Genomic DNA, 144179 nt, shown 5'->3' on the forward strand with positions numbered 1-144179 from the left:
CTTATTAGTCCCTGCCAAGGAAGGATTTTAGCAATTGATTTTCCTGTTAACCACTATTAGTTCAACATTGACCAATGTAAATTGTAATGTTTAACTTTGGAAAGAAAATATTTAATTTTTAATATAAATAAAAAATTCATTTCTCAGACATGTGATTGGACAAAAACTTGAAGTTCTTATTACAACCTTTTCACAATATAATGCCATGTAGATAATTGCCTCATAATTTTTTTGCATGATTTATGGATTCAATTGAAATATTTGCACTGTAATTTTTAGATGTTCTTACAATAATTTCTAATTACAATAGAGATAAAAATGATAAATATTAATACTCTATTTTCAATGATGGTGTCCGTGGATGTAAACATAAAAACTACTCATATTTTGATTCTCATTTTCAGATGGACCCTATTTTTACGTGATGTAATTTTCACGTGGACCCATTGCTGGCAAAGGAACAAGAGGAGCATTAAGGTATATGCTTGATATGTTTATGATTGATGGTATATGCAAGGTCAATTGATGTTTGAAAACAAGCTATATGCAAGGTTGGTTGATGTTTGACAACAAGGTATATGCTTGATATGTCATGTTATTGAAGCAATTGAGGAGGTTTGAAAGATATATGCTTGATATGCCATGTAGTTGCAGAGGTTATGTTGCAAATGTTGAAAAATTTGTGATACAAAGGGTGATGGAAAATGGGCATCAAAATATGCTTGTTATGCTTGTGTACAAGGTGCGTTTGGTGCTTGTGATGTTTGATGCTTGTGTTCCTTAACAAAAGCGTGGTTTTGCCTTGTGAGAAACAATGTATACTTGTTATATCTAAATACAATGATATGTTTGTGATGCTTGGTATGATATGTTTGCTTTGCTTTGTATGTGTGGTATGTTGAGCTAGTAAGTTATAGAGAAAAAATATATGGGATTGGAAAATGAATGCATTGTATACGCTGTGATATAAATGTTGAAAATGGCAACAAGAAATGCTAAAAATAGAAGTGCTAAAAATAACACTGCTATAAATAGCAGTTCAGGTACCAGTGTTGAACATAGCAACAAGGAATGAAAAATGGAAGTGCTAAAAATAGTATTGATATAAATAGCATTTCGGGATGGATTCCAATTTTAATCAGTCCCCGGACTAAAATTGAGAAGTAAAATTCGAATTTGATCTTAGCAGCTGTTTGAAAAATAATTAATTAATTTACCATGAGTTAATTAGTTGTAGGAAATCAAACATGAAGTCTATGTGAGGATATGCAATAGTTTCTCCATTGATTGAGAAATTTATCCCTTAGTTAAGGAGATCAGGATGAGTTGTAATAAGTTAGCTCAGTTAACTGAGTTAAGTCCAGTTAGATTAGTTCTAACAATTTGTAAAATTAATTGTGAGTTCAGTTAGTTAATGCTTGTATGCATGTAACTGCTGCTCTCTAGATAACTGAATATTATCTTATAAATAACTCATGCATGTTAGTTCAGTCAAAGACCCAGTTGAGATCAGAGGAAGGGACAATGTACTATCAGTTGGAGGAATTTTTCCTATATAGGAAACTCATCCATGCAGAAGGAATAATCTCCTTCAGGTTCGTGCAGTTATTTCAGAGGTCAGTGTTGTGTGTGAGGTGAGAATCACACAGGTTGCAGCTGGAGGACCCATGAGAAACTGCGCAAGGAAATAGGAGGCTTGGAGGGCAGAGGAGAAGGTTTGTGAGAAGCCTTTGACTGTCTATGAGTAGCAAAGGGATTGTACTGAGAGCTGGATAGCTTGTGAGCGAAATCTTTGTGTAATCTGGACATATTTTCCACTTGTATGATATTATAGAGATTGGAGTTTTAGGCTGAGGCTTTCCCCAAGATTATTCTTCTGTGTTATGTGTGATTGATTTCTCCTTATCATTTATATGTGTTTTATTGATCTTGCTCATATTCGATTAAGATTCCGCAAAGTTTGTTGTAGAAGTAGATCTTGTATTTTGCTTTAGTGTATTGCATAATCTGTTGATCTACAGTGGGAATTTCTACATGGTATCAGAGCAAAGGTGATCAAAGGAGAGAACTTTATACAAGAAGGGAGACGTTTGAAGTTTGAGGTTCCTGAATATAGAAATTGAGTTCTTATCACATCTCATTCTCACCAATGGCATTCAACGGTTTAATACTCGAATATGCTCTTGATGGCAGTTTGAATTATATAGCCTGGAAAGATCGCATGGAAGCAATATTAGAGGATAACGGTCTAAAGAACTTCATTGATCAAGAAGTCCCCAAGCCGACTAATGCTACTAAATTGATGGAATGGAAGAAATGTGTGGCTAGAGCAAGGAGAACCCTTCTGGAGGGAGTTCGAGACCCCATAATCTCGAGTCTCCATGGGAATGAGATACTGTTTTCGATGTGGAAAACATTGAAATATCTATATCAGAATAGCAGCGATCAGAGGAAGCTGGCGGTGAAAGACAAGCTTCAGAAAATCAAGTGTGAAAAGAGCGACACGATCTCTACATATCTGAACAAGCTCACCACCTACAAGTATGAGCTTGGAAGTGTAGGGATCATGACAGCCGATGATGACATGGTGAGTCTTGCACTCCTCGGTCTTCCTAAGAGCTGGCATAGCTACCAAGACTCGGTTAATGGAAGAGAAAAACTACGAGATTGGGAAAAATTTGGTCGGATCTGATGCAGGAGGAGATAAGAAGAAGCACCAGAGATGGTACTTCATCCAAGGAGGATGAAGAAAATTGCACCTAGCGAGTAAGGTGAAGAAGGGGAAGGAGAAGGATTCTCATTCCAAATCTAGGTCTTCCCACGGTGGTGATAGCAGCCCCGACACTCCAGGCTGCTCTTCCAGGATCTTTAAAACATGCACTGCTATACATCCAATTCTCTGCTCAAATTCCTTTATATCTAAACTGATTTTAAAACAACAAAGCTTTTACCTCTAAAAAAAATACTAGCGCTCGTCAAGAATTCTTAAAAGAAACATATAGCAAATGGACTTGCGCACATATTTAGAACTGAACACGCGCATACATATCCATCTATTCACTCTGCACATACGATTTTACCATGACTTCGTGTGTATCTAAATTGATATGCCGACAGTTATCAAACCACGCCATTATACATCATAATATGCAGATATGTATATGTCGGTCGAAACCGCAAATAGCTCCCACTTTCAAACGACGCCCTTCGAAGGAAACCTGCGCAGACATTAGCTATACCCGCAGGCAGTTCTCCCTCCAATCGACGCTATATAACTCTTCTAGCCGCAAGCGAAGTTATATGTATATAACAACTGGCTTTTCTTTATCATCGGCGCTGGTTACAAGTAGAATTCCGTGCATACTCAATAAATATATATATACCTTCCCTTTATTCTCCTCTCGGCGTCGGCTGGCCCTACTCAAAACAAAGGCTCGTATGTATGCTGTATAGGCAAGGCATATACGTATCAACCTCTGTTCATTATATACCATCCGGAGGCTGTCGCATTTACAAGCCTATACCAGTCACGTTATAATCCTCGTTCTACAGCAAGCATACATCTCTCGATTCTTCAACAATTATTAACAAATGCATACAAAGCGCAGACAACAGAGATATTACCTACACTATCCCGCCGTGTTGTTCACGTCGATGTATATATATAGTAGCGGAATTTACCAGGGTAAAGGCTCGGATGGACTGCACATACAGGTTGCAATTCTGTTGGTTCGCTCCCAAGTTCTGAACCTCGCCTCTGTCACACTACAGGCGTTCAAACCTTCGATTATGCCGCCCTTCGTTAATCCTCCACGCCGCAATGTCTTGCCACAATCGAAGGTTCAACTATAATGTCGACGACTGTATATCCGCTCCTCCAATCGACGGCTATCTCACTCTCGATGGCTCCATATATATTTATTGCAGATCCACTTCGGATTAATGTGTCGCTATACCGCATACAGCAATTAACATTTACGCCAATGGTATGGCCACATGCATCGCTTTAAACGGGGATTAAGCGCCGCTCACAGCTGTAAATTTGACACATAAGACCGACCAGATACAAATTACATCTGCCTTCGACAATTAGTCTTTATTCTGGTAGGGCGCAGATCTTTCAAGGAGAAATGGCTGTGTACATTCACCTAATTTAACTAGTGAGACCCGTCAGCATCTAACAGTTCATGCGTTCCACAATCGATGGACATATGAGCATATAAATCACAGTTGCGCATTAAAATTAGGATCCATCAGCACATATACGAGTTCAACATGCTCATATTCAAATAAAACAAATATTTACACAGAGTTTTCTTCATGGCCAGATATGCAAATTCATGGCCCTTTACAACTGCCCGAAGGCTTCCACTCAGAAAACTTTCTCACTCTCTCCCTCCTTCACGCTCTCTTCCTTTCTTGCCTTTGAGGCTCATAAATTAATACAAATTGAATTGAACCAATTTAGGTTCAAATCCCCTTAATCACTCAACAAAGTCCTCAAATATCTCAACACCCCTACAATCTAGATTTTATCCCTAAAATATTGAAACTAAATCTAATTTAAATAGATTTTAGGTGTGGACTCAACTAAGTCCCGTACATAGCATGTCTACTTCCTAGAATTTCTATCTAACTCTATTTTCTCTCATATTCCTTTTAATTAAAAGAATATTTACAAAATCCTCACTTTCTCCTATTTTATTAAAAATAACAAATTAATTAATAAAATATTAAAAAATGTCACACCCCCTTTAATCTCATATTTACAATGAAAAAATGGTCTTGATGCTCCTGCATCAGGTGGGAAGAAGTTTGACAAATCAAAAGTGCGATGCTTTCGTTGTCATGAGGTGGGCCATTTTGCTACAAATTGTCCACTGAAGAAATCCAAGATGGGATCCAAGGAAGGATCTGAAGGTGAGGCATTGGCCTCACAGTTCGAGTTGGATTTCACCCTCTTCGCATGCATGGTTTCATCCATGGTGGGATGTGGTTGGTTTCTTGACAATGGAGCTTCTTTCCACATGACCGGCGACAAGAGTTTGTTCAGTACCTTGGAGGAGAAATATCTCCAGATACTCATAGCGATGGGTAATGATGAAAAGTATAGTGTCTTAGGTGTAGGCACGGTTGTTTTTCACAGGGAGCTTGGAGCTTGCATTACCTTGACTGATGTCAAGTATGTACCAGGACTGAAGAGAAATTTGGTGTTGATCGCAATGCTAGAAGACAAAGGCTATGGTGTAGTCTTTAGTAAGGGAAAGGTTTTCCTTCAACACATCACCACGAGATGGGTGAAGCAGATCGGTTCATGAGTCAAGAACCTGTATTCTCTTGAGGTACAAGATGCATGCAAAGCCTTGAGGAGTAAGACAAAGGTTAGATACTTGGTGGTTGAGAGGGAGAGTAAATTACCTCTCAACATGCAGCGCTAGAAGAAGTCTCAGACAATTATGGAGGAGCCACGATTGGTGAAGCAGCTTCAGGAGGTTGTGGAGTAGCCACAACTAGAGAAGCCGAGAGGAGATCGAGTAGAGACATCGACTCATGCATAGACCTCCAGCAGGGAGAAATTTTGAGCCAAGTGGGCAAAGGGATCACATGCATCCACACCGCTAGGTAGGAGGTGGGGCGATGTGGAGTGACAGTCCAAAGAATGCTGGAATGGGGGCAGGATCATTGAGGTACCCAACTTCTTTGATTATACCTTGCTACGGGAGCCCCGACGAGGAGTAGCAGGATTGGCTGAGTGGGTAGAGACAAATTCGGATCGAGCGGTAGAGAGATCTATAGTGCAGGAATCCTAAGATAGTGCAGAGCTAGCAGGCTGCAACAATGCGAGAGGCAAAGGAGTGTTGCACCAGTGCAGGATGGCACAGAGAGGTGTGCAATGGTGTGAGATGCATGGAGTGTTGCAGCAACTTAGAGGTCAGAGAGGGAGCACTTGTCAGCGACAGATGGAGCTTCAACATCAGAAAATGTTTCTAGCTCAATAGAGAGGTCAATTGGGAGTTTTTTATTTTATTTATTTATTTAATTAATTAATTTATTTAATTTTATTTATTTATTTTATTTAATTTTATTATTATTATTATTATTTTTTATTATTATTTTTATTTTTATTTTTTATTTTTTATTTTTTTATTTTTATTTTTTATTTTTTAATTTTTTATTATTATTTTTATTATTTATTTATTTATTTTTATTTATTTTTTATTTTTTTTCTGGAGTTGCTGGAGCAATAAAACTTGGGAGAAGTGTTGCATGCAGAACATTCCAAAGGTACAAGATCGAGTTCGAGTTGAATGCCTTTTTTGTTGAGAGGGAGTGTTGAAAATGGCAACAAGAAATGCTAAAAATAGAAGTGCTAAAAATAGCACTGCTATAAATAGCAGTTCGGGTACCAGTGTTGAACATAGCAACAAGGAATGAAAAATGGAAGTGCTAAAAATAACATTGCTATAAATAGCATTTTGGGATGGATTCCAATTTTAGTCAGTCCTTGGACTAAAATTGAGAAGTAAAATTCGAATTTGATCTTAGTAGTTGTTTGAAAAATAATTAATTAATTCACCATGAGTTAATTAGTTGTAGGAAATCAAACATGAAGTCTATGTGAGGACATGCAACAGTTTCTCCATTGATTGAGGAATTTATCCCTTAGTTAAGGAGATCAGGATGAGTTGTACTTTGAGTTGTAATTAGTTAGCTCAGTTAATTGAGTTAAGTCCAGTTAGATTAGTTCTAACAGTTTGTAGAATTAATTGTGAGTTCAATTAGTTAATGCTTGCATGTATGTAACTACTGCTCTCTAGATAACTACATATTCTCTCATAAATAACTCATGCATGTCAGTTCAGTGAGAGACCCAGTTGAGATCAGAGGAAGGGACAATGTACTATCATTTGGAGGAATTTTCCTATATAGGAAACTCATCCATGCAGAAGGAATCATCTCTTTCAGGTTTGTGCAGTTATTTTAGAGGTCAGTGTTGTGTGTGAGGTGAGAATCACATAGGTTGCAGCTGGAGGACCCATGAGAAACTGCGCAAGGAAATGGTAGGCTTGGAGGGTAGAGGAGAAGGTTTGTGAGAAGCCTTTGACTGTCTATGAGCAGCAGAGGGATTATACTCAGAGCTGGATAGCTTGTGAGCTAAAGCTTTGTGTAATCCGGTCATATTTTCCACTTGTATGATATTATAGAGATTGGGGTTTTAGGCTGAGGCTTTCCCCAGGTGTTATTGGGAAAACTAGTGTCTATTCAGAGCTGCTAGTCCCACTAAGATGGGTAGCTATCTTAGAAACAAACAGATTAAAGCTATTTGTGTTTTCCTTTATGAGAGATAGATGAGAGAGATGCATAGAGAACCAACCTCAGTCTTTCGCTAGTCTCCTTGCTTGTTTCCTCTCTTCTTTGATAGATCTTTCGCCACTCCTTCCTCACTTGTCCCGCTTCAAAGAACACCTGTAGAGCCAAGGCAGCGAAATACCATCAAAGCATAGAGATATATAACCTTAAATAATGTAGGATCAGATGTACATTAACCATATAAATGCATACATAAACAAGATTCAGAGATATACAAGCATATGGAGGAAAAATCAAATAGCTTTATTAATAGAAGTAGTAGAAGAGAGGATTACAACCAGGCTGTCTGATCCAACATCATCCTCCCAACATGAAAGCCCTCTTCACCTCATACAAAGCAAGATCACCCAACAATGTCTTCAAAGAGAAACCAACAACACTTCCTTGCAAATTACGAAATTCCAGCCCCTGGATCTCTTGGATGAGGGATCCATATATAGATGTTTTCAGGAGAGTGAGTCAGCTTCTAGGATTTTGATTAGTGTCATTTCACTGATAGTTCTTGGTTCCACTTGGAGATTTCAGATCTCTTACTCATCCCTGGGCGAATTCAGAGAGGCAAGTGTCATATGAGCAGTTTCTAGAATATTCTTTGGGTTTCCACCTAGCACACTACTTCTGCCATTTGTCTGCTCTCGCTCATCGCACCCTACAGAAGGGCTTTCCAGTATGCATCGCACCCCCCGTGTGTAATAGGTGAGATGCATCGCACCCTATGCATGGAGCAGTCTGTATGGTCCTGTTTTGACCAGTTCTGAGTAGTTTTTCATGGAGAACTTCTGGGAGATGATGTAATCAGCTGACCTTGTTCCTTTAGGGTATGAAATAACACTTTTAGGGGTTTAGAAGCCCTTGATTTATGGACATATGTGATTGGGGTTGCAGTGCCCAAATATGTCTATAACAGTTTCCCCCTAAAGCATGAGGTCGTAAATCCTTTTGATGTCGGTTGAAATGCTTTATAATGAGGATCCGAGGTTTTTCGAACTAGAAGGTGACCTGTAATAAGATACAATACAATACATTATTTTCACAATATTTTCATGATCTAGTTGAGGCGGGCATTCCCATGCTCAGCATTATAAATTCATATTCATGTACATAAGACAGACAATTGTCTGGGTGGCAGGCTGATGATTCTGGTAGAGCCATCATCCTTTAGCTTGGATGATTATCTGTGCAACAATGATGTACATTTGATGTCTTTATTTTCCTGAATATATCATAGCTCGGATGGATGAAACTAGATCCGGGGTCTTCAAACTCGTTCAATCTTCGCCCAAAGTACAAATCGATCCATGTGAGAAGATGTTCTGATGTCGAACATGGAAATACATCGCCTGATTACCAGCCAATGATGTAAGCTGTTAACAGGTGCGAGAGGAATCATCAATAATGATGATGACCCTCAAGGTGCTGCAGTACACTTCACATGGTGTGAATACATGAGTTGATGTCGAACACCACGTAAAATCTTTCGGTCGAAGGCCATTGATGTAAACCTGTCGCCAGAAGTGAGAAACTTGCCATTGAGGCATGCAAGCTTCAAAGTACTGAAAGGGTTGTTCCTAAGTGAACTTCTTGGATAATGAGCTGATGTCGACAAGAAGTGACCCATCGTAGGAGGGCCTTAATGAATCCCACATCTATGACACGGAACGGAGAAAATGATTTTGTGGAGGTGAAAACGATCTAATGATACAAGGTTTAGGGTGGTGGTCATGAAAAAATGGAGAGTGAAGGTATTGTAGCGGATGAGACGTTGGCTAGGTTGGTGAATTCTCTGAGCGACTTCTCTTGAACATACCAATGACACTGAAATGGATTGGTAGCGTTAACCCCAAGGTGGATGGTATGGTGGACCAATGGTGATATGACCGGTGAACAGAATAACCCAACCCGACTCAATCATGGTGACAGAGTGAAAGTGTCATGTTCAAGAGCGACCTGCTACCAATGAAGCTATTCAAGTTTTCTTCCATTTTTCCCCAGTCATTGCTGACCAGTACCTCTTTATTTTTGTCAAGCTTGAGGAGGATAACATATGCTTGTTCTATAATTTTCCCTTTGGGCAAACCCGTCGCTATGTTTTAACGAGCCTAGCGACAGTGAAACTCGCTCTTGTTTGCATGGACAAGTTTGTCGCTATTGTTTTAACGAGTTTAACGACAAAGATAACTCGGTCCTTTTCAATTTTAGAGAGTCTAAAAAGGGACATAAAGGCAACTCTAGTGGTCCTTTTTCGTAATGTAATCCCTTAAGTCCGAAAAAGTGTAAAATAATACGAAAGGGATGACTTTTCGATAGTTTTAACGAGCCGAACAAGACAAGCACTCGATCTTTTTGTGTAATAATCCCTTAGGTCCAAAAATATTAAAATCTAGACGAGGGATAGCACTTCTGGTCACTTTAACGAGCTGGAAAGGCTAATTGTTCAACAATCTTTTCATATTTTACGAGTCAGATGAAAAGAGCTTAAAGGAGACTCATTTTTTGAGGAACGAGTGATGTTTTGGATAGCAACTGGTTCCAGGTAAGGTTTGGAACATTCCAATCATGGCAGTGTAAAGAAGGTGGCTAATAGAATCACTCATCGCAGCTGTTCCTCAAAAGGGTAAACAATCAAATGGAGGCGTATGATCGGCTAAAAAAGAGTGGAGGTGATGGTAAGAACACGACCAAGGTTCAAAAGCTGATAGTCATGCGATCAAAATGGTTATTTACCGGGGGTGGGGTTCATTTTTTAATGAGCTTGAACTCTATGGAAACACTTGCTCATTGCTAGGTTTATTTTTTGACGAGCTTGAACTTCGCATAAAACTACTCATGGCGAGGTTTATTTTTTAACGAGCTTGAACTTTGCGTAAAACTGCTCGTGAGGAGGTTTATTTTTTAACAAGCTTAAACTTTGCGTAAAACTGCTCGTGGCGAGGTTTATTTTTTAATGAGCTTGAACTTTGCGTAAAACTGCTCGTGCCAGTCGCATAATAAGGATGTCTCATCAGTAGGTTCATTTTTTAGGGAGCTTGCCCCATGCGCAACTTTGCTCCAGAGCCTTTTTGCACGCAAGTTAGGAACAACCAACTACTTTCCTAAGGGTTAAATAACTACTAAGGTTAGGTAGGATAGTCTCTCGGCGAGAAACAATCTCCTTTGCTTTGCCATTTCTGTTGGTCCTGGCAAAGGTGATCAGACCAATCACCTAACTTAAGCAGTTGAAGTTAGTAAAACTACGGGGTTAGAGTTACGCTGGCCGCTTTTCACTTGCGTACAAAAAGGTTTGCATGCCCCCAGGTATAAAGTAGAGTTTCCAGGTCACCATATGGAAGTTCTCGCATTAGTGAGATTGTTCCATCCGCGTCGCAGACAAAACCTTCCTTGGCGATGTCCATCGAAATGGACAAAGGTGACTGTTGTCAGTCCCAATCACATAACCTTTGATGGGGGAATCTTTTTCCAGTCCAAATCCATTTTCCTAAATGGACAGGGGTATCAAACTAGTCATATTCCTACGCGGAAACCTATCTTATATCTGGGGTTTTCCTGCCAAAGCAGACCAGGGCGCATGCCTCCTGGTTTTCAATCACGATCACCGAATCACTCGCGATCATCAGGTGGACGGACTGGAGATTGATTAGACATTCCTTGTTCAAAAAGACCAGTTAGGGATGGCATTTGACTAATAGTTGTGTTTGAACCAGGGAATGAAAGTTGGTCAACTAGGTGGACCACTCTGCCTTCATGTGGAAAACACATCACTCGAAAGAGTGAGGAAATGATAGCTCCCATACTATAAATGTAGTCACACCCAAGGAGTAGATTGTAATCTAGAGGTCCTTGGACTACCATCACGTTCAGATAAACGGTTTTCCTTCTCAAAGTTATAGGCAAATTTGGAAGGATCCTTAACGGTCAACTGGTTCCTGTGTTGAAGCCTGTCAGATTTCGAATCTCTGGCAGAAGCGATGGCGAACCAAGCACTTTCCAAGCAGTTGAGGAAAGGATACTCAGAGAAGCCACTTCATCTATAATAGTACCAACCATGATCATTCTGTAAGCTTGCACTATGATTCGTAATGGTACATTAGATGGTAGGTGGGGTCTACCTAGAAGATTCCAATCGAAGGAAATGACTAGATTTCTTGGAGGTGGGACCGCATAAACGGCCGGATACAACTCTAACGAACTCCCTTCCTACGGTAAAGGAATGGGTAGATTACCCCCATGTTCATCGGAGTCTGTGTTTACGAAAAGAATTTGAACAGTGTTGTTCTCATTCTCTTTAGTGACAGTATCATTTGAAGGTGGGTGTTTTGAAGACAAGATTGGGTCGATTGCCATCTCGACCTGTTGACTTTGGTCCGGTGTGGAATCATAGGGTCTGTCTTCAATGATAGGTGCTTTGACTGATAACAATGGTGTGTCAATTAGATTTTCAACTCACGATGGACTCGGCAAGAGTTTCTTGTATCCGGGAGGAAGTTGCTGCGATGATGCAGGACGGTTATCCAAGACTCTTTTAAATTCATCTAAGAAGGGACAACAGTGGAGGGCATGATCGCCTTCACATAGTCTACAAGGAAATTTGGATCTTCCTTTTTGTCCATTGACTTCGTTTTCACTAGTTGACAGTGTGCTTTCAACATGATCGTCAGTGGTTGAAGACACCGGATTGTGCAAGCGGGGAGACCAGTCCCTCAAGATCCGTGGGATGCAAGGACAATATCGATGATAGTGGTCTCCCTTGCAAATGACACATGGAGATTTGGTTTAGATTGTGTAGTATGTGGATTTTTGCCAGACGATGCATGGTTGCCCCCTTTCGCCGTTGGCTTCTTCTTCTTCTCCTTCCCTTTCTTCTTCTTCTCAGTTACTTGGTTATTAGTGTTATTAGCTTCACCAAGCGAAGAGGAAGAAGGAGAGGGAGAAACAAACGAAGTAGAAGGTGGGGGAGAAACTTTAGTATCATTTGGTTTCTGATTTGATTACTGAGGAATTGCGGTGTTTTGAAAGACAGAGGTCGAGAAAATCCATACGGGCAGGCCAATTGTGAGTCCTGGAAGGGACAATGTGGCCACGTGTGGAGCACCAACAAGCCCCCAAGAGGAGAAGGGACTAGGATTTCCCCCAAGGGGAAATCCTTGATTAGTAGTGTTATAGACATTTTTGTGCCTTACAGCTATAAGCATGAAATGTCCATAATCTAAGGGATCCAAAGTCCCTAAACATGTTGTTCCTACCCCTAGAGGAACAAGGCTAACAAATCATAGCAATTCACAGAAGTTCTCCACCAGAAACTGCTCAAAAACAAGTCAATTCAGGATCAATTCAGAGGCTCCACTAGCTGTCTGCGCTGAAATGCAGAGATTACACTGGCTAGGTGCACTGCAACGCAGGTAGAAGCACTACCAGGGTGCGCTGAGCGGGAAGTGACAAATGGCAAGTTCATTCAACGAGGTGGAAAAGACCCTGGAAGCTTCCAGAATCTTCTCCAATGACACTTGCCTCAATGAATTCGACTAGTGATGAGTAAGAGGCTCTTAGTCTCCAAGTGGAAGCAAGAACTGACAGAGGGAGAGGACACTAGTCAGATCTCAAGCTGACTCATCCTCTCTCCAAACATCTATATATGGATCTCTCTTCCATGAGATCCAGGAGGCTGGAATTTTGTTGTTGCAAAGAATTGCTGTTGGTTTGAGACTGGAATCATTGGGTGCTTAATGCTTTGAAGGGAGGTGAAGATAGGAATTTCATTTGCTGGGAAGGAGATGCTGGATTGGAACTCTCTTGCTTGTATCTCCTCCTGAACCTTGTTATTCATCAATAAAGCTATCTTGGTTTCTCCTATATACTGATGTATCTTTGATGTATGATTGCATTAGTATGTTTAGTTTATTTCTAATCCTGAACTAGTTATGAATATGAATCTATGTCTTTGTGTAGTGTTCTCTTCTTGTGATCTTGCAGGGACCTGTTGAAGCTGGGCGAGCGAGAAGGCAAGTAGCTAGGAACTCTCAAAGAGAAGAGAAACCGGATCGAGGGACAAACGGAAGACACCGGTTAGTCCATCCATCTCTCTTCATTCTTAATTCATAAAGGAAGAATACTAGAATAGCTGTGTCTGTTTGTTGCTAAGGCACTGTCACACCTTAGGTGGATAGGATCGACCTGCATAGGCATTTTTTCCCACAACAAATTGGCGACTCCGCTGGGGAGATCTGTTTAGTCATTTTACTTGTGTCTCTATCATTGTTTGTTTCATAGACTCAACAACAACAATCGAACTGCATCTGCTATTCTCAGATGCAAAGTAGACAGCTGCTGCTTTGATCCAATCACTGGATTTGTCTATGATCTGAACAATGGACTCACAAATTATTTGATGATCCTTTGTGATAGATCTTAGTCCTCCCTCAAAGCATCCCTTTGATTTTACCTTGCTTGTTGCTTTTATTTGGCCTGAAACCGTAGATTAATCAGCAAACTGTGACCCAGAACCCAGTGAGGAACTCTCGTTTCTCCTTCAGCGCAGACTCTGTGAAGAGGTTTTGCATTTCAACGCAGGTCCCGTGAAGGCTACCTGCGCTGAATGTCAAAACCTCTGTGTTGAGGGTGCGTTGATCCAGTTAGGCCTTGTGCAGCTGGGGTTCTCTGCTCTGTTTTGCCTTGTTTTGATCTCTGATTTTTGCAGCCTGTAACCAGCATAGGTACCTGTCTGATAACTCCTTTTCTCTGCTTAAATTCCGCCTCCTTTTGTACAAAAAGACTGTGAGTGTTTTTATGTGTTTGTGGCGTCATTTACAGTTTTCCTTTGCAACAGTGAAATAATCATCCTGTAGCCCTTGATTCAGATCTGTGGATTGTGATCTTAGGAGAGAGTTCATTGGCTGTTTACAGTTGATTATACATTTACTTTTGCTTTTGGTTTGAGTTTGTCTCTTTTAAGTGTCGAAACAAGTGTTCATTTCGAAAGTCGTAAAGTGTTGTATTCTCTTCTACCCTTTCTGATTTCGAAAAAGTAAACTTGTTTGTATTTGTCATTTAAAAGCAAATTCAAAGTTGTACAAAGAGCTTTCTTTTTAGGCATCAATATTAAGAAAGCGGAAAACAAACACCTGCATTGTGCATTTGCATCTTTATAGTTTGCATGCTTGATTTAGGAAAAGTGCATTAGAGTGTGCCGATTGCTCTTTGAGAAAAGATGGTGTCTTTCTTTTCCCTTTGTAGCTAGGATTTTCATTGTTGAAAAGATATAAAAGCTTGCTTATCATCTTTAGACTGCATTTAGGAATTGTATCATACATCTCGTGGTGATCCAAAAAGGCAAACTTCTAAGAAAGATCAACCTAAAATAAATTGAATGAACTTAACAACGCTTTGTAACTTAACGCACAACATAGAGGTCTAGGCTAGAGACGTGTTCCAGCGTCGTAAAACCTGGTGACTGTCGATCTCGCTGATGGTTGGGTGATTCCTCCTGAGGGACGATAGCGCCAGTACGGATTGTGCTCCCACGTATCGTCGAGTATATATTGGGAGACCCCTATAGGCATAAAACCTTTATCCTTAGGAAGCCGTGTCGGCCGCCCTATTGATCGCAATGCACTGAACACAACATTCAGGAAGATTGACCGCCCGTACCTTAAAAAGTATTCTGCAGTTTTGCGAAAAGTTTGGCACACCCTCTACCTAGAACTCCAGAGCAGTTCCTTTTGGCCTTTTTCAGACTCTATAACAGAAAAAGTCCATCCGAGCATTTGTCACTTCGGGCTCGTTAAAACATCGAAGGATACTAGAGTCATCTTTAGCTTTTTCTCGACTCTTTAAAATTGAAAAAGCAAGTTGTGTCTAAAGCGTCGTTAAAATTTATTTTAAATGGAACAATCACCCCTTCTTCCTGCGTTGATCTTTAGGTTGAGAAAATGGAGCACACCAACCAAGGAATTCCCCTTGGTGGAAATCCTAGTCCCTTCTCCTCTTGGGGAGATGTTGGTGCGCCCCATATGGCCACATTGTTGCTTCCAGGACTGACAATTGGCTTGCCGGTCTGGCTCTTTTCAACCAATGTCGTTCAGAACACCACTATTCCTGAACAGTCGAATCAACAGTTAGACCAGACCAGAGTTACCCACCAGCCTTCTACTTCATCTAATTTTTCCTCTCCTCCTTCCTCTTCGCTTGACGGAACTGGTAAAATGAAAAACCAAGTTCCTAAGGAGAAGAAGGAAAAGAAGAAGAAAGAGAAGAAGAAGAAGGAGCCAAAAGCGACTGGGGGCAAACAAGTGTCGTCTGACAAAAATCCACACACAGCACTGACTAGGCCTAAATCGCCATGTGTCATATGCAAGGGAGACCACTTCCACAGAGATTGTCCCTGCATCCCTCGGATACTAAGGGACTGGTCTCCTCGTTTGTACAAGTCGGTGGCATCAACCTCTGATAGCCATGTTGACAACACACCGTCAACTAGTGAAAGTGAAGCCACAGGACAGAGAGGGAAAGCTAGATTTCCCTGCAAACTGTGTGAAGGCGACCATGCCATCCACCGTTGTCCCTTCTTAGACGAGGCTAAAAGAGTTTTGGAAGATCGCCCGGTTTTACCAACGTGACTTCCTCCTGGATATCAAAAACTCCTACCAAGTCCTTCACCAGTTGAGAACCCGGCTGGCCCGCTCAGGTGGTCAGCCGAAGCACCTATCATTGAGGATGAACCGTCTGAATCCATACCTGACGAAAGTCAAAAGGTCGAGGCGACAGTTGACTCGGTCTTGCCTTCAGAGGTTCTATCTTCGAATGATACCATCACAGAAGAGAATAAAGACGACACCGTCCAAATTCTCTTCATCAACACAGACTCCAACGAACAAGGGGGCAATTTGCCCATTCCTTTATCGTAGGAAGGAACTTCGTCAAAGTCATACCCGACCGTCTATTCGGTCCCACCACCAAGCAACCTAGTTGTATCCTTCGACTGGAATCAACTAGGCAGACCCCGGTTGCCAGCAAGCATACCGTTCAGAATTATCGTTCAAATATACAGAATGGTAATGGCTGGCACCATCATTGATGAGGGGGCATCTGTGAGTATCCTTTCCTCTATTGCTTGGAAAGTGCTTGGTTCGCCAGTGCTTTTGCCTGAAATGAGAAATCTGACAGGCTGTGATAAAGGAACCAGTCGACCTTTAGGGATTCTTCCCAATGTGCCAATCACATTGAAAGGGAAGAACGTTCAAATGAACGTGATGGTCGTTCAAGTACCCTTGGATTATAATCTACTCCTTGGACGAGACTATATATATTGCATGGGAGCCATCGTCTCCTCACTCTTTAGAGTAATGTGTTTTCCGCACGAAGGAAGAGTGGTCAAGCTCGTGGACCAACTTTCATTTCCTGGATCACGCATCGCAAATAGTCATACACCATCCCTAAATGGTCTCTTCACGCAAGAAATGTCTCAACCCACGGTCCGTCCTCCCGATGAGCGCGAGTGATTCAGAAGGATATGACTGGAACCTAGGGGGCATCATCCTGGTTTGCTTCGGCAGGAAAACTTTGGGTATAGGGTAGGTTTCCGCGGGAGAATATGACTAGTCCGTACCCCGTCCGGCATGGAAGAGGGGTTGTTCTAGAATAAGATTCTTTTGTCAAAGTTATGTGAGTTGACAGACAGAGTCTCTCACCTTTGTCTATTTCGGTAGACATCGCTGAAGAAGTGTCTTGTTTGCTGTGCAAATGAAACAATCTTTGGGTAACCTGAAAGAGGTAGGCCTTTCCTGGTAGAACAAATGTTTTATCTGCAAATTGAGGGGTAACCTTGAAATCGTACTTTATACCTGGGGGCATGCAAACCTTTTGGAGTGCAAGCAAGGGGCGGCTATTTATTTTTTAAATTTTTAGGTCCTCCCTTTAAACCTGTAGGTCTAACCCTTTAAACTCGTAGGATTAGTCGTTTCCGAACTTGCATAACGAAAGGATCTGGAGCAAAGCTTTGTAAGATCTAAGCTCCATAAAAAATAGCATCTTCAATGAGACATTCTTATCATATGACTGGATTAATCGAGCAGTTTTAGCACACAGTTCATGCTCGTTAAAAAATAAACGCAAGATCCGAGCAGTTTTAGCACATAGTTCATGCTCGTTAAAAAATAAACATAAGACTGAGCAGTGTTTTTCTGCGTTTAAGCTCGTTAAAAAATGAACTATCTTCCGGTAAATAACCACTGTGAATGTAACATTATCAGCCATTAAAGCCTTGGTCGTGTTTGCACCGTCACCTCCACTTTTCCATTGGCCGATCGTTCACCTCCATATGATTGTTTACCCATTTTGAGGAACAGCTGCGAAGAGTGATTTCACTAGCCATCCTTGTGACACTACCGTGATTGGAAAATTCCAACCCGTACCTGGAATCAGCTGCTAACCCGTTTTATCACTCGTTCCTCAAAATACGAGTCTTCTTTAAGCTCTTTTCATCTGACTCGTAAAATATGAAAAGATTGCCGAGTTTTGGCCTTCCAGCTCGTTAAAGCAACCAGAAGTGCTATCCCTCCTCTAGATTTTAATCTTTTTGGACCTGAGGGATTATTGCACAAAAAGATCGAGCGCTTGTTTTGTTCGGCTCGTTAAAACTATCGAAAACTCATCCCTTCTGTATTGTTTTATACTTTTTTGGACTTAAGGGATTAGATGACGAAAAAGGACTTTCGGAGTTGACTTTGCGTACCTTTTCAGACTCTCTAAAAATGAAAAGGACCGAGTTATCTTTGTCGTTAGACTCGTTAAAATCATTAAATAGCGACAAACTTGTCTTTAGACGAGAACGAGTTTCACTATCGCTAGGCTCGTTAAAACATAGCGATGGGCTTGCCTGAAGGGCAAGTTATAGAACAAGCATATGTTATCCTCCTCAAGCTTGACAAAAATAAAGAGGTACTGGTCAGCAATGACTGGGGAAAATTGGGAGAAACTCGAGAAAACTTTGATGGTAGCAAGTCGCTCTTGAACATGACACTTTTCCTCCGTACCACAATCGGGTTGGGTTGTTTCATTCACTGGTCACATCACCATGGTCTCACCATACCATCCATATTTGGGGTAATGCTACCGATCCATCGCATAAGTGTCGCCATATGTTCAAGAGAAGTCGTTCAGAGAAGTCAACCGTGTCCCATCCACTGCCGTACATTATCCTTCATCCTTTCATGACCGCCACCCTGAATCATATGTCCTCAGATCGTTTTCACCTCCATCAAAATCATTAGCTCCGTTCCGTGTCATTGATGTGGGATTCATTAAGGCCCTCCTTTGACAGATCGCTTCTTGTCGACATCAGCTCATTATCCAAGAAGTTGATCTAGGAACACCCCCTTCAGTACTTTGAAGCTTGCATGCCTCAATGGCAAGTTTCTCACTTCCGGTGACAGGTATACATCAATGACCTTAGACCGAAAGACTTTGCGTGGTGTTCGACGCCAAGTCCTTTATTCACATCACGTGAATTGTACTGCAGTACCTTGAGGGTCATTATCATTATCGGTGATTCCTCTCGCGCTTGTTAACGGTTTACCTCATTGACCGGTAATCAAGCGATGTCTTTCCATGTTCGACTTCAGAACATTTCTCACATGGATCGACTTGTACTTAGAGTGAAGATCGAACGAGTTTGAAGACCCCGGATCGAGTTTCATCCATCCGGGCTGTGATATATATTCAGGAAAGATAAAGACATTGACATGTACATCATTGCAGCAGATAATCATCCTATCCAAAGGATGATAATTTCATCAAAATTATCAGTCTACCATCAGACGATTGTCTGTTCTATGTACAGAAAAATGAATTTATAAAGCTGAGCATGGGAATGCCCGCCTCAGCTAAATCATGAAAGCAGTATGAAAAATAATGCATTGTATTGTATCTTATTACAGGTCTCCTCCCAGCATTGGATGAACTTCGGATCCTCCTAATAAAGCATTTCACCCGATAAACGGCCTCATACTTTAGGGGGCAACTGTTATAGACATTTTTGTGCCTTATAGCTATAAGCATGAAATGTCCATAATCTAAGGGATCCAAAGTCCCTAAACATGTTGTTCCTACCCCTAGAGGAACAAGGCTAACAAATCACAGCAATTCACAAAGGTTCTCCACCAGAAACTGCTCAAAAACAAGTCAATTCAGGATCAATTCAGAGGCTCCACTAGCTATCTGCACTGAAATGCAGAGATTACACTGGCTAGGTGCACTGCAACGCAGGTAGAAGCACTACCAGGGTGCGCTGAGCGGGAAGTGACAAATGGCAAGTTCATTCAACGAGGTGGAAAAGACCCTGGAAGCTTCCAGAATCTTCTCCAATGACACTTGCCTCAATGAATTCGACTAGTGATGAGTAAGAGGCTCTTAGTCTCCAAGTGGAAGCAAGAACTGACAGAGGGAGAGGACACTAGTCAGATCTCAAGCTGACTCATCCTCTCTCCAAACATATATATATGGATCTCTCTTCCATGAGATCCAGGAGGCTGGAATTTTGTTGTTGCAAAGAATTGCTGTTGGTTTGAGACTGGAATCATTGGGTGCTTAATGCTTTGAAGGGAGGTGAAGATAGGAATTTCATTTGCTGGGAAGGAGATGCTGGATTGGAACTCTCTTGCTTGTATCTCCTCCTGAACCTTGTTATTCATCAATAAAGCTATCTTGGTTTCTCCTATATACTGATGTATCTTTGATGTATGATTGCATTAGTATGTTTAGTTTATTTCTAATCCTGAACTAGTTATGAATATGAATCTATGTCTTTGTGTAGTGTTCTCTTCTTGTGATCTTGCAGGGACCTGTTGAAGCTGGGCGAGCGAGAAGGCAAGTAGCTAGGAACTCTCAAAGAGAAGAGAAACCAGATCGAGGGGCAAATGGAAGACACCGGTTAGTCCATCCATCTCTCTTCATTCTTAATTCATAAAGGAAGAATACTAGAATAGCTGTGTCTGTTTGTTGCTAAGGCACTGTCACACCTTAGGTGGATAGGATCGACCTGCATAGGCATTTTTCCCCACAACAAGTAGACTCCATTTCTCAACCTAAAGATCACGAGGGAACAATGACGTTATTTCGATTAAAATAAATTTTATGACGCTTTGACACAACTTGCTTTTTCAATTTTTAAGGGTCGAGAAAAATCTAAAGATGACTCTAGTCGCCTTCGATTTTTAATGAGGCTGAAGTGAGAAGTGCTCAGATGGACATTTTCTTTTAAGGAGTCTGAAAAGGAATGAAAGTGACTACTCTGGAAATCTAGACAGAGGGGATTACCAAACTAATTGCAAAACTGCAGAATACTTTTTATGGTACAGTAGTCAATCTTCCCGAATGCTGTGTTCAGTGCATTGCGATCGATAGGGCGGCAAGCACGACTTCCTAAGGATAAAGGATGTAGCCTATTGTGGTCTCCCAATATATACTCGATGGTACCTGGGAGCACAAGTCCGTACTGGCACTTGTCGTCTCAAAGAGGAGGAATCTCCCAACCTACGATGAAAGCGATAGTTACCAGGGTTTACGACGCCGCAATACGTCTCTAGCCTAGACTTCTAAATGTTGTGCGTTAGGTTCCAAAGCGTTTTTATGTTCATTGAAGTTTATTTTACAATTGATCTTTCTTAAGAAATTTTCCTTTAAGGTTCACCGTGTGATGTAGATATACAATTCCTAAATATGCAATCTAAGATGATAAACAGTCGTTTATTTTCTTTTTGCAATGAAAATCCTAGCTACTAAGGAAAGAGAAATGAAATTCTTTCAACATAGAGCAGAGAGAACACACTAGATGCACTTTTCCTAAATCAACTTCAGCATGCAGTCTTAATGCAAATGCACATGCATGTATTATTTTTCAGTTTCCTTAATGTGGAAATGACAAAAAGAAAACAAAGTATAGATCTGAACTATCTTCTTTCAAAGCGACAATACTAACAATTTTTTTTTCAAAAAACGAAAGTAAAGCCAAGACGACACTTTGTGATTTCGAATTCAAAATTGCTTTCGACACTTGAAATACTAATGATTCAAATCAAATACGATGGCAAAAGTGTAATCTACTATCTAAAAGAGGGATGCTTTGTAATACTCTTTTTCTTGACTGCAAACGACACTTGCAACACTTTCAAATCAAAAGACGACAGTTCGATTAAGCTACTATTTGCACAAGAGAACTGTAAATGACGAAAAATACATAAAAAACATTCACAATTCTTTATTGATGGAGGCTGAATAATGCAAAGGAAGATGGTTTCAATAGAGATATACTGATCACAGACAATAAAACTATTGAATAAAGCTAAAGACAATGAAGAAAAAACCAAAATCTGGAGGCAGAAACAGTCTCATCTGATCATCGCACCTGTAACACAGGGAAACAGGGATGCATCTCACCTACAGCACATGGGAGGTGCAATGCATCCAGACTACCAAGAGGAGATAGTGCGATGATCCAGGGATGAGACTCAGCTTGTTTTTTTCTCACAGTTTGCAGCTAAGTTCAGGGATTTAGGTTGATCTAATGATTTTTAGTAAACACAAAGTATAGGGGCTGATCTAATGAGGTTATTTGAGCTACCACCAGGGCACTTAGGATGTTTGCAAGCTAGATGTTCAGTCCATAAACTAACCCGGAGATTGACTGAAGCAGCGTTGATCTACTTTTCAGTTGCATAGAAAAAGCAGTTCGAAGGCTAGCTGGCTTAACTTCAGGCTCCGTCTGTGGTTTATAAAGCAAACAACAGTAACAAAACAAACAAACTATTCACTCCCCAGCGGAGTTGCCATTTTGTTATCAGGAAAGATAGTGTTTATTTAGAGCTGCTAGTCCCACTAAGACGGGTAACTATCTTAGAAACAAACAGATTAAAGTTACTTGTGTTTTCCTTTATGAGAGATAGATGAGAGAGAAGCATAGAGCACCAACCTTAGTCTTTCGCTAGTCTCCTTTCTTGTTTCCTCTCTCCTTTGATAGATCTTTTACCACTCCTTCCTCACTTGTCCTGCTTCAAAGAACACCTGTAGAGCCAAGGCAGCGAAATACCATCAAAGCATAGAGATCTATAACCTTAAATAATGTAGGATCATATGTACATTAACCATATAAATGCATATATAAACAAGATTCAGAGATATACAAGAATATGGAGGAAAACTCAAATAGCTTTATTGATAGAAGTAGTAGAAGAGAGGATTACAACCAGGCTGTCTGATCCAGCATCATCCCCCCAGCATGAAAGCCCTCTTCACCTCATACAAAGCAAGATCACCCAACAATGTCTTCAAAGAGAAACCAATAGCACTTCCTTGCAAATTACAAAATTCCAGCCCCTGGATCTCTTGGATGAGGGATCCATATATAGATGTTTTCAGGAGAGTGAGTTAGCTTTTTGGATTTTGATTAGTGTCATTTCACTGATAGTTCTTGGTTCCACTTGGAGATTTCAGATCTCTTACTCATCCCTTGTCGAATTCAGAGAGGCAAGTGTCGTATGAGCAGTTTCTAGAAGATTCTTTGGGTTTCCACCTATCACACTGCTTCTGCCATTTGTCTGTTCTCGCTCATCACACCCTATAGAAGGACTTTCCAGTATGCATCGCACCCCCTGTGTGTAATAGGTGAGATGCATCGCACCCTATGCATGGAGCAGTCTGTATGGTCTTGTTTTGACCAGTTCTGAGTAGTTTTTCATGGAGAACTTCTAGGAGATAATGTAATCAGCTGACCTTGTTCCTTTAGGGTATGAAACAACACTTTTAGGGGTTTAGAAGCCCTTGGTTTATGGACATATGTGATTGGGGTTGCAATGCCCAAATATGTCTATAACACCAGGATTATTCTTCTGTGTTATGTGTGATTGATATCTCCTTATCAGTTATATGTGTTCTATTGATCTTGCTCATATTCGATTAAGCTTCCGCAAAGTTTGTTGTAGAAGTAGATCTTGTATTTTGCTTTAGTATATTGCATAATCTGTTGATCTACAGTGGGAATTTCTACAATAAATTCTTGCATATGTTTTGTGTAAGGCTTATTTGAAGACTGATTTGTTTGAGGAGATTATTGTGATGCAAGACAAAGTCAAAGAAAAATTCATGAGCACTGTTGTGATTCAAGGCAAAGGAAAATGAATGAGCACTGCAGTGATGCAAGGCAAAGACATGAATAATATTGTGATGCAAGGCTATGGAAAAGGAAAATGTGTGTAGAACATAAGTGCATATATGTTGGCTTGCATATGTTTTATTTATAAAACTCATTAAAATCTAATTTGGGCTTTGGCTATTGTAATCTTTAAAAGTGGACTATATTAATGCATGCTATTTGAATATGTTGAAATATATTTTATTGGCATGGAGAATACAAATACATGTCATTCGGATATGGTGAAATTCATTTTATGTGTTTTAATATTCAAGAGTTGAAGCCATTTTGGAATTGAAGAGACACCCTTGGAATGTAAAGAGAAAAGTTTTGTCATTTCAAATTCATATGTGTGGAATAGAAATCATCCATCAAAGTTCATTTATAAAACTGTATGAGGTTGGAGGGATGCATGGTTAGAGTGTTAGAGAGTATGTGAGTTGATTGAGTTTTTTTTGTGAGTTTCCTGGCACATATGAAGCAAATTTGAAGAGAAGAAGAGGCAAAAACATAGATGGATGTATGCAGAAGTAAATACTAGGTAAATCAACAAATTATTTCTTGTATGTATCAGGGGAATGCATTGTAGTCTACTTTCAAGATGTAGCTTGATAAAGAACAAGTTGTAGCTTGTTGAGGTAGAAGCTTCTGTGGGTTGTAGCTTGCATAAAAATTTATGGGAGTTGGAGCTTCCTTGTAAGTTGTAGCTTGTAGAAAATTGAGATAGCCTGTAGGTTGGAGTCTACAGGAAATCAGATGTAATAAGGGAGTAGGAGCTTGCTTTTGCATCACAACAATAACAAAATCATGGTTTTCTCCCTTTATTTGTTTCCACTTATATATGGTGTCCATGTGTTGATTTGATGTTATGGTTTACATATTACATACTGATTATATATTAGATAAGTTGTTCATAAAGTGTATGTTGCTCATTTAATTATTCAGTTAACCATTGAAAAGTAATCATAATTTAATGTTTATGAATATACTGAACTGATTCACTCCCTCTAAATTTAATTGAGTTTCCATCATAACTTTTGAAAGAAAATATTTTTTTAATATAAATAAAAAATTCATTTCTCAAACATGTGACTCGACAATAACTTGAATGTATTATAATGACCTTTTCACAATACAGTGCTATATAGATAACTGTGTCACAAATTTTCTCCATGATTTATGGATTCAATTGAAATATTTGTGATATTCTTACAATAATTTCTAATTACAATAAAGATAAAAATGATAAATATTACTACTATATTTTCAGTGCCGTGTCAGTTGATGTAAATATAAAAATGATTCATATTTTGATTCTCATTTTCACATGGGCCCTATTTCTACATGATCTAATTTTCATGTGGACCCTTTGCCACTTAACCTATTTACTTGGGCCTAACTCAGGAAAATATTAATTTCATGTCGATCTGTGGTGCCCCATTGCACATTTATGAAGGAATGTGCTTGCTATAATAATTCCACCTTCAACCATCATATTTCCTTTTCATCCTCAATATCTGTCACTTGCTCGAAAATCTAATATCATCTATCTTTAACCAACCACGAAACATGTTAAAAACTACATTCACACTAGTAATGTTAACTCATGTCTCACCAATATACAACCACACGTCACACACACACACACACACACACACACACATATATATGACACATAGGTAGCTGAGATGTCTTACCACTTTCATGTTTTAGAATTTGTTGCACAATTTCTGGGGAGATAAGGTTTATAGAAATGCATTTCTAATTCACAAGTATAATCCTCACATTTTTCTGGGGATACTTATAAGGTGGAGGGTCATCTCAAGAAGATCAAAAAATCATATGATGAATAAAGTAGAGGGTCATCTCAGGAAGACTAGAAAATCGTATAATGAATAATTTCCATCGCGGTTGTTTTGAGTTGTTTATGAACATGTGTGGCCGTGAAAACTGGTAATTTATAAAGTACCTAGTTCCACTTTAAGTTCAATCTTCTTCTAAATTTGGTCGATACAATAGCATTGCCGTGAATGAAATGCACACACAGGAAAATTTGATGCATCAAGTCAGGTGATGTAATTATTCCCAATAATCATGGTTTTCACTTCAACTCTGAAAATATCACTGTACCTTTTGCAATTAGTGAAACTGTTAAAATTGGAAACTAGGGCCAAACTCCATTTGGGTCATATTATTTATGGCAGCTGATATTTTTCTTGGATCCCTCTCATTGAGAGGTGTAGGATTGATCTAAAGATCATTTGATTCCGATAAGTATTCATGGAGTTATGAATTTATTTGTGTTATAAGATGAATCGTCAAGGTCGGCTAGCAACCAAATAAACCCCGCATGTGCTCAACGTTTTAGTATAAAAGGAGATGACTTGAGAGTCATTTCACACACACTTCTATCTTGATTTCTCTCCACTTGTCTTGGGTTTTAGTGGAAGAGAAATCTAGGAGTGGAAGCCCTAGATGTTGGAGGAAAAGAGGCTGCCCTAGCCGCAACAAAGAAGATAGGCCAGCGTAGCTATGGAAGGGTTCTATACGCTGCCTAAAGGAGTCTAGCCGCAGTCCATGGATGGAGAAATATCACGTTGGAGGAGGCCCTACTCAATCTTCCCTAACCGCAGGTCTGCCCAGCCCTAACCTAGCTGTCTAAAGCCTAGCCGCAAAAGAAGACCGAGGAGATCTGGACAGTGTGATGTGGAGGAGATTAAGGAGGCCGAGGGAGGCCTTAGCAAGCCCTAGCCGCAGTCCTAGCTAGAGCAAGGAGAGGCCAAGATAGCGAGGAGAGCAGGGACCGTTTTAAGGGCTAAAACAAGGCAAGCAGCCAGGCCAAGGAGAATAGGAGCAATACGCTGCTGTGGGCATCATTCTGTGGAGGCAGCAACTACAAGATTGCTGTTGTACTTGGTCGCAGGCCTAAGCACACAATTGTGATTGCGTTAGGGGTGTTAAGGGTTGACACACATCCTAAGGAGGCAACGTTGCTAGGGAAGAAGCTTGCCAAGGTGGGCCGTAGTCCTTAAGGGGCTGTTTGTGGACTGATAGCTGGGTGTGTAAGGGCTGCCAGATGCCCTAACCAGTCACCATATAAGCAGTAGTGAAGGCAGCATTGGAACAACAATGTTGTGGACAATAGTGCTAGTAAATGGAGCTTGGTGGAGCCATGATACAAGGGACAACAAGGTGACATAGTGCTGCAAAGATGCATGGGACATCTGGGCTACATAGTGCTGCTAAGATGCATGGGACAACAAGGCTACATGGTGCTGCTAAGATACATGGTACAACAGCAAGAATGGACAACAACAAGAATGGAAAGCAGCAAGCATGGACAACATGGCAAGCATGGAAAACATGGATAACAGTAGCAAGCATGGTGCTGTTAGCACATGAGACATGCTGTATGACAACATGGTTCAACAATGACACATGGGACAACAGTGTAGCATAAGGTGCAACAATATGATGTGTACAACATGGTCATGAGGTACAACATTATGATGATGGGTGTAGCGTGGTGCAGCACGGTGAGGTGCAATGTTGTGCAACACGGTGAGGTGTAGCATGATGACGAGATACAACACAATGATAGATGAAGGAGTCACCTTGGAGAATCAGTTGAAGCAGCATGTCTTCAACTGATCTCATGTATCATCTTATTAGAGATGATCTATGCTCTTATCTAGATAAGTCAAAGTGTTGAATTCTGTTGTAAATGCGTGCTATCTCTCTCTCTCTTTCTCTGCTGAACTATTGAAGAACATATAAGAAGAATTTATCAAGGGTTTCCCCACATCGGGGTTTGTCTCTGGATAGTGACACATCTTGTGTCCTCTTGTCTTGGCTTTTCTTCTGCGACTTATGTTTATGTTCTATCTGCAGTTTACTTTAATGCTGATGTGATTGCTAATCAGGAAAATATATTGAGCTAACTGTGAAAATTGAAATAAATTGTTCTAAGCATAGAACATACCTAAAATTAACAGAAACTTATCTGGTTTTGAGGTATTTTCATGTACATACATTTATAATTGGATATATTTTGCTAATTTTTGATAAATTTGCAAGCTTAAATGATGCACAAGGCTAAATTTCTTTTTTTGCATTATTGCATTGGGTTTTTGGTTAAGCCATATTAATATTCACTTTGAACAAAAATCTAATGCAATATTTTTATAGTTTAATATTCAAAAATGAAATTTATTATTTTTTAAACATAATTTAATTTATTTATGTTCAATTTGATTGGTTATGAAATTGAACATGTTATTTCTCAATGCTATGGAATTTGTATTATGCATTTAAAGAAGTTATACAATTATACTTGGTTGTGGAAATGTACCATTTCTCTATACCAGTACTCACACGACAACCAATATTTCCTAATCTATCCATCTATTAATGCATGACCACTAGATTTTATACTTGCGTAAACGGGTTGTCTTTAGTGAGACTTTTTGGAAGCTTTTCCGGTCTAATTTCTCTAAAATTCGGCAGGAATTTATTGAAATCACAAGCTTGATTGTTAACCCTTGCACAATCAAAGTGCCCTAGGGGTTTTTTAGGGTGATGAATCCATATATACAGTAAAAACACCAGTTTAAATAACATAAATCAAGATTTCACATCAATTTTTTTTTCCGTTGGATTCTGGCACCGGAAAATCCAAAAAGTCGCACTTTTTGGACTTTTCGTTGCCGGAATCCGGCAGAAAAATTTGAGGGGAAATCTTGATTTGTGTTATTTAATCTGGTTTCTTGACTGTATATATGGATTCAACACCCTGAAAAACCCCTAAGGCACTTCGATTATGTAGGGGTTACCCATCAAGCTTGTGATTTCAATAAATTCCTACTGGATTTTAGAGAAATTAGACCAGAAAAACTTCCAAAATGTCTCACTAAAGACAATTCATTTATTTTTTGATATTTTTAATTTTTACAAGTAATTTTTTTATTTATTTTTTTATTTTTATACATTTTTTTTCTGTTTTTATTTTTATTTTTTAATGTTTTATCACCAACATGAAAATCACCAACATTTAAAAAAATTGTCCACACTTAATACATTAGAAAATTTAAAGTGTAAAAAATAAGCCCTCTAAACAAAAACGGTTGATGTTCTATCAACATTTTTCAAAATCAACATGAAAATCACTAACATTTAAAAAAAATTGTTCCTACTTGATACATAAAAAAATTTAAAGTGTGAAAAATAAGCCCTCTAAAATTGAATGGGTTGATGTTGCATCAACACTTTTCAAAATCAACATGAAAATCACTAACATTTAAAAAAATGTTAGATAAGAAAATTTAAAGTGTAAAAAATATGTTGAAAAAAAAAGGTGTATTCTGAATAACCACTCAAAATCGGCTGATTTTTTAACTACCTCAAAAAAAAGGGTAATCAATAATTTTCTTGTTTGATCGGTAACTATGTTTGTATTTTATTATATATCAATAAGGGGAACTTTGTCATACAAAATGGAATTGTTATTGGTAACTTCTTGTCTTTCAATTGGGACACTATGTCCATTACATTAAATAAAATGTCTGATTTTCACAGACAATTATTTCAAAAGATACAACGGGTTGCATTGATATCCAAATCGATCATCATTCTTCGCTGGAACTGCTATTAGTGCTTGAGCTACTTCCATGACTTTGGTTATTTGGAGGAATGTTTTGTTGATTGCGTCGATTGTTTTCGTCTTCTTGATCTTGCAGTTCCATTTGCAAACATAAAAATAAAGTGTATCTACATTGGTGAGAATAATGAAAATTGAAATAAATAATATACATCAATGTAAATCAAATAGAAATGTACCATAGCAAGAAGTGACTCTTGAGTTATACACATTCTTTCAAAACCAAATCTCATGCCTTCCTTCAACAACTCTTCTGTTGGCGTAGTTCCATACTTTGTTTCCTGAAAGTTTTATACCCCATAATAAATCATATATTTATTTTAGATAGAGGAGGAATGACCTGTTACAGAGTTTTGTGAACCCAACGTTTCAGACTGCCAAGTGAGTCCATCATCAAGGGATGCGACAATAGATATTCTTCAACCTTAATGATGAATCCATGAGCTATGTTTAGGGTATATATATAGGTTATTAAGGAATGAAGTGAGAAATTAGGTCGGCCATTATTTATTTATTAATTATTGTTATTTATTTATTTATTAATTTATTTTTTATTTTTTTCTCCAAATATCCTATATTATTATTACTATTATTATTAATTGATTAATTAATTATTTTTAATTTATTAATTATTATTGTGTTTAATTGGCTATTATTAAGTTGGATAGGTGGATTAATTAATTCATTTAATAAATAGGTTAAAGGATAAATAGATTAATTAATTAATTTTATATTTTATAGGTTTAATTATTATGTTTACTAATTTATTTATATAAAATTAATTATTTTGAATAATGATTTACTTAATTTATTAATGTGTTTTAAATTAATTAATTAATTGTTTTATTTATTATTGTTATTAATAATTTATTTATTTTATTTTTATTTTATTTTATGCTATATATATATATATATATATTTTATCTTATATTTTTTATTAAAATAGTTGATTAAATAATATTTATTTATTTTTTTAATTTATTTTTATTTTTTTATTATGTTTACTGATTTATTAATTTGATTAATTAAATAATTAATTGATGAGATATAAATTAATTACTTAATTTTATTATTTATTGATTTAATTATTATATTTATTACTTTTATGTAAAAATTATCAATTACTTAACTACTATATTTGATTTAATTAATAGAAATTAACTTAATTTTAATATTTACTAATATTTATTTATTTTCTTACCAATTAAAGTATTTATATTTGGTTAGTTGGTTTTATTTAATTTATTTATTCAATTAATTAATTTAATTAAATAATTAATCTTATAGGATTGGTGAGATATTTTTATAGTATTATCTATAATTCCTAGGGTTAATTTTTAATTGTTTAAATTTACAACTATATGTATTTTATTGGTTGTGTTTTAATGTTATCAAGTTTTATGAGAAGTAATCTATTACTGATTTATGTTTAAATTAGTCCAATGATTTAATGTTTAAGGAGGATGATTAAGGTAAATTTTATACTGATTTTTAAGAGAGGAGGGAAGGTTAATATAAGGGATAAGAGCTGATTATTGTTTTTTTAAGATTTCAAGTAAAGGTTTCCAGGTGCTACTTAGTTTTAATCCATCATCCCGGTTAAAGTTGTTTTTCCTTTTTTCTATTTCAATGGCTTCTTTGATTTTCCTTTTAAGATAGTGTTCTTCTTTTTTAACAAGTTTGGCTTCTTCCATGTAGATGTAATGAGAGGAAGAGTGAACATGTTCTGCTAAGGCTGGTTTAGAAATTCTTTCTCTTCTTAAGTCAGCAGTGTGTTATTAATTCTAATATTAAGAGACCTACCTGTTTCACCTATGTATTCCTTACCGCATGAGCAAGGAATCACATAAACACCTTTTTGAAGGTTAGGGTTTATGGGATCTTTAACTGAGTTGAATAATTGTCTGATGGTGTTAGCAGGGGTGAATGCTACATTAATGTTATGTTTATTGAGAACTTTAGTAATTTTATTCGTGGTACCTTTTATGTATGGAAGGGAGACCTTAGGAGTTGATAAATTTTGATCATTAATATTATTGTTATTTTTCTTTAGGGATAGTTGCATGGCTTTCTTGATGGTATTTCTATTATAGCCATTTAGCTCAAACACTTTGTGAAGATGGTTGAGTTCATCATTTAAATGGTCAGGATCAGATATTCTGACGGCCCTAGTGGTTAAGGTCCTAATGATGCCTATCTTATGTTTAGGGTGGTGATGGGAATTTGCATGTAGACTACCTGTTTCACCTATGTATTCCTTACCGCATGAGCAAGGAATCACATAAACACCTTTCTGAAGGTTAGGGTTTATGGGATCTTTAACTGAGTTGAATAATTGTCTGATGGTGTTAGCAGGGGTGAATGCTACATTAATGTTATGTTTATTGAGAACTTTAGTAATTTTATCCATGGTACCTTTTATGTATGGAAGGGAGACCTTAGGAGTTGATAAATTTTGATCATTAATATTATTGTTATTTTTCTTTAGGGATAGTTGCATGGCTTTCTTGATGGTATTTCTATTATCTAGCCATTTAGCTCAAACACTTTGTGAAGATGGTTGAGTTCATCATTTAAATGGTCAGGATCAGATATTCTGATGGCCCTAGTGGTTAAGGTCCTAATGATGCCTATCTTTTGTTTAGGGTGGTGATTGAAATTTGCATGTAGACTACCTGTTTCACCTATGTATTCCTTACCGCATGAGCAAGGAATCACATAAACACCTTTCTGAAGGTTAGGGTTTATGGGATCTTTAACTGAGTTGAATAATTGTCTGATGGTGTTAGCAGGGGTGAATGCTACATTAATGTTATGTTTATTGAGAACTTTAGTAATTTTATCTGTGGTACCTTTTATGTATGGAAGGGAGACCTTAGGAGTTGATAAATTTTAATCATTAATATTATTGTTATTTTTCTTTAGGGATAGTTGCATGGCTTTCTTGATGGTATTTCTATTATAGCCATTTAGCTCAAACACTTTGTGAAGATGGTTGAGTTCATCATTTAAATGGTCAGGATCAGATATTCTGACGGCCCCAGTGGTTAAGGTCCTAATGATGCCTATCTTCTGTTTAGGGTGGTGATGGGAATTTGCATGTAGACTACCTGTTTCACCTATGTATTCCTTACCACATGAGCAAGGAATCGCATAAACACCTTTCTGAAGGTTAGGGTTTATGGGATTTTTAACTGAGTTGAATAATTGTCTGATGGTGTTAGCAGGGGTGAATGCTACATTAATGTTATGTTTATTGAGAACTTTAGTAATTTTATCCGTGGTACCTTTTATGTATGGAAGGGAGACCTTAGGAGTTGATAAATTTTGATCATTAATATTATTGTTATTTTTCTTTAGGGATAGTTGCATGGCTTTCTTGATGGTATTTCTATTATAGCCATTTAGATCAAACACTTTGTGAAGATGGTTGAGTTCATCATTTAAATGGTCAGGATCAGATATTCTGACGGCCCTAGTGGTTAAGGTCTTAATGATGCCTATCTTCTGTTTAGGGTGGTGATGGGAATTTGCATGTAGACTACCTGTTTCACCTATGTATTCCTTACCGCATGAGCAAGGAATCACACAAACACCTTTCTGAAGGTTAGGGTTTATGGGATCTTTAACTGAGTTGAATAATTGTCTGATGGTGTTAGCAGGGGTGAATGCTACATTAATGTTATGTTTATTGAGAACTTTAGTAATTTTATCCATGGTACCTTTTATGTATGGAAGGGAGACCTTAGGAGTTGATAAATTTACCAACTCCTAAGGTCTCCCTTCCATACATAAAAGGTACCATGGGTAAAATTACTAAAGTTCTCAATAAACATAACATTAATGTAGCATTCACCCCTGCTAACACCATCATACAATTATTCAACTCAGTTAAAGATCCCATAAACCCTAAGGAATACATAGGTGAAATAGGTAGGTCTCTTAATATTAGAATTAAAGAACACACTGCTGACTTAAGAAGAGAAAGAATTTCTAAATCAGCCTTAGCAGAACATGTTCACTCTTCCTCTCATTACATCTGCATGGAAGAAGCCAAACTTGTTAAAAAAGAAGAACACTATCTTAAAAGGAAAATCAAAGAAGCCATTGAAATAGAAAAAAGGAAAAACAACTTTAACGAGAATGATGGATTAAAACTAAGTAACACCTGGAAACCTTTACTTGAAATCTTAAAAAAACAATAATCAGCTCTTATCCCTTATATTAACCTTCCATCCTCTCTTAAAATTCAGTATAAAATTTACCTTAATCATCCTCCTTAAACATTAAATCATTGGACTAATTTAAACATAAATCAGTAATAGATTACTTCTCATAAAACTTGATAACATTAAAACACAACCAATAAAATACATATAGTTGTAAATTTAAACAATTAAAAATTAACCCTAGGAATTATAGATAATACTATAAAAATATCTCACCAATCCTATTAGATTAATTATTTAATTAAATTAATTAATTGAATAAATAAATTAAATAAAACCAACTAACCAAATATAAATACTTTAATTGGTAAGAAAATAAATAAATATTAGTAAATATTAAAATTAAGTTAATTTCTATTAATTAAATCAAATATAGTAGTTAAGTAATTGATAATTTTTACATAAAAATAATAAATATAATAATCAAATCAATAAATAATAAAATTAAGTAATTAATTTATATCTCATCAAGTAATTATTTAATTAATCAAATTAACAAATCAGTAAACATAATAAAAAAATAAAAATAAATTAAATAAATATATAAATTAAAAAATAAATAAATAAATATTATTTAATCAACTATTTTAATAAAAAATATAAGATTATATATATATATATATATATATATATATAGCATAAAATAAAATAAAATAATAATAAATAAAATAAAATAAATAAATTATTAATAACAATAAAAAATAAAACAATTAAATAAATAATTAATTAATTTAAAACACATTAATAAATTAAGTAAATCATTATTCAAAATAATTAATTTTATATAAATATTAGTAAACATAATAATTAAACCTATAAAATATAAAATTAATTAATTAATCTATTTATCCTTTAACCTATTTATTAAATGAATTAATTAATCCACCTATCCAACTTAATAATAGCCAATTAAACACAATAATAATTAATAAATTAAAAATAATTAATTAATCAATTAATAATAATAATAGTAATATTAATAGAAATAATAATTTAGGATATTTGGAGAAAAAAATAATAAATTAATAAATAAATAAATAAATAAATAAATAAATAAATAAATAAATAAATAAATAAATAAATAAATAACAATAATTAATAAATAAATAAATAAAAAAATGGCCGACCTAATTTCTCACTTCATTCCTTAATAACCTATATATATACCCTAAACATAGCTCATGGATTCATCATTAAGGTTGAAGAATATCTATTGTCACATCCCCTTATGATGGACTCACTTGGCAGTCCGAAACGTTGGGTTCACAAAACTCTGTAACAGGTCATTCCTCTTCTATCTAAAACCATCATCACCTGTATGGATTCATTATTTAACATATATTTATTATAAATGATTTTTTTGTTCTATTAATTATAAACTCAGATAAGTAAAACAACATAGACACTTACAAATTCCATAATTAATTTTTGATATGCCAACATATACTCACAACCCTTATTTAACCCAATATCAATGAATTCTTCCGATGGACCTTCTTCATATGTTAGCACCTATTTGAAGGCATTCAAGGATGGTTGCTATAAAACAACTTAAAATATACAAAAATGAAACATTGAGTTGTTATAAGGAAATATTAGCAATTACTCACAAACTTTGAAATCAACCATTTTCTTCCTTGTCATCCTGTTTTATGTGCTGAATGAGTTCCATTTTGTTTTATTTTCTGCAAGAAAATACTTGAAAATTAATATTTAATGCTATTTTTTTTTTAATGTACAAAATCAATCATGATTACATACATTTGAAGCATGTTGTTGTTGATATGGCTCCTCCTGTGACATAATTATGTCCATTTCTTTTACCATCGCCTTATACACCTTTTCAGATATTCCTACTGGTATGTTTCACATATCAATGCGTTGATCATTTGAGATTTTCATAATCTTCCTGAAAAAAGTAATAAACTATTTTTATAATGATATATGAAAACTAAATATAACAAAATCAATATTAATAAATTAATGGTTTGTAGTAATATATACATATAATTCTAGAAAATCATTTTATACAATTATGAATATTACCTTTTGAATGATTCATTTTTGTTGTTATATGTTTTTTCTATTGCAAGTCTGACATGTCTCATTGACCATTGCTCTGGAAACGCTTCCTATAGTTTATATATAATTTGGTTCTTAGAATCATTGGATTGATTTTTGTATTGTAAGTGGAAAGTACGTCTATACGTTTGTTCTAATAGATCCCTTATAGTTCTGTAAATTTTTTCTTCATTTCATTAACCTCCAACACCACTCCAGATGAGCTAAGGACCAATTCATCGTCATTTACATGTTCTATAATTTTTCTTTTTTTTTAGAAGGACATTAATATTTTCCTTTGTTGTTGCTCCCTATAGAACATTAAACATATATGAATTAATAGATTGTTTGAAACATGTTATATAATATTCTTAAGTATATTATTAATGAAAATTATAAAAAACTCATCGAATAGTATTTTTTCATTCACTTGATTCATCATTCTGCAATTTTTCTATCAGGGTTTTACGCTCTTCTGCACTTAGATTAGAAATAATTTTATTGGCTTTGTTTATTTTGCGGCTCTACATGATACACACCAACCAATACATATTAGTTGAACTTACATATAGCTCAAACATATTAATTTTGTAAACACTTTACAAAGAACTTTTATTCTTTGCTTTTTTGATTTGTTATCACTGTGTCGATCAATATTTTTGTTACTTGAAACCTTCTAAGACATTTTTTTTATCAATATAAAATAGGTATAATTCAATATAGAAGTCATTAAATATATTTTACAAATGAATCAAATAATTTTCAGCCAAAAAATATCTCATAACCGATGCGTTTATCTAAATAAACATATTTGGTGTGTTTAGAACATTAAACACATTGGGTGTTTCATTTTTCAAGTGCACTGTCATGGAAAATTCATTATTAAAATTAATTTAAATTATTATGGTGTGATTTGTAAGGATACACACACCAGAATGATTTAAAGATGCTATTTGGAAGAGGCGTGTCGATGTGTTATATTACACCGAGAGAAAAGATTAACATACTAGAAATAATAAAGAGTGTTCTAATATCCCGGTGCGTTGTATTACACAAGGCGCACCGATGAGTATTATAGAGGGCGCATTGCAGAACATATAAGCGTTTAAAAAAATGTAGACGACTGATAGGGTTTGGATCTAATTCAATAATTGATTCCTCTACTTTACATGTCAAATTCCCTATATATACTAAGTACACAAACTCATTAAATCTAAAATCCCTAAATTGAAAAACCTTAATTGTGAAGTGGTAGAGGAAGTTAAACCCTAAGGTGAAATTTTGTAGGAAGGTGCAAGGGTTTAAGGTAAATATTGTTTTTTTTGTCTGATTTTTAATTAAATTTAAATAAGAAAGTAGATCGTAAAAAAATTTACTAGTAAAATCTATAGTAATTTTTTTTTTATTATATAGGGTTTTATTTATTATATATATATATATATATATATATATATATATATATATAGATATATATATATATATATATATATTTTAATTTTTAATTTTTAATTTTATTTTATTTTTTTTAAATTTAATTTAATTTTTATTTTTTCTTATTTTATTTAATTTATTATTTAATTTTTTTTTATTTTATTTTGTTATATATATATATATATATATATATATTTTTTATGAATTGCGAATAAATCTAAGAGAAATTGTAAAATATTTTAACAGTAAAATTTAAGATTTTTGCTATCTAGGGTTTTGAGTGAATCACCATACCTTTCAACTTCCGATCTTTCAGCGGATCCAAAATATTTTGCAGCTCCACAATGCTCTCAGTATGACTTTCTTGCAAATGATCTCTCTTTTAATTAAACCTTAACAAAAATTGATTTTTTTTTATTAGTAAAATAAGTGATAAAATTTATAATTTTTAGTATGTGGGTTTTTGACTGAATCACCATACCTTTAAGTTTATGATCTTCTAAATAGTTCTGTTACTCCAAAGTATTCTATTGTTGCACAATGCTTTTGATGTGCCTTTTTTGCAAATCACTCACTTGAAAATTTGGGTAAAATAATGAAACAGTGAATAACTTTTTACTATTTAAAATACTATGAAATTAGATTTCAAAAAATCAATTGCTACTCGTTTTTTAATTTTAGAAAAGAAAAAAATCGCATTTTTTTTCAATTTCTCCGCACATCGGGGCGTTCGAGAGTCAATAGCACTAGTGCATTTATATGAAAAGCACACCGACATTGTCGATATGACAAAGTTTTTCAATGCACCGTCATGATACAGTTTTTTATTATTTTTGAAATCCTGAAATGGTGCGATTAATTTTTTTAACGTAACAATGCGGTTTCTATTTAAAAGCATCAATTCTCTAATTGTTATAAGAGCACCAAGTTGGTTGAATTCATTTTTATTTTTTAAAATAAGGACACATGTGCATAGCAGTGTTATTTTTTTTTTAAACGCATTATTGTGTTTTCGTAGAAGAGTATTGATATGATAACATATTCTTTTCGGAATGCTGAAAACCGGTGTCGGTATTATTTGAATGCCCTGATGCTGTTATTGTTTTAAATGCATCAGTGCACTTTATTTTGATAAGCACACCGATTTGGTTTAAAAGCTATCTGAAATTTTGATTTCACAAAAAATGACATATTAATCTCAAATTATCCTTTAGAATGCATCCACATGAATTATAGTAGTTCATAGTATACATTTTCCGCTTAAAGTTGCTTTATTCTTGAAAAATGGTTTGAAAACTATATTGAAATTCAGATTGTGGTTATATGGTTATCGAGATTAATTTTGGATATGCACACAATTTTTTATTTCCAATTCTTCTCAAATGTAGGGACAAAATCTCAATAATATCTGTAAATGGCCAATTCTTAAAATTCTAGCTCATTCCATATTGCTAATCAAAGAACTTCACGGAGTTCTCCCTTTCCATCTCTAGTAAGTTCAAATTTTATTTATATTTCAATTCTTTAATTGATTTCTTTTAATCCATGTCAATTTGAATAAAAATGTATTCAAATTTGCAGGAACCTGATTTAGAATCGAGTTCAGATGCATAAAATGTTAATCCATATTTTCAAAAATGTTGAAAGCTCTTATTAAGAGCAACATATCACAAGCAGTTGGTAGATGAAAATGGACAACCTCTTCACCCTACCAATTGGAGCATTTCATCTTCGAGCCGCAACCTTGGATCAATGATGGTAATAATTGTTTGGTATAATGTAATTTCAACACACCAATCACATTGACGTGCTTACTAATATCATTGATATGGTACTGATGATGTTCAATATTTTTTGAAATTATGATTCTAGTGATTATGAACAACCCACCTACTATTTTTCGGAACACCCTACTACAATGTCAACTCAAGAGGAGGCGTCATTAAGAGCAAGAATCAGAGAGGTAGGATAGAAAGAATGGTTAAATAAACCACCTATTTAGTTACCACTACGTCTAGATTCACTAATTAGGAATGACTACAACAATAGTAGTTCTTCATCACAAGTTGGCAATGTTGGAGGCAATCAAATGGAGGTTAGTATGGATGATTACTACGAGATACCACTGCCATGGAGGCAATGTTGTTAGATGCATTCCATAACGAGAAGCTAGGGGATGATGCTCATATCACTAATACCTTATTTGAAATCCTGAAATTTGTTTCCACCACCCCTCTCTTTGGACCTGGCGGTAAGTCAAAGTCTACTTAGCTGGGGAAAACGATGTTGCTGTACAACGTAAAAGAAAAGTTTGGCATGTCGAATGCATGTTTCTCAACAATATTGAGGTAATTGACTTGAATGATCAATCAAGTTCCTTATATATTATCACACAAACAAATTTAAAAATGGTCGATTTTATGAATGTTAAATATTGACATTGTACAATTATATTCACCACCAATTGTAGGATATTCAAGGATAAGGTTATTTTGAGTGATAATGTCTTACTGGGTAGCTACAAAGAGGTAAATCAATTGTTGAAAATGTTGAGTGTTGAGAACATATCATATCATGCATGTTCGAATTATTATATTTTATATAGAGGGTAATATGCAGACAAAGAGAGATGTCCGAAATATGGGCATGAAAGGTACCGTAATTAAAAAAATGGTAAATCACATGGTCCTCCTCATAAGATATTGAGGCACATGCCTATAATCCCAAGGATTCAAAGACTCTTTCGTTGCAAAGAATTAGCTATGTTGCAGGGATGACATGCCTCACACAGAAGTGAGTCAGGAGTTATGTGAATCTCAACAGATTCAATAGACATGAAGCATATAGAGGATACATGGCTTGAAAAATTCAAGGATGAAGTACAAAGTCTATGACTCAACATAGCCATGGATGGTGTCAACCCATATTCTCTCCAAAAAACCAACTATTATGTTTAACCTGTAGTAGTGATCAATAACGATATCCCCCCATGGTTTTCTATGAAGAATGGACATCTTATGTTGGATCCCATAATCCCTGGTAGAATACAAGTGAAGAATATGGATGTCTACTTACAACCATTGGTAGATGAATTGAAGGAATTATGGGAAGGGATGCATGTGTACGATGTATCAAGACCCATCATAACAAAGATGATTTTTACGTTCTATGGCATATGTGCTTACACCATACATGATTATCCAGGCTTAGGAGTTTGCTATGGTAAATTACATTCTTATTGATTTGTTTAGTAAATATATTGTTTCACATATTAATTTAATTCAGTGCAATTGTTCATATCTTCATGGTCACTAAAGTGATGACCTGTATACAATAATTTTTTAGGTCTTGTAATAAAAGGGTACCATGGATGTAAATATTGTGGACCTTCTATGAAGGCTAGGTGGTCTGACCACCTATGAAATATAGTGCATGACTTCTCCAGAGTATTCCTCCCGGAAGAACACCCTTGCAGAAGAGAAACATCCGCTTTCATTGGTAAACCAGAGAGAACCCAAAGGCATGCAATAATGATGCCACTTGAATGGCTTAGAGAATATGAGAGAGAGAGGGAGAAGGATTCTGTAGAAATGTTCGATTCCAATGGGGAGCATATGTTTGATGATCCAAAATTCTTCGACACCTATGTTGAGAAATCACCCATTGGGATGGAAGGGAAATCTGTCTTTTATGAGCTCCCATATTGGGAGAATCTTAATATTTCAAACTTACTATATCCCATGCATATATTTAAAAATGTTTCATCTTATTTATGGAGAAACATATCATCGAAAGAAAGCGACACATTGGCTGCTTGGAGAGATATTATTTCTTCAAAAACTAAAAAGAAACATTGTCCAAGATAAGAAACTAGAGGAGAGGTTGGTCCATCTTGGTATTTTAATGAAGGTGATGTCCCATGGATTTTAAAGAAAGATGATCTTTATTTGTCCAAGGAAGTTATAATGAGTGTGAGGGTGCCTTCTTTATATGGGTCTTCACTATGACACTACTTCATAGTGGAAGATCATTTTTCGAGGTTGAAATCACATGACCATTTGAACCTTCTAAGAGTACGCATGTCAAAAACATAATTTTTTATTTTTATTTTTTATTTTTATGTAATGAGATATTTTATAATTAATTTTTACATAATGTACTATTTACTGTGCAGTCTCATTATCCTCTTCTCGTGCATGGGTATGTGAACCATGAATTCCTCCAAGACCTACAACGTGCCATATCTAAATGATATGCATTTGTATGCTGGATCACATCAAAGGAGATTCATATGACTAGAATTCCATGATGGCATCAAGAGATAGCTGAGATTGTTTGTATGTTTGAGAAGGAGTTGCCAACGCATTTCATGGAATTGCAATTTCATCTTCTAATTCACTTAGTATATGAGGTTGAATTATTTGGGGTTGTTTCTTATTGTTGGATGTTCTTCTTAGAGAGGTACATGAAGATATTGAAATGTTTTGTTCGACAAAGGGAAAAACTTGAGGGGTCTATGGCAGAGGGGTATATATCATATGAGTCTTTCTATTATGCCAGTGAGTATGTCAAGCAGATTGAAAACACACCAGGTACGGCGATTTGGGATGAAGACAATAGAGAAGGGGAGATTCTCAAAATGAATGGAAAGAAGCGCATGATAAAGAGTAAGTGCAGACTTATCATTTTTCAAATTACTACATAGTAACTATTCACACTGAACTTCATATTAATGCATATTTTTCTATCATACATACTAAATATATAGATGTTGGTTTAATTTGATAATCAATGAATTTATAAATTGAATCCATCAACAAATTCATTCTTTAAAATATGGCAACTACACAACCATGGGTCACATTGTACAAAGAGAAGAGGAGGAAATGGGATAATGACATGAAATAATTCAAATGGTTGAATGATAAAAGCGTGCCTTATCCTGATCATTTAAAAGAAAATATGCCAATGACATGACCTAACAGTTGGGTTGCTGATCAAATCAGAGAGAAATATGGTGCATTTGTTCATTACCGACATGCTGAAGAGGATGCACTAAACATAGGAATTGGGTGCAACAAATCGGTGATTATATTATCTTTTTGTACAATTTTGACTTCATACCGCACCTTTGAATTGTAACATCTATATATGTTTTTAATTTTTAATTATGTTCAGGGTATTAACACATGGCAATGTGATTTTTTCACTATTTATAGGTTCATTTGTTCCCATATATGTGGGCATATGGAAATCATTTTCACATGGAGGATGCCGATGATGGATGCATGACAAAAGACCATGGAGTGGAAGTCGAGTTCAACCAATGTAATCGTGCTAGCCACCACGATCAAAACCTAATGTAGGGTACATTAGTTTACATTGGAAAGATACAAGAGACCATTCTAGTGACTTCTCTTTGTTCCAATGTGTTATTTTTAGGTGCAAGTGGTGGGACACCTTTGATCGAAATAATGTAAAGGAAGATCACAATAGTGGGTTGATATCTATCAACTCTACAAAGATGTGGCATGAAGCCAGGGAGTCTTATGTTTTTTCCAAAACAGTGCAAACAAGTGTTCTTTTACCTAGATGTGTTGGATAGGGATTGGTGGTTCGTATTAAGACATGACCCTAGATTAAAACATATTTTAAGAACAACAATGTTATCATGCCAAGTGAGGAAGATAATTAGGGTGATAACAATGGAGATATATATGTCTTGTTATTTCATCCTTTATACTATTGTTGTATGTTTTTGTTGTCATTATTTCGCTAATTATATTATTTTTTTATTCGTCTTGTTGACATTTTATAATATAATTGGTAAGATTCACAAACATTTTTACACATTTTTTTGTAGTGAAAACATTTTACAGTACTTAAAACTAAGTATTTCCAATTGTGTACATTATCTATGATAATAAGGATTCAAGGTCACAACCCTTCTCAAATAGGAACATATCAAACGCACCAAATTTGTGATGGTGATTAAGAGGCATTTGTTTGACTTTCAAATAGACTCGGTGATGCATTTTTGTCTCCTATTTAGATTATGTGAAATAAATATCTATATCTATATATATATATATATATTTTTTATTTATTTATTTATTTATTATGTATTTATAACTAAATTATTTAAAGTAGACATGTCTTTATGATTGTGAACATGATGTAATATTAGCTAGGAGAAATGTGAAAAATATGATCTGAGTTGTTCATTAAGAAATAATCAAATATATTATTTGTCAAAAGTTTAAATATAATTTATTATCATTGTAACTAATATTTATTATTAAAAAGAGTTAAATTTAAACTAGTACAGTAACAAATAAAGAACCAAAATAGCATCAAATTGTTATATCTTTATTACTAGAAAAAAAATTCACTTGCCTCTTTAAGGGAGAACTTCCAATAGAGGAAATCTCCAACTACAAGTAACTTCACATGAAGCCTTATCATGTTACATTACTTTATTCTCATTTGTAAAGAGAGAAATTTCTAATTTAAATTGGTAAGAGTTGCAATAAATACTAAATTTAAATTGCTTGAAAATCTCATAAATTTAGCGATAAATTAAATTTTATAATTTTTATTTTAAAGTTATATTAAATCTAAATTAATTGTGTTGAGAGGCACTCTACAACTTAGCATGGGAGAGATGTTGTCACATAACGTTAAATTTAGAAATAGTAAAATAATAATTTAAATTAAAAAATTAAAAATAATAATAACAAAAGAAATTAATGTCTGCCATAATTACAATACTTCAATTTACACCTTAATCTTATATAACTTTATATAGAGATATAAAGTAACTGAAAGTAAAAAAATAATAATTTAGCTTTTATTATGAGGAAGAAATGTAATGAGTAAAAAAATATAATTTACTTTTTACTACAAGGAAGAAATGTAATTTTTTCACATGACAAGAAATAATATTATTGATATTACATTTTATGTAATTCATTCTATGTTCCATTTACATTTGATATTTAAAACAAACAAATATTTATATCAAAAAATATTTTATTGACAACCATAAGTAAAATATTTCAATGTCCATATTAAATAAAATGATTTTATAGATACTTTATATAGAGAAAAAGTAAAGTAATTTAAATTGAAAATTTTCTTATATTTTCACTTTAGTGGGAAAGATTGAGAGAATTCTTATTCCATTAATAGTTTCTTTCTAATTCAATGTATGAGGGATATTTGTAAAATTTTCAATGTTTAATATGGATTTGATATGTAATATTTTACAAAATATTAATAATAAAAATAATTAAATGTATACATACAAGAAAATATTATGAGGGGGCATATTTTAACATTTTAATGTGGAGAATATGAATTATAAATAAAATATTTCAATGTCAACTACATATATATTATACCAGCCTAAATCCATATCAACCTATTATATCAACCTAATTTTACAATCATAGTTTCAACCATACTAAACTTTGTAATTTATAAAAATATCTTTGCATTTTTTTAAAGTAAGTCATTTTGCATGCAATTTCATATATAAAAGTTTGATATAAGTTCACCAATACATAATCTATAATAAATATTATTTCATAAAAATAAACATCATGATGATAACCATCTAACAATCATAAACATCATCTAAGATACACATTCAAATTCACTACCATCATCTAATTATATACACCTCTAGCACATATAAACATCATTCGCCAACACACAAATCTAATAATCTAACGGGGATATTATCATTGTGATCACATCTAACAAAACACAAACATTCATTGCCACACATATCCTCAAATTAATATAAATCTCATGTCAAATAACTACTATATTCACATACACATCTATCTACAAGCACATTAAATAAACATATCTAACATGACCTAGCAATATACACATCAACACCAACATATAAATTAAGTACATAATCATGAACAAAAAAATGCACTACACACACACACACACAAGTCAAATAACTACATCAAGTCAAATAAGTGCAATCAAATATCCAATAAAGACGACATAGTGCCAAGCTGGTCTACATTAGAAGACGATGGATGGTCAACTACTACATGATCAATGTTTGTCAAACTCCGATGAGGTGGAGAAGGAGGTTCTTGGTTTGCATGAGTAGAAGACGACGGATGGTCAACTACGTCGGTGCCTTGAATGTGCTTTGGTGAACTCTGAGGTGGAGGAGGAGGTGGCTGGTATGCTTTGTCAGGAGAAACATGTGGCACATCCTTTAGCTTTGGCATCTCATCATCAGGCGACTGACAATGAGGTGTACTACTAGACAGATCACCGACACCCTGACGGTCATGATCTGATGGGGTGGTACTACCAAAAGAATCATTATCACCACCCTCATCATCATGATCATGATCATCACCACCCTCATCTGATGTATCTGCTATTGCATGATGCTGACCTGTACCCATCATCGATGTCAGTACCCTACTAGCTCCGATGATATCCCACATAAGAGACATCATATTGCGCAGAAAATTCTTGTGTAGACCCATGAAACTGGGATCCACAGTGATATCTCGAGGCCTCACAGGGAAGACTCGCATCAAACAAAACTTTGGAAAATCTATTGCAGTAGTCCATTCAAACTCACAAACTAGGCCTACGACCTTAGATGCCCACGCCCCCTTAATGATGTGCCTCACCCTCTTGGGCCTCGCCCATCTCCTCATCTCCTCCGACATCCAGTGGGGGAGGAGGCACGTCCCCATCAAATGTGCTGATATCTACAAAATATATAGTATAGATAAATAATTACACAATTTCATTAAACAATTTAATAAAAAAGTTTAAATAACGTGCTAGAATAAATTTTATTCTAATTCATTAAAACAAAAAAATGAAACTAGTTGAAACTAGTTGATTATGTTCATGCACCAAATTTTGGTGCACCTTATAAATTTACATGGTGCACCACTATTGGTGCAAGCCGAATGTATTGAATGCACCCCACAGTAATTTTTTTTTTTTTTTGAAAAATAGTGGCAAATTTATCCTAATTTACAATTTTAATCCGCAAAAAAATCAAATTACAAAGAAACATATACATCACTTGGACATTTTTTCATCGGGGAGGCATTGCGGACACGTAATGGAGAAAAACAAATTTTAGGATGGTTTGAAAAAAATGAAAACTCAAACAGTAAGCATAGTACAAAAGGATGGTGAGAAAGAGAAGCATCGATGTTAGGGCACTTGCATGTGGCAAGAGTGGCATCGGTGCTTCAGAGCTCTCCCGCACTGTAGATTGTAAAAATCAAAATTATGGCCAGGAGGGTTTTTTTTATTTAACCATCCTCCTATGTGTTTCCCCAAACATATCGGTGGGAGAAACACACCGGTGCAAGATATGTCCAAAAGAACCGCAGTGTTTTGTAATTAAAAAATATCACGGTGCTTTTCTTGAGAACCCCAGGGCGTTCCTATATAAGTACCGCACCGATGTTGTGTTTCTATTAAGAAGATGCCTCAGGGTGTTTTGTTAAGATTTCTACACTGGGGCCATTGGAAAATAATACCACATTTCTCTGAATTTAAAACTATTGCGGTGTTCCTTACCGGTATGCATGAGAACATTTTACTATGTGAAGAACATCGGTGCTATCAACTGTTCAAGCACCATTGCATTATGTTATGTAATGCACTGTTTCTATTTTATTTTATAAAAATAAATTTTCGATAGTACACCATATTATTGCAGCACCGATTCTTGTATGGATAGTAAAGCATTGGTGCATTTGTTTATTTTATATGCACCGTTCGAAAAACATCCACCCACCGACCTCTTCTAGTGACCTTTGCTAAAAAATAATTTTTGGGCTATTTTTGTAGGGGCTTCTACAAAAACCTCTGCTAGAAGGTATTTTCCTTGTAGTGGATGACCAACAGATATTACACTTTATGGTTAATGATGACGTATTCAAAGATGCTTCCATAGATAAGGATGAGCACAATCTGGCTCTACAGGGGGCATCCAATGCAGTGAAAGGAAACACTATACCTAAGGGTGTGGTGTTGTTGGAGAAATTATATGGCTTGTAGAACCAATTCATAGGGCCAACCGATACTAAGACTCAAAGCTCAAAGTTAGTATTTAAACAAGTCAATTTGGGAAGTCCTGGAGATCTGAAGTATGTGAACCTTGGTACTTGTTTCTCTCTACAAGAACAACAGGAATTTATCTACCTATTCAAAAAGTATCGGGATGTGTTTTCATGTAAATATGAAGATTAAAGACCCATGACACTTGTATTATCCAGCACATTATCCCTATAAAAGGAGGGGCGAAACTGTTCCAATAAAAATTACAGAAAGTTCATCTAACACTAGAACCCCTCATACAAAAGGAATTGAGAAAGCTATTGGATGTACAGATCATCTTTAAAGTTAGATATTCCATGTGGGTTTCCAATCTGGTCTTATTCAGAAAGAAGTTTGAAGAGATAAGATTATGCGTATATTTTTGCAACCTTAATCGGGCTTCTGATAAAGATAACTATCCAGTGCCATCCATGGAGCAGATACTCTAGATAGTATCTTGTTTTGAAATGTTTTCGCTACTAGATGGGTTATTAGGTTCTAATCTAGTGCTAGTAGCAGAGCTCGACTGAATGAAAATAAAATTCCGGACCAAATGGGGGACATTTTCTTTCAAGAGGATGCCATTTGGACTTATAAATGTAGGTGTGACCTTCCAAAGAGAAATGAACATCACCTTTCATTGCCTAATAGGTCATGGCGTTGTTTTTTATTTGGATGATTTTACAATGTTATCCTGGAAAATATCAGATCATGTATGTCATATGAAACATATATTCGAGCAGTGTCAAAAGTATGGGATCTCACTTAATCCCAAGAAAATCATTTTTGGTGTGTCCAAAGGGATCCTATTGGGGCACATCATAACAATGAGTGGAAATAAGATTAATCCCAAGAGGGTCAAAGCGATTACATAAATCCCATTCCCGGTGAATAAGAAAGCCATGCAATATTTCTTAGGAAAAATTAACTTCCTGAGAAAATTCATCTTTGATTATGATCAAATAGTTAATCCCATACAAAATATGATCAAGAAAGATGTAGTATATAAATGGGATAAATGAGAAAATGATGCTTTTGCTCAGATTAATTAGGCTATTGCACCTGTACTTTTTAGTCCAGATTATGGCAACGATTTCCTGCTCTATACATTTGCTTTGGATTCTTCAATTGCAGTCGTGTTGACTCAGGAAGATAATGAAGGAAATGAGTGACCTACTTCCTTTATGAGAATTAGTATATAAGGGCTCAAGTTAAATTATTCTTCCATCGATAAATAATTGTAAGCAATATACAATGCAGTTAATTACTTCATGCCCTACATATTGAAAGCTCACACAATCATATTTTTACCTCATCCAACAGTAAGAACATTGTTCATGCAATAAGAGCTGGGTGAGAAGAGGACTAACTAGATGACCTGTCTTCAAGAATATGACTTGGAATTTAAACCAGTTCATACCATAAAGGGTCATGGCCTATGTAAGCTAGCCACTGAAGTAAGTGATGCTTCTGAAAAAGATCTTTTAGGGTTGGAGAAGGAGATAAAAATGTATAGTATTTAATATGTTCCTTAGTCCACATCTACATCGCCATGGTACGCAGATCTACGACAATTTTTGGAGCATGGCACCTTCCCCTCACACTTATTGGACAAAAATAAAAGGGATGACTAAAATCTCTATCATACCAATTGGTTCATGGAGTGCTTTTCTGGAAGCACCACAATGGTGTCTTGCTGAGGTGCCTTGAAACGTAGGACATAGAGAAAGTTTTGAAAGATTTACACGATGGACCAACAAGCGGTCACTATGTGGGCGACACTATAGCACATAAGGTTACGTGGGTTGTTTATTATTGGCCCACTCTATTTAAGGATGCTCACACATATGTCAGTGAATTCCAAGCATGTCAAAGATGCGGTAGTCGTGATCAGAGGCCAACCATCTCGCTACTTCCAGTAGCAATTGAAGAACCATTTCAACAGTGGGGCCTTGATGTTATTGGAGATATTTTTCCTCATTTGTCAAAGCAACACTGGTATATTCTCAAAATGACATATTACTTCACTCGGTGGTCAGAAGCAATTCCTATCAGACAAGTAAATGACTAGGAAGTCATCCACTTTCTACAAAAAAAAATTATAACTAGGTTTGGCATTCCTACGTCACTTGTATTTGATAATGCAACATATTTTTCATCATTAAAAATTTATGAATTTGCATTAGAAAATGGAATTGTATTGAAACATGCATCAAATTATTATCCACAGGGAAATGGTTTGGCTGAATCAACGAATAAGAACATTATCCACATAATCAAGAAAACCATCTTCTTTGAACAAAGGAACTGGCATAAATCTTTGACTAATGCATTTTGGGTTAACCGTGTAACCCCAAAGCCTTCCCTAAGAAACTCACCATACTTTTTAGTTTACGGTAAGGAAGCCATCTTTCTTCCAAACGTATATATTTTAAGCTTTCAAAGCTCTCAAGTGTCACAAGGTAGACCTTGTTTACTGGTTCAGAGTAGGATAGATATGTTACTGAAACTCAAGGAAGAAATGTATAAGGACAAAGACCGATTTGTCATGCTTCAGAACCATGTAAAGCATTGGTTTGACAAGAAGTCCGTAGGGGCAAAGATATTTGATTTGGGGGACCTAGTACTAAAGTGGGACAAACCCCATGAAGACAAAGGTAAACACACAAAGTTCCAGCTGTTTTAGATTGGACCATCGGTTATTGAAGAGAAGCTCGGTCATAATGTTTGTTGGTGTTCAGATATGAGTTATAGATCCAACCCTTACCACATTTAGTTTCCAATCTGGGGTCGTTAATTATTTCAAGGTATCATGTAAAGTCTATGTAGGCCACAGGTTCCCTACCAGTATTAAACATTCACAAATTACAAGGGCCAACAATTCCTTAAATTGAATAACAACAAGTAAAGAACAGTAACAACAATCTAGAGTAAAAACAAAGCAAATAACAATAACGACAACCTAGAGTAACAACAATTCAAAATTATAACAAGAACATAAAACAATAAAGCAGAAACAACACAACGTTAACAACATAATCAACACATACCAATTCACACAACTAAATCTAATAGCGTCTAATTAGGAGAGTGGGCCCAACTCTTTGATCAAGGTTGTTGCGAAAAGTAAAGATCACATTAGACTACAAAATACTAGAATTTGCATTAATAAAAAAAGAATTACAATTGAATTATGCTATTACACATCTCTCGTAAAAGTCCATCATTCTGCTACGCTAAGCCTTATACAATTCATTGTTTAATGAATAGGATCTAACAAACTTAGAAATGGTGGCAATCATGCTTGCCCATAAATATACAATAATTGTTCAGGGGGAAACATAATGTAAAGATAACAATCAAGGTCAATCATCAGCTTCTTGATAGTTGAAAAGTTCTAAGAATCCCATCCTTGAATAACGTTGCCAACTCATTAACAACATCACACTGACTCGTATCTCACTGAGCATCATTCATTGTGATTCTGCAAGAAAACTCAGTCAACAAACCATCTAAGTAACGTTCCCCTAGGACTACGCTTCATTAATCAATATTTCAAGAAGACATGCCAATGTAATATACCTTTGTTGTTTTGAGATATAAATCGACCTCATAAAAGCTATGAAATGGGTAAAAAGGGATAGGTAAAGGTGAGTGAAAATGGGTAATTTTATCGACCAACATCTCCCCCCAACTGGCTTGTTTGCATGTCCTCATGCAAACCATTTCCTATGCAAATCAGGGTTAGATCTTCTGTGACTGGCATGAAGCTGAGTGAGATTGTATTGTTTTTCCATATCAATCCCAGGGAGCTTAAACCCATCTGAGTGAATGATATCCTTCCACCAGTCTTCATCCACAACATAAGCTAGTCCATACTGATAAGAAGGCAACCAGATAATAGGAAATTGGAACCTTAACCCCAGCCAACGAACTCCACAATGTTGTATACAAGCAATGTAGCGTGGAATTCTCCCCAATGCTCTGACAAAGTTGGGTGCCCCAAAGGGTTCTTTTACCCATACTATTGATGATGAAAGCATCCAACACTTTTGACAAGCGTCCTTAGCTTCTTCCTGAAAAGTGCAGATCTGTCTTGTGCACATGTCGACACACCATCATTGTGTCTTGAGCATCTGGTATTTTCATCCCTCTAGTTTAAGAAACTGATGATGTTTAGTAAAAATATCCCCAGATTGGAAATGCTCCATTATGACCATCAATGGATAATTTTCCTGGTTTTCCTCGAATGTATTGAGGGCCTTTTTCCATTTGACTTGATTAATCACAAAATATGTAAAATCTCTCAACTGAATATCTCCTACAAATGGTACTAGATTGAATGACTGATTAGTTCCTAGGATATAATCATGTAGGTACAATTCACATAGTAAATGCTGGTTAATATGATTGTGAATTCTCAGAATACGCAACAATTGCATGGGATCCTCTATGTTGTGACTTATCCCCTAGTGAGTACTTTCCAGGCATAAAAACATATATTGTTCATGAAGGAAAAGGGAATAACAATTATCAGGGGGCCTACATGCCATTATGTGTTGCGTTAAGGTGAACATATTGTCCTTATCAATTTTCAGTAACTGGACCTGTCCCTGCAACTCTTTGACCTCTTTTTGCAACTTTTCCTGTTGCCGTTTAGCCTTTTCAATTTGAGTAGTATAATCTATAGCCACCCTTGATGTGTTCTCCCAAATCTCCTTTATTTCCTTTCGATGGGCCTCTGTGGGAATTGATCCATGTTGGAAACTGAAAGTAGTGGCCTTCCATTTCTAGATCTCTGTTGCCAAAAGAAACTCCTGAGCTTCTTTAATATGGAGGAGCATCTCGATTTGTGTAGATGCTGAGGTCATCTCCTTATCCTCTGTCTGAACTTCCACCGAAACTGTCCGCCGGGTCCATGGGTTGTGTTTTCTCAGTCAGGATTAATATTTCACTTTTTCCTTTCTCGTTTTCGCAACCACATCACCCGTTTCCTTAGTTTAGTAATTTCCATCTTTAACTGAATGTTTTCTTTGGATAATTGTCGATACCGACTCTGAATGGGGGCTTTCCTTTTTACAAGTTCCTTAACAAATTCCTGTCTCACCACAACTTTCTCCATCTGTCTTGGGGTTGGTACTGGTCCTTGTGGAGAACCATCAACAAACTCATCAAATGGTTCATATTTTATGATGACCTCCTCCATTTGTTCGGATGCGGTACTTGCGAAGCAGCATCAACACATCCTTCTGCAGACTCTGGTACTACCGAATTTATTTCTATTTTCTCAGAATCCAGCATTAGTTCTTGTGGAGCAGTATCAAAAACACTTTCTTCCTCATATAATTTTGAGGCTGATACTGGTTCTTGTGGAGAAGTACTGGAAACCTTTTCCTCCTCCACTTGTTTTGAATTCGACACTGGTTTTTGTGGAGCAGTGTCGGCTACAACCTCTTCTCCTATTTTCTTAGGAATTGATATTGGTCCTTGTGGAGCAGCATCAATGATGAGATCTCCTTCCATCTTCTATGAGGCTGATACTGGTTCTTATGGAGCATTATCAATGGTGACCTCCTCTTCCATCTGATCAGGAGTTGATAATGGGTCTTGTGGAGAAGTATCAACTACGACTTATTCTATTTGTTCCAAAAATGATACTCGTTCTTGTGGAGCAGTATCATTGACAACCCTTTCTTCCATTTGTTCAGAGGCTGATATTGGTTCTTATGGGACAGTATCAACAACAACTCCTTCCTCCATTTTCTCTGACACCGATATTGGTTCTTGTGGAACAACATTGACAACAATCTCTTCTTCCAACTGCTCAGGGGTTGACACTAGTTCTTGTGGGGCAGTATCAACCACAACTCCTTCCTCCATTTTCTCCGGCATCGATACTAGTTCTTGTGGAACAACATCGACAACAATCTCTTCTTCCAATTGTTCAGGGGTTGACACTGGTTCTTGTGGGGCAGTATCAACCACAACTCCTTCCTCCATTTTCTCTGGCATTGATACTGGTTCTTGTGGAACAACATCGACAACAACCCCTTCTTCCACTTGTTCTAAAGTTGATATAGGTTCATGTGATGCAATATCAATAACATCTCCATCTCCTTTTGCAATCACTCTTACAAACTTCAATTTCAGAGGAAAGATTCTTTCTCTCACCAAGCGGGTAGGAGAACATAATTTCCTTGCTCCTCTCGATAGTGAGGCCATAAGTGGAGAAAGAGGAATAACAAATTTAGTATCCATTCTACTAACATCCTCTGTTTCATTTTCTTGAGTTCCTTCATTATTCCCTAAATCATCTTGTTGATCCACCATTTCTTCATCTCCTTTTTCCTCTACCTCCCCTAGAGTTTTCTCCATTACTTCCTCTTCAGGCAATTCTTCTTCCAGCCTTATAAGCATTATGGCTACAAATTCTTCTTTTGATAACTCGACCAATTTATGCCAAGTCACAGGAGTTTGTAACAAGGCATAAATTACCAATAACCTGATGATCCCATGATTTGTAAGGACGACCAATGCTGCCGCGAGCGACGAACATACCGAGCCATCAATTGCAGGTTATTCAAAAGGAAGAATGAAACATTTATGGAATGCACCTGGAAAAATCAGAGATAAGATAAGAGTTTAAAATGATATTTAAAGAGGGTAGAGAACTGACCTTCACAGGTGATATACCTCATTAAGAAGTATGCAACCTCTGCCTAAGGCTGTGGCAGTGATTTCCGGTCATAACCCTTCCATTTTTGCATCATGTTCGCCCCCGCCTATAGGAATAGACCTGGAAATTATGGCACGAGAGCTCTTCTAGTAAACCATTTCTATCCATCCTATGGAAAGCCAATGATAGTCAAAATAACCTCCTCAGTTACCTGAATTTCCTGTCCACAAACAATGGAACGATTCCCTTCCAGATTCAATGCAAACTCAATTGTCACCCCTTCATCAAATCCTTGTAACCTTTCGAAGTAAGTCTGCCACCCTGCATTCTGGAAAATCTTCCATACTTGTGGTTGAAGCCTAAGCTACTATGTGCTTTCCGATTCATGTCTAATGGATTGGCCACCCATTTTCTTGCCAATTACTCTATAGTAGCACTTGAAGTAGTAGCAATCCACTAGGGGGACAGTTAGGTGATAAAATTTGCAGTAACAAGAGTGATGGTGAAGTGAATCGGGTAAGAGTTATGGTAAGATTGATGGTAAATATGGTGATGATTATAGTAATTATTCCAATACATTGGAAATGACCGCATTTTAATGTTGGCATGTGTATTTCATACATAATGCAATTTCCAATGAACATGGATATATGTGAAGGGTACAGGTGAAGATATGGTCCGAGTGGGTAATGATGCCATATTAATGGTATGATTGGGTGGTTTAAATGTGGTATGATAATAACAATAAATGGTATCGTTATTATTTAATACGATAATCTTCCCCCAACTAAGGTATGGTCGTCCTCGGGCATAATTGGTCATGTCATAATGAAACATCAATTAAATTCATGGAGTCATTCGGGGACGTACTTGACAACTTACCTTAGTGGAGTGTCAGCATCGGAGTAACAACACCAGAGGAGTATCAACATTGATGGAGTAACAACACCAGTGGAGTATTAACATCAGTGGAGTATCAGTGCTAGTGGAATATCAACATCAGTGAAGTATCAATGCCAACAGAGTATCAACATCGATGGAGTAACAACACCAGTGGAGTATCAACATCGGTGAAGTATCAACATCAATGGAGTATCAACATCGATGGAGTAACAACACTAGTGGAGTATCAGCAAGGGAAAGGGAAAAAGGTGTTGTATAGGAAAAATAAAGTTGCAAATGAAGTAGCAGCAAGGGAAAGGGAAAAATATTGTATAGGGAAAAAGAGAAGAGAGAGAGAGAGAGAGCTGCCAAATGGAGTAGCAACAAAACTTCAATTTTATTTATTATATATATATATATATATATATATATATATATATATATATATATATATATATATATATATATATATATCTTTATTTATTTATTTGTTTGTTTTTATTTTTATTTTTTATTCAATAGGAGGTGCAGAGGAAGAATTTTCTGCACAAATGATTTTAAAACCAGAATCATCAGAAATTTGTCTAACAAAAGAGTCCCTAAAGGTCGGACGATGATACAACCTGAGGCGATGTTCATTTGCAAGTAAAGGAGTATGTGCATCATCTATTGTTATGAGTTTAACAATTCCATTGTCAAACACTGTGTCAACCTCATATGGACCCATCCATCTTGAGTAGAGATTTCCTTTAAAGTCCTTGAATCAGGAATCATAGAGCAATGCCCAATCACCTTTTTGAAACACCTTTTTCTTAATAAATTTATCATGCCACTTAGTTCACTGCTGTTGGATTGTGGCAGTGTTCTATACAGCTACCAAATGGATTTCATCTAACTCATTAAGCTGATTTAGTCGGTGTTCCTGGGCTATAGTAAGATCTAGACCTACTTCCAAAGATGTTTTGAGTGTTTTGACCTCGAATTCCACCAAAAATAAAGGGGATTTTCCATATACAATCTCATATGGTGAAAACCCTGTTATATTCTGCCATGTAGTTATGTACACTCAAATTGATTTAGGAAGCTTTTCAGCCCAATTTCGGCGATGGTTAGCCATAATCTTTGTAAGAATATTTTCCAATACTTTATTTGTGCTCTCAACCTGAACATTCACCTGAGGGTGATATGGAGATGTTACCTAATGTTTGATTCCATATTTTTTCATAATCACTGCTATTGAATGTGATGTAAATTGTGCCCCTCCATTTGAAACTATTTCCCTGGGGGCCCCATACTGAGAATTTTTTTTTCAAATAAAAAGTCTCAGACAGTTTGTTCAGTGGCTCTTGCAATGGCTTTGGCTTCCACCCATTTCGTCACGTAGTCTGTACAGATAAGAATATGAACTTTTTGATGAGAAGGAGGATTAAATGGCCCAACAAAATCAATAGCCCATTTCTCAAAGGGTTCAAGGACTAGTTGAGGCTGCAGTGGAATTTCATTTGATTGAACAGGCTGACCCATTCGTTGGCAGTTGTCACACCCCCAAACATATTTTCTAGCATCTCGAAATATAGAGGGCCAATAGTATCCCATCTGCAACGCTTTATGACCAGTTCGCTTCTTAGAAAATTTCCCTCCACAAAGATCACCATGGGCATCTTTTAGAACATCATAGATTTTGTCCTCACCTACACAACATTGGATCTGCTGATCTAGTCCGGTGTAGAAGAGGTACCCTTCTATCCATGTATAGTGGGCACTTTGTTGGATAATCCTCTGTCGTTCCCTGTGTGACAAATGATGAGGTACATTTCCTGCAGCAAGATAGTTAGCAACATTTGCATACCAAGGAGTGTAAGTATAAATTGCAAAAAGATGTTCATTAGGAAAACTATCTTCTATAGGTGTATCTTCATCATTAATATTCAGCCTAGACAGGAAATCTACTACCACATTATCCTTTCCTAGTTTGTCTACAATAGTGATATCAAATTCTTGTAACAATAATAACCATCTTGTAATTCGTCTAGGAGTTATCGGTTTGTTCATCAGATACCTGATGGCTGAATGATTTGTGTGAACAAAGGTGGGGTACCCTGTAATATAATGCTAAAATTTGTTAACAACATAAATGACAACCAAAAATTCCTTCTCAGTTACCGTATAATTAAGTTCAGCAGGAGTTAAATTCTTGTTGATGTAGTAGATTGCATACAGTTTCTTGTCTTCCTATTGTCCCAGAACTGCTCCAACTGCTATATGGGAGGCATTCGTAGAAATATGGAATGGGAGTTTCCAATTAGGACCACACAATATTGGAGCCTCACAGAGTAATTTCTTGATCCCTGAAAAATCTACTTCACAAGCATCAATCCATACAAATTTTGCATCCTTAGATAGTAGTTGGAAGAGTGGAAATGCCACTTTAGAAAAAAATTCTATGAAGCTTTGATAATACCCAACATAACCAATAAATCTATGTACTGTTGTCTGTGTCTTTGGAGTGGGAAAATTTAAGATTACCTTGATCTTGGCAGGATTGACCCATATTCCTGCAGCTAAAAGTAAATGCCCCAGTACGATCCCTTCTTCCATCATCATATGAAATTTTTCTGTGCTAAGAGAAACATGAGTCTGTTTACAACATTTAAGTACTTTTTCTAAATTTTCCAAACCATTTTCAAAAGAATCACCATATGGAGTAAAATCATCCATATAGATTTCAACATTGTCATTAATCAAATCAGAAAAGATTCCCAATATCGCCCTTTGGAAAGTAGAAGGTGCATTACAAAGTCCAAATGGGAGGACCCGATATGAAAAATTTCCCCAAGGGTAGGTAAAAGTGGTATTGTCTTGATCCTCAAGAGTTATTTGGATTTGGTTATACCCACTAAATCCATCCAGAAAATAAAATAATTTCTTCCCAGCTAGTGTATCGAGAACCTGGTTGATGAAAGGTAAGGGAAAGTGATCTTTTTGGGTTGCTTTATTTAGTTCCCTATAATCGACACAGATCCTCCACCTGTTGTTCTTCTTTGGAACAATGACTAATGGGGATACCCATTCACTGTCAGAGATTGGATAAATAAACCCAACATCCAATAGCTTTTAGAGTTCTTCCTTCACAATGTTTTTCAAAGCAGGGTTCATTCTTCTTTGTGGTTGGTGAACAGGTCGACATTCCTCTCTTATATATATATATATATATATATATATATATATATATATATGATGGGTGCATAAATTGGGGTGAATTCCTTTCATATCCGTGTATTCCCAAGCAAAGGCCTCCTTCTCATTCCGAAGAATTTTTAGCAATTGTTCAGTTTGGGAGGGCAATAGATTGGGATTGATGTTCAGTGTTTTCCTTGGATCGATCTCTACTCAAATACAGTTATGGACTGATGTAACAAGAACGTTTTTAATTATTGTTTCTAGTTCAATGGTTTCCTGGGTAGTACATCTCATAACAGACTCTAATAATTGTTGGGTCGAGCAAGAAAGAGAATTAGAGTTACTAATAAATGTACTAATAACATTATCTTCCGTCTCCTCTTTGAAACAAAGAGCTTCCCCAATAGTGAGAATTGGTCTAATGTTTTCGTTGTTAGGTTTAGACTCATCCCTGAGGGAAGGTTTTTGTGTTATGGAAAATCTTGGTTGAACCGACGAACTTGGTTCTACAAGAGGGTACAACTCAAGGTTCTTTGTAATTTATCTAGTTGATATTACCATGTTTCTTGACTGGCACTCGATGTAGGCATCGAACATGGAAAACCATGGTCTACCTAAGGTCAGGGGATGCCCCCCAACTGGAGATTGAGTGTGCAGTACTAAGAGATCAACAGGGTATTCCCAAGAGTCCACAGAGATAGTTACATCTTCCAATTTTCCTACAGGCCTCATAGTAGATTGATCTACAAGTTCTAAAACTGTCGGGGTTGGTTTAAGGTTAAGTAAGCCCAGGGTAAGTATAGTGGATGATGTTATAATGTTAATTGCAACCCCAAGGTCTACCAGAACATTTGAAATATCAACCCCATTGATTTGGACTGTGAGGATCGAGTTTCCTGGGTCACCATATTTGATGGGTATAGTTTTTCCCAACATTATGTCTGACAAATTTCCCATGACATGGATAATGGGTGGGTCTTTCAGCTTCCTCCCAAGCTTCTTGGAACACAATTCCTTAATGGTATTAGCATAGATTGGCACATCCTTCATAGCCTGGAGTAATGGAATCTTAACAAATAGATTTTGTAATTCTCCCAAAAGATCAAATTCAGGTTGGGGAATCTATTTTCTTAAGGACAACCTCTCAGGATAAGGTGGGCCTATGTGACTCCCTTGAGTGACAATTTTTTTGGTGGGGGGCTTTTGTTCCTTAGAAAATTGTGTCGGATTACCCCCAATCTCTCAAGAGGGGTGTTGAAGTTTTGGTTTTGAGACTTCGTCTATTAGGTCCCTATAATACTAGTGTATTCCCTTATTATTATTATCATTGTAGCCCTTATTATTATTTTTGTGTCCATGTTGTCCCCATATTGTTGTTATTGTGCCCCATAGAAGCCCACTATTGTTATTATTGTGCCCTTACATTATTATTGTTATGTCGGCTTTGACTATATTGTGACCGCTTAGACTCCTATATATAGAAAGGAGGCCTTGTCATTTGTATTATCGAGGAATTGTTAATTTGTGTAATGTAAAGAAGGTTACCCCCTCAAAGAGGCTGATTTTGAAGTCGTTGCTCTATCTTTTCTTCTATTTTGTGAGTTGGTTGCATAAAAATTGGTATAAGAGCTTTGGATTCTAGGGTTTTTTTGCTTCAAACATGTCATCATGGAATTTTCGCTATAACTTTTTTTCTATGAAGTTTCAGAAGCTGAAATTAAAACCAATTTGATATGAAATCTTGATGAACATTTGTTCGGAATTTTAGATCTTGTCTCGCTATATTTTCGGAGATATGATCCAAGGAAGTTAGGGTTTTTTGTAGGCTCCTGAATTATATTGTAAACATGTGACCTGTGCAACATCATCATAACTTTCACTCTGAGCATCAAATTGAAATTTCATATAATGGTACAAAAATATGGCAGATTGTAGTTTTCTATGTATTGGTTTTAGGTCTGAAGGTTGAAACAGTGACATGTGGCACTTCGTACAAGTTCGCTCTATTGAACCAGTCTATAATCGGGCCATTGTGGGAGAATTGGAATAAAGCTTTCTTGGAGAATCCAATCTTGATCAAACTTGTGGGGTTGGAACGAGGACTCAGAGGGCTACTACAGGACAAAATTTCTGATCTTGGAGATATGAAATTACAGAGATACAACAGATTCAATATCGAGCTCCTACAACACCAGAAAAAGGTGTGTAGTCTTTTTTAAAATTTTGCAGAAGTTTGGTTCAAAAAATTAGTTTGGAGGAATTAAAAAGAAATAGTGAAGCACAATTATCATTAATTTATGCCCCGAAGAAATAAAATAAAAACACCTAGTAAGAAACTTGAAATTTCTAGCATGAATCATGAAGAAGAGGAAGAAATGCAACATGATATATCAAAATTACGAGACCAAGTGCAACAAATTTCGCTCTCAAAAAAAGTAACAGAAGCTAAGATGGATGGTTTAACGAAAGGCGTGGAAGCTAAGATGGATGGTTTAAAGAATGCCGTGGAAGCTAAGATGGATGGCGTGGAAGCTAAGATGGATGGTTTAGAAGTAAACATTGAAGATTTGAAGACAGACATGGAAGGCTTGAAAGGAGGTTTGGCAAAGTTGCTATAAGAAATGCTTCCTCATGGCGAAAAGGTAGTAGAGGAAACTAATGATGAGAACAAAAGAAATGTTAGTCGTGATTTCATAGGATCTATCATTGGATTGAATACCCACCATGTTCCAAAGATCGATATGAGGAAGTTTGATGGCAAGGATCCCGTAACATGGATACTATAGATGGAGAAATATTTCGATCTCCATAATGTGCAAAACACACAAAAGGTACGCATTGTGACTTTATATTTGGAACCCAATCAGATTGTATGGTATCGATGGATTTTATCTCGTAAACAATTTGTCACTTGGGAAATTTTTGCAGAAGAAATGATAGCACATTATGAGGATACAAAAATCAACACCTTTTTTAGCCAATTGATAAACCTCAAACAAAAAGGTTCAATGGTGGAGCACATTGAGGACATCCAAAAATGGAATATAAGGGTAAAATATATTCTAGTGGAGCATAGTATTGATGTGTTCATAGGGACATTAAGGGATAACATCCAACATGAGGTTCGCCTTTGGGAACCTAATTCATTGGAGAAGGTATTCAAGTTGGCAAGAAAAATTGAAAGAAAAATTATGGCAACAAGGAAGCCTACCAATCACAACTATAAATATGGAAGTGTTGTTGCTCCTAGCCTTCCACAACCTACAAGGTTGACACCACAACAATTGGAAGAAAAAAGAGCAAAAGGGCTTTGTTACAATTGTGATAGCAAATACACTAAAGGTCATAAGTGTGCTGAGAAGAAATTATTTTACATAGATTGTGAAGAGGAAGAAGAAAAGGAACAAGAAACATCAAAAGAAGAGGATACACACCAGGAACAAAGCCTAGAGAAAGAAGAAATGAATTCGACCATATCTTGTAATGCATTTGCTGGAATAAACACTCCTCAAACTATCAAGATAGAAGGACATATCAAGAAGAAAAAGGTAATAGCATTGATTGCTTCAGGCAGTACCCATAATTTTATTCATTGTAACATAGCGAAGGAATTGAATTGCTTCCTATATCCAGCACCCGAGTGTCAAGTGATGGTTGCAAATGGAAGAACCATAAATTTCTCTGGAAAGTGTTGTAATATCAAGCTATCCATGGGAGAATATGTGTTGAATAGTCCAATGCTTTCCATTCCAAAGGGTGGCGCTAATATTGTAGTAGGAGTCCAATGGCTACAATCTTTGGGTAAAATAACTTTTAATTTTCAAGAATTTTATTTTATTTATTTATTTATTTATTTTTTTCAGAAGGAAAGGAAGTTGAATTAAGGGGTTTCGCAGGGAAATCAGGAAATATAATTAGCTCTAATGGCATGAAAAGCTTCTAAATAAAGAACAACATGCCGAAATTGCACAATTATGCTCGCTAGAGGTTCCCACATCAAAATCATCTATTTCTCCAGATCTCCAAAAAGTCTTGTACAATCATTCCAAGGTATTTGAGACTCCCAAAGGCCTCCCACCTATTCATGATCATGATCATGCTATTAATTTGATTCCAGGAAGTGTTCCTCCAAACATTAGGCCTTACAGATATCCCTATTCCCAAAAGAGTGAAATTGAACGTATGGTTGCATAAATGCTAGAGGCTGGTATAATTCAACCGAGTCAAAGTTCTTTCTCTGCTTAATTAGTATTGGTGCACAAGAAGGATGGATCATGGCGCATGTTTACGGATTATAGGGAGATCAACAAGCTCACTATTAAAGATAAATTTTCCATTCCTATCATTGATGAATTATTGGATGAATTACATGGAGCAATTTACTTCACCAAGTTGGACCTTTGTTCACGATATCAACAAATCAGAATGAAGACTAAAGACATTCCGAAAACAACATTTAGAACTGATGAGGGTCATTATGAATTTTTGGTCATGCCTTTTGGCCTTATCAATGCACCTTCTACATTTCAAGGTTTGATGAATTCTATTTTCAAACCCTTCCTTAGAAAAGTTTTGTTAGTATTTTTTGATGATATACTAATCTACAACAAGTCTTGGAAGGATCATGTTCAACGTGTTGATAGAGTGCTCAAACAATTGGAGGAGAAACAATTATATGAAAAAACCTCCAAATGTTTCGTTGGAGTACAAGAGGTGGAATATTTGGGTCATATTGTATCTCATGAAGGTGTTAAGGTAGACCCTAGAAAAATTAAAGCCATTAAGGAATGGAAAATCCCCACATCTATAAAGCATCTATGAAGATTTATTGGGTTGATGGGGTATTATCACGAGTTTGTTAAGGATTATGGGAGAATAACAACACCTCTAACAACATTACTAAAGAAAGATGCATTTTCTTGGACTTCAGAAGCAACGAAAGCCTTTGAACATCTTAAAGAGGCAATGTGCCAAGCACTGGTCTTAGCTATGACAGGCTTCACAAAAACCTTTATTGTGGAATGTGATGCCTCAAGAAATGGAATTGGTGTTGTTTTAATGCAAGAATAAAGACCCATTTCTTTCGAAAGTCATCCAATCAAAGGAAAGTATTTACACAAAGCTATTTATGAGAAGGAAATGTTGGCAATACTACATGCACTTAAGAAATGACGACCTTACCTAATGGGAAGACACTTCAAGGTAAAAAAAAATCATGATAGTCTTAAATACTTTTTAGAACAAAGATTATCTTCAGAAGAGAAACAAAAATGGGTCACAAAGATGTTGAGTTATGGCTTTGAAATCATCTACAAAAAAGGGAAGAAAAATGTTGTTGCAGATGCACTCTCAAGAAAGGATGAGGATGTGGAAGAATTGCTTAGCGCCATTTCTATTATCCAACCATATTGGATAAATGAAGCAAGGGATGAATGGAGGAATGACGAAGAAGTGTGGGCACTCATTCAAAAGTTACAACAAGACCCCAATACATCTGATACATTTAGCTACAAAAATGATTCGTTATGGTACAAAGATCACTTATACCTTTGTAAGAATTCCCAACTCAAACAAAAGATTATTATGGAATTTCACACCTCTCCCTTACCAGGGCACTCAGGATTTTTAAAAACTTACCACAAGGTTAAGGGTCTACCAACAAAATAAATTTGAAACAATTAAGACCCTAGGTCTATTACAATCTTTATCCATTCCAAGTCAACAATGGGAGGAGGTTTCAATGGATTTTATCATGGGTTTACCCAATTCCGAAGGAAAGAGTGTCATCATGGTGGTAGTTGACAGACTTACCAAATATGCACACATTTGTGCATTATCCCATTCCTTTAAAGCCAGTATAGTTTCTACTGCATTTATGGAAACAATTCAAAAGATACATGGACACCCAAAGATTATTGTAAGCGATAGAGATCCCATTTTCATTGGAAATTTTTGGACATAATTATTTTCTTGTCTGGGTACTCAGTTAGCTCATAGCTCATCTTATCATCCTCAATCTGATGGGAAAACTGATATAGTGAACAAATGTTTGGAAGGACATCTTCGTTGCTTTGTATCTCATAGACAGACATAATGGATCAAATGGTTGCCTTTGGCTGAATGGTGGTATAACACTTCCTTCCATACTCCAGCAAAAATGACGCCATTTATGGCACTTTATGGATATCATCCACCATCCATCACATCATATTTAAGAGAAAATTCTAAGGTTCAAGCAATGGAAGATCACATTGAGCATCAACAACAAGTTCTCCAACTCTTATAAGATAACCTGACTTTGGCACAGAATAGAATGAAACAACCGACATATCAACATCACAACGAAATAAGTTTTGATGTAGGTGACTCGGTATTTATACAGCTACAACCATACAAAAAAATGTCCCTCAATCAAGCTAAGAAGGATAATAAATTATCACAAAAGTATTATGGTTTGTACAAGGTGTTGCAAAATATAGGAACTATCGCATACAAATTGGAGCTTCCTACAACTTCCCGAGTGCACCTAATTTTCCATGTTTCATGTTTAAAGAAGGTTATAGGTGACAAGATCCCAGTTCAAAAAATATTTCCAGAACTTGACGAGGAAGGAAAAATCATATTGGAACCTGAAGCAGTCACAGAAACAAGAACTTAGTAGCTACGAAATCAATCAATTTCAGAGTATCTCATCAAGTGGAAGAACTTACCTGCTGAAGATTCCACATGGGAGGATGAGAATTTTATACAGAAGCATCCAAAACTACTCAAGTTTTGAGGAAAACACTTTTATTAAGGAGAGGGGAATGTTAGGTCCCTATGGTCCTTATTTTTATTGTTGTGCCCATGTTGTCCCCATATTGTTATTATTGTGCCCCATAGAAGCCCAATATTATTATTGTTGTGCCCTTACATTATTATTGTTATGTCAAATTTGACTATATTGTGACCCCTTAGACTCATATATATAGAAAAGAGGTCTTGTCATTTGTATCATCAAGGAATTGTTCATTTGTATAATGTAAAGGAGGTTGCCCCCTCGAAGAGGTTGATTTTGAAGTCATTTCTCTATCTTTTCTTCTATTTTGTGAGCTGATTGCATAACATCGTCATCATTTTGTTCAACAATTATTGGTGAAGTCTTCGTATTCACCACTTGTCCATATCAAAGATTCAATTCATTTCATTCCGAAGTAGTAATACTATATGTACGAATTTTGAGTGTCTCAACTTGTTGGGCTCCCCTATTATTCGGGTTTGGGTTGGGTTAAACATGAAATTGACGATGAAGAGGAGGATTACTGGTGGAGGCATTGAGCGGAAGCTGTAAGTGTTGTTGTGTCACAAGCCGGGGAAGTTGATTTGCAGGAAGAGAGGGTCCATGCCAGTTCTAAGACTAAGAAGGGACTAGACCAGGTTGAGGTGACCAGGATTTCCAGGGTGTGGGATACTGATAGTATTGTGGCCATGAAGGTGGAAATGGTGCAAGTTGAGACCCAAAATTCCAATTATTAAAATACTGAGACGGGTCTTGAGTCATACCTTGATTCATATTTTGTGGTCGCGGTTTCCATGGCTTCTTTGGTCCCATGAAATAAAGCTGGTCTACTTCTTCATTTTCTCCTTGAAGACTACCTTCAACCTAGGAAGTGATGGACACGTGCTAGTGGAATGACTTTTCTCACATATTGCATAGGTTTCGATGGTATTAAGTGGACATTCCTTTAGCGGGTGTTTCTTCCTGCATTGAGGGAAGAAGATGGCCATTGCCTTCTCAACTTCCATCTATTTCTATTTTTCTTGTAGAACATCTAGTTGTGAGGATAATGTGCTTAGGATGTCAGTCCTCAAATTGTCTAGTAAGTTCCCAATTTCTGCTTTTTTGACCCCACTACTGGATGTTTTGAGAGCTCGTGTCCCTTGCCTATGCCTCACAGCTCCACGCGAACATTTAACACACAGTTCATAGATAGTATCGAACTCTTCCTTTGAGATATCCCCATTTCCTACCACATTCAAAAGTTCTAGAGATTCTTCCCTTAGTGCTCGAAGTAAGATTATTTTCAAAATACCTTTTTCCAAATCACTATGGCCTGATCTCTGCAAACTGTATTTAAAGTGTTCCACAAAGTCCTCCATATTCTCATCCTCCTTCTACATAATCTTGAAGATCTCTTCTTTAATGTCTTGAGACTTGTAGTAGTCCTAATATTTTTCGAGGAAAATTTTCTTCATATTGTCCCATGTTGTAATAGATTTTCCTCCTAAACCCATAAACCATCGCAACAATGTTCCCTTTCAAGGTAGCAGGGAATATCTTCAATTTTTGAGCATCTGAAACATAATCATATCCTCGACAAACAACATCGAATTCGAAGAGGAATGTGTCCAGATCCTCAGAAGAGAGACCATGAAAATTAGGTAATGATGTTAAAGGAATAGGTTTCATAGGTGCATCACCCCTAATTTATCCAATTGGAAATTCAATCATAGAAGTTGTGTTGTTGGCCATGAATATCCTCCAATATTCACTTGGAATTTTAGTAGGTTTTGGTTGTTCGACGATACACGGTTGAACTTGTTTGACAACACTTTCCTGATCAGGTGGAGGATTTACTTCCCCAACCTCTTCTCCTTTGGAACCTTCAACACTCAATTCCTCAGATCCTCTGCTCTCTTATTCCTCTTCTCTGGACTCTATTTCTACTATTGAGGAGGGCCCTAGTTGCGGAGCTGTCTGGGGCCTGGATCCTGTTTGAGATATTACCCTGAAAACACCCCTTGATGAATTCCCTGATTCAACTTTTGTGATGATTTATTGGATATAGGTAATTCTGCCTAGATACTTCCTCCCTCGACGTCTTTTTGGGGGTCTTCCTCTGCCCCTTTTGTTTGTTTCTCTGTTCATACAATCTAGAAGTGGAGAATTAGATTAAAAACATTCAAAACAAATCTAAAGCTCGGGTCCTGGAAAAGGGTTGGTACAAACCTTTCTTGACCAGGACGAGAGATCGGGTTTTTACAAAAAGGCAGAGAATTTAAAACAAACAAAGAAATCTAATGCTCAGGTCCATGGAAAAGGTTTGGTATAAACCTTTCTTGACCAAGACGAGAGAGTGGTTCCTATAAGAAATCAAGAAAACATGAAACAATCAAAGCGATCTAATGCTCAGGTCCTGGAAAAGGTTTGGTGCAACACATCGCTTGACCAGGATGAGAGAGTGTTCCTATGATCAATACTGGTTGTACTTTTTCACCTTTAGGCTTTGATAGCCTCCCTGGTAATGACGCTAAAATGTTGGTGTTCAGGTATGAGTTATAGATCTAATCCTTACCACATTTAATTGTCAATCCGGGGGCATTAATTATTTCAAGGTATCATGAAAAGCCTATGCAAGCCACAGATTCCCTACCCAGTATTGAACATTCACAGATTACAAGGCCCAACAATTGCTTAAATCGAATAACAACAAGTAAAGAACAGTAACAACAAAGCAAAGGACAATAATGACAAACTAGAGCAACAAAATTCGAATTTATAACAATATTATAAAACATTAAAGCAGAAAAAACAAAACATTAACATCATAATCAACACATACCAATTCACATAATTAACTCTAACAACACCTGATCAAGAGAGTGGGCCCAACTCTTCGATTAGGTCTGTGGTGAAGAGTAAAGATCACACGAGACTATAGAATACTAGAACTTGCATTAATAAAAAAGGAATTATAATTGAATTCTGTTGTTACACATATCTCGTAAAAGTCCATCATTTTATTGCGTTGAGCCTTACTTAGAATTAACAAACTCAAAAATGGTGGCAATGATGCCTGTCCACAAATATACAATAATTGTTCAGGTGGAAACATAATGTAAAGATAACAGTCTGTTGGCATTATGATACAGGTATTGTCCTTGATGGCAACTAACTCAGATGAAAGGGTAAACAAAAAAGAATTACAAATCAGTCTTCATAGAATGAAGAAAGAGAGGTATACGCAGGTTCACCATTGACCAAGCCGCGTATACACGCAGGTTCACTGTATACAAGTCGCGTATATGTACAAACACACTTTCACAGAAAGAAAATCGCGTATATGTTGGAAAACTAAGCTTTTGGTCCGTGGTATTTGGTCCAAGGTATTTTGACCCATGGTATTGATCCAAGGTATTTGGTCCGAGGTATTGACCCTAGGTATTTGGTCCAAGGTATTGGTCCTAAGTGGTTTTGGTCCCTAGTATTGAGAAAGGCCTAAAACTATATAAGGAGGAGAAGATCATTAGGCCAAGGCATGCAAGTATCGAATATCTAATGAAGTGTGAGATCTAGCATGCAGGATATTGGGTTATGGTGCATTTCTGGATCTAAACCAAGGATGAACCTTAGCAGATGATAAGGGATTAGATCTAATGATGGATCGGGATCGTAAGGCGTAAAATGAACTATCATTATGTGTTTTTGCTCATGTATATTCTAGTTCTAAATACTGACACATATATTATGATATGATTTGGGTATAACTAAAGTCTGGAATAGCTGCAGAAATTTGAATTTATATTTGCAGCTGTATACGCTGGTTGGCTTTGAGAAAAGCGCGTATACACGCAGGTTCGACACATGGAAGTAGCGTATACCCTATAAAATATGTTTTAGTTGCTTATGTTTGTTGTTGCAGAGTTCTGGGTTCTAGTTTGGGTTCTGGTTATTGTATTCTGGTGACAGTATTTTGAATGATCAGATTGATGGTTTGTCAAAGTGATTGATTGATTCGGTTGTGGTTGGCTTAAAAGGTGATTGATTGATGCAGATACATTTGATGATTGAATTACAGTTATGGATCCAGTCTGAAAATTTATGAAATGCAGTCCATGGAGGAAGAGAGAAAGTCGTAGCCTTTTGTAGGTCGACGCCTACGTACCAGCAAACATATCGGCTAGTACAAGAGCTAGGGGGTTGTAGTTCCCTTCCAATAGTAGCTGGAAAATGAGAGAAGGTTGCAACCTTCTGTAGGTAGAAGCCTGCGTACTGGTATAAGTCTGCACCAGTACCAAATTGTAAACAGATTTTTCTTATTATTAAAGGAAGCAAGTGGTTTTTACCCACATTGGGTTTCCACCTTATATCTTGGTGTTCATGTGTGATGCTTATATGTAATGCTTTATTATGCTTTTTCTGCACTGTCTAATTAATATCTGACATACTGGTTAAAGATTAATGCACGATAAATTGGGTAAATCAAAAGTTCTATGCATATACGCTAGTTGCTTTAATAACAGTTGCATGTACACACTGGTTCACTTAGCTAAATTAGCGTATAGAAATCTGCCTATGGAAATGAAATATTATTGAGTTACAAATACTGATTCACCCCCCTCTCAGTATTATTTCCAACACAGTCAAGATCGATCATCGACTTCTCGACAGTTGAATAGTTCTAACAATACCATCCTTGAATAGCATTGCCAACTCATTAACAACATCACGTTGACTCGTATCTCACTAAGCATCACTCGTTGTGATTCTTCAAGAAAAATAAGTCAGCAAGCCATCTAAGTAACGTTCCCCTGGGACTATGCTTCATTAATCAATATTTCAAGAAGACATGCCAATGTAATATACTTTCATTTTTTTGAGATATAAATCGACCTCATAAAAGCTATGAAATGGGTAAAAAGGGATAGTCAAAGGTGAGTGAAAATGGGTAATTTTATCGACCAACAATGCTTTCAATCTAAAATATTTAGATGGGAGTATTGACCCCCTTCCCGTAAATGGCCGAGACTTGAAACATTATTTCCAGTAGCAACTACGAGTTGCACTTCTTGTACATATTGTTGTGCGTTTCTCTTCTCTTTTCTATTCTTTTGTATGCATTAGATGTTTTTATGCTATATAGTCATGTCTTTTCATGCGTTATTGTCAGTCATTTTACATAAATAAGACCCTTGTGCATGGCCCAAAAGGCTTTGTGGTGAAATCAAAGAGAAGTGTGACAACCACAATGCTTGGCTTTCTGCTGTTCTCCTTCTTTGTCTAGAAAAATACCATAGGTTGAGCTAAGTGTAGGTTTTAACCCCATACAGAAATTACCTGCATATGAATTCTAAAACACAGAAAATAAATAATGCGAGAGTAGAACACATAAAACACATATACACAGAGATTTTCCCCTGGATCCCAAAACCGGGACTACCATCTTGATTTTTCATTATGTTCCTTTCAATGTTATAATACATATTTATACATGCCGAAGCATCCAATACCATGGACCGAAAACCATCGCGTCCAATACCATGGACCGAAAACCATCGTGTCCAAAAAACATGTGCGAAAATTATGCACAAAACCATAGGTCTGCCCAACTTAACATAGGGTCCAAAACCAAAATCTTTCGGGGCACTGCCTCGGACCCCATAAAGTGGGGTTACGGGTGCCCCTCAAACCCCCTGTTAACTACGTGGAATGAATATAACACAACCCAACATTCTCCCACTTGTTGTTTTCTTTCCACAGGGGGCCACAAGAGAGCTTAGTCATTTTCCCAGCCCTGAAATGCCCATTGTCTCTCTACACCAAGAGAACTTCTCAGAGCTCACAGATTTTGTCAATGCATCTGCAGTATTCTTCAAAGTGTCCACCTTTACCAGCAACACCTTTTTGTCTTCTATCATATCCCTTACAAAGTGATACTGAACATCAATGTGCTTTGTCTTTGAATGATATGCAGGGTTCTTTTCCAAGAAAATTGCACTTTGGCTGTCACAGTCTATCCTTATAGCTTCCTGTACTAACCCCATACTTGAACACAATCTTTGCAACCAAACTGCTTCCTTGCTTGCATGAGTGGCTGCCATGTATTTTGCCTCTGTAGTTGATAGTGCCACTACAGATTGTTTCTTACTCATCCAACTGACTGCACCTCCAAATAGGTTAAACACATACCCACTTGTAGATCTTATCTGATCCAGATCTCCAGCCCAGTCTGCATCAACAAAGCCATGAATATCCAACACTCTGTCCAATCCTGGTCTTCCTTGGTAGCACAGACCATAATCACTAGTGCCACGCAAATACCTGAAAACCCGCTTCACTACTGTCCAATGCTCCTTTCCTGGTTTTGACATAAGCCTGCTCAATACTCCCACTGCATGTGCAATGTCTGGTATAGTACAGACCATTGCATACATCAGGCTACCGACTGCACTTGCATATGGAACACGGGACATGTCCTCTTCCTCTTCTTGTGTCTTGGGACATTGTTCAACAGATAACCTCACACCTACAAGAATAGGAACCTTCACCGGTTTACTATCCTGCATATTAAACCTCTACAGTATTGTCTCGACATACTTCCTCTGGTTTAACTAGAGCTTCCTCTTTTCCCGATCTCTTTTAATTTCCATGCCCAAAATATAGTTTGCAGCACCAAGATCTTTCATGTTGAATTTGGAGGACAATTGGGTCTTCAAATCCTGGATAATTTCTTTGTCATTTCCAACCAGCAACATATCATCCACATACAAGACCAGATAAATAACACGGTCACCAATTAATTTAAAATACACACAGTGATATGCTTTGCTTCTGGTGAAGCCAAGTCCCCGTATAAATGTATCAAATTTCTGATACCACATCCTTGGTGACTGTTTTAACCCATATAGAGACTTCTTTAACTTGCATACCAGTTCTTTCTTACCCTTTGCTGCAAAGCCTTCAGGTTGCTTCATGTAGATTTCCTCTTCCAGATCCCGTGAAGAAATGTTGTCTTCACATCCATCTATTCTACCTCAAAATCAAAAGCAACAGCAATAGATAAAAGTAATCTAATAGAAGTTACCTTGGCAACAGGAGAAAAAATATCACCAAAATCAATTCCTAGCACCTGGGAATAACCTTTTTCTACCAACCGAGCTTTGTATTTCTCCACTTTTCCTTCTACATTTGTCTTCTTTTTGAACACCCATTTGCTACCAATGGGTTTCCTTTCAGCTGGCAACTCCACCAGATCCCAAGCCTCATTTTTGTGCAAAGATGCCATTTCATCAACCATGGCCTCTTTCCAGAGTTTTCCATCCTCTGAATCGACTGCTTCCTTCACAGTTCTGGGATCATCATCAGTAACAGACAAAGCAAAATTTGAACAGAAAGTAGATGGACTATACCTTTCTAGTTTCCTTCTTTCTCGAACTAATCTTCTCACAGTCGGAGTTTGTGGCTCTTCATCTTCTGATTCCTCCTCTACTGTAGAGTCTGATTCTTCCTCCTTTAGCTCAAACTCTATCTTATCAGGTTCCTTTTGTTGGAATTCATGTTTAATAACATCTTTCACCTCTTTGAACACCACATCTCGGTTGTACACAACCTTCCTTGTTACTGGGTTCCAAAGCTTATAACCCTTTAAACCATCCTTATACCCAATAAAGATGCACTTTTTAGATTTACTATCCAACTTGGTTCGTTTCTCCTTTGGAACATGTATATATGCATCACATCCAAATACCCTTAGATGTGAAAGAGAGGGTTTCTTACCAATCCATACCTCTTGTGGAGTCTTAACCTCCAACGCTGATGAAGGTGACCTGTTGACCAGGTAACATGCAGTATCCACTGCCTCTGCCCAGAATTCCTGTCCTAACCCGGCACCACTAAGCATGCTTCTTGCCGCAACTCCATTTTGCTGAGGTGTATATGGAGTAGTCTTCTGCCGTGCTATACCACACTTCTTACAGAATTCTTCAAATTCCTTGCTGCAAAATTCTCCACCGTTATCTATCCTCGGCACCTTTATCTTCTTCATTGTCTGGTTTTCCACCAGAGCCTTAAATTCTTTAAACCTGTCAAAGACTTCAGATTTCTTCTTAAGGAAATATATCCATGTATTCCTTGAGAAGTCATCTATAGATGATACATAGTACATAGACTTACCCAGTGATGGAACCTTCACAAGTCCAAACACATCACTGTGCACAAGCTCTAATATCTGTTTCACCCTTTTACCACCAGAGGGGAAACTCACCCGATTTTGCTTCCCATATACACAATTTTCATAGAAATCAAAATCTAGAGAGCTATTACTCATACCTTCTACCATACCTTTACCATGAAGTATTCAAAGGCCCTTCTCTCCAATATGTCCAAGCCTTTGATGCCACAACATGGTCTTTTCTCCAGAGACCACTAGATTTTCTGCTCCACTTTCAGGAACCACAGAACTATTGCACCCATCAACAACAGTGCTACCTTGCAGCTTGTACAGAGTTCCAATCCGAACTCCCCACATCAATACCAGTGCTCCCTAAACCATCTTGTAGGTATCCTTCTCGAACACTGTTTTTACACCTGCATCATCCAGCTTACTAACAGAAATCAGATTTCTGGCTAATGCAGGAATATGCAGAACACCCAGAAATGTTCTAACCCTTCCACCTTGCAGCTTCAACTTTACTTTTCCACGGCCAATGATTCTAGCCTTCCTGTCATCCCCCAAGAAGACATCACCAACATCATATTTCTCATACTCACAGAACCACTCTCTATGGGGAGTGAAGTGAAAGGATGCACCTGAGTCAATCAACCATGCCTCATGATCTACATGTGTACTTGAAGAAGCCAAGTACACATCCCCACCTTCATCTGAGGTGGTTTTCGCCTCTGCAGAAGGAGCCTCATAAGATCCCTTTCCTTTGTCAGGAGCTTTAGATTTACAGTCCCTTTTGAAGTGGCCTTCTTTTCCGCATTTCCAGCACAGCACCTTTACAGGCTTTCCTAGAGATTTAGATCTCCCACTCGATGACTTTTTTTTGTTTCTGTTCTGGGACCGTCCTCATATAGACAAGGCATCACCATTTTGGCTCTCCATATTTTTCCGTCTCATCTCCTCCGTCAGCAAGGATGAGACTATTTCATCAAAATGCAAGGCAGTTACATTGCTACCTATTGCATTAACCAAACTATCCCACGAATCTGGTAGAGAACACAACAAACTAATGCACTTATGTTCATCTGAAATTTTAATATCAATAGATGCTAACTGAATTACCATAGTATTAAATGCATTCAGATGCTCTGTCACCGAGTCTCCATCTTTCATCCTCAGGTTATATAGCTTTTTCCGCAGGAATAGTTTATTCACTAGAGACTTAGATTGGTACAAAGTCCCTAACTTGTCCCACAAAGCCTTTGCTGTAGCTTCCCCTGATACATTAAGCAATACTGAATCTGAGACACATAATCGTATTGTGCTCTTTGCCTTCCGATCCAACTTCTTCCATTCTTCATCAGACACTCCCGTTGGTTTAGTACCTGGATCTATTGCGATCGATTAATCTTTATCCACCAATAGATCCTCCATCTTGAGTTTCCACAACTCGAAACTTTGACCATTAAATTTCTCGATCTCTATCTTTCCACTACTCGCCATCTTCTTTCACCACTAGAATCGATCTTGCAGTCTCCCACTGAACAGGGTCTACCATAGGCCCGAGAGAAACCCCTCAGCAACAAAGGCGTCCCCTTGAAGCCAAAAATGCTCTGATACCAAATGTAGGTTTTAACCCCATACATAAATTACCTGCATATGAATTCTAAAACATAGAAAATAAATAGTGCAAGAGTAGAACACATAAAACACATATACACAGAGATTTTCCCCTGGATCCCAAAACCGAGACTAACAATTTGATTTTTCATTATGTTCCTTTCAATGTTATAATACATATTTATACATGCCGAAGAATCCAATACCATGGACCGAAAACCATCGCGTCCAAAAAACATGTGCGAAAATTATTCACAAAACCATAGGTGGGTCTGCCCAACTTAACATAGGGTCCAAAACCAAAATTTTTCGGGGCGCTGCCCCGGACCCCATAAAGTGGAGTTATGGGTGCCCCTTAAACCCCCTATTAACTACGTGGAAAGAATATAACACAACCCAACACTAAGGCCATATGGAAATCATGATTTTTCCAATAGGAGATCCTCGAGGGGACCTATTAGATCCGTGCTTATGCTGGTATTTAAACTTCTCAACTTGGTGTAAATCTACCTGTGTGTTAACGCTTGTCCAATATAGTAGAGAAGGGATAAGGGGAAAATCCAAAGAGAGAAAACGAATATCATAGGTCTAAAAATACTTCTTTGAAGGGGAAACCTCCTTTTCTCTCAATAATTTAGGATCCCTCTTCCACCTATTGAAAATAATAAGTTCCAATGCAAATTTGTATAAAATATAAATAAAGGGTGAAAGAAGAGAAAGGCTTCCAGTGTAGGGAGGTGAAGCAAGAAACTTCATCGGGGTACTATCCAGGATCGTTGGCAACGAAGAAACATTTTTTCCCCTGAAGTGACTCCGCCGGGGTACTCCTAGATTGAAACAATTGTGATATGGTGTATCTTTCTATGTGTTCAACCAAGTAGAGAAGAGTGAAAATGATATGTATAAAATCAGGCCGAAAGGGGGAAATCGAGGCAATCAATAATTCTGAAGGTTTGACCCTTATTCAAAAGCTATTACTTGATAAAGAAGTTGCAGTCCACCTAGTGTGTCGCCAAGTGTTGTCGCTGCTACAACACCCTCCAAAATTTCACTAAATTTGAATTTTGGAGCCTACTTTTATTATCCCATATAGAGTAGCTTTGATCATTAAATGTTGTTTCATGCAACTCTATGTGTTTCAAGTGCCCTTGAATGGTCCTAAGTGTCATTGCATTGATTAGAATATCATTTGGTGTATTTCATGGTCGTAACATCTGATACTTTTGGTCACAATTGCACACACTACACCCATTGCACTTGGGGAATGTTTATAAAGTGACGTTTCAATGTTTATTTATCATTTTTCAAGTTTGTCTAATTTTTCTTGATGAGTTGGTGTGCATTGCAATTGGTTTTATATCCAAACTCATCTTGTTCACCCACTGCCCCATATTCCAAACTTAGACATATTTTCAGTTCAAATTAGACTCTTTAAGGCTAAGAGCGCATGAGTGCACTCTGAAGCCCTCATGAGGAATCCTTCATTGTTTGGAAGTGCACCATGTACCTTAAGGGCACAAAGTTCTGTCCTTACGTCTCTTTCCCCTTCCTTACTTCGAACTATGCCCTTCAAAAGAGACCAGGTCTTCCTTGAGCACACTCCTTCGACTTAAAGAAATTCACCCTCCCTGAGCACATAGGTGCACCTTGAAGGCCTTAAGCTTCACCCTTAAACCTTCCCTGGTGCACCATGCATCCTCCAGACCCTTTGAGCACATGAGTGCACTCCGAAGGCATGAATTTTTTCTCCTTCAACCTTCAAACTTGCACCATGCACCCTCCTGGGCCCCTTGAGCACATGAGTGCACCCCGAAGGCTTGAATACTTCACACTTTAGGCTTCGAGAGTGCACCATGTACCCTCCATCTCTCCCTTGAGCACCCAATGCACTTGGGAAGCCCGAAGCCTTCCTCTTTGTCCTTCGAAATTGAACCATTCACCCTGTCTTGACCATCTCCTCCTTTTGAGTGCATGAGCGCATGACGAAGCCCCAAATCCTTCCCTATTCATCCCTTCATCCTTTCAAAGTTCAACCATGCTCCCATAAGCTCTTTTGTCCCTTTGAAGCACATCGAAAAGGAACGAACAAAAATATTTGCATAAATCATGGTAGAATAGGAGATTTTCAGGTTGATGTTTGCTTGTCATGAGTGATTACAGATATAGGTATTCCATAAACACCATGGAAAGCACACATGAGGAATATCGGGAAAGAAGAACAAACAAAGGAAGAATGAAGAAAATGAGAAACACACTTGAATCTTGATGATCAAAGCACCCACAATATCCATTCGACCAAAGACCCTTTGGAGGGTGAGGACATCAATGATTAAACTTGCATGAAGAATGAATATACAGTTGGCATCTATGTCACCATTGGAGAAATTCCATGTCATTAGTCAATATTAGTCCTAGTCGTCAAATATAGTGACATGTCAAGTTTCATCACACGATGATGTGGAAGTCAAGATGTATTACTGTAATCATTGTAAAAGAAAAATAAGTGGAAGAATAAGAGTAATGTATGAACTAAAGAGTCATGGAAGTCCAAAAGACATGTAATATCAAAATTCATATGTAATTCCAAAATTCATTTGGAATTCCAAAGGTTGTAGAAGTACAAAGGTCACTAGAAGTTAGAAAGTCAAGAGTCATGAGGATGTGAAAAGGCCATTCCTAAAGTTATAAATAGATCCTCATTTCTTATGTAAAGGAATTTTAACCTTGGCTTCTCCCACAAGGCATAAGAGAGACAAAGTTAACGTTTTTGGGGAGAAAGTAGTGTCTTTAACACTCCACTATTGGAGCTAGTGGTGTTCATTGTATTTATGTATCCTAGGACTTTTGCTTAATATTGAAGCCTTCCATGCGAGCACGTTTTCGCACATGGATTGTGAATGTTTCTAAGACTATTATTTGAATGTTTATGGTTCATGTTTTCTTTCATCAAGTACTGGATTAATTGAATTATATTGGTTACTTTAGTTCTCCTTGTTGGAAATGTGTTGTTATGCTATAATGATCATCGCATCCTTATGAACTATTTTGCTAGATGTTAGATGACTCTTTCTCATTGATGTGCGTATCCATTAGGGTAGTACTATTACTTCTCTCTCAGAAGCTCACTTTATTTTCCCCTATGTAGTAAGAGAACCTCGATACATTGACAATTGGACATCCACAAGGCATACTAGCTTGCTCATTCAGAAGGGCCATTTCACTTATCTCTCGTGTTGACAGTTAAATCCAAGGCATATCTTTAAGTAGACAAAAATTGGGCTATATTCCAGACTGGACTCCTACACCAAACAACGTGAGGTCTAGTTGGTATCTAATATCAGGGAGCTCCCCTATATGTTGGTGCTATCCAACACCGTCAACAAAACTATAATCAAAATTTGGTCAAATCATAGAAGTTGAGCTACGGTCAACCCTTAGTCAACAAGACAAAATAGGAGTAGAATTTTGGTTAAACAGAGTCAATGAACCACTGAAACCTTTGGCCTCCAAGATCAGTCAAAAACTTGGTAAAACAACAATAGATAATCCCAATTCAATGCTAGTCAAACATAAGTCAAGAGAGTTGGTCAATGCAGAAATAATCTATCTCTTTTCTCCTTCGCATGTGTGGATGGATCTCCTTGTTTCATATCGAATTGATGATTTGAAATGGATGCTAAATGAGGTTAATCAAACTCCAATTTATATGTGTACTAGGAGGATGGCTTTGACCATAGGGTCAAACCCATTCAATGAGTGGGGCTGACTTGTTTAAATGATGCTGACTTAGTCAACACAAAAATCCATAATTTCTTCTTTAATTTTGTAATGAAAATACCGACTGTAGTCACTAATTTTCAACAAAAGGAATTTCACTAGTGGATATATTCTAACTAGACCAAGAATTGTGAGATCCTTTTATTCTTTAAATATCCCCTTGTAGTTAAATTCTATTCCCAAGATGAATACTAGAGAATATTTGTGGAGAGACCTTTGTTCTTAGAAAGAGCAAGGCTCTTTATTACCCCATGGTTTTCTGGGTTTGGATCTCACTACAATTGTGGCATATAAAATTTCGGTTTTGATCCAACTCCAAAATATGCCTCTTCACTTTTAGCACCCTTTAGTGTTGAAAATACTTTGGGTAGTTTTTTAAAGTTGGTATTGAGGGGATCAAACAAAGACTGTTTACATATGCTCATATTTGTGTGGATATTGACTTTAGTAAAGGTATTCCAAATAGAATTTTGTTGAAACATGGAAATTTCAAATGGATCTAGACCTTGGATTATGAAAAAACTACTTTTAGGTGTCAGTGTCATCATTAAATGGTCCACCTATAGAAAAATTATCCATGAGAAAGAAAGGAAACTAAGAAAAGGGGCATTTATTCAAATCTAGAAGCTGGTACTCATATGAACACCTTCATTTGAAGGATGAAGAAGAGGTGAGAACAATTTCTTTGTCCAATTTTTGGGTTGAGAACATGGGTTCTCAAAGAATAAATGAATGTGGGGGATTCCTCATTTTGACAAATAGTCTTAACTAATGCACCCTGATGAGGAATTAAGAGATCACATGAATCTAATAAGGAACATTCCCCTCTTGAATATTAAGAATTGCAAAAAAATGAACTATAAGTGGTTGTTTTTTGACCTCCTCCTAGAGGCTAAATAATGGTTAAAAAGAAGAAAGCTAAAAAAGGTTGAATTCAAGTCATTGCAACATGAAAGTATTCTTTTGTTTTTAGTGTTAAGTTATGGTTTGATATCTATGAATGTTGCAAGAGAATATTATCATGCTATATGCACTTGAAGAATGTGATTCTCCATCCTTTTAATGGATACAATTGTGATGTTTTTATGTGGAAATGAAAAAATAGAAGAGTAAACATAAAAAATATATTATCAAAAGATAATACCATAGACAGTTCACAAAAGAAAACTTGTAATAAAAGGCATCTGGAAATGATAACCATAGATATTATTACGCACTAAGAAAAATATATTATTTTAGATGACTATGTCAATACCAAATATATTTTGAATTCCATGCAAAAATAGAGAATGATCTAGTAAAAAATAAAACAAGAAGAAAACTTTGCACTATTTTTGTTTTGTTTTGTAAATCAGCATTTTGTATTAATTCATAGAATACATAGAGTACAAAAAGGTCTACTTGCACAGACTAAAGAGAGACATTCTTGCCCAATTACAGTGCTTATGAGTCGCTAAAAGTCTGTCAAAAGACCCCAAAGCATACCACGCAGGGTAGCATAGAGCAGGGTTGGGGCCTGCAAAACAGTGTGCCCTTATCGGCGACTGGAGATAAAGATAGAAAACAAACCAGATGGACATCAGAGACAGAAACAAGTAAAGACAGAAAGGTGACCCGTAACCTTGAAAACAAAGATAAAACAAGTTTTAAACAACAAAAGTAGACTGAAGCTGCCGAAACAAGCCATTACAGCTTGAGGATGACATAATCTTTGGTAGTGACACCCGGGTTGGCTGAAGCAGTCGAATTACCCGACAGAGGTTGTGCGCTTCCCTTGGTTGGTTCCTGTAGCCTCCTCTGCACCCTCCCCCGCAACTGAGGAATCCTGGCGAATAGTGTGCCTGAGAAGACTGATTAAAACACTCATTTTTTGGGAGAGAGTGTCAACTTGCTGCACCAGAGCACGAAGCTTGAAATCCAGGGCGTCCAGTTTCGCCGTGTGCTCCGTGGTGATAACTGAGATAGCTTGATTAGCCTGATTAATGTCTTCCATTTGCATACTGAGCGCCTTTGCTAACATAGTCTTCATTCTCCACATCTCCACTTGAGTACGCACAAACTGGGTTGCTCGCGTGGTTGCCGTTCTGGGATCGTGAATCCACTCCACCTCTTTCTCCAAATCCTACTCCTGTAGATGCTCTTCCTCCTCTGCGAAAATTGATTCAAGCTCCTCAATCTTGCGTTTTTCCTTAATGGAGGTTCATGTCTCATAGGAGTTCCGAGCTCTCTGGAGGTTGTTGTTAGCCAAAGCATTACGGTTGCCCTCACGCACCATGTTTCTATGGCCGAGAACTGAAATTTTGAGCTTTCTGAGAATACTATTGAAACTATGCTGAGTGTCGTGGGAAAGTAGTGCATTACCCATGTGATGGAAAGCCATAGTTATAGGGGAAGGAAACCTTGACAGGCCTAAGGCTTCCCACTTCTCCATTTGATGAGTGCATGTCCAATCATAATAACTGCTGCTCCGATCCCCACATTTCTGTTGATGATACAAATCCTTATTATTAACTCTGCCACACTTGAGCCAATTTGTGGAATGCCAAGTGTCTCCCTTTGTAATTTGATGCCGGTGCTGCCTATATTTTTTGTTCGCTGTGCTCCTTGGTACTAGCCCTTTGTCTTTGTGAATTAATTGCCACTTCCTCTCTTGTACTTCCTGGGCCTGCCATCCACTTATCCTAAAGTTATTTCGATTGGTTGAAATCATTCTCTTAATATGGAGAAATTCTTCGTACCCATTCTCCACCTCTTTTGTTAAATGATGTATTGCCTTGAAAGAAGAGTGCATCCATTCCTCAGCTCTGTGCATGTGATTTCTGCCAACAAGTGTCCAAGTGGGCTGAGGGATTATCAATTCCGTAATTTTCTAAATGATCTGCCACTGCATTCGCCTTTCGTCTGACTGCATGAAGGATTAATCCTTCCAGGCATGATAGGTGTTCAACGATGAGTTCTGTTACCTTGGCAAGCCTCCAGTGCCTTGTAACTTTACTTGGTTTAGCTCCTGTATACATTCTCCTTGCTACTGCGATAGCCAGTTGAGAATCCCCTTTTACCACAGTGGCTCCAGCTTTCATTCTTCTGAGAATTCTCAAACCTTGCTCAAGCGCTGCAAATTCCATTTTGTTATTAGTCCCTTCACCCAGTGATTGACTATAAATATGCTGAATTTCACCTTTGCTGTCCCTGAGAACACCCCCAATGCCTGCCGGTCCTGGATTACCCCTGGAGGCTCCGTCAAAATTGAGTTTGAGGAAGCCTATCAGCGGAGGAATCCAGGTATTTACATTGGTATTTATTTCCTGTCGATGATTTGATGAAGACGTGAAGGTTCCCATGTTAATGTCAAAAGCTTTCAGAATCTGTAAGTCCAAAATTGAGATGTTCTTGTCCTGTTCCATTCTCCCTTTGGAGAGAACTGTTTGCTTGATATTTTGAAGAATTGTGTCCTTTGTGTAATTTATGTCTCTTGTTTCATTTAGGAATACTCGCCTGTTTCTTTCTTTCCAAATTGTCCATGCTATAAACCCTGGGATAAGTTTCCATATTGTATTAACCAATTGGGTATTGGAGAAATTACCTCTCCAATTCTCTATTGTTTCTTGTATTGAATTCCTTACCCTATCCATCCTTTTAAGAATGGTTTCCGCCCAATTCAATAGGCTGTTTGCCCATTCATAGGTATTGAGGAGGTGATTCATGGTTTCCTCCTCAATTCCACACATGGGGCAGCGGGAAGGACCAATGAATCCTTTCTTCCAGAGATTCTCCCATGTCAGCGTTCTTCAGTACATCAGGAGCCAGAGGAACGTTTTAATCTTCGGCCATAATTGGGCTTCCCATATTTTGTTGTGCCAATTGAATTTTTCTTCATGCTCAGTGCCTTCTATATGTGTTCTTGCTTCTTTGAGTGTGAATTTGCCCCCTTTAAGCTTTCCCCAGCGTAATTGGTCATTATTCCCTACTTTCCTTATTCTTCTTTTGGCCAGCTCTGTTCGTCTGTCCTTTAAACTATTGTTTTCTTCTGCCATGGGTTCTGTCTCATTGAATATCCATGTTCTCCATGCTTGGTTCTCTTCGTTAGGCTTCCGGTATTGATTCACTGTAGTTCTTCCTAGCTCCTGGTTTCTTCTTTGGATATCTAAGAAAGCAGGGCTTTCCAGCTTAGGGAGTTGTTGCCACGCATCTTCCCAGAAAAGGGCTGTCTTTCCGTCTCGAATTTCCCAAAAAATATGTTCCTAAATTATATGCCGGTTAGTTCTCGCCAGGTTCCAAATTGGAGATCCTTCTGGAGTTTCTTGCATTCGGATTAAGTTCTGTAGTTTGTTATTTGGAGCATATTTTGCTTTCCAATGTTTGGCCCATGGTAATTTGGGTTCCTTTATCCACCTCCACCATAATTTTGCTCCATAGGCACGGTTAACCATGAATGGGTCCTGCAGGTTCAACCCTCCCAGATGTTTGGGTTTGCAAAGCTTATCCCAAGCCATTAGCGAACATTTATTCTTCTTTGAATTACCCAACCAGAGAAAATCCCTTTGGATGGCCCTTATCTTTTGCAGAACTCCCTTGGGAGCTGGAAGAATGGAGAGCATGTATTGTGGAATGGCCTGGAGGACTGCTTTGGTGAGGACCAGTCGACCTGCAAAGTTAAGGGCTCTGTGTGTCCAATGATGACATCTTTTTTCCAGGCTAGCTAAAAGCTTTTCCCAGTGCGATTTCTGCCAGGGCTTGTCAGTCAGCGGAATGTTGAGGTATCTCGATGGGAGGGTACATCTTTTGAAGCCTAGGATGGTAGAAAGATTTTTCTAAACAACTAGGTGCATGTTAAAAAAGAAGATAGAGGATTTAGAGAGATTAAGCTCCATACCTAAAGCTTTGCTGAAGAGATTGAGATACTTTTGTACCCCATTACTTCTTTAACTGAGGGAGTGCCATGCAACATTGTATCATCTACAAACTGTTGATGAGTAGTTGTTGGATTTAATGGCAAGGGTTGAAGTCCTTCAATTATTCCTTCCTCTTTAGCTTTTCTAATGAGTCTGCTTAAGCCTTCTATTAAAATCATGAAAAGGAAGGGGGATAAGGGATCACCCTGCCTCAAACCACGCGAAGGAGAGAATTGGGATGTTGTGTTGGCATTGTGGCACTGATTTAGAGCTATGGCACAGGTGTTGTCCTTGATGGCAACTCACTTTGGTGACAGATCTCAGTACAGGCTCTCAGAATGAAAGAAAAAGATATATACACAGGTTCACCTAGACTAAGGCACGTATACACGCGGGTTAGACGTTACAAAGGCGCGTATGCGTATACACGCACTTTCACGCAAGGAAAAGCGCGTATATGTTGGAGAACTTACTTTTGGTCCGTGGTAGTTAGTCCTTGGTATTTGAACCTATGGTTTTGGACCATGGTATCTCGTTAGAAGTGTTGATCCCAAGTATTGGGTCCATGGTATTGTTTTATCATGGTTTTGGACCGTGGTATTGTGAAAGGCCTAAGACTATAAAAGAGGAAGGAGATCATTTGGCAAAGGATCATCTGAATTAATCGAATATCTAATAAGTGCTAGATCTTAAATATTGGTGATTGGGGTTATGGTGCAGATTTGGATCTGAATGAAGGAGGAACCTTAGCCCAAAGAGAAGGATAAGTTCTATTGATGGGTCATAATCTTTAGGCTTGAATGATAGTATCTTTGTATGATTTTGATCTGTTATATGTGGCACATGCTAGATCTATAAATCTGATAATCTGGGTTAATTAGTGTTTGAATATTTGAAAGAGTGAATTATCCTTTATAGATCTATACGCAGGTTCAGTGAAGCGAAGGCGCGTATACACGCTGGTTCAATGAATAAAAACAACGTATACACAGGTTGGTTCAGACACAGAAGCGTATGCACGTAGGTTTTAGGTTATTGAAGTAGCGTATATCTTTTGAGTTGTGATCTAGCTGCTTCTGTTTATTCCTGCAGTGTTCTGGGTTCAGAATTTGGTGTGTGGTTACTGTTACTATGTTTTAGGTACAGCTGTCAGAGAAGTATCTATTTGATTTAGTTCTAATTGGTGAAAAGGAGATTGTTTAATGCAGAAATTCTTGATGACTGATTGATGTTCATGGATCCAGTCTGAAAATTTATGAAACGTGGTCCCTGGAAGAAAGAGAAGGTTGTAGCCTTCTATAGGCCAGCACCTACATACTAGTATCTTGGCTAGTGCAAGAGCTAAGGGGGTTGTAGCTCCCTTCCAAGAGAAGCTAGAGAACGAGAGAGGGTTGTAGCTCTCTGCAGGTTGCAAACTACGTACTGGTAAAGGACTGCACCAGTACATTGTAAAATGAAGTTTCTAATTAAAAGAAGATAGAGACGAATTGCAGCAGGTGGTTTTCACCCACATTGGGTTTCCACCTTATATCTTGTGTTCTTGTGTGTGTGTTTGTCTTCAGATCTGTTTTATTGTTTCTGGTTACTGTTTATTTGATCCTAATACACATATTAATGATCAACATCAGCAAGATAAATTAAATTATAAGTCTGCATTGCATACGTGGGTTTCCTTCTCTGTAGTTGCGTATATACGCGATTTTATCTAACTGAAGTAGCATATATGATTTGGGTTTGAAAACGAAAATAAGTGACTTGATAATACTGATTCACCCCCCCTCTTAGTATTATTTCCAACAATTGGTTTTAGAGCAGGTCCTTCTGAAGAAGCTTGATCACTTGAAGGAAGATCCATCATCATGAGAAACTACGAGAGAGAAGCATCAATCAGGCCACCAATTTTTGATGGGACCAACTTCGTCTATTGGAAGGTAAGAGTTACAGCCTATCTTCAATCTCTTGGTACTGAAGTCTGGGATATCATAGATACAGGGTACACTTTTCCTTCAGCAACTCCTACAGATCCGGCTGGTAAGAAGCAATATGAAACAAATGCAAAGGCTGTCAATACTCTATTAGGATGTCTATCTCAATCAAAATTCGTCAAGGTTATGCAGTATAAATCCGCAAAAGAAATATGGGACAAGATTGTTCTGAGCTATGAAGGAGATGAACAGGTAAAATGAGCAAAACTTCAAACCCTTAGAATTCAGTATGAAAATCTCAGAATGCACAATGATGAAAGTTTGGATAACTATTTCCTTCGTGTAGATGAGATTGTTAATTGTATGAAAAACCTGGGTGAAGAAATAAAAGAGGTTGTTGTGGTTGAAAAGGTTCTAAGATCTTTGTCCCCCAGGTTTGAATCTAAAGTTTCTGCAATAGAAGAAAAAGAGAATCTACAAAACCTTACCATGTCACAACTGCACGGAATTCTGACTACTTATGAAATGAGGAAAGGAGGACCATCAGATAGGAGAGAAGCTGCCTTCAAGGCTTCAGGCAAAGGAGATTACTATGAGTCAGGACATGTGTCAGAAGAAGAAGAAGAATCAAATTTTTTCAAGAACCTTCAATGGGGTGCTGGAAGATTCAGAGGTAAGTTACCTTTCAAATGCTTTGCTTGTGGAAGAGTCGGTCACTATGCTTCCAATTGTCCTCATAAGGATAAGGTTCACAAGGGGAAGGAACCTGTTAGATGGAACAAGAAATAGAATGTAAATAAGAAAAGCTATTACACTCATGAAGATAGTCATGGACTTTCAAATAGTGACGAAGATGAACAAGGTAACAAATATAAACTTTTAATGGCTTTTGAAGATGATGATTTTGTGGATGCTATAGATGAAGAAAGTCTTTATGAAGAGATTTCTAGAATCAAAATTTGTTTAGAAGAGAAGAATGTGATCATAGATACTCTACAATTCCAACTTGTTGAAAAGGAAAAACATCATGAAAAGTTAGAATGTGAAATTGTGGGACTGAGAAAAGAGATTGAGAAAACAAAAGCTCTTAATCTTAGATTTGTTAAAGGATCTGACACGTTAGATGAGATTATCAAAGTGCAGCACTCTACACTAATCAAGACAGGTCTAGGATATAATGAAGTAACAACTCAAGCACAGAAACCATCTACCTCCAAGAATTATCTTGATGCTGCAAGGAGAAGTGAACAAAGACCCAATGGAAATCACTATGTAAATCAGGGACAATTTACCTCAAGAATGAACAAAGACTACCAGGTAAATGGAGGGCAATCTACTTTAAGGACAAACAGAAGCGACAACCAGCCACGGGTAAAACCTTCTCAATTTGCCTCAAGAATGGATGTCAATAGGAACTACAATCATTTGGCATGTAGATTTGCTAATCACAGGAGTTTCTTCAATGGCCAATGTTTTTCATGTCATAACTTTGGTCACAAAACAGCTCAATGTGTTGCCTATAAGACAATCATGATCAAAGAAGCTCATAAACAGAGGAGTATGACCGGGATCATGAAAAGGACTTACAACAACTTCTTTGCTCTTGAAAATGAAATAGAATGTTCTATTTGTAACAATTTCGGTCATGAAGATTCTGAATGCAGGAGCAGGTTTCGGCAGACAACTCAGAAGGAGCAAGCCTCAAGTGCCAAATCATGGAGAATAAAAGAACCCCAACCAGAAAGATGTGGTATAGCCTTATATGCGGAAGGGTAGGAAAATCAATGGTACATCGACAGTGGATGTTCGAAACATATGACAGGTGATAAAGAAAAACTTCAGTCATATAGTGCCTTAGAGAAGGAGAAGAAGGTTTCTTTTGGAAATGACACCCCTGCTCTCATAAAAGGTAAAGGTTCTGTTCAGTTGAAAGAAAGGGTCAAAGCTGGAAATGTCATGTATGTTGATGGCTTAAAGCATAATCTATTAAGTGTCAGCCAGATGTGTGATCAAGGAACTGAGGTAATATTTCGATCAAATGGATGTAGTGTTCGTGATCTTGATACAGGAAAAATAGTGATCAAAGGCGTAAGGACTCCAAATAATTTATACATATTCAAAGAAGGACAACATCAATGCTATTTGAGCAAGAATGATGAACACTGGCTATGGCACAGAAGATTGGGGCATCTTAGTTTCTCACAGATAAGGAAAGCATGAAAATACCAGGCAGTTCGTGGTCTTCCAGACATCAGAATCCTAGACAATACAATATGCAAATCATGTCAGTTTGGTAAGCAAACCAGAACTAACTTCCCTGAGAAGGAAGGATCAGCTAGCAGGCCGCTTGAACTTGTCCATACTGATGTATGTGGTCCAACTAGGAAAAGGTCACCTCGAGGAGAAGAATACTTTATATTATTCATTGATGACTATTCCAGGATGTGTTGGATAGGACTTATGAAGCACAAAGACGAAGCCTTTGAAAAGTTCAAATCATTCAAAGCCTTGGTGGAGAACAAATCAGATCTTAGAATCAAATGCCTCAGGTCTGATCGAGGAGGAGAATTTACCTCGAATGAATTTTTCGATTTTTGTGAAGAACATGGAATAAGAAGGGAATTCTCTACAGCCAGGACTCCTCAGCAAAATGGAGTAGTGGAAATGTTGAATAGAACGGTTCAAAAAATGGATCGTGCAATGCTTTATGAGTGTGGAACTCCCGCAACTTTCTGGGGTGAAGCCGCATTTGCTATAGTTGTTATTCTCAATAAGACAAATGTTCGGGTGAACAACACTCAAACTCCTCATGAGCTCCGGTATGGTGAGACTCCTTCGGTAAAACATTTCAAAATTTTTGGAAGCAAATGCTATATTAAAAATAATGATGAAAATCTTGGAAAATTTGAACCTAGAGCAGATGAAGGCATTCTCCTTGGTTATTCTCCCCACAGCAAAGCATATAAGTGTTACAACAAAAGACTTGGAAGAATTGTTGACAACATTGATGTAGTGGTTGATGAAGAAGGAAACATTCCTAGGCAAATGAATTCCGAAGATAATGAGGACTATCCTTCAACATCAAATCAGAACTATGATGAAGAAGAAGCTCAAGAGGCACCAGAAGAACAGATAAGGATAGAAGAAAAGACTCCATCCAGGTACATTTAGAAGAATCATCCAAAATCTCAAATTTTGGGGCAAAAAGAGGCAGGTATACAAACAAGAAGAACAATTGCAGAAGCCTCAAGCTATTTGGCTTTGCTCTCCTCCACTGAACCACAAAATGTAAAAGAGGCATGCAAAGATGAATGCTGGGTCAAGGCAATGGATGAAGAACTTGAGCAGATCGAAAAGAATAACACTTGGGAGTTTGTTCCGAGACCAAAAGATAAGAATGTCATAGGGACAAAATGGATCTTTAAAAACAAGTTGAATGAAAATGGGGAAGTGATTAGAAACAAGGCTAGACTTGTCTGTAAAGGGTATGCTCAACAAGAAGGAATAGACTTTGAAGAAACTTTTGCTCTTGTTGCTAGACTTGAGGCCATCAGAATGTTCCCTGCTCTCTCTAGCTTTTAGAAGTTCAAAGTATTTCAAATGGACGTGAAATCAGCCTTTCTGAATGGAGACTTAGAAGAAGAAGTGTACATTGAGCAACCAGATGGTTTCACTCTTGGGAATGATCCAAATCTTGTATGCAGACTAAAAAAGGCTCTCTATGGTCTTAAACAGGCTCCAAGGGCTTGGTACTACCATTTGGACAAATATCTTCATCAACAAGGTTTCTCAAAAGGATCAGCAGATAGAAATCTTTATATAAAAATTGAAAATGACAAATTGCTAATAATTGTTGTGTATGTAGAGGATATTATCTTTGGCAGCAATGAAGAAGCTATGAGTCAAAGCTTTGCCTTGGTGATGCAAAAAGAATTTGAAATGTCTTTGCTTTGAGAACTGACATATTTTCTTGGATTGCAAATCCAACAAAATTAAGGCGGTATATTTTTGTCTCAAACCAAGTATCTGAAACAAATCTTGAAGAAATATGGCATGTAAGATGCAAAACTAGTATGTACCCCCATGGTTACAGGATGCAGCCTCAGTGAAAATGATGAATCAACAGCAGTGCATGAATCAACCTATAGATCCATGATTGGAAGTCTACTTTATTTGACAGGTACCCGACCAGACATCATGCATGCAGTGGGAATAGTTGGAAGATTTCAGGCAAATCCTAAGGAAACCCATCTTCAGGCAGTAAAGAGAATTTTCAAGTATCTTCAAGGAACTCAAAACTATGGCTTGTGGCATCCAAGAGATACAGATGTCACTCTTCATGCTTATACAGATGCAGATTGGGCTGGAAGCGTGGATGACAGAAAAAGCACAAGTGGTGGTGCATTCTTTATGGGTTCTAGATTAGTATCTTGGTTCAGCAAGAAACAGAGTTCGATTGCTCTATCTACAGCTGAAGCAGAATATGTGGCTGCCACATCTTGTTGCACACAACTCCTTTGGATGATGCAAACTTTGCAGGATTTTCAAATCACTTGTACTCCACCTATCTCCATCTTGTGTGATAATACAAGTGCTATCAGTATCTCAAAGAATCCTGTCATGCATTCAAAGACTAAGCACATACCGATCAAGTATCATTTTCTCCGGGAACAAGTGTTGGAACAAAAGGTCAAATTGGAGTATGTTCCCTCTAAGGAACAAGTTGCTGATATTCTCACCAAACCACTGCCCAGGGAAACTTTTGAATACCTCAGACAGAAGCTGGGAGTAGTTGATGCATCATCTTACTGTTGAAACTTATCTGTTTCAAAGAAAAATGGGTGCACGTGAGTTGGCTGAAGAGGATCCGCGTACATACGCTGTTTTATACAGATACAGTCGCGTATATGAAGGCTTGATGCATATCAGTAGGGACAGGCGTTGGTTGAAGATATTCTGATATGGGTCTGACAGAGACCATCCGGCATAGGTTCAAGAGGAGCAGATAAATGTCTAATGATGCATTGTTGGCATTATCTTAGAAGCTTTTGGTTCTAGTTCACAACTGTTGTTGGTTTCAGGGGGAACAAATGCAGAGGGAGAATAGAAGGAAATCATGGTTGCTGATCTGAATGGTGATTGACAGATGCTGCTGATATCAGTTATTGGTGACTTTCATAAGTCTTGCTCTAGATATTTCGTCTCTATGTCATGTATCTCTTTTATGGTGTCAAGGTCATGTAACAGCCTATTTTGGTTTCCCCACTATGCCTGGGATGAAGATGTAATGTACTTGGTTATCATATGTAAATTTCTGATGTATCCCCACTTGGTTGGGTGATGGATGTATGTATTGAGTCTTTTGGTGATAGGAAGGTATTTTATGATGTATAAGTCATGGTTCTTCTTGAAGAACATCTTTTTGTAGATCTTGCCTACAGTCCGGGGAGCATGGTCAGCACAGCAGGGCAGAGATTTCAGCATGTACTCAGGGGGAGCACAACCCTTTGCCCTTGATGACAAAGGGGGAGAATGACTTTGAGGATCTTGGGGTTGCCATCAAGTCCAAAGGGGGAGATTGTTGGCATTGTGGCACTGATTTAGAGCTATGGCACATGTGTTGTCCTTGATGGCAACTCACTTTGGTGACAGATCTCAGTACAGGCTCTCAGAATGAAAGAAAAAGATATATATGCAGGTTCACCTAGACTAAGGCACGTATACACGCGGGTTAGACGTTACAAAGGCGCGTATGCGTATACATGCACTTTCATGCAAGGAAAAGCGTGTATATGTTGGAGAACTTACTTTTGGTTCGTGGTAGTTAGTCCTTGGTATTTGAACCTATGGTTTTGGACCATGATATCTCGTCAGAAGTGTTGATCCCAAGTATTGGGTCCATGGTATTGTTTTATCATGGTTTTGGACCGTGGTATTGTGAAAGGCCTAAGACTATAAAAGAGGAAGGAGATCATTTGGCAAAGAATCATTTGAATTAATCGAATATCTAATAAGTGCTAAATCTGAAATATTGGTGATTGGGGTTATGGTGCAGATCTGGATCTGAATGAAGGAGGAACTTTAGCGCAAAGAGAAGGATACGTTCTATTGATGGGTCATAATCGTTAGGCTTGAATGATAGTATCTTTGTATGATTTTGATCTGTTATATGTGGCACATGCTAGATCTATAAATCTGATAATCTGGGTTAATTAGTGTCTGAATATTTGAAAGAGTGAATTGTCCTTTATAGATCTGTACGTAGGTTCAGTGAAGAAAAGGCGCGTATACACGTTGGTTCAATGAATAAAAACAACGTATACGCAGGTTGGTTCAGACACAGAAGCGTATGCACGCAGGTTTCAGGTTATTGAAGTAGCGTATACCTTTTGAGTTGTGATCTAACTGCTTCTGTTTATCGCTGTAGTGTTCAAGGTTTAGAATTTGGTGTGTGGTTACTGTCACTGTGTTTTGGGTACAGTTGTCAGAGAAGTATCTACTTGATTTAGTTCTAATTGGTGAAAAGGAGATTGTTTGATGCAGAAATTCTTGATGATTGATTGATGTTCATGGATCCAGTCTGAAAATTTATGAAACGTGGTCCCTGGAAGAAAGAGAAGGTTGTAGCCTTCTATAGGCCAGCACCTACGTACTAGTATCTTGGCTAGTGCAAGAGATAAGGGGGTTGTAGCTCCCTTCCAGGAGAAGATAGAGAACGAGAGAGGGTTGTAGCTCTCTGCAGGTTGCAGCCTGCATACTGGTAAATGACTGCACCAGTACATTGTAAAAAGAAGTTTCTAATTAAAAGAAGATAGAGACGAATTGCAGCAGGTGGTTTTCACCCACATTGGGTTTCCACCTTATATCTTGTGTTCTTGTGTGTGTGTTTGTCTTCAGATCTATTTTATTGTTTCTGGTTACTGTTTATTTGATCCTAATACACATATTAATGATCAACATCAGTAAGATAAATTAAATTATAATTCTACATTGCATACGCGGGTTTCCTTCTCTATAGTTGCGTATATACGCGGTTTTATCTAACTGAAGTAGCATATATGATTTGGGTTTGAAAAACAAAATAAGTGACTTGATAATACTGATTCACCCCCCCCCCCCCCCCCCCCCTCTCAGTATTATTTCCAATGAATTTTTCGATTTTTGTGAAGAACATGGAATAAGAAGGGAATTCTCTACAGCCAGGACTCCTCAACAAAATGGAGTAGTGGAAATGATGAACAGAACGGTTCAACAAATGGCTCGTGCAATGCTTTATGAGTCTGGAACTCCCACAACTTTCTGGGGTGAAGCTGCATTTGCTGCAGTTGTTATTCTCAACAAGACAAATGTTCGGGTGAACAGCACTGAAACTACTCATGATCTCTGGTATATTTTTGTCTCAAACCAAGTATTTGAAACAGATTTTGAAGAAATATGGCAAGCAAGATGTAAAACCAGTATGTACCCCCATGGTTACAGGATGCAGCCTCAGTGAAAATGATGAATCAGCAGCAGCGCATGAACCAACCTATAGATCCATGATTGGAAGTCTACTTTATTTGACAGGTACCCGATCAGACATCATGCATGCAGTGGGAATAGTTGGAAGATTTCAGGCAAATGCTAAGGAAACCCATCTTCAGGCAGTAAAGAGAATTTTCAAGTATCTTCAAGGAACTCAAAACTATGGCTTGTGGTATCCAAGAGATACAGATCTCACTCTTCATGCTTATACAGATGCAGATTGGGCTGGAAGCGTGGATGACAGAAAAAGCACAAGTGGTTGTGCATTCTTTATGGGTTCTAGATTAGTATCTTGGTTCAGCAAGAAACAGAGTTCGATTGCTCTATCTACAGCTGAAGTAGAATATGTGGCTGCCGCATCTTGTTGCACACAACTCTATGTCATGTATCTCTTTTATGGTGTCAAGGTCATGTAACAGCCTATTTTGGTTTCCCCACTATGCCTGGGATGAAGATGTAATGTACTTGGTTATCATATGCAAATTTCTGATGTATCCCCACTTGGTTGGGTGATGGATGTATGTATTGAGTCTTTTGGTGATAGGAAGGTCTTTTATGATGTATAAGTCATGGTTCTTCTTGAAGAACATCTTTTTGTAGATCTTTCCTATAGTCCGGGGGAGCATGGTCAGCACAGCAGGGCAGAGATTTCAGCATGTACTCAGGGGGAGCACAACCCTTTGCCCTTGATGACAAAGGGGGAGAATGACTTTGAGGATCTTGGGGTTGCGATCAAGTCCAAAGGGGGAGATTGTTGGCATTGTGGCACTGATTTAGAGCTATGGCACAGGTGTTGTCCTTGATGGCAACTCACTTTGGTGATAGATCTCAGTACAGGCTCTCAGAATGAAAGAAAAAGATATATATGCAGGTTCACCTAGACTAAGGCGCGTATACACGCGGGTTAGACGTTACAAAGGCGCGTATGCGTATACATGCACTTTCATGCAAGGAAAAGCGTGTATATGTTGGAGAACTTACTTTTGGTTCGTGGTAGTTAGTCCTTGGTATTTGAACCTATGGTTTTGGACCATGATATCTCGTCAGAAGTGTTGATCCCAAGTATTGGGTCCATGGTATTGTTTTATCATGGTTTTGGACCGTGGTATTGTGAAAGGCCTAAGACTATAAAAGAGGAAGGAGATCATTTGGCAAAGAATCATTTGAATTAATCGAATATCTAATAAGTGCTAGATTTGAAATATTGGTGATTGGGGTTATGGTGCAGATCTGGATCTGAATGAAGGAGGAACTTTAGCGCAAAGAGAAGGATACGTTCTATTGATGGGTCATAATCGTTAGGCTTGAATGATAGTATCTTTGTATGATTTTGATCTGTTATATGTGGCACATGCTAGATCTATAAATCTGATAATCTGGGTTAATTAGTGTCTGAATATTTGAAAGAGTGAATTGTCCTTTATAGATCTGTACGTAGGTTCAGCGAAGAAAAGGCACGTATACACGTTGGTTCAATGAATAAAAACAACGTATACGCAGGTTGGTTCAGACACAGAAGGGTATGCACGCAGGTTTCAGGTTATTGAAGTAGCGTATACCTTTTGAGTTGTGATCTAGCTGCTTCTGTTTATTGCTGTAGTGTTCTGGGTTTAGAATTTGGTGTGTGGTTACTGTCACTGTGTTTTGGGTACAGTTGTCAGAGAAGTATCTACTTGATTTAGTTCTAATTGGTGAAAAGGAGATTGTTTGATGCAGAAATTCTTGATGATTGATTGATATTCATGGATCCAGTCTGAAAATTTATGAAACGTGGTCCCTAGAAGAAAGAGAAGGTTGTAGCCTTCTATAGGCCAGCACCTACGTACTAGTATCTTGGCTAGTGCAAGAGCTAAGGGGGTTGTAGCTCCCTTCCAGGAGAAGATAGAGAACGAGAGAGGGTTGTAGCTCTCTGCAGGTTGCAGCCTGCGTACTGGTAAATGACTGCACCAGTACATTGTAAAAAGAAGTTTCTAATTAAAAGAAGATAGAGACGAATTGCAGCAGGTGGTTTTCACCCACATTGGGTTTCCACCTTATATCTTGTGTTCTTGTGTGTGTGTTTGTCTTCAAATCTATTTTATTGTTTCTGGTTACTGTTTATTTGATCCTAATACACATATTAATGATCAACATCAGTAAGATAAATTAAATTATAAGTCTGCATTGCATACGCGGGTTTCCTTCTCTATAGTTGCGTATATACGCGGTTTTATCTAACTGAAGTAGCATATATGATTTGGGTTTGAAAAACAAAATAAGTGACTTGATAATACTGATTCACCCCCCCCTCTCAGTATTATTTCCAATGAATTTTTCGATTTTTGTGAAGAACATGGAATAAGAAGGGAATTCTCTACAGCCAGGACTCCTCAACAAAATTAAGGCGGTATATTTTTGTCTCAAACCAAGTATCTGAAACAGATTTTGAAGAAATATGGCATGTAAGATGTAAAACCAGTATGTACCCCCATGGTTACAGGATGCAGCCTCAGTGAAAATGATGAATCAGCAGCAGTGCATGAACCAACCTATAGATCCATGATTGGAAGTATACTTTATTTGACAGGTACCCGATTAGACATCATGCATGCAGTGGGAATAGTTGGAAGATTTCAGGAAAATCCTAAGGAAACCCATCTTCAGGCAGTAAAGAGAATTTTCAAGTATCTTCAAGGAACTCAAAACTATGGCTTGTGGTATCCAAGAGATACAGATCTCACTCTTCATGCTTATAAAGATGCAGATTGGGCTGGAAGCGTGGATGACAGAAAAAGCACAAGTGGTGGTGCATTGTTTATGGGTTCTAGATTAGTATCTTGGTTCAGCAAGAAACAGAGTTCGATTGCTCTATCTACAGCTGAAGCAGAATATGTGGCTGCTGCATCTTGTTGCACACAACTCCTTTGGATGATGCAAACTTTGCAAGATTTTCAAATCACTTGTACTCCACCTATCTCCATCTTGTGTGATAATACAAGTGCTATCAGTATCTCAAAGAATCCTGTCATGCATTCAAAGACTAAGCACATACCGATCAAGTATCATTTTCTCCGGGAACAAGTGTTGGAACAAAAGGTCAAATTGGAGTATGTTCCCTCTAAGGAACAAATTGCTGATATTCTCACCAAACCACTGCCCAGGGAAACTTTTGAATGCCTCAGACAGAAGCTGGGAGTAGTTGATGCATCATCTTACTATTGAAACTTATCTGTTTCAAAGAAAAATGGGTGTACGCGAGTTGGCTGAAGAGGATCCGCGTACATACGCTTTTTTATACAGATACAGTCATGTATATGAAGGCTTGATGGATATCAGTAGGGACAGGTGCTGGTTGAAGATATTCTGATATGGGTCTGACAGAGACCATCCGGCACGGGTTCAGGAGGAGCAGATAAATGTCTAATGATGCATTGTTGGCATTATCTTAGAAGCTTTTGGTTCTAGTTCACAGCTGTTGTTGGTTTCAGGTGGAACAAATGCAGAGGGAGAACAGAAGGAAATCATGGTTGCTGATCTGAATGGTGATTGACAGATGCTGCTGATATCAGTTATTGGTGACTTTCATAAGTCTTGCTCTAGATATTTCGTCTCTATGTCATGTATCTCTTTTATGGTGTCAAGGTCATGTAATAGCCTATTTTGGTTTCCCCACTATGCCTGGGATGAAGATGTAATGTACTTGGTTGTCATATGTAAATTTTTGATGTATCCCCACTTGGTTGGGTGATGGATGTATGTATTGAGTCTTTTGGTGATAGGAAGGTCTTTTATGATGTATAAGTCATGGTTCTTCTTGAAGAACATCTTTTTGCAGATCTTGCCTACAGTCAGGGGGAGCATGGTCAGCACAGCAGGGCAGAGATTTCAGCATGTACTCAGGGGGAGCACAACCCTTTGCCCTTGATGACAAAGGGGGAGAATGACTTTGAGGATCTTGGGGTTGCCATCAAGTCCAAAGGGGGAGATTGTTGGCATTGTGGCACTGATTTAGAGCTATGGCACAGGTGTTGTCCTTGATGGCAACTCACTTTGGTGACAGATCTCAGTACAGGCTCTCAAAATGAAAGAAAAAGATATATACGCAGATTCACCTAGACTAAGGTGCGTATACACGCGGGTTAGACGTTACAAAGGCGCCTATGCGTATACACGCACTTTCACGCAAGGAAAAGCGCGTATATGTTGGAGAACTTACTTTTGGTTCGTGGTAGTTAGTCCTTGGTATTTGAACCTATGGTTTTGGACCATGGTATCTCGTCAGAAGTGTTGATCCCAAGTATTTGGTCCATGGTATTGTTTTATCATGGTTTTGGACCGTGGTATTATGAAAGGCCTAAGACTATAAAAGAGGAAGGAGATCATTTGGCAAAGGATCATCTGAATTAATCGAATATCTAATAAGTGCTAGATCTGAAATATTGGTGATTGGGGTTATGGTGCAGATCTGGATCTGAATGAAGGAGGAACCTTAGCACAAAGAGAAGGATACGTTCTATTGATGGGTCATAATATTTAGGTTTGAATGATAGTATCTTTGTATGATTTTGATCTGTTATATGTGGCACATGCTAGATCTATAAATCTGATAACCTGGGTTAATTAGTGTCTGAATATTTGAAAGAGTGAATTATCCTTTATAGATCTGTACGTAGGTTCAGTGAAGAAAAGGCACGTATACACGTTGGTTCAATGAATAAAAACAACGTATACGCAGGTTGGTTCAGACACAGAAGCGTATGCACGTAGGTTTCAGGTTATTGAAGTAGCGTATATCTTTTGAGTTGTGATCTAGCTGCTTCTGTTTATTGCTGCAGTGTTCTAGGTTCAAAATTTGGTGTGTGGTTACTGTTACTGTGTTTTGGGTACAGTTGTCAGAGAAGTATCTACTTGATTCAGTTCTAATTGGTGAAAAGGAGATTGTTTGATGCAAAAATTCTTGATGATTGATTGATGTTCATGGATCCAGTCTGAAAATTTATGAAACGTGGTCCCTGGAAGAAAGAGAAGGTTGTAGCCTTCTCTAGGCCAGCACCTACGTACTAGTATCTTGGCTAGTGCAAGAGCTAAGGGGGTTGTAGCTCCCTTCCAGGAGAAGCTGGAGAGTGAGAGAGGGTTGTAGTTATCTGCAGGTTGCAGCCTGTGTACTGGTAAAGGACTGCACCAGTACATTGTAAAAAGATGTTTCTAATTAAAAGAAGATAAAGACGAATTGCAACAGGTGGTTTTCACCCACATTGGGTTTCCACCTTATATCTTGTGTTCTTGTGTGTGTGTTTGTCTTCAGATCTGTTTTACTATTTCTGGTTACTATTTATTTGATCCTAATACACAGATTAATGATCAACATCAGTAAGATAAGTTAAATTATAAGTCTGCATTGCATACGCGGGTTTCCTTCTCTGTAGTTGCGTATATACGCGGTTTTATCTAACTGAAGTAGCGTATATGATCTGGGTTCTAAAAAGAAAATAAGTGACTTGATAATACTGATTCACCCCCCCTCTCAATATTATTTCCAACATGTTTGGGCCCCATTGACCAGTATTGAAAATCTTTTGGATTTGACTAAAGCTAGGATCCAAAATATCCATTGTTTAGCAAAACTGAAGGCTTCCAAAATAGTTTCTAGATAGTGCCAATTTACCTTATCATAAGCCTTCGATAGGTCTAGCTACATCATCATACCTGCTTTCTTCTATGTTTGAAGTGTGTGAATCATCTCTTGTGCTAGTAGGATATTGTCCAAGATCTATCTCCCTTTTACATAACCTAATTGCTCTTCCAAAATGATACCTGGAAGAATGGGCTTCATTCTATTGGCTATGACTTTGGAAATAATCTTGTACAAGACATTTCATAGCGCAATCGGACAAAACTTTGAGGGCATGTTGGCTTCCTCTTGCTTTGGAATAAGGTCAAGGAAAGTGGAATTGAGGGACTTGAGGATTGAAGAGGAGTGTCGTGAGTCCTCCACTGCTTCCAAAACTTTTATTTTGACTATCACCCAACAAGCTTTGTAAAAGTCGATCGTAAATCCATCAGGCCCAGGTGCTTTACCATTTGGCATTTCTTTTACGGCTTCTTCCACCTCTTCTAAGGAGATTTATCGACTTAAAGCTATGTTTTGCTTCTCCGAGATTAACTTGGGGATGGCGGATGCAAGTTCCTTAATGGCCTCCTCTGTGTTGATCCCAGGTTCCTGAGCAATCCTGCTGAAGTGGGTTATAAGGAGGTTGGAGATTTCTTGATGCATCTGTACTTTGGCTCCCTATTCATCTTTAAGGCTTAGAATTTGTTAGCCCCTCTGTGGTCAATGGTTGATCTATGAAAGAATTTGGTGTTTTGTTCGCCTTCTTTAAGCCATTGAATTCTATATTTTTTCTTCCAAAGTGTGTCCTCCTATTGACATCATAGTTGCCAATCCTTCATTAGCTTCTTTTCCCTATCCATAGTGTCTTGGTCTATGTTTCCTTGAATCCATCCTTCATGTATATGTTCCATTTTCTCCTCCAATTTCTTTTTTTCCTTGAATATATTCCCAAAGACTTCATGATTCCAGACTTTTATTTTGGCTTTGATGTGTTTCAGTTTAGCCTACAGAAGATACATTTTGGTACCTATTGTGCCCAACAGTTCTTTCCACCATTGTTCAATTTTCTGAATGAAATTAGGATGAGTGAGCCAGAACTTTTCAAATTTGAAAGGTTTATTTCTAGGAGTGCCTTGGATTGCTGCAGTCATTGTGATGGGCCAATGGTCCGACCCACCACTGGCAAGAATGTCCGTTTCAACAATAATTCCTTCTAGAAGAATGCTTTCTGTTACTACAAATCTCTCCAGCCGAGAGGCTATTTGCCTTTCCCATCCCCTTTTTTTGTTCCATGTGAAAGCGCCACTCTTGGGGAATACATCTGCCAGATTGGCCGATCTGATGAAGTCTAGGAAAGCTTCTGAGTCTTTTTTGAGTTCCTAATACCTCCTCTCTTTTCCGCGAGTGAGGTGATCATGTTGAAATCACCTCCAAATATCGCCTTTTCTTGAGGATATCTTAGCTTTATATTGCATAGTGTTCTTATAAATAGAAGTTTAGCCTCTAGTTTCTGGGGGCCATAGAAATTGGTGCAAAGATAAGTTTTTGAGTTCCCTACTACTTGGACTTCTATAGATATGTAAGAATTGGATGCCTCAGAGGAAAGGAGTGGATGACCCGTGGATTCCACCAAATGACCAAGCCTCCCTCCCATCCATTGCTTGTTGTCTCCAAGTATTCCATATGTTTACCTAGATTTTTGCTGATATAGACTACCATATTGCTTGAGCACTTGGTTTCTTGCACAAACACTATGTCTGGTTGTTCCTTTTGGACCTTCTTCTTTAATAAATGTTGTTTTGTTTGGCTATTTAGCCCTCTAGCATTCCAAGAAAGAACTTTCATTTTAAACATAGTTTAGGAGGTTAGTGAGAACGCCTCAAGGTATTTCATCTTACCTGAATTTGAGAGCATCTGTCCCAATTCTTGTAAAGCCTCGTTGTTAGTCCTTCTTCCTCTCTTTTTCCGGTGCTTGGAGTTGCTGGAGGTTTGATGTAATCCCTGTGTCTGAATCCCTAGCTCTTTTGTTGTTCCCATGCACTTACTCTATAGCTCCACCTCTGCCCATTGCCATGCTATGAATATGTCATTGATTCTCTCTACCTCCTCTTCTGATATATGTTCCATTCCCTTGTTTTTCTAGTTCTCAACCATATTTGGTAGATCCATACCTTCTTGCTCTAGTATGTCACTTAATTCCATATCTTCTAGCCCGATTTCATTGGTGAACATCTCCGAATCTTCTTCTGTCCCCTCTGTTGTTTCTTGAACCTGATGAATGATACTTGAAGGGTTCGCCTCCGGATCCTTCCCTTCTAGTGTGGCTGTAGATCTGCTTATATTCGTAGTTTCTTGTTCTTTATTGTTGTCCTCTGATTCCGTTTCTGTCTCTAATACTTCAAATGCATTGCTTATATTGCCATGTGAAGTATTTTCCTTGGTTTGGCGTTTTTTATTTGCTCTCTGTTTGGCTTTCGGTCTTGTGAAGACTTCCTTGTTCTTCTCTCCTTTGTTTTCTTTGTTTTCCCCTGTCACTTTGTTCAGTGGGCATTCTCTGATTAAATGACCATGTTCATGACATTTTCTACAGCGGAACGAGATTTGTTCATAGTCAATGGCTTGGAAATAATCTTCATCTCTGTATTCCAGCCATAGGCCCTCATGTAGTGCACCCGAAACATCCATCTCCACACAGATTCTAGCACAAGAGGTATACCTTTTTTGTAATGTCACTTTTGAGGCCTTGATGAAGGTCCCTAGCTTGTTACCTATTTGTTCCAGCATTGCATGTCCCCAATAATCAATTGGAAGAGAAAAAAGGTGTATCCATACTGGTACCTGCTTGAAAGTTTCCTTTTCTGGTACGAAGTTGGGTTTCCATGGCCTTATGTAAAGCCCTGCGGAGGCAAAGAAATACGGCCCTCCATCGAATATCCTATCCTTGTCTTCCAGATTGGAGAAGACAACAGTAAAGAAACCCTTGGCTCCTAAGTGCAGCCTTACATCTCCTCTAGGTTTCCATTACTGCTTTATCCACGAGCACAGTGCTCGCTCTGTTGGCCAAAACCCCATGAACCAGTAGATCACTGCATGTTCAACCATGTGGTCTCGGTATGACTGAATTTCCAGATCAGAAATCACAACCCTTAGGGTCTCTGTGGCTTTGGGTTTGCACGGACCCTCGATTTTTCCTTCTGTGTGTGCTGATGTTGTTCCCTTCTGTTCCTCTTTGTCTTGATTTAGAACCTCTTCTTTTGCCACTGCCCGTTCCTTCCCAGGCTTGTTTCCCTGTGAAAACTATCCTTGGGTAGGATTCTTGCTGTCTCTATACTCTATACTTTTACTTTCAACATTTTCCTTTAGTTTCTTGGTATTCTTACCTTCATTATTCCTCTTCCCTTTGTTGGGTGGATTTTCCTGATCTGACTTCTCAAACCTTGATATACGCACCCCGTCATGTGCTATCTTCTTGTTCATCATTAATTGTTTGTATGATGGGGTCCCTATGGAGTCCGCATTCTCCATCTGTCGAGTTAGAGTTTGCCCCCTTATGTGAAGCTCTGCTGCTCTGGCCCTGTTCTTCTCCAGAGTTAGTACTGAGGTTGCTGTAGAAACCGTGATCTTCAAACCCTAGTTCCCACAGAGCTCTGCAACTCTTTCCTTCTTATATGCTAATTATTTTTCAAAAACTTCGCACTATATTCATGTGCTAATGAGCACAATTGTTTGAAACCAACAATATAATGAAGGATAACAAATTCCCAATCTTTCATAGGAGTTAATTAGGAAGAGGAGCCAAGGAAAAACCAAAATCACCATGCTTGTTACACATTAATGAACCTTCCTACATTGCAGAGAAAAAGTGGATGGTCTACTTTTATTAGATTCTACATGTGTTCCTTGTCATTGTGTATTACAATTATAGGCATGCATTGGTGTTACCAAAATATGAAATTATTAAGTTTGGAAATAAATACAAAATTTAACAATTAAAGAAATTGGACTATTAGAATCCCTCCCACTCTCAGTATGACTTAGAGATCATATGAGGCGGTGAAAATTAAGAAACTTGTAAACTATGTCTTACAACTTGTACCCCTTGCTATATGATCTAGTATGTTATAGGGATATGCATGTGTTCTTGGTCAAGCCTAAATTATTGATACTAAATTTTTTCATTTCGGTTATTATTTTCCATAAATACACTTAGTAAATCTCTAGGTTCTAAGTTCAACTATAACTTGTATTACATTTCTAGTGTCATTCCTTACCCCTTTACAATAAATGTTTAAGGCCCACTATTTTATTCAAATGCCTAGGAGGAATCCAACATCACCTACTTTCCCCAGATAGATTTTGAGCCCCCACTAAATATGAAGAGAAAGGATATCAAAGTCTAGAATGGATTTTATTTGAATGCTTATGACTCCTTTTATGCTTCTTGTGTGACATTTATGTGGTTACTAAGGAATCAAGATCATTTAATCTAGTAAATAATAATTGAGCTAGCGAAGTTTTATTGGAAACTAACCTAACCATTTTTTAATAGATAATAGGATATTGCCTTGGTTGTTTACATATTCTAATAGGATCTAGATCACATGGTTCCATAAATCCAGGATAATTCCATTAAAGTTGCAAAATGAAATATCACATGATTCTATAATACATTATTAGAATTTATGAATTGTAGTCAATAATTTTAGTTTTATCTAATTATTGAGATTTTCACATTGAAATTACATTTTATATAAACTTCATATTTTTAAAATTAGTTATGTGTGCTTCTTTTATTGTGGTGGACTATAAATTGAAATTGGAAATGTGTTATCCTTATACAACACACAACTACACTTCTTAAATCTCTATGCTTGTTTGGGCCTAACGATATTGATTAAAAAATCATTAAAATGACATATCCAAGTTCAAATACCCCCCCATGTTTAAGTATTCTACCTTTTTTTTCAAACTTGCACATTAGAAATTATACTCTTCATATTTCTGTGCACATATATTTCAATGATAAAATTTGCTAAGCTAGCATTATTTTGGATTCACTCAGAGTAAAACCAATTTTTATTTTTCTAGTCTTATTGTATATGTAGAGGGAATAGCAACTACCCCTTTAAATGCATGCTTTAATCGGCTCTAAGTAATTGTAATTGCTCAAATATGATAGGTAATTACTAATAACACACACACACACACATATGCCTTAATTGGCTCTAAGTAATTGCTCAAATATGATAGGAATTACTAATAACACACACACACACACACACATATATAGGACTATATTTGTCAATGTATTTGATGTTAAAGATAATGAACTTGTCCATTGAACTTGCACAACACAAGTTTTGTGGGATTTTTTTGGGTATGTATTATATTCTTTGCATGACTACCTCCACATTTTGTAAGTTGCAGTGGGCATAGTGGGGGTGATACCCCTTGCTGTTCAGAGGGGTCACATAGGGGCAGAAGCCCCATTGTGTGGGGGTTTAGGTGAAACATCCCTAAGAAGATTTTTTTTGGAGGTCTTTTGCATTTGTTTTTGGTGGTTTTTGACATGCAATTTTTGTCTCTAGCAATTTGTGGCACGTATTAGTTTAGCCCATGATTTTGTGGTTTTATTTCAGGAATTACGATTGTATTCCAATCCAAGGTATATGCATTGACAATTTATGGATATTGTGGGATATATAAATTATATTGTAATGTTGTAAAGAATATGTATTGAAAAATATTTTTGGTTTTCCCGATTTGGGATTCTTAGGTGAAATCTCTATGTTAATGTTTGTGTTTTCCATTGCATCTTTTCTAGTTTATTACGAATATGTATTTCACAATTAACCATACAAGGATAAAAGCTACATTTGGTATATGATTAGTTTTGGCTTCAAGGGGATGACTTTGTGGCTGAGGGGTTTTTCTTGGGCCTTTTATAGACACTGTTACAATGAAAGATATACATAATCGTTTCACATGGCTAAAGGAAATGATGAATATTTCAAAGATATAGATCGAGATTGAGAAATTAAATGGGCATGGTTTTGAGCTATGGAAGCTCAAAATTGAATATTTGTTGGTGGACAAAGATTAGTGGATCATTATGGATTCAGGTACTACATCAATAGGGATGTCGATAGAAGCTTCAAACAAGTTGTATAGAAAGGAAAATAAAAAAATAATATTTTGTATCTCAGATTTAATATTATCTAATTTTTTATGAGAAGCTACAACAAAGTCATTATGGAAAAACTTAGGGACTTTGTATCAGTGTAAGTTCTTGTTGAACAAAATCTCCCTATGAGAAAGTTTTTATAACTTGAGGATGAAGGATGAATACTTGGTGATAGATCATCTTAATGCCTTTAATACTATGGTAAGTCAACTACTATCTATTGATATTAAGATTTCAAATGAAGATAAGTGTATCAGTTTGTTGTGTTCTTTACCAAACTTGTGGGATAAATTGGTTGTTGGCATAGGAAGTAATGCAACTACTTTAAGTTTTGAAAATATAGTATCATCCTTGTTATCAAAGGAGAAGATGTGGAAAAATATGGAAAGATAAAACATAAATGGCTTGTCTATAAGAGGATTCTCCCATAATAGAAATAAAAATATTTTTTCAAGTGGGAGATCTAAATCTAGAGGAAGGTATAAATCTCCAATGAAATTTGTAAAGGTATGTTGGATATTTGAAAAACAAGGCCATTACAAGAAAGACTATAAATCCAAAATTATTGAGAAATGGAAGGGATATAATGACAATCCTTCTATAGAAGCAAAAAAATCCTTAGATGAAGGAGGGGATGTGTATATAACTTATTTAAGTAAACATGTAGATCACGAGGCATGGTTATTAGACCCAGACATATCATTTCATATAAATCCTCATAGGAAGTGGGTTTGTGAGTATAAAAAATATGATGGTGGTGATGTTTTCTTAGGAGACGATTCAAAAACTATAATCATAGGATGAGGAAAAGTTAAGTTTAAGCTCATGGGTGGAAGGATTAAAACAATCCCTAATGTTATGCAAATCCCAGAACTGGCTAGAAATTTGATTTCTATAAGCAAGATGAATTATCTAGGTATAAAAGAAATATTTGAAATGGATAGCTATAGGATGGTTCGAGGAGAAATGGTATTGTGGTAGAGAGTTTGGATTTTAACTTTGTATAAATTGTTGGGAAGCAACAATTTTGTTGTCATTGAGAGTGGGGTAGAAGAAGGAAAACCCATACAACCTTTGGAGAAAAGACAAAGTTGTGGCACAAAGACTTGGACATATTGGAGAGAAGGGCCTTTGAGTACTAAACAATAATGGTATGGTAGAAGGTACTAGATTTTGATTTTTGTGAACATTGTTTATATGGGAAGCATAATTAGGTAAGATCATTCTCCAGTGCTATGAGGTTAGATGTATTGTTATAGTTGATGTAAAATGATGTGTTTGAGCCTATGTTGATTCCATGATTGGGTAAATATATGTACTTGTCTCATTTATAGATGAATTCTCGATGAATACAAAGATTTATTTCCTCGGAAATAAATTTGAAGTCTTTGACAAATTACAGGAGTTTAAGGATCTACTAGAAAATCTGACAGAGAAGAAAATTAAGGATCTTAGGACAGATAATGGTGGATAATTTTGCGGGAATGAATTTGAAGAATTCTATAAGAAGTGTGTTAGGTCCCTATACTACTAGTGTAACCCTTATTGTTATTAGTGAAACCCCCTTACTATATTGTTGTGCCATGTAGTCTCCATATTGTATTATTGTGCCCCATAGAAGCCCACTATTGTTATTGTTGTGCCCTTATATTATTACTGTTATGTCGGCTCTGATTATATTATGACCCCTTAGACTCCTATATATAGAAAGGAGGTCTTGTCATTTGTATCATCCAAGAATTGTTCATTTGTGTAATGTAAAGGAGGTTTCCCCCTCGAAGAGGCTGAATTCTAAGGTGTTCATATTTCTTTTCTATCTTTTTGTGAGCTGGTTTCATAACATTTGGTATCAGAGCTTTGGATTCTAGGGTTTTGCTGCTCCAAATAGGTCATCATGGCATTTTTGCTATAAATTTTTTCGCTACGAAGTTTCAAAAGCTAAAAAAAAACCCATTTGATAAGAAATCAGTCTGAACCTTGAGTCCAAATTTCAGATCTTGTCTCGCTATAGTTTCAGAGATATCATCTGAGGAAGTTAGGGTTTTTGCAAGCTCCATAATTTCATCTCAAACAGGTCATCATGAAATTGTCGATATAATTTTTTTCTACGAAGGGTAAGGCTCTGAAATTAAAACCCATTTGAGCTGAAATCTTGTTGAAGCTCGGGTCCGAATTTTAGATCTTGTGTCGCTATATTTTCGGAGATATAATCTGAGGAAGTTAGGGTTTTTGCAGAATCCCAAATTACATTCTAAACAGGTGACCTTGGGAAAATAGTCATAACTTTCTCTTTGAGCATCAGATTGAAATTTTGTAAGAAGTTACAGAAATATGACGGACTGTAGGTTTTTTTGTATATATTTTAGATCCGGAGGTCAAAACATTGACACGTGGTACGTCGTACAAGTCTGCTCCTACTGAAACATTATATAATCAGGTCATCTTAGGAGATTGGGAATAACTCTTCCTTGGAGAATCCAATTTTGATCAGATTGGTGGCATTGGAAAGAGGACTCAGAGGACTACCATAGGAAGTAATTTCATATCTTGGAGAGCTGCAATTACAGAGATACAACAAATTCAATATCGAGCTCTTACAAAGTGAAAAAAGAGGAAGAAATGCAACATGATATATCAAAATTACGAGACCAAGTGCAACAAAATTCACTCTCACAAAAAGTAACAAAAGCTAATATGGATGGTTTAAAGAAAGACGTGGAAGATAAAATGGATGGTTTAAAGAAAGACATGGAAGCTAAGATGAATGTCGTGGAAGCTAAGATGGAAGGCAAAATGGACAATTTGAAGACATATTTGACAAAGTTTCCTCAAGAAATGTTTATGAACAGAGAAAAGGTAGTAAAGGAAACTCATGATGAGAAAAAAATAAATGTTAATCATGATTTCATAGACTCTAATATTGGATTGAAGACCCATCCAAAGATCGATGTGAGGAAGTTTGATGGCAAGGATCCCAAAACATGGATACTACAGATGGAGAAATTTTTCGATCTCCATAATGTGCAAAACACACAAAAGGTATGTTTTGCAACTTTATATTTGGAACCAAATCAGTTTGTATGGTATCGATGGCTTTGCTCTCGTAAAAAAATTGTCACTTGGGCAATTTTTACGGAAGAAATGATAGCACATTACGGGGATACAAAAAGCAACACCTTTTTTAGCCAATTGATAAATCTCAAACAAAAGGGTTCAATAATGGAGCACATTTAGGACTTCCAAAAATTGAACACAAGGGTAAAAGATATTCCAGAGGAGCATAGGATAGATGTGTTCATAGGGACTTTAAAGGATAACATCCAACATGAGGTTCACCTTTGGGAACTTGATTCATTGGACAAGGAAGCCTACCACTCACAACTATGGAAGTGTTGTTGGCCCTAGCCTTCCACAACCTACAAGGTTGACACCACAACAATTGGAAGAAAAAAGAGAAAAAGGGATTTGTTACAGTTGTGATAGAAAATACACTAAAGGTCATAAGTGTGCCAGAAGAAATTAATTTACATAGATTGTGAAGAGGAGGAAGAAAAAGAACAAGAAACATCAAAAGAAGAGGATATACACCAGGAACAAACCCTAGATAAAGAAGAAATGAATCTGACCATATCTTGTAATGCATTGGCCAAAATTACCACTCCTCAAAGTATCAAGATAGAAGGACATATCAAGAAGAAAAAGGTAATAATGTCGATTGATTCGGACAATACCCATAATTTTATTCATTGTAAGATAACCAAGGAATTGAATTTCTTCCTATATCTAGCACCAGAGTGTCAAGTGATGATTGCAAGTGGAGGGACCATAAATTTCTATGAAAAGTGCCATAATATCAAACTATCCATGGAAGAATATGTATTGAATAGACAAATGCTTTCCATTCCAATGGGTGGTGCTGATGTTGTACTAGGAGTCCAATGGCTACAATCCTGGGGTACAATAGCTTTTAATTTTCAAGAAATTTTCATGAAATTTTTTAGGAAGGAAAGGAAGTTGAATTAAGGGGTATCACAGGGAAATCAGGAAAGATAATCAGCTCTAATGGAATGACAATGATTCTAAAGAAATAATAAAGAAGCGTAATTGCACAATTATGTTCGCTAGAGGTTCCCACATCGAAATAATCTATTTCTCTAGATCTCCAAAAAGTCTTGGACAATCATTCCAATGTATTTGAGACTCCCAAAGGTGTCCCACCTATTCATGATCATGATCATGCTATTCATTTGATTCCAGGGAGTGTTCCTCCAAAAATCATGCCTTATAGATATCCATATGCCCAAAGGAGTGAAATTGAACGTATGGTTGCAGAAATGCTAGAGGTTGGTATAATTATCCAACCAAATTCGATAAACGTAGCAAGGGATGAATGGAAGAATGACGAAGCAGGGTGGGAACTCATTTAATAGTTGCAGAAGGTCCCAATTCAAACAATATTTCCAGAACTTGATAAGGAAGGAAAAATCATATTGGAACCTGAAGCAGTCACGGAACCGAGAAATCAACAGCTACGAAATCGATCAATTTCAGAGTATCTTATCAAGTGGAAGAACTTACCGCTAAAGATTCCACATGGATGGATGATAACTTTATGTTGGGCATGGAATCCCCCCAAGGCATGTTTTGGGGCTTAAAGCCCAAGTTTTGACCAAGTCCTTTGTAAAGGCTCCACGATTTGTGGGCGCGGAGCGTGAAGTCATAATAGAGTCACAGGGTTGTCCGCCCTTGTTTTTGTAATGTAATGTCGGCTTGATAGACCTACCCATGGTCCGCGGACCATGGGATTGTATAAATAGAGCGAGGCTCTAAGTGTAGAAGATAACGAAGGGAAATGAATAGAATAGAAGCATGATGAGTCTAAGAGATTGAGTCGAAGTGAAAAGGGGGTCTTGGGTCATAGAGTAGGAGAAGGCTCTGCAGCTGAGTGTGCAGAGGCCTAATAGTTCGTAGTTGAGTGCGTGGACCCCTGCAGTTGAGTGTACAAGGTAGGTCGAGTCTGTAACTATTGGAAACATTAATAAAGAGAAGTTTTATCATATTTATGTGTATCTTTTCCCGTTTTATGTATTATTGGGTATGAATTACAAGTTTACTATTTCTTTGCTGCACGAACTCATATGAATGTGATGTATAAATAAATATAACATAAGGCATCCAATTACGCGAAGATAACTAAACTATTGTAGGAATATAAGTAAATAGTGCATAGGGCTGCTCTAGTAGCGCGAAGGCAAGTATATTAGGGTGGGAGGAACAGGGAAGTGCGTGAAGTATCCTACGTAAAGGTATTAATAGTTGGAACAATTCAACCTCTCAGACACCTCAAGGGTGCAGAAACCAGGTTCCAGCACCCCCCCATACTACTTCGGGTGAGACCTCAGTCCGCGCTCCGTGGACTATTGCCAAAAGGGCCAGCAGTACAGGGATTTGTTTGGCTAATTAACTCTGAACCTGGGTCAGGCCCCAATAGGCTAACAAATGGTTCCGTTACCGGGGCCTAGATCTGCATAAAAATGTTTGATGTCATTTCATTGGAATCCAACTAAGAAAGGAATTGAGGATTGGTTAATAGGAAGATTCATGAGTTCGCGGCGCAGGAGAATAGGAATTTGTGACTATCAAAAGAAGAGTAGTTAGATTGCTACTTATACACAGAGATCCACGAAGTTTTCTTCACATCCTTCCCTACTAAGCTATACGAGTGGATTGCGAAGCTAGCAGATAGCCAAGGAAGGTGCAAGCTCAACAGACCGATTGTGTGGACTCTAGAGTTGGTGCATAGATTGGAAGCATCAGGGGATAAGATCGCATGCACTGTTGATCATTGGCTTGATCGAATTATAGGAGGATTCATCACCGAGTTCGCAGTAGATACTTTAGTCAGCTATAGCAAGGTAGAACAACGGTTCCTTAAAGGACCATGAGGTAAGTATGTTAAATCTTTGAACACTTGGATTAAAATGCTACTGTGTGAAAAGCGGGTTGTGCGAATAAATTGATGTTTGGGGTTACGCGAAGTGGGAGAATCTATAGAAACAAAGGTAGTGCAGAGATAGAGGCTCGCCCCTTTATTTCACCTCCGTAAGGGGACGAGGAAGAGCTTGCGAAGGTATCACAAAGAAGTGCGATCAATTTGATAAGGAAGAGGATTCCACACATACCACCCCCACCCACACCACTGCTAGTTTCACCGTCTTCACCCCCATCTTCGCCCATACCACCTCCGCTACCACCGCGAGTCCATATGGCAAGCGCGATAAAGTTGCCAGTGTTCAAGCGAGTAGGAAATGAAGATCCAGACCAGTTTTGGTTCGTGATAAAGGCTGTATGGGTAGCGCAGGGGGTCACATATGAAAATATAAAGAAGGCAACGTTGGTCAGGGCTCTGCAGGATTGTGCGCTGACCTGGTACATTAAGCATTCCAATGACAATCTGAATGCGGGGATCATGGATATCTAAGCTGTGCTAAACAAAGAATTTAGCAGACCGAAGTCAGAGGCGAAGTGGATCATTGGGTTTAAGGAAATCACAATGCTACCAGGCAAGATCCCTTGGGAGCTGGATTAGAGACTGAAGTGCACAATTCGCGAAGCTAACATGACGTTGACGGATGAACAATGTCGCGAATGGTTTGTAGCATCATTAACGCCACATCTAAGGAACACGCAGTCACAACAGAGGCTAACAACTCAAGCCGAGGCCTTGGAGGCCGTGATGAGACTACATGAGACCCTGATACAAGATCCCAACCTAGGAGTTTAGCATATTCACGCGTAGTTTAAAAACTTGTGCCTTGAGATGCGGAGTCTGAAGCAAGACATGACGACTCACCTAGAAGTGCGTGACAAGGTATGGTGCATAAAGTGCAAGGGTAAGGGACAAGACAAGGACCACTGCCCAGTGTTCGCGAACTACCTCGTGGGAGGAGGACCAACGCCATTGAGACCGGAGGCACAAGCAGGACCGAGCGCGGTGACTACATTATGGTTCGCAATCTTTTAGATAGGAGGAAATCATGCTATAGATAATTGCCATTTATTGTAGAAGTACACGTAGAATTCAAAACAATTGTTATGTAATTTCTGTAGATCAGTGGGACATGATGAGTGCACCTGTAGAAGTTATGAGCTAATGATGGATTGGACTCCTACTTACAGAGTTTAGGCCAAAACACGGCCCCTTGACCAGAACGCAGGGATGTCACAAACCGGATTTCAGGGGCGCGTACGAGGCCGAGGTGGAGAAGGGCCTGGAAGAGGTCGCAGACAACTGATATGTTACAATTGCAGAGGGCTAGGACATTATGCCCACAATTGTACAAATCCAACACTACCATCATGCTTGTATTGTACATTGTTTGATCATGAGACAAAGGATTGTCCTACAATAATAGCGCAGCTGCGCGATAAAGGAGCGCTCCAACCTCCCCTGACTCAAAATCTGAAAATGATGAGGTATGAGCTGCACGAGGAAGAACCTAATGTGAATATTGTGCTTCGAAGTGGAATCACGATAGGGGAGGACAAAGGCAAGTAGCCTAAAGAGAGTACTGTTGGAAATACTGAGAGGGGGGGTGAATCGGTATTTCTTTTCAATTATTATTTATATCAGTCAAAAACATTTATTTTTGGAACATAGAAGTAGATAACAAGAATAGGTGCTTTATTAATGTGATATTTGCAATAAATCAAGTACTCTATATATATATATATATATATATATATATATGGTTTCAATCAGTTGCCAAGCACCAACTTTGACTCTTTGTGAGGCTCCAACCTCCAGAGCACCAACTCTATCTCGTCAAGGCACCAACCTTGAATTTAGGAGCACCAACTCCCAAGGACACCAATCCTTTCAGTTTTGAGGCACCAACCTCACGGGCTCCAACCCTCTGCTATAAACCGTCTAGATCTGTTTGGTTGTAATTCTCTACTCCAAACCCTGCAGGGCCTATGGCTTACTTCTGTCCTCATGTTCCTTCCACTTCTGCCAGAACTTCGGCTTCCTTTATTTCTTACAGTTCACCAGTTACCCTAAACTTTCCTTGTTCTCTGTTTTATATTCCTGATACCCCTTACCTTTGGCTTCCTTTTTCCACTGGCTCTTCGGCTTCCTCAACGCTCGCTCTTCGGCTTCCTCTATCTCTTCAAATCCATCAACACACAGGACACATTAATGTGGAAGGGAGGCCGAATTACAATAATGTTGCATATTAAAGAAAATATGAGAGAGGCCCCCTTTTTTAATATTCATATAATATACATTAATAATCCTGCAATCGCAATCGCAACCTAGCCGATGCCCCATTAACATAGTTTGAAATATATAATGGGTGGTCCCACCAGCCACGTCACTATCTCAATCGCAATTGGAGCTTTAATATGACAAGGCCTTAAGCCTTTAAACTCGGGACCACACAACATATCGGAATACAAGGATACACATGGAAAACATGGAAAACATTGCTCTAAAACACTTAGCTGGACTTCAAATGTTTATACACCCGGACATATATATCATCAGGTCCGCACATCAAAGACACCTCCACAGCGCTACTCCTTCCTTTCTCCGATCTCCGATCAACCCTTCACCTCTGCGCTTAGCATTTAAATCACGACCGTCGATCTGGTGCTCGATCCAATGGTTGTCGCTTATCTTGATCACCAACCAATCTGCTTGATCTCCACCATTGATCTCCTTTTATTTGACCCTTATCGCAATCACCGGTTTGACATTCCTTTGTACATTGCGATTACCGTGGATGCAACATTTGATTAAGCCATGCTATAATGGTGTAGTTGGGTCTGCAAGTATATCACAATCGACATTTTAATGTGGCAAGGCTTTAAAGAGGCTTGCGATATTGCGACGGACATGATATTATATTACATCATATTGTAATGGTCCCGTGGGTCCATCTATATATATATATATCACAATCACATATTTTATCATGACACGACTTTACACTCTTGCGGTATTCCTTAGCGATCCTCCACTGTAGATATTACCATCCCATCTAATGGTTGATATTACACCCGACCAACAAAGCTGCTCGGTGATCCTGCACCGTAGATCAAAACCGCATTTGATCCAACGCTTGACAACGATATCGAGTGAGCTACATGCACGAGGATTACTCGCTCGATAAAGCGGTTTCCTCTCTCCTTCTCTTTCCACGCGTCGGTCAATGAATGGTATCGGGTGATTAGCCCTAAATACCACTTACAGCATTGAGTTCACCCGATGAACCCACTTACTGCTTATGGAAACTATGCTGTTAGTGGTTAATCTGGGTCGTTCATCCTCCAGTTTCAACGATATGATTTAACCTTCACCGTCCATTGCCCTTCATTGGTTTCTTGGCCTTTCCTTAGGAATTTTAGGTAAAGTTTGCATTCTCTGTTATAGTCAAATATTCTTGGTCTTCCTCTGTTCCACAATAAAACTCAATTGCGCCTACTTCTGGCTGATCCTTCCATCCATTCACACGGAAATCCTGATTTCTACATGCCTAGATCCAATATAATGCTCCTGGTATGACAACTTCCAATATTCTTTGCTCTGATATGTTCCTCTTTGCTTCTTTTGATGAATTCTTCCTCTCGGTTCTTCTTGGGCATACATTACACACGATACTCCCGATATGGCTCCTCCTCAATCTTCCGCTCTTACACTTGCTTCTCTTCTCTACTTTGATAGCTCTACTCTGATAGCTCCTCGGCTTCATATTGCCATTAATGACAATCTAGATCAACAATCTCCCCCTTTGTCATTGATGGCAATATTCTTCTTCTCTCCCCCTTTGACATCAGTGGCAAAGGAGTGCACAAGGACTCCCCCTGTCGAACTGCTCCCCCTATCCTGCAACATCTTTATGAATCAACTTAAGTGATGCTAAAGAGATAACCCCCATCTTTTGACGAAGATGTTCAAATGCTTCTCGAGGAAGAGGTTTTGTGAAAATATCAGCTATCTGCTCCTTAGTATTGATATATTCCAAGATGATGTTTTGTTCAGCTACTTGTTCACGAAGGAAATGATACTTGATTGGTATATGTTTGGTATTTGAGTGCATCACTGGATTTATAGATGGTAATTGGTTGATTTGTACCTATGTTGACATCTTTTAGAGCTTCCTTCATCCATAGTATTTGAGTACAACAATCTGCGATAGCTATATACTTGGCTTCAGCTGTAGATAGTGATATGGATGTCTGTTTTTTTGCTGAGCCAAGATACTAAACAGTCTCCTAGGAAGAATGCATTTCCACTAGTACTTTCCTGATCATCGACACTTCTAACCCAATCAACATCAGTGTATGCAGTCAAAGTAAGAGTTGAGCTCTTAGGGTACCAAAGACTGAAATCAGGAGTTCCTTTCAGGTATCTGAGAATTCTTTTTACAGCCAACAAATGGGATTGTTTAGGAGCTGATTGAAATCTTCCCACCATTCCTACTACTTGCATAATGTCAGGTCTTGTAGTAGTTAAGTAAAGAAGGGTTCCAATTATTGACCTGTAATGAGTTGCATCTACCAGAGGGGAGTCATCATTTTTGCTCAATTTGCAACTTGTGGTCATAGGTGTGCTCATGGGTGCACAGTCTTCCATTCCATATCTTTTAAGCACGTCTTTAAGATATTTGGCTTGAGATATAAACATGTCTGCGTGGTTTAAGATACTTGTAGTCCAAGGAAGTGAGATAACTCTCCTATCATTGACATCTCGAACTCTTTTGACATATTTTGAGAAAACTCATGGCTCATCTCATCATTATTACTAGCAAAAATCAGATCATCAACATAAACAAGTGTGACTAGTAACTTATCCTCATCCGTCTTTATGTAGAGATTAGTTCCTCCCACCCCCTTCTTGAAACCTTGTTGTTGTAGATAGTGATCCAATCTTGCGTACCAAGCTCTAGGAGCTTGTTTCAAACCATATAATGTCCTTTTCAACTTACAAACAAAGTCTTTTCCTTCTGTTAGATTAAACCCTTCTGGTTGCTCCATGTAGACTTCTTCCTTGAGTTCCCCATTTAGAAATGTTGATTTTACATCCATTTGATAGATTTTGAATCCTTTTGAGCAAGCAAATTCCAAGAACATCCTGATAGCTTCCACACGAGCTACTGGTGCAAATGTTTCTTCAAAGTCAATTCCTTCAATTTGTGAATAGCCTTTACAAACAAGCCTTGCCTTGTTTCTGATGATTTGTCCATCTTCATTCATTTTGTTTTTGAATACCCATTTGGTTCCTATTATGTTTTTGTCCTTTGGTTGAGATACCAGCTCCCATGTCTCATTCTTCTCAATTTGAGACATTTCTTATTCCATGGCTTTTACCCAATGAGGATCCTTACTTGCTTGAGTAAATGTTTCTGGTTCTATCATGGATAGAAGAGCAACATCATTCTTCCTTGGTGTACTAGTCATCCTTCTTCGGGTTTGCATCCCTTCATCCATATTGCCAATAATCTGCTCTGGATTTAAGATTTTTGTGGTTAATATCTTCTTTATTAGAAACCGGAGAACCCACAGTAAAAACCATTATTTCTATCAACGTTTCAAATCCCAACAGTGATCCATCATCAGGACAACTATTGAGTGTTGATAGAAGAAGAGCTTGATAGGGAGATATAAATAGTTATGAAGAAAGCTGTTTTGATTTAAGGGAAAAAATGAAAGTCGGCTGTTTAATAATTAATAATATCAAAATATTTAATTTAATCTATATATTATTTATTTATTTAATTAATTAATTTTTATTTATTTTTGTTCTTAATTTTTAATTTATTTTTAATTTAGGTTTATTTTAGTTTTAATTATATAATATTAATTTCTGATGATAAATTAATATTAATAATAAATAGTAAAGGTTTCTTAGTAAAATACTTTCTCTTAATAATTAATAATTTTTTTTTTCTTAATAATAATCTTGCATATAATAATTTGAAATGATTTATAATAATAGTATCTTGTAGTTAAATTTATTAATAATCTAAATTTTTTGATAATAATAATTAATGATAAAAATAAGAAGAATAATAATAAATAGTAAGTATTATAATTGTTATAAATAATTATTGTTAATAGTTTTTAATAAATAATAAATAATAGTAATAAATACTAAATATTAATAATAATGAGTTAATTTATCAAAATTAATGAGATTTTATTAATTTGAATATTAATTAGATTATTTTAGGGGGTTACTTGGATTAATTCTTAATTTTTTTTTATTTTTTTTTTGTATTAATGATAATACTAATAGTTATAATCTATAATAATATAGTGATAGTTAATAATAATAATTTTTAATAATCATAAGTAGTAATTTTATAATGATAATTAATAATACTATTGATACTAAATAGTCATAATTAATAGTTAATACAAATTATGAAATATCTACCACTTAAATATTATTAATTTAGTAGATTAATAATTATTATATTTGAATATTAATTATTAATACTTTGAGTTTGATTAAAAAAGGAAATACTCACTGAGGGCAAACTTGGGAAGCATTGGAGGTCATAATTTCTCTAATTAAGGGAAACCAACTACTACTGATCTCGATGCCATTGTCCCTATTGAGATTATGCGGATGTTTCATAATCTCAAGAGCCTCTCTAATTTTTTGCCTATGATGATGTTCTTCTCTTACGACAATTGAGGTGTTTTCCACACAAAGATGGTGCCTAGTTTTAGAGGAGTGCTCTGCCAGGGCCGAGGTACGAGATCTATTATTCCTAATATCTGCTACATGTTCTTTCAGTCTAGTTTGCAAGGAACGACCTGTTTCACCAATGTAACTTTTCCCACATGAGCAATCTATTTTATAAACTCCTTTAAGTTGGTGTCTATCAATATTATCCTTGACAGACCTCATACTATGTCTAATAGTTTCGGGAGCCGAGAACTGAGTGATTATGTCCTTCTTTCTCAGGATTCTTGCAATCTTGTCTGTAACACCTTGAATATAAGGTAGAAACACTTTCCCACCTTGAGGTTGGTCTTGAGCTTTCAGCTCCTGAGATAACACCCTTCTTTCAGCCCTTTCTATAGCCATCCTAATTTCTTTTTCTTTGTAGCCTATACTTTTAAAAACTGATACTAAGTGCTTCTTTTCTTCGTCTAAATGATCAGAATCAGAGATTCTAAGAGCTCTGATAGCTAGAGTGTTCAAAACACCAAACTTTTGGGATGGGTGATGGTGGGAGTCTGCATGGAGGTAGCTTTCTGTGTGGGTTGACTTCCTAAAAACCTTATGCCCTAAGGAGCCATCCTCTTTTCTAATGATAAGAACGTCTAAAAAAGGGATCATCATGTTTTCTTCCATCTCCATGGTGAATTTTATTTCAGGGGAGATAGAGTTAAGATGAATGAAAAATTTTTCCAGCTCTGTCTTTCCGTGAGTCCATTTTATGTTTGTGTCATCTACGAATCGTTTCCACCAAGCTGGTTTCAAAGGGTATGAATCAAGGGCCTTCTTTTCAAAATATTCCATGTAAAGGTTGGCCACAATTGGCGAGAGGGGTGATCCCATTGCTACTCCAGAAGTTTGCTCATAGTATTCACCTTGGAAGGTGAAAACAGTTGATTGTAAACAAATCTCAGCAAGTCTCGCTGTTTGGGGATCAGTAACATCTTTTATAACCTGAATGGCTTCATCAAGAGGAATCTTGGTGAATAGGGAAACTACGTCAAAGCTCACCAGGATGTCATCCTGGTTCATCCTTTCATCTCTGATAAGCTTCACAAAGTCATGAGAGTCTTTAATGAAAGAATTAGTGTTCCCGACAAGGGGCCTAAGGATCTTGGAAACATATTTAGCGAGTTCATAGGTTGGGGAGCCAATGGTATTAACTATTGGTCTAAGAGGAACTCCTTCTTTATGGATTTTAGGTAAACCATAAATTCTTGGGATAGTTTCACAAGAAGGGGTTAGCTTTTTCTTTAATTTTTCCTCGAGGTTGGATTCTGAAATGGTCTTTTTTACCTCTCTCATGATTTTGGGAATGGGATTTTTGCTAAGTTTTTTATAACTACCACAGGCTAGGTGTTCATTCATTTTAGAGACATAGTCATCTTTGTCTAAGATTACTGCTACCCCACCCTTATCAGCCTTAAGGACTACAATTTTATCATTATTTCGAAGGGCCTTAAGAGCAAGAAGTTCTTCTTTCCTTAAATTACTTTTGGGAGTTTTCGATTTTCTCATAATGAGGGAAATTTCTTGCCTTAGGGTTTCCTTGTCTTCAAGGGGAAGGTTATTGATTCCATCTTCTATACAACAGATGATATTCTCAACAGGTATGTTTTTAGGGGCAACTGCAAACCCCAATCCTTTGTTGAGAACACTCATGACATCTGGACCTAATTCTTGAGAAGATAAATTAACCACTTTCCTTCTGGGTTTTATATCTTTTGAAGAATTTTGGTTTTTGCTGCTTTTATCAGGTTTAGTTTCAAAATTGCTGGCTCTACTGATTTCACTAGAATTCTTGAGTCCTGTAGACCGGAAGCTTGGATCTTGATGAATGCCAGTGATTTGTTGATTCATGTTTTTTAGTTTAATACAATATTCCTTTGCCCTATCGCATATTTCAGACTCACTGGCTAAATTATCAATGATGCTGCTAATGCTCGGTGTTTCAATTCTAACCGATTTTCTTTCACAGGTCTCATCGTTTGATGTTTTCAATTGATTATTTGCTGTTCTGTCACTTATTACATCTACGGTGTTGATGATTTCCCTGGCCTGCGCATCGCTGCCCATGCTTCTTATGCTACTGTTCAGCGTTTCAATATTTTCAGAATCCATTTTATTGGCTAACTCGTTTGATGCTACCAATTTATTGCTTACTGTATTGACCGATTCAATGTTTACCGAAACCGTTTTATTGGCTAACTCAATGGATGCTACTTATTTGTTGCTTGCTGTGACCGCTATTCCATCCCTGGTGTTGATGTTTTCCATGTCCTGCATTTCAATTAGGGAAACCGTGCCAAAAGTGTATTCCAAACCTGCGTTATCTGAACCCGTTATCTTGGTATTAACGTTGTTTGGACCTGCGCTGTCTGAACATGTGATATGTGTGGTAACAGCACCACTGTTTAAGCTGCTGTCTAACTCATGCCATGAACACCTGTAGCTGCTTACGTTGTGAGCAGATTCAGCCCTTATCTTTTCTCCATTCGTTTGGCGATCCACTTGCTCGGTTATGCCTCCATTTAACCTTACGATTGACTGAATCAAATTGTTATCTGAATAGTCAGGTCTTCGGCTTGAATTATCTTTGCTGCTTTTATAATATGATCCACTTAATAATTTGGATAGTTTCTTGCGTTGTCTGGTAAGAGCAATATGTCCTTCATTACTGGCTTTTAGAGCAGTTCTGGCATCAATTACAGACCACAGATCCTTGTTGATGTTGTTGGCTAGTTTTAGGTGTGCTGAGAGTGCTGAGCGTCCAAGATTATCCAAAGAAACCCTGACCCTTTTAATTTCTGCCCGAATTAGAGTAATGCTTAATTGAAAAAATGCTTTGCTGTTAAATCTATTATGTAATCTATGGTTAATCTGCGCAAAAGAAGGAATGAGATTATTGTCACGACAACTTTTAAGAAATTGAAGGTCTGCAGCTCTTCTTGCTATCTTCACCCTAAATTTTTCGAGTAAAATGATTTCACTCCATGTATCCCCTCCGCATAGGGAAATGATTCTGGATTTAAGACTTCTGTGGTTAATATCTTCTTTATTAGAAACCAGAGAACCCACAGTAAAAACCATTATTTCTGTCAACGTTTCAAATCCCAACAGGGATCCATCATCAAGACAACTATTGAGTGTTGATAGAAGAAGAGCTTGATAGGGAGATATTTTTGGAGAAATTTCATCTTTGAAGGGGTTTGAGATGGTTCTATTTCCTTGGTTTTTTCTTGGTCTTTTTCTTCTTTTTTAGGTTCTTCTTCTTCAATGAGAGGATCAACTTCATGTTCTCCAATTTCTTTTTCTGGAAGGTCTTCATCAATTTTTACATCAATTCTTTCCACTATTTTCCGTAGTCGGTTATTGTAGCACTTGTAGGATTTACTTCTTATAGAATATCCAAGAAAGATCCCTTCGTCAACCCGTGAATCAAATTTTCCTGGTGAACCATCATTGATTTTTATGAAGCACTTGCTTCCAAAAATCATGAAGTATTTTACTGAAGTAGGTCTTCCTTTCCATAATTCATAAGGACTCTTTTCATTATTTGGTCTTAATTGAGTTCGATTCAAGGTATAGACAGCTGTCCTATCTGCTTCTCTCTAGAATTTTGGTTGCAAGTCAGCTGCTATTAACATTATTATTGCCATTTCTTGAACTGTTTGGTTTCTTCTTTCAACTACCCCATTTTTCTTGGGTGTTTTGGCAGCAGAGAGTTCTCTTTTAATTCCATGTGTTTTACAAAATTCATTAAATTCTTTTGATGTGATTTCTCCCCCTCTATCTATTCTGAGGCACTTAATCTTTGAGTCCTTTTCATTTTATACAAGAGCTTTAAGATTCTTAAAACACTCAAATGATTCGGATTTATATTTTATAAAATATATCCACATCATTCTAGTATAGTCATCAACAAATAAAGCAAAGTACCTTTCTCCTTGGAGTGTTGGAGTTCTAGTTGGTCCACATAAATTAGCATGGATGATCTCCAAAGGCTTTGATGTAGAAAACTCCTTGGTCTTGTGGCTAGTTCTGGTTTGCTTTCCATGTTGACATGGACCACATATTCCTTGTTTTGGTTTGAATAACTTTGGAATGTCTCATACTACTTTAATCTTGCTGATATTGATCAAGTTATCGAAGCTTGTATGTCCAAGTCGCTTGTGCCACAACCAACTTTCATATGTTTGACTTAAGTAGAATTTATCTTCTTGAATCTTGTTCAGAATGTAGATGTTGTCTGGTGTTCTAACCCCTTTCGCCACAAGTTCCCCTTAGGAAGAGTTTCTTATTTCACAGTCTTTGGTGCTAAAGAAAACATTATGTCCTTGATCATAGATTTGGCTAACACTCAGGAGGTTGTGTTTGAGCCCGTTTACTAGCAAAGCATTTTGAGCTTTTCCTTTTCCATTAATAAGAGTAACAGTTCCTTTTCCAACAATTTTGGTAGATCCACTTCCAAAGGATACATTTCCTTCCTTTTTGTTCAATGAGACAAACTTCCTTTTGTCCCCTGTCATGTGTTTGGAGCACCCACTATCCACAAACCAATGATTTTCATTATTTTGAGCACATAGAGCTAGGCCACATTTATCTGTGTTGGAATTCTCACTTCTTGCTTTTCCTCTTTTGAGTGGGCAATTTTGTTCATTGTGTCCATTATTATTACATAATGAGAAAATCAGATCAATTTGGCCAAGGGATCAAAATAATTGTAGATGTTGATTTTTCCTTGCCCTTTGGGGCCATATGGTTTGTTTATTTGATCCTTCAGTTTTGGTGTGTCATTCTTACAAGCCATGCAATGTCTAGCTTGATGAACAAATTTTTTACAATGGAAACAATGCCCAAAAAAGATAGTTTTGTACCTGTTGTAATAGCCATGATTTGAATTAACATTCTTCCTTGGAGTTACTCCCGCTTCATTCTTTGGATTTGAGATGGGCCTTTGATGAAATACTATTTTGCATATGTTGTAACATCCATGATTCGAATCAACATTCTTCCTTGGCGTTACTCTCTCTTCATTCTTTGGATATGGGATGAGCCTTTGATGAAATAATCTTTCTTCTTTTGGTTTGCTGGAAAGTATGTCGGCATAGCTTTTCACATTATTCTTAGTACTTGATGATTCTCCTTTAAAACCTATTCCAGATTTGTCATGTTAAGGTTTTTGATTATTTAGGACAGTGTCAAGTATTTGAGAGCTTTTCCAACCCTTTTTAACTTGCTCCAATTCCTTCCTCAGAGATACTATTTCGGCTTCATGTTCTTCGCAAGCTTCTTCTTTTTCTTTTAGCTTATTTTTCAAGAGATCTTCCCTTCTTTTTATTTCCTCATTTTCTACCTTGAGAGAAATGATTTTATTCCGTAATTTCTCATTTTCTTCAATGGCACCTATTAACAATTCATGTATATTTCCATCTAGCCCTGAGTCATCATCATTTGTGAATGCCATGAATAATACTTCTTGGCTTCCAGCATGGTCATTTTCTTCATTTGATTCTTCATTACCTCCTTTGCGGTGAGGGAACTAGTTAGTTGATTTCTTTTTGATGACTACAAATTCATCTTCATCAGACTCATCTTGCTTAGAGAGGAAATTCTTCTTATTGAACCCTTTCTTTTTGTATACCATCCTTTTAGAATTTTCTTCATCATCACTATCATGCTTATGAGGACATTTTGTAGCATAATGACCTATTTTTCCACATTTGAAACAAATAAGAGGGTATTTACCTTTTAGCTTAGATCCTTTCTTCAGCCTTCGTAAAAATTGTGCCAACTCGGATTCAACATCGGAATCGTCACTACTAACATTCCTTTCTTTCCCCTTTTTTGATTTTGAGGCCTTGAATGCTGCATCTTTGGAACTTGGGAAACCTTTTCTCATCTCATAGGCAATGAGGATTCCATGGAGTTCATCCATCTTGAGAGTATCTAGATCCTTCACTTCTTCTATGGCACTTACTTTGGAGTCAAATTTGTTTGGGAGAGATCTTAAGACCTTTTGAATAATGGTGCTTTCTTCAATGTTTTCTTCCAATCCTTTAAGAGAGTTGACCACTTCAGCTACTCGAAGAAAGTATGATGCAATATCTTCTTCATCATCCATTTTCAGACTTTCAAATTGCCTTCTATGAGTTTGAAGCTTTTCCTTCTTGACTTTGGAGTCCCCGTCATATAAGCTAATTAGCTTATCCCACACTTCTTTGGCAGAGGTACAATTCATGACTTTTGTGAATTTAGAATCAGTGATTCCACTAGTGATGGAGTTTAAGGCTTTTGCATTTGCAACGTAGAATTTCCTCTCGTCTTGATCTGTTGGAAGAGTGGAAGGAGCTATGTACTCATTTAAGACCGAATTCCAAACCTCAGGTCCAAGGGACATTAAGTAATAGGACATTCTCTTTTTCCAAAAACCAAAATTTGTGCCATCGAATAGAGGAGGTCTTCCTGACACTTCTTGATTCCTCATCATGACTAAGAATCCTTCTTCAAGCTGTAAGGCTGATATGAAGAAGCCCGCTCTGATACCAATTGTTGGAAATACTGGGGGGGGGGGGGTTGAATCAGTATTTCTTTTCAATTATTATTTATATCAGTTAAAAACATTTATATTTGGAACACAGAAGTAGATAACAGGAATAGATGCTTTTATTAATGTGATATTTGCAATAAATCAAGTACAATATATATATATATATATATATATATATATATATATATATATGGTTTCAATCAGTTGCCAAGCACCAACTTGGACTCTTTGTGAGGCTCCAACCTCCAGAGCACCAACTCTGTCTTGTCAAGGCACCAACCTTGAATTTAGGAGCACCAACTCCCAAGGACACCAATCGTTTTAGTTCTGAGGCACCAACCTCAAGGGCTCCAACCCTGCTGGGCCTATGACTTACTTCTGTCCTCCTGTTCCTTCCACTTCTGCCAAAACTTCAACTTTCTTTATTTTCTTATAGTTCGCTAGTTACCCTAAACTTTCCTTGTTCTCTGTTTTATAAGCTTGATACCCCTAACATTTGGATTCCTTTCTCTGTTGGCTCTTCGGCTTCCTCTGTCTCTTCAAATCCATCAACACACACAGGACACGTTACTATGGAAGATAGGCCGAATTACAATAATGTTGCATATTAAAGAAAATATTAGAGAGGCCCCTTTTTTTAATATTCATACAATATACATTAATAATCCCGCAATCGCAATCACAACCTAACTGATGCCCCCATTAACATAGTTTGAAGTATATAATGGGTGGTCCCACCAGCCACATCACTATCTCAATCACAATCAGGGCTTTAATATCACAAGGCCTTAAGCCTTTAAACCCAATACCACACAACATATCGGAATACAAGGATACACATGGAATACACGGAAAACCCCGCTCCGAAACACTTAGCCGGACTTCAAATGTTTATACACCTGAACATATACATGTCAGGTTTGCACATCAAAGACACCTCCGTAGTGCTACTCCTTCCTTTCTCTGATCTCTGATCAACCCTTCACCTCTGCAATTAGCATTTAAATTGCGACAGTCGATCTGGCGCTCGATCCGACAGTTGTCGCTTATCCTAATCACCAACCAATCCGCTCGATCTCTACCATTGATATCCTTTATTTGACCCTTATTGCAATCACCAGTTTGACATTCCTTTGTACATTGCAATTACTGCAGATGTGACATTTGATTAAGTCATGCTATAATGGTGTAGTTGGGTCCGCAATTATATCGCAATTGGCATTTTAATGTGGCAAGGCTTTAAAGAGGCTTGCGATATTGCGATGGACGCGATATTATATTACATCATATTGTAATGGTCCCGTGGGTCCATATATATATATATATATTGCAATCACATATTTTATCATGGCACGACTTTACACTCTTGCGGTATTCCTTAGCGATCCTCCACTGTAGATCTTACCATCCCATCCGACGGTTGATATTACACCCGACCAACAAAGCTGGTCGGTGATCCTGCACCGTAGATCAAAACCGCATTTGATCCAACACTCCACAATGATATCAGGTGGGCTACATGCACGAGGATTACCCGCCCGATAAAGCGATTTCCTCTCTCCTTCTCTTGCCACGCGTCGGTCAATGAATTGTATCGGGTGATTAGCCCTAAATACCACTTATAGCCTTGAGTTCACCCGATGAACCCACTTACCACTTATGGAAACTATGCTATCGGTAGTTAACCTGGGTTGTTCATCCTCCAGTTTCAACAATATGATTTAATCTTCACCGTCCATTGCCCTTCATTGGTTTCTTTTCCTTTCCCTAGGAATTTTAGGAAAAGTCTGCATTCTTCGTTATAGTCAAATAGTCTTCCTCTGTTCCACTGTAAAACTCAATTGCACCTGTTTCCGGCTAATTCTTCCATCCATTCACACGGAAATCCCAATTTATTCATGCATAGATCCAATATAACATTCTTGGTCTGACAACTTCCAATATTCTCTGCTTTGATATGTTCCTCTTTGCTTCTTTTGATGAATTATTCCTCTCGGTTCTTCTTGGGCATACATTACACGTGATACTCCCGATATGGCTCTTCCGATGTGGCTCCTCCTCAATCTTCCGCTCTTACACTTGCTTCTCTTCTCTGCTTTGATAGCTCCTCGGCTTCATATTTCCATTAATGACAATTTATATCAACAAGTACTTGGGTTCGCAAGGCTCCAACGAAGGAACCAGAGTTTTATTTGGAGCGCGCTAAGGAAACCTTCATGGAGGCCAAGAAGAGCTTCGCTGATGCCTCCACTTCAGGAGGCAAGGGAAAATCAGAGACAGAAATGGACCCATCGATGCTTACAATGTTCTTGGAAACATGCATGAAGCTTTTGTGCGGTAGCAAGGCTGTAAAGGGGCTACAAGAACTCATAAATAGATGCGCTGGCACTGTGCCAGGAGAACCATGCGTAGTCTGGAAGTTCAAAAAGCACACAACGCGAACGAGAAGGGAAATGAGATTGACCGTGTAGATTGGAGAATATGAGATGGACCAAGTGATTCTGGATCTAGGATCGGACGCGAACATTCTACCGAAGTAGACATGGGAGTGCATGGGAAGGCCTACACTGTAATGGTCTCCTATCCAACTGCGAATGGCGAACCAGCAAAAGATCCTACCTATGGGAAGATTGCAGGGAATCATAGTGGATATCGAAGGAGCAAGCACGCTAGCAAATTTCGAAGTGATAGAGATTGTTGATGACAACAATCCCTACCCCGCACTATTAGGAATATATTGGGCCACTGACATGAATGGGGTGATAAATATGAAGAAGCACAAGATGATTTTTGAGAAAAAGTCTCTGTGTGTAGTTGTACCTTTGGACCCTGCAGAAGGATCACGCTACATAGAGCCAATGCGCGACTACGAAAATGACGATGATTTGGATTGCATCTACAAGATAACCGCACGAGAACAAGACTAGGTGAATCCAACTACAGATGGATGAATCTCATGGGAGCGCGAAAGCTCCTGCACCTCGGATTCTGACGAAGAGATAGAACGATGGCAGAACTGGTTACACGAGGTAACCACATTGAACTGTAACATGATGATGAGATCGTTGTGCTGCGTATCGACGGAGGTAAGGGATCTACCTACGTATGATGGGTTAAGTGAGGTGGATGACTTCCTGAACAGATTTGAAAGAGAAGTGCCAGAACAACAACATTTTCGAAGCTTTGAAAAGAGTATTGCGTGCTACACCCGCAAGGTGGTGGGGTATGCACCAAAGAATCTTTGATGACTGGCGTGAACGAAAGAGGATGATGCGCATGCGGTTTGGGAAGCCTCAGATGCGAATAAAAGACAAGTATGATGGGTGGGATGATCCACACACAAACCTCGCCAAATGGACAAAGGTCTATGAGGAAGAGCCACAACCTGAGTGGGTGCACTTGTTCTGCCATACCTTGGATATTATACCCATGAACTGGTATATAGAGATGAAGCTCCGCCATGGAACGAGTGAATGGGATAGTTTACGCAAAGGATTCCTGGTAACCTTCACGTTTGAGGATTGTTGGTGGGATACTATTGATGATGTGCTACAAGAAGTAAAAGAAGTTATCTTTAAAAATACCCCAGGAGCTAATAGAAGTGATTCAACCTGAATGGGCAACCCAACTGAGCTGTGCATTGGCATGTTACAACGTGAATACTGAAGAAGATGATGAAGATCAGCGAAAAGTTAACATTCCAGAAAATGAGGGTTATTGCGAGGTTCAAGGGCCGTTGATTGAAGACCCTGACATAACCGTGCCAGTAAAGACAAAGTAGGTGAACATTGGTACGGAGGCTGAACCTAAGTATGCAATGCTCAGCGACTACTGGGATGATGCGATGGTGGATAAGGTCTTTGAGTTACTTCGTGAGTACTAGGACTTATTCTCGACCAAGATCATGGATTTAAAGGGAATCGTTGGTGATTTAGGGATGATGAATATCACCTTAAAACCCGATGTGAATCTAGTTAAGCAAAGGCCTTACAGCTTGAATCTTAAGTATAAGGAAAAGGTCCACCTAGAACTAGACAAAATGCTCGCAGCTGGAATCATTGAGCCAGTGGAAGAATTCGACTGGGTAAGCCCTATGGTGGTACAGGAAAAGAAGCAGAAGCCCGAGATAAGAATATGCGTGGACCTCAGGAAATTGAATGATGCTTGTGTGCACGACCCATTCCCAACTCTGCTCGCAGATGAAGTATTGGAAAATGTCGACGGGCAAGAAGCATACTCTTTTACTGATGGGTTCTCAGGGTACGACCATATCAAAATCGTGCCAGAAGACAGGAGCAAGACCACCTTCACGACTGAGTGGGGCTACTTTCAATACACCGTTATGCCGTTTGGGTTGAAGAACGCACCAACCATCTTTTTACGCATAGTTGTTGCAACATTCAAATAATATATCCACAAATTCCTAGAGGTCTATCTGGATGATTGGACTATATTTGGATTGGTTAAGCACCATGTAGCGAGCTTAAACTTGATGCTGGATACTTGCCGATGACACCAAATCGCGCTAAAACTCAATAAATGTACGTTTCTCTTTCCCTATGGGAACCTGTTGGGACATGTGGTCTGCAAACAGGGACTGATGGTAGACCCTGCGAAGATTGCAGTAATCCTGGATTGGAAGCACCGCGAAGTTTCAAACAACTGCATGCAACCCTGGGACATACAAGGTACTACAGGAAGTTCGTCAAAAGCTATGCGCAGATCACCTCACCAATGGAGAAACTGTTGAAAAAGGATGTCACGTTCTGTGTGAATGGTGATTGCATGAAGAGCTTGGATGTACTAAAAGAGAAATGAGCCTTCGCACCAATCCTGGTCTTCCCAAAATGGGATGTGGAGTTTCATGTCCATGTTGATGCGTCATGTATAGCACTGGGAGTGGTACTAACAAAAGAGGGTGGAGAGGGCTTGGATCACCCTATCGCGCTCGCAAGACGCAGGTTGTCTAAAGTAGAAAAGAACTATTCCACAACTGAATGTGAGGGGTTGGCTATGGTGTATGCGCTGCAAAAATATCGACACTATTTGCTAGGGGGACACTTCAAGATGTATACAGACCATTCCACGTTAAAATACTTGGTCAATAAGCCTGTTGGGGGGGAGCATATGCAGGTGGCTCTTATTATTTCAGGAATATGATTTTGAGGTCGTTGTGAATCCTGAACGCCTAAACACGGGACCGGATCACTTGTCGTGAATTGAGATGGGAGAAGAACCTACTAGTTTGGAGGAAGGATTACCTGACGCACAAATCTTTGTTGTGTGCGTAGCAGACGAACACTTTGAAGATATTATCCACTTTCTGACAACGGGGATTACGCTGAAAGGATACTCCATCCAACAGAAGAAGGAACTAGATTTTTCTATCATCGCAGGGCACTTATATAAGATGGGTAATGACGAGATACTCCGAAGGTATGTACCTAAATTCAAACGAAGTCAGATCCTCGCAGAAGCACATGGGGGCATTGCAGGAGGAAACTATGCAGGGCGAGCGACCCTGCAAAAGATTCTCCGCACAAGGTTGTGGTGGCCAACCCTTCATTAGGATTGAAAAGTACACTGTAAGGCTTTTGATATATGTTAAAGAATAGGTAAACCATCGCGGAGGGACGAGATGCCTTTGAATCCACAAATGACATTGTAGCCCTTTGAAAAGTGGGTAATCGACTTTGTAGGACCTATCAAACCTTAAGGAAAGATAGGCGCAAGATACATTATCACCGCGATAGAGTACCTGACTCGTTGGGTAGAAGCGTAGCCGGTCAAAGACTACATGACTGCCACGGCTGTGAAGTTTTTGTTCGAACACGTATTGACTCAATTTGGATGTCCGAAAATCTTGATGAGTAATCGCAGTACACATTTCCTGAATGAAACAATCAGTGCGCTAACAAAAGAGTTTTAGGTGTATCATTAGAAAAGCATACCGTATCACCCACAAGCCAATGGGACAGTAGAAGCATTCAATAAAATACTGGAGACTGCACTGACCAAGGTATGTAATGCGTAGCAGAGTGATTGGGACCTGCGCATACCTATAGTACTATGGGCTTATAGGACAACATGAAAAAAAATGATGGGACAAACACCTTTTCGGTTGGTTTATGGCGTGGAAGCTGTCATGCCAATGGAGTATATTGTGCCTAGTCTGTGCATAGCAGCGCTCAAAGGTATGATGGACTGCGAAGCCCTGGAAGAGAGGCTTGTGCAATTGGAAGAACTTGAAGAGGAACGGTTCCTGGCTAGCTTCCATCAACAGGTACAAAAGCAGTGCGAGAAAGCCTGACACGATTGCCATATTAACTTGCGCACCTTCAAGATAAATGATTTAGTGTTACTTTATGACAATAAGTTTGATAAAGTCCTAGGAAAGTTCAGAATGCATTAGCTGGGACCATATGTTTTTAAGGAGGTCATAGACGAAGGCACAGTACAACTGGTAAAGCTAAATGGAGAACCTTTCCCAGGTAAAGTAAATGGTAGTCAGTCAAAGCCCTACATGGGTGGCCTGACTATTTGACTAGCCGACAGACGCATAGTGTTTGCACTCTAAGTAGTCAGATGACAGCGCAGGACTATAAACAGAGGCAGGGGACGTAGGAATAGATGCAGGGAAGCAGTTCCAACACCGAGGTCTCGAAACAATGAGTACAGGAGATTCAACAGGCAGCCGCTTAATACGCTACTGACCTTATAGTGGTTCGAACAGAGTTGGAGGGACTCCGCGCGAAGATCTCCGCACCAAAAGAGTGACTCAAGGGTGAGTCACGATGTTTGTGTTGGGGGCCTATTGGGCATGGAATCCCCAAAGGCATGTTTTGGGGCTTAAAGCCCAAGTTTTGACCAAGCCATTTGTAAAGGCTTCGTGATTTGTGGGCGTAGAGTGCGAACTCATAATAGAGTCATAGGGTTGTCCACCCTTGTTTTTGTAATGTAATGTCAACTTGATAGACCTACCCATGGTCAACGGATCATGGGATTGTATAAATAGAGCGAGGCTCTAAGTGTAGAAGATAGCGAAGGGAAATGAATAGAATAGAAGCATGATGAGTCTAAGAGATTGAGTCGAAGTGAAAAGGGTGTCTTGGGTCGTAGAGTAGGAGAAGGCTCTACAGCGGAGTGCATAGAGGCCGAGTAGTCCATAGCTGAGTGTGCAGACCCCTGCAACTGAGTCCGCAGGGCAGGTCGAGTCTGTAACCATTGGAAACATCAATAAAGAGAAGTTTTATCATATTTATGTGTATCTTTTCCTGTTTTATGTATTATTGGGTATGAATTACAAGTTTACTATTTCTTTGCTGCGTGAACTCATATGAATGTGTTGTATAAATAAATATAACATAAGGCATCCAATTACGCGAAGATAACTAACTGGTGTAGGAAGATAAGTAAATAGTGCAGAGCACTGCTCCAGCAGCGCGGAGGCCCCACAACCCCTGGTTAGGGCTGCACGAAGGCAAGTATATCAGGGTGTGAGGGACAGGGAAGTGCGCGAAGTAGCCTATGTAAAGGGATTAACAGTTGGACCAATTCAACCTCTCAGACATCTCAAGGGTGCGGAAACCTGGTTCCAACACACCCCTCCCCCCTCAATATTACTTCGGGTGAGACCTCAATCCACGCTCCATGGACTGTTGCCGAAAGGGCCAATAGTATAGGGATTTGTTTGGCTAATTAACTCCGAACGTGGGTCAAGCCCCAACAAGCCAACACTTTATATAGAATAATCCATAACTACTCAACCATTGAGGACAACACTCTTTGAAGGAGAGGGGCATGTTAGGTCCCCATACTACTAGTGTAACGCCTATTATTATTAGCACAACCCCCTTATTATATCGTTGTGCCCACTATTGTTATTGTTGTGCCCTTATATTGTTATTGTTATGTTGTCTTTTATTATATTATAACCCCTTAGACTCCTATATATAAAGGAGGTCTTGTCATTTGTATCATCCAAGAATTTTTCATTTGTGTAATGTAAAGGAGGTTGCCCCCTCGAAGAGGCTGAATTCTAAGGCGTTCATATTTCTTTTCTATCTTTTTGTGAGCTGGTTTCATAACAAAGTGTGGTATAGAAAGGAAAAATACTACATATACACCTTAGTAGAATTGATTTGTAGAAAGGATGAACACGTTTTTAAGGGAGAAAGCAAGGAGAATGCTCATTGGTATCGGGATAAAACAAGAGTTTTGGGTAGAGGTAGTTAACACTACATGTTACCAGGTGAATATATCACCCTCAATAATGTTAGATAACAAGAATCGACATGAGTTATGTACTAGTACGCAACCCTCTCTTAAACATTCAGGGTATTTGACTATACTACTTATGTACATGTTCCAAAGTAGAATATGAGTAAGTTGGATAAGAAAGTTGAAAAAGTGTATCTTGATTGGATACAAAGATAGTCTGAAAGGTTAGAAGATTTGGAACCCAAAAAATAAGAAGGTTTTGTATACTAGAGATGTGGTGGTTAGATAAATAAAACATGTTGTCAAAGAGGAAGTCATACCAAGGGAGAAAGAACCATAAAAGATACAATTTGAATCAAAGGATCAATGGACCCGACTGTACAAAATAACAAGAATAAGAAGAAGAAGAACCACATAGTTTGGTATTGAGGAGATTGGTTGAGGAAACAAGGTAGCCATAAAGGTATACTCCACCTAATTTCCATTAATTTTTTTATTTTTTATTATATGAATATTATTCTAGAACTGTTCAAGAGGAAATGGATTTAGAGGATGAGAAAATCTTGAAAAAGGACATGGATGAAGAAATGACATCCTTTGACAAAAATGAGGCTTGGGATCTAGTGGAGTTTATAGTTGGAAAAAATCCCATTGGAAACAAATCAGTGTTTAAGAAGAAGTTGAATGTAGAAAACGAAATGGAGAAACAAAAATCTTGGTTAGTAGAAAAAGATTATTCCTAGGTAGAGGGAATTGAATTTTATGAGATATTTTCTCTTGTTCCCAAGTTAAATTTTATTAGATTTATTTTATTTCTTGTTATTTCTTTTGATTTTCAAGTAGAATAAATGGACTTGAAGATAACATTCCTACATGGGAATATAGAAGAAGAAATCTACATGAAGCAACCAAGAGGATTTGCAGTGAAGGAAAAGAAAGAGTTGGTGTACATGCTAAAAATCCCCTATATGGGTTAAAGCAACCACCATGGATGCGGTGCCAAAAAATTGATACTCATATATTAGGACATGGATTCACAAAGAGAAAAGTAGGCCACTATATATGTTTCAAATTAGTTGGTGTCAGTGATCATTTTATTTATTTGGTCTTGTATGTGGATGATATGTTGCTGATTAGAAATGATAGGAAATCAACAAGGAAGTCAAAACTCAATTTTTATCTAAATTTGACATGAAGGATATCAGTGATGCAAATTTAATTTTAAACATGGAAATTAAAAGAGATCAGGAAAACATGGAACTCTGGTTAAATAGAGTAAATATGTTGAGACAATATTGTAGAGGTTTAATATGCAAGAATGTAAATTAGTAAATGTACCTATTCCTATAGGGGTACAATTATTTGAAGATGAGTATCCTAAGGGACCGTAAGAGGAAGATGACATGTCTCATGCTCCATATGCCAATGTAGATGGAAATTTGATGTATGCAATGGTCTATACTAGACCAAACATTGGACATGTAATGGGAGTATTGAGTAGGTATATGTCAAAACCTATGAAATATTGTTGAGAAAAGATAAAGAGAGTTTTTAGGTATTTTCTTGGCACTCATGACTATGAATTATGCTACCAAGGAAGACAAGTGTTGGGTGTCGGAATTGCAGTTAAGCAAGCTCCTTTCAACACTTAATTTGCCAACCCAGGGTTTCGTATACTTTGAGGAGTAGCACAAGAAATGCCAAGAAATGATATGAAACTTCTCTAATTGTATTCCTACTTCTTAAATCACAAATTTACAGAATCGAAAGAAAAATGATGATCAAGCGACAATTGATACTCAAAGAAAGTCTAGTGTTGGAATAAATGAAAAGTACTTTTACAGAAACTAAAATGGATTCTTAATTCATTGTGAACAATCTTAACTAATGAAATGACCCTTTATATTTACCTTCAATGAGATAGTGTGATAAATAAGTTATTCAATATATCTATCTTCTTTAAAGATATTCTTTCCTGCACTAAATTGTTATTCTTGTACTACAACAACGTTCCTGTACCAGAACGTTGTGCCTACACTGGAATGAGGTTTAGATACTAGAAGGATGTTTTTTACTTGTACTAAAGTTCTGACCTTCGTGTAGGAGTTCTAAGTCTCTGGGCTAGAACACTCTGATCTTGTACTGGATCTGAGGTTCCTGCACTAGATAATCAATATTTCTGCACTTGGTTTCTAGATTACTTTCGAAAAATAAAAAGTGTGTTAAGTGAAATAGAGTGCAAAGAAAACAGAATTTGAAAGTAAATTCTCACAAGAAAAAATATGCTTCAACCAAACTTAGATTCTAGATAGGAAATTATTTTCAAAAGTTAAAGTAAATCTTTCTTTAAAACAAAAAACTCTTCTATATAATTACGGAAATCATCTGGTTGTGTGAACAGGATTTTCCTGAGATAGTTGTGCATGTAATTTAGATCTTCATTTTAATGTTTTAACTTAGAGGTTTCATTCAATAATTAATCATGAAATTCAATCCTTTCTTCGAAAGTGTTCAGTGCAAGCACAAACCTGTAAGTTACTATAGCGTTTATTCCATATTCATCACAACACAATTAAATCTTAAGTGAAACCTCAGATATTAATAATGCCCTTAGTTTAGAAACAAACATCAATCTTGCAGGAAGGAATAAAGAACTCTTGCGAAAAGAAAGGAGTAAAAGACTTGCGAAACTGAACCAATGAAATCAACTTGCAGAATCAGAAATGCACTAGTACAGGTAGCATGCTTGTATCGATCTTGCAGAAATGAAATCAAACATTAAAAGGAAAGCTTATGTAAATTGAAATCAAATACTTCTAAGCTTGCACACCACAGATCCGTAACACAATAAATGTAAATGAAATCAAATCTGTAACTTGTGAAAAAAATCAAAGTAAATAACAAATTCACGCCTGCACTTTAAAATTAAGTTAACGAACCTTTAAAGAAAGGGAGAATGAGTTGGGTTGGACGGGCCCTGGCCAACCAGTTTGTTTCCCTGTTATGAAATCGTGAAACATAGTTAGTGAAAGATTCATCACAACACAAATGGAAAATGAAACTGCGTATTGGCACATTCCTTTATATTAGTTTCAGAAGCAAAAATACATCTTGAATTTGCGATCCAACCCAAAGAGGCAATACTCTAAAATATTATAGTCTCTTAACAAAATTTTACCATAGAATCTCTTCCTAATTCCTATCAGATTTTTACATTATATACAAGCCTTTAGGCCTACGGCCGTAACGAAATCATAATAGTAGCTTAATTAAGCCTTTTGACTGTTTACAAAATACTAATCTAAGATATTTGGTTGAGGTCATGATATTCAATCCACTAATTTCTCTCCCTCTCCGAGCCCAACTCGAGGTAAACTAATCCTTTACCAAAGATACGCATCGGTTGGTGATCTGTCATGGGAGTACAAGAATCCACGAGCTGGTGTAGGAATCCTACCAATGAGCTGTCACAGGAGTGCAGGAATCCGCCAGCTGGTGCAAGAATCCTACCTACACTCGACCATTCTATCACAATGATTAATAAATTTGTTTATCAAATACTTTAGGAAAGACAAATATTAGTTGCAAGGATAATTAAAGGTATAAAATCCATAAATAAGTAATTAAGTCCATGACAAACCTTTAAATATGAAAATACAACGAGGGTGAAAGAATGTGCATGGTTTTAGAGAAAGGTACAGGAATGAGTAGGTTCTTAGTTTAAAACAAAGGTTTAGGTAATGTGTCTAGAGTAGCATAGAGTTAAAAAATAGGACAATTTAGCCTACCAACATCTTCCCACCCCTATTTTGTTGTGTGTCCTCACACAACCTTTACCTGCTACAAGAAAACCAAAACAAGCGAGCCTTCTTTCAGTCCTGTATTTGTATGCTAATTCCTGCTTTCACTATCTTCCTTTTCTTGCCTTGAGCCTTCTTGAGCCATTTGGTCACCTTTCTGAGACAACCATAGCAATTTGATGCTCAGAATTTCCATATCTTCACTTGGTGTTTTTTTCTCCTTCACTTCTCCTTCTAGCTCTATGTTCTTCTATTTCTCCACTGTCCCTTGTACTTTCAAATTCTAGTTCAATATATCTAGACCATAGATACATTGCTTGAGCTCTTCTATCTAACTGTTCAAGTGGAGAGTGGGGTATTCCTTAACAAATTCTTCTTTCCCAGGAGTTTTCTCAACACTTGACTCCAGACCAGTGTCGAAATCATTAAGTTCGATATCACCCTGGTCATTAACCTCCTTCATTTCAATATCATGACGGGTTTCAGTACCATGCACTTCAACATCCATTGGATCCTCTATCGGGCCATTATCTTTACTTGCACTAGGTGTCAGCGTCATTTTCCTTTTCTTCATTTTTCCAAGCAAAACCGACAAGGGTGTGATGTCTTCTTCATCAATATCCCCCTCACTAATCATTGTATGAGCCACAACATCCGCAAGCACTGTAAGGTTTTTTGCGGCTGGTGAAGGAGGTGGGGAGTCATCCAAATTCATTGGGGAAGTCGATTGAATGTGGGCTTCCTTCAAGGAGGTAGTCCTCTTGACCGAGCTTTGGGTCCTCCTTTTTGATGTAGATAGGGTTTCAACAATGAGCTCTCGCTCCTCTTCCTACACTAACTCTTCTCTGTCTTTAGTCTTGGTAGGGCGCAAGGTTAGGGTTTCAGGCTTCCCCTTCTTTCTTGCACTCTTCTTTCTGGAGGATTTCCTTGGACCTCTTTTTTGTAAGTCATTAAAAAATGCTTCCCAGGCCATATTTTTGACCTCCAATTCCTTCTTAACTAAAATTACAATCAACGCATGATGGTATAACTTGCATGCGACTTGACTCGTCTTACCTCTATGAACTCCTTTTGACATTTTCTTCAAGCTTCTTAGCACAAAATAAGGGAAACTGATAAGCTTACTTGACTTGAAATGTAGCAGCAGCCGAATATGATACAAGAAGGTAAATGAGTAGCGATCCTCGTAGGTGAGGAACTTTTGGAATATGTAGAGTAGTTCTTTCCATTTTGCTTGGATGGCGGTGCATGGCAGTCCTAGAAAATGGAAGCGCATATGGAAAGGCTTTGTTATCATCTGTCAAAGTATCTGAATAGATAATACACTTTTATCCAATCCACATTTAGTTTTCTATTGACCACAAACCAACGCCAATTTTTCTTCTCGATCTTCTCCTTTTTGAACTACTACTCACCTTCTGCTCGTAATCCTATGGATTGTGATCTAGATTGTGATCTAGATTGTTCCATTACTCCAAATTCCAGCGATCCTACCTTGGCTCGACTCCAATCAAAGGTCTGAGCAAAATCTAACGCCACGGCTGAGCCAAAGCCATTAAAATTTCAGCAGAAACGGGAGGAACCCAGATTCCTGCAACAGTGGAAGACTGTTATGGTATTCGGTCATTTTCTCTAACTCTTTCATGAAGCAGAGTTCAATTCTCACTGGTGTGATCCTTAATTCACCAAATTCTATCTAAAACTTTTTAGAAAGATCACACAGTCAAAATTTAGGAGCTCTGTTTAAAACAAACCTTGTGATAACTGAGCTATCCGACTTCCACTATATTGGCCACCTCCTAACAGTCACGCTCCATCATTAAATACAGACTTTGGGACGGATGTGACATGGATAAGTTGTGGTACAAGAAAAGATGATCATTGGTGAAGGTGGTGGTTAAGGTGCCATGATTAATATGACAATCATGCACAGTATGGTATGAGGCCGGGTCATCATTAACATGTAACAAGATTTTTTTTTTTCAGAAAGGTAAGTATGGTATGACAGGTTAAATCGTACGACGTACAAATCCCACAATCACTTCATTATTTCACACAAGGTGTACATGGTACTTTAAAAAAATCAGATTTCATAGCTTAACTATCCCTGTATTTAAAATATTTCCTTCCTATTTTAGTAGATGATAAAACAAAGCTTAATCATAATAAAAAAATATTGAATTCTATCAATTTGGAAGTGGTTCATTCATTTTACTTGCACATGATTTTCATGAAACAAGAATAAACTTTCCAGCTGCACATTTTTTCACTAGGTATTCCTACACCATATTACAAATTTTTTCACTAAAGACCATTGTTCCTGCACCAGGACATGTAGTTTTGTACTCGGGAGTGCTCAGTAGTGCAGATTCCTGCACTGAACATTTCTGCACTCGAATAGTCCTGCACCAAACATTCCTATACTGAACATTCTTGCACTGAACATTTTTGCACCGAACATTCCTGCATTAAACATTCTTGCATTGAACATTCCTGCACTAAACACATATACCTACACCAGGGATATTGTGGCCAAAAATTTCTAATAAAATTCATAGGTTGGATTCTGAAGGATTTGCTGAATCATAAAGGAGGTTTTATTTGCCAACTTTTCTATATCAATACATGCCTTTTGATATGCTTCATAAGCTTGAATCAGATTCTGCAATATGATCCATGAGGGAGAAAATAAGTGGGAAAGGGGGTAAATTTTCAGAATGGGAAGGAAATTATGACAGGGAATTCAAGAGTGAGACTACCAACAGGGACATATCGAAAAAGGGATCTGGGAAAAAAATTTCAGCGGAAAAATAGGGAAGAACAAAATCGGATTGGGAAAGTTTCCATGTGAAGAAAGGGGTGGTAAACTTTATGGGATAAAAAGGAGAAAAATAGGGGGAATTTTATGAAAATGAAATAGAAGAAGGGGAAAATTTCACCTCAAAATTCTGCCTAGATAGTGTCAAACCAAAAGTAAATGCAATGGGAATTGAGTGTTGCTTGCATAAAAATTTCCGTGTCAGCTGTCCCAAACTTGGATAAGGGCTCGGTTCCTGCACTTAAAAACCTGCTTCTTCTTGGTGACAATTAGCACATATAAAGATCAAGCAACATTCCCATTTTATTAAAATTTTGATCTTCCTGCCAGCATGCTAGTTTTTAGGCTGATCCTTCTGTGACCATGTCAACAAACCGATTTTCACAATCACAGGAAAATATATATTTTTTGGTTTAATTTTTAGTTTTTGTCATTTTTTTCTTCTTATTGTTTTATTTTTATTTTTGAAAAGAGAAAATTAGATCTGCAATAGGTTGGTATGGCCATTGCTGCTGCACTTGCTGCATGAAGTCCTCCTTTGTGAGGGGTTGAAAATATACCTTGATCTATTCCCGTTCACAAGGAATATTGAATTTTTCCCATCAATAGTTTTGATCTCTACAGCCCCATTTTCGAAAATTCTAACTACTTCATAGGGTCGCATCCAGCGTGTATGGAATTTTCCTTTGAAATATTTAAATATAGATTCATAAAGGTACCCAATCACCTGGTTGGAACTACTTCTTCCTGATAGAAGTTTCATGCCACTTTTTGCGTTGATGCTGTACTAACACGTTCTATTGAACAACATCTCTTCAAAATTCATCTAACTCATTCAACTGTAATAAACGTTGTTGCCATGCTTCTGAGAGATCTAATCCCAACTGAACTGATATTCGAAATGTTTTTATCTGGAACTCTATCGAAAATATATATATATAATAATAATAAAAAATTAATTAATTAATTAATTAATTAAAAAAATAATAATAATAAAAACTTGTTTCCGGTATACCAAATCATTTGGTGTATGTCCTGTGCTATTTTTCCAAATGGTTTGATAAGCCCATAAGGCTTCAGGTAACCAGCTGGCCCAATCCTTCCTATGAAGATTTACTGTTTTGGTGAGGATGGATTCGATCACCTTGTTGGTAGACTCCACCTGGCCGTTTGCTTGTGGGTGATACAGAGTGGAATTTCTAAGCCGAATTTTGTATTGATCCAAGAATTCATGTACCAGATTAGAAATAAATTGCAGTCCATTGTCAATAACAATCTCTCTAGGAACACCAAATCTAGTAGAAATTTCACTAAACAAAAATTCAACAACAACTTTTTCTGTAGCAAAAGTAACAGCGTTAGCCTCTACCCATTTTGTAAAAAAATTAGTGAAAACCAATATATGCTTTTTATTCATAGATGTTGGATTTATTGGTCCTACGAAATCGATAGCCCATTTTTCAAACAAATCAATCATAATGTGAGGACATAAAGGCATTTTGTTGGCTTGAACAAGTTGACCCATTCGCTGACAGCTATCGCATCGCTTGACATACTGTTTGGCATCCTTAAACAAAGAAGGCCAAAAGTATCCAGTGGGTAAGATTTTATATGCAGTTCTCTTATCAGCGAAGTGACCACCACAAGGTTCATCATGGGCAGATTTCAGTATATCAAACACTTCTTCCTCTCTTACACATCTATGAATGATAAGATTTAGTCCAGTGTAAAAGAGGTCTCCTTGGACCCAAGAATATGCAACACTTTTTAATATGATATTCCACTTTTCACGAGTGGATAAGTGAGGTGGTGTTTTTCCGGTGACTAAATAGTTAGCTATGTCAGCAAACCATGGAGACTTTGTTGACATAGAAAAAAGATGTTTGTCAAGGAAATCATCATTAACAAGAATTACTTCACCAAGATTATTCAATCTAGAAAGATAGTCAGCTACAACATTAGATTTTCTTGGTCTATCAACAATAGTAACATTAAATTCCTGTAACAACAGTAACCACCTAGTCACTCTACCACTAGTCAATGGTTTATTCATTAAATATTTTATCGCAGAATGATCAGTATGCACAAAGACTTCATATCCTGTGATGTAGTGAATTTATTGATAGCAAAAATTACAGCCAAAACTCTTTCTCGGTCACTGTATAGTTCAATTCAGCGGGTGACAAATTTTTACTGATGAAGTAAATAGCATAGGATTGTTTGTTTTCTTCTTGTCCTAAAGTTGCACCAATGGAAGTATCTGAGGCATCAGAGGAAATGTGGAATGGAAGGGACTAGTTGGGACCTCTCAAAACTAGTGCCTACACTAATTTTTCCTTTAATGTCTCAAAAGTCTGTTGGCAAGATGTGGACCAAAGAAACTCACTATCCTTAGCTAATAATAAAAAAATGGGGGTAGCTATCCTAGAAAATTTCTCAACGAGTCTCCTATAATAGCCTGCATGTCCCAGGAATCCTTTTACTTCCCTTTGTATTTTGGGTGCAGGAAGATGTAAGATAACTTCTATTTTGGTCGGGTCTACCTGGATACCTTTGTCAGAAACCAAATGTCCAAGGACTACTCTTGCTTTGCACATTAATCTACACTTTTTATCACTCAAAGAAAGGTGAGCCTCTTGGCAATGTAAAAGCACTTTTTCTAAGTTTTTGAGGGCTTCCTGAAATGAGTTACCAAACATTGAAAAATCATCCATATAGATCTCAACACACTCAAGATCAGCAAAAATGGTCAACACAACCCTTTGAAAGGTGGCTGGGGCATTACATAGTCCAAAGGGAAGCACTCGGTAAGCAAATGTACCCCATGGAAATGTAAAGGTGGTCTTATCTTGATCTGTGGGTGTGATTTGAATTTGGTTGTACCCACTAAAGCCATCTAAAATTGAAAATTACTTTTTACTAGCAAGGGTATCTAGCACTTGATCAATAAAAGGAAGGGGAAAGTAATCCTTGAGAGTGGCTTTATTAAGTTCTCGATAATCAATGCAGATGCACCATCTCCCATCCTTTTTCAGGACTATTAACAATGGGGAGACCCACTAGCTACTAGATACAGGATATATAAAGTTAGCATCTAAGAGTTTTTGTAATTCTTCCTTCACAACATCTCAGTGCAGGGTTCATGCACCTTTGGGGTTGACGAACAAGTCACGCTCCCTCCTGAATATAAATATGGTGAGTACATGTTTCAGGAGGTATGCCTTTCATGTCCTTGTAACTCCATGCAAAGGCATCAAGGTGATCACACAACAAATCAACAAGCTGCTCTCGTTGAGATGAGTCTAGGTTTGAAATGATATGTAATGATTTTCCTGGAATAATTTCAATAAGAGTAGTCTCGGGTTCAAGAGTGTAGGAAGATGCTACTAAGATTGGTGATGAGGAGGGTTGAGAATCAAAATTTTCTTGAAAATATGGACTAAATATTTGACGAAACATGTCAAAATTAGGCATTGTGTCCAAATTATTCAAGAAATCTTGTAATTCACCCTCCTGGGTAGACTCTATATAATGGTGGATCAAAGAAACAAGTTGAGTCTCCTCATCACTGCTGTCGTAATCTAACCACAAAGTGTCCTTGAGCTCCTGAATAGATCTAGCAGGCAGGTATAAGGTGACTTTCTTCCTAGAGTCTCCATGTGAAATATACATATCACTAGAGCGACATCCAATGTAAGCATCGATTGTGGCAAGCCATGGTCACATAGAATCAAGGGATGTCCACCCACAAGATTTTTTGGCTAAAGGACAATAAAGTCTGTAGGGTATTCCCAAGAGTCTATGGAGACAACCACATCATCCAATACACCTTCTGGCTTGATTTTTGATCTATCTACAAGTTCAAGCACAGTAGGGGTAGGACGAATATGGACCAACCCAAGCTGATCCATGGTTTGCCTAGTCATGACATTGATGGCCACACCCAGGTCTATTAACACATTGGGGACAAGGATACCACCTATCTGAATAAAGACAACCGGGTTTCCAAGATCGGTATACTTTTCCATTTGTGCACATCCTGTCATTAACTCGGCTGCTCGGCCAACAAATTGAATGGTCTGAGGTTCTTCTCTCTTCCTCCCTAGCTTTTTGAGACAGAGTTCCCTAATGATCTTTGTGCAGATGGGGATCTCTCTAATATCCTAAAGAAAAGGTACCCTTATGCAAATATTCCTCAGCTTAGAAGCTAGACTGGACTCGGGGTCACTCCTCTCCATAACTAGCCTCTCTGGGTAGGGAGGCCAGTTTGAAGAAGATGGTAACTTTAATGGTGTGGGAATGGGCTGAATGGTGTCATTATTCTTCAAATGACCAAGATTTTCCTCCTCGTTTTTCTCCTCAATGATCACCATGGGTTGTTTTTGTTTTTTTGGTTTAATTACCCTTCCTGATCTCAATTGAAGCTCATGTATCCCAATCAAAAAGGTTTGATGAATAGGAGAAGGGGGTGGTTCAACAGAACGGATCAATTGCACCACCTTATTATTAGGATTTGGTATCGGTTGAGAAGGTAGTTAGGGTGGTCGAAAAGGTTGTGGTAAAGGTAATGGTGGCATCGATTGACTTTGTTGAGGTAGGGGAGGAAAGGATGGCTGTGACATATGGTGAGGTGCATATGTAAGAGGATATGACAACATATGTGCATGATAGGACTGATGTGAATGGTTTTACCATCTCCATCCTTGTTGCTAGGATTGAGGGGGTTTCCCATATTGATAATGGTTCCCATGCTACCAAGGTTGAGAGTGTTGAGTGTTATAATAGGAATATGGATGTGCATTATGACCAAAAAAATGTGGTGAAGGTTCAAGAACCATACCTACACCTACCTGAGGCCAATTTCTCCATGCTCCCATAACATGTAATGGTTCAGGTTCAGAATTCTCCCCTCTAAATACAACTTTTAATATTGGTATGGAGGGGAATTTATCGGTGGCATGGTTCTCTGCACAAATCCCACATTTTAAATCAACATGACATTCTCTTAAAATATGTTTTTCCTACATTTAGGACAAAAAATAGACAAAGAATCTTGTTCATCTATCAATTTCTGTTGAATTTTTAAAGAGTATATTTTCTTGCTAACAATATTCATTATCTCAATTTTCATATTGTACATTTTGTTCTCCAAACCAATAATCATAACATCTGTAGATCCAAGTTTACTAGTTTTATTTTGATTTGCTCTATTGGATTTAGATTGATTCCTTGAAAATTTCTTGCACAAGTCACAAATTTAATCAAAAGATTTCTGAGAAATATCCCCTTGTCCTAATAAATTCAAATTATGCCTAGAATATTTAGTAAGCCCACATAAAAACAAGGTCCTTGATAGTGGTTATGTCAAATATACGTTTTGACCTTTGGAGGATACATAAAAATCTCTCTAAGTAATCCTCCAAGGTCTCATCATCACCTTGCACAATGGTAAAGATCTCGTCTTGCATTTATCTAGTATTACAATATTCCTAGTATTTAGTAAAAAAAAAAAACCCGCTTCATTTGGTCCCAGGAAGTTATAGTTCTCCCATCGAGTCCCATGAACCAACGCAAGGTTGAGTCCTTGAGAGTGGCAGAGAATAAATTAAATTTCTGGCCATTTGAAGAGTAATCATATCTTCTACATAGGATGTCAAACTAAAAAAGAAACGAATCGTGATCTTCATGCACCTTACCATATAAATGAGGGAGAGCCGGCGATGGAACGTTCTTCATTTGAGTAATTGTTTCGGGATCCACTATTGGAAATCCAAAGGTGGATTGTTCATCAATTACCTGATTCTCGCTAGTCCCCTCAGCATGATCCTTGTGCTCTGCCATTTTTG

The sequence above is a fragment of the Pinus tabuliformis genome, chromosome 9 (genome assembly GCF_031772625.1).
Source record: "Pinus tabuliformis cultivar Carrire ecotype Pingquan chromosome 9, CPIR1, whole genome shotgun sequence".
Taxonomy (NCBI): domain Eukaryota; kingdom Viridiplantae; phylum Streptophyta; class Pinopsida; order Pinales; family Pinaceae; genus Pinus; species Pinus tabuliformis.